This window comes from Accipiter gentilis, chromosome Z (assembly GCF_929443795.1).
Source record: "Accipiter gentilis chromosome Z, bAccGen1.1, whole genome shotgun sequence".
Lineage (NCBI taxonomy): Eukaryota > Metazoa > Chordata > Aves > Accipitriformes > Accipitridae > Astur > Astur gentilis.
In genome coordinates, this window is record NC_064919.1 from 31076387 (window position 1) to 31220565 (window position 144179).

General features: G+C 40.9%; 1 protein-coding gene across 6 annotated transcripts; it reads right to left on the bottom strand.

Annotated features, from left to right (window-relative positions):
* Positions 1-8196: 8196 nt before the first annotated feature.
* Positions 8197-107392, bottom strand: LNPEP (leucyl and cystinyl aminopeptidase). 6 transcript variants are annotated; one of them, XR_007505156.1, is made up of 20 exons: positions 106411-107391; positions 71269-72109; positions 67299-67437; positions 61756-61887; positions 59114-59234; positions 58288-58442; positions 57854-57967; positions 55607-55738; positions 52715-52846; positions 40340-40500; positions 37602-37690; positions 35629-35809; positions 34738-34894; positions 32569-32753; positions 31724-31885; positions 30734-30874; positions 29684-29765; positions 20295-28760; positions 11179-11298; positions 8197-10687 (listed from the first exon to the last, which is right to left on the bottom strand). XR_007505156.1 is itself a non-coding variant. In XM_049796303.1 (19 exons), exons 3-19 carry the CDS (start codon positions 72084-72086, stop codon positions 28629-28631), a joined length of 3033 nt encoding a protein of 1010 aa, XP_049652260.1. In that variant the 5' UTR covers positions 72087-72109; positions 74969-75075; positions 106411-107391; the 3' UTR covers positions 17206-28628. The 6 variants fall into 6 exon arrangements, 3 of the variants coding, with proteins under 3 accessions (XP_049652260.1, XP_049652259.1, XP_049652258.1); XM_049796303.1 differs by lacking the exons at positions 8197-10687; positions 11179-11298 and adding an exon at positions 74969-75075 and having other exon boundaries at positions 17206-28760; XM_049796302.1 differs by lacking the exons at positions 8197-10687; positions 11179-11298 and adding an exon at positions 105425-105872 and having other exon boundaries at positions 17206-28760.
* Positions 107393-144179: the final 36787 nt, after the last annotated feature.

Below are 144179 nucleotides of genomic sequence, written 5' to 3' on the forward strand. Positions count from 1 at the left end.
GAATTTTATTGGAGCTTGTGTGTGTGTGGATAGTTATGTTTTCCAGTACAAAACCTCATGAAATATAAAAAAATGGGCCATTTTTTAATATGATTCCAGCTTCATTTTGTGTATTGACCAGAGCACAATTTTGTTGCTGCACATTCATTCTTGGTGAAATGCAAAATTCAATGTGAAAAGAAGTATTGTTTCTTTCAGAGGAATTAAAAATCTACAAGAAACATGCCTGATAAGACTATACATTTAACAAGATGTTTTCCATCCAGCTTTTATGATTTATAGATAGGACACCATTGAACTTCTGAACTTCCAACTCACTTTGAGAAAAACAACTGTAGTAACCAGAAGTGAAATAGCAACAACAAAAACAGTTAGTGAGGTCCTCTGTACTGAAACTGGATACAGTCTAGCTTGCAAAGGCACAGGTCACTAAGAACAGGCAGCTTTATGGTTCTCCAGGAATTTTTCTGAATACTTTACACAAAGAGTATGAAAACAAACAAACAAGTGAAGGAATTGACTGAGTAGTCTGTCATATATCAGCCCTGCAGACAGCATCAGAAATTCAGGTTTTCAGTTAAAGTGTTGGCTTAGCATAATTTCCTTAGCAGGAAATCAATGAGAGAAAGAGAGGCAGTAGAGATAAAAATTCTCTCTTTCATGCTGAACAGGAGTGGAAATTACTTTGTTTAAAAGAACTAGCCAGCTCATTTTTAAAAATACACTCAGTTACGCTTGAAAATTCTTGCTATTCTGTTATTGTTAAAGATGAACTGGAAATCAAACAAGAGAAAGTGAAACATCAATAGAAGTTCAGTCTTTTCTTTCTATTTAAGAAGAAGAAATTAAAAAAAAGAGTTTGCAACTTGCATAATTATCCAGTCAGATTTCATCTATGTAGTAGATATGCTTAGCCCTTTTCTAGCTAGATTTTCAAAATCTCCTCATCCAGTCTTTATCTGCAACAGACTTAGAACTATTATTCCTGTTGTGAATTTAATAGAGAACGTTTTGCTCTGAACAGTAAATTGTGACAGACTAGTAGCATTGCAGTAACTTCTTTTCTTTCAACTACCCCTATTTTAATTATTTTGCTTACTGCATTAGCCAGGTCTACATCAATTTGCCAGTGGAGAAAAAGCTGCACCTTCTTGTTTCATAACCTCCTGTGTTACTCATACCATAAATGAGCAGGAACACCTGGCTGCCATTCTATTCATCTGTGTTCTGTGGACACTTTGGAAATAGTTATTGTGCTTACTAGAAATTGTAATCTCGAAATAGGCAAGAAAGAGAGGAGGATACTTATTATTCAAAGGGGGAGAAAAAGGTCAACGAGATGTGGGTATGCAGAGTAGCAGAGAGAAAATTTTCCATGAAATCTACAGTATCAACAGAAGTTCAAAACAAAAATTAAATTTAATTAAATTGGAAAAATAGATTTACATCTGAGCTAGAATATTCTCTGCTTCTTGGACAAATAAAACAGCCAGTCTGAAATGTCATTTATTGTCACATCAAAATATAGTGTAGCAGTCTTGGAGAGTGCAAGAAAGAAAAAAATATTTGCAACTTCTAAACGCAGTCAATGGGACTGTAGGTTATCATTTCACCATAGTAAATTAACCTGCTTTCTATTTTAAAGAGCTTTAAAAAACAGATTATATAGATATTATGATATGATTTGATTATATATTCAGATTTGTGAGACTTCATATAGATCTATTGTCATGTAATGAAATATATATAAATAATATATGAGCCAAATATAGCTGAAATTACATGTCTGCCAGAAAATAATACAATTAGGAACTACCATGAAACTCAAATACATATTTTGGCTCACTGGACAAGTAAGAAATACAAAATTTTCAAACACAGCATCATGAATAGTGAGATCAAAATTCAGGGGGAAAATCTCCCATGGGGAGCTGGTTACAAAATTTAGCTTCTAAAAATATGACGTTCCTAAGTGCCTTTATATGTTTAAAGAACCACTTACATCACATCTAATACTTCAAGTGGATCTAATCTTATACACATTTTCATTTAGCTCTAATGCTGTGGAAATGATGCGCAACATTTCTTCAAAATGTAACTCTCAGAAGGTAGATAGGCATCCATGCTAAGAACAAATCATGATTAATGTGAACAGAAAAGCTACTTCTGTCATCAAACACTTCTAAAATGAAAATGTTCAATTAATGTGTTTTGATCAAGTACTACCTCTGGGGAAGGTGTTGCTATGTTACCTCAAAACTGATTTTTAATGAGGAAAAGAAGCTGTTGGGCCATAAATTAAGGGAAATGTTCAAAACCAGAAACAGCAGATTCAGGAATCATGTCATCATCATGTGGGAGTACATCAAGAAGATGTTAGTTAAATGCTTACCCACCTGAACTTTCCTTAAGAAAAACAAAGGATTTTTTTTTTTTTTCTTTTTTCCCCCCCAAGCTAACCATGTAATATTTGCATTTCTCTGGGCTGGCTGAAGCACAGAAGAAGTCTCTGTCACAATATATACATCTCTCTAGTTGTTGATTGTTTAGAAGTCCTACAATAAAAGATGTCTATAACGTCTTTTTATATGCATTATGCTTTACAGTACAGTTACTTGTAAGAGTCATATGAAGCACCTTCACACACTGACATGTGAGAATCAATACGAAAAGAATTTTTTTTCTGGGTTGCATTCTTTGTTTGCTTCTGAAGCCTCTCAGCATCATTGTTTTGTCTCTTTTGCTGTTAGAATTTAGATTTCAACTACCACAAGCAGAGGGAGACATCACACATGATAAAAACCACGTATTTATATTGGAATCCACATAAGATAAATAAAATCAATCTAGAAAACAAAATAACCACTTCCTAAAAATCAGAACACCATTTGCTATAATGAACTGGGCATTAGGTATAAATGTAAGCCTCTATCGAATAATAAAAATTCCCCAGAAAAAATCTCAGTATGAATGTTTCAGAGAACCTGACCAATGTCAAGAACTTCAAAACTCCCAAGGCTTCTGCCTGGAAATTATCTCATGAAGAAATGAAGCTAGCCTCACACTACTCACTGGGAAAAATAAGTGGGTGATGATCAATTTTTCCTATTCCTTTTACATTGGAAAGAAAGGACAAATTGAATTTTATTTTAAAACCATCAGCAAAAATATATTTTAAAATACCATTTCTGTTCAGTATTACAAGGCAAACAGAAAGTTCTGCATTCTAGTTTACTTCAAAACATTTTCCTCTGTCTTAATGTTATGGCTTCGTACTTTTCAGCCCTTTTAAATATCACTAGATATGCAACTCGGTCTGAGATTGCCCTTATTACTAATTTGTCTGCACCATGACTAGTCATAACCCCAGCTTTTCACAGGGATTCCTGAATGCTACTTTCATTCCAGTTAAAAAAAAATACATATGTATCTAATCTCAATAGTTTGGGGCAGAGAGGCAACAAGGAATAAAAGGAAAAGACTGTAAGAAACTTACTGTGAGAAATTGAGTAGAGCAAGAACTTCAGAACATGAAAATCAACCATGGTAATACTGGTGAGACTAAAGAACTAGGAAGGTGAAATTTGGACTAGCAGTGAACTAGGGCAAGTGTAAAAAAAAATAATCTTGCCTTCATACAACAGACAAGCAGCTATATTGTTCAGAGTGGTCACAGAAGGCTTGGAAATGGACCATGGATTTCCACCTGCTTAGCTCAAATTATTTTCAGGGATATAAATATTTCTTTTTTAAAGGACAGCAAAGATATACTTATCATGCTGGTAAGCATCAGAGGAGAAAATTTCTTATTTATGGAAGAACAAATTGAAGATAAATGTCTCAGCCAGGTTCCCTTACCAGACGTCCTCTTGCTCCTAATCTTAAAGACATTTCTCAGCATAAAAATAGGTCACTGCCAAGGAGTAAACAACAGTGGAAATCTACAGCACGTTGCACTAATCTAAAAGAAAAGGTGAGAGTACTGCCCTCTTTCCAAGCCTCAGCCGTATGTTCCCTCCTCATCCCTGTGGCAGTTTTCAAAATCTACCAGAGTTTGACTACACTCTCAGTAAAGAAATATTTACTAATATCTAGTCTGAACCTTCTCTGATGCAGCTTTGAACCATTCCCATGTGTCCTGTCACTGGATATCAGGGAGAAGAGATCAACACCTCCTTCTCCACTTCTCCTCCTCAGGAAACTGTAGAGAGCAATGGGGTTGCCACTCAGCCTCCTTTTGTCTAAACTAAACAAACCCAAAGTTCTCAGCTGCTCATCACAAGACAAGCTTTCACAAGCTCCATTGCCCTCCTTTGGAGGCATTCAAGTGCTTTAACATCGTTTTTAAATTGTGGGGCCCAGAATTGCATGCAACACTCAAGGTGAGGCCACAGTAGCACTAAATACAGCAGGATAATCACCTCATTTGACTGGCTGGTTATGCTGTGTTTAATGCACCCCAGAGTGCGGTTTGCCCTTTTGGCTGCCAGGGCATTCTGCTGACTCATACTAAGCCTACCATCAATCAGCACCCCCACATCCCTTTCTGTGAGGCTGCTTTCCAGCCAATCCTCTTCCCATTTATACTTGTGTCTCGCGTTACTCCACCCCAGGTGCAGAATCTGGTATTTGTACATGTTAAATATCATGCCATTGGTGATTGCCCAATGCTCCAAATTATCTAGATCCCTCTGCAAAGCCTCTTGTCCCTTGAGAGCATCAGCAGCACCTCCCAGTTTTTTATCACCAGCAAACTTACTAAAGGTGCATTCAACTCTTGCATCCAGCTCACTGATAAAAATATGGAACAGAACTGGCCACAGAACTGAGCCCTGAAGAACACCGCTTGTGACTGGCCATCAGTCAGATGTAGCCCCATTCATTACAACACTCTTAGACTTGCCATTCAGCCACCCAGCGCACCATGTACCTGGTCATGTCACAGTTGGACAACTTGTCCAGAAGGATGGTGCAAGGGACAGTATCAAAAGCCTTACTAAACCCCAGAAAAACTACATGCAAAGCCTTCCCTTCACCCACCAGGTGGGTGACCTTATCATAGAAAGATATCAGTTAGACAGGCCTTTCTCTTTGTGAACCCATGTTGACTGTGCCTGAGGATTGCATTGGCCTTTAAATGCCTTTCAATAGCACCCAGTATGATCTTCTCCATCATTTTTCCAGGTACTGAGGTTAGACTAAGAGGTCTGTAGTTCCCTTGGTCTTCCCTCATGCCTTTCTTGTAAATTGGAATAATATTGGCTAGCTTCCAGTCAGCAGGGACCTCCCCAGACTCCCAAGACCTTTGGTACATGGTTGACAGGGGTCCTGCTGCGACGTCTTCTAGCTCCTTCAAGTGCTCTGGGATGAATCGCATCCCACTTCATGGACTTAACAAATGTTCAACTGCTACAACTGATTCCTTATGATTTCAGTGTTCATAAATGGAAAATCACTGTTTCTGCAGTCATGGTCCTCTGACTCAGGACAGGCAGCCCATGTAGCCCAGATAGTGTGGTAACAAGACATTTGGGGGAAATTTTAAGTAAGATCCTGCTTTCTGTACAGCATATCATACTAATTAACTTAATAAGAATCTCAACATTTGGCTACATCAAGAATAAATGCAAACCTTAAATAATGACATGATTTTCCAGAGAGTCATTTACAGTCGTTAAACCAGAAATGGAGATTAATTTCCTTGCACACACAAAGCACATCACACATACAAAGAAGTGTTCCTGATGTATCCATGGTATTTAGTTAAGGCACCCACTTTTAGAAATGTTTTTAAACCATCACCACAGGTATGAAGAGACACTTCACTACAAACATCAGGAAGAACTTATATACACATATAGAAAATACAGTAAAAATTTTCTAAATAATGCATACAAGACAAAATTTTTGTATTAATGAAAGACTAGATAAGCATGGGACAACTCATTGGAATCTAACATTCATCTTGATAATTGTGAGAGGATGCTGGGGGTAACTGTGGACATTACGTTCAGCGCATTTATGTAACTTCTTTAATTTTATGTTATTGAAATAAATCACAAAATAAGGAACATGCAGATCTTAACCTTTTCTTAAACATCTGTCCAGAACAGCATTCGTCAATGTTCCACTGCATGCTAAACTGCTTTTGAAAATACTCCAACAAAACATGGCGATTTTTTAAGCTCTAAGTCTAGGACATAATCTAAAGTAGTGTATTTCCTGTATCCAAACATTATCTATGCTGTAGGACGCTCATAAACATTTCAATTTCACAGCCTCTCAAGTTGTAAGGGTATTATATAAATCTGATAAAAAGCCTTTGCTTTGCTTTTAGCATGAAATATTAAAAAAAAAATCGCCAGTGTACATAAATTTTTGAGATGTTATGCTTACATTTTCTTATTTTTTCTCTGCATTTCTAAAATCCAATTCTGAGTTCTTTGTCCCTATACATTCATAGGGAAATTCATAAACCTTAACCTAAATAACAAGTTATGATTTTTGCCCACAGATTTTTCTGTTCATGTATCTTTACATGTGACTTCACATATAATCTTTTATTGGCTGCTGTTACATCAGTTCAGTCTTATATGCAGTTAATGGATTGTTCAGATTTTTTTCTCATCTGGTTTGGTTTTTTTTGTTGTTGTTTTTTTTTAATAAGCCAGTGGTGCTTAATATAAAGTGAGCCTTATTCCAGAAGAAAATAATTTTCATCAGAACATGAAAATGTCAGAACTATCCTAAGTTCTCTTCTCTTGGATTCTTCAGTCTTCTAAGTGTGTTAGATAGGATCTTTCCTCCACACCAGAGCTGCAAGTATCACCTAAGTGGTTAATCAAGCAAACACTTTTTGCCCTCACAAAGCAGGGCAGTGAGAAACTACAAGATTGGGTTGAAAAGTGTTGATGAAGTTTCTTTTTATATCTGTTGTCATCTTGAATTTTCTTTATTGGTGCATAATAAGAAAATGGATCTCATGAGTGAATTCTCACACCTGTTACCCTACATTTCTTCAGTCTAACTGACTGTAAGTAATGGAACAGTTTTTTAGAGGGCCCGCTATCCCAAACACCCTTATAATCTTTCTCTAGAGATGGCTTGTAACTGACAAATACGACAGGCAGACCTAGTGAACCCTTAGGCCAGAAATACTCTTCATCTCCAATTCATCACAGACATCAAAAAATAATGAGGTGTCCTGAAACTGTGCCAGAGATGAGCGCATGTGACACTGAAATCATGAATTAACCACTTATAAAGCAAGAGGCAGCATACTAAAATATGCAGGTAATTTCACCATTTGTCATGGCATTGCACAGAAAATATTGAAATTCAAGCACCTTATCTGTATTAACATGGGTAACTAAATCCATTTCCAATTTAAATACCAGGTAAAATCATGCTGTATTTTCTTTCTACATGTGCACCGTAGATGCATAGATGCATATATATGTGGCTTCACCACACACTGTGAAAACAGCTAAGATGTACAACAGATAAGGGTGCATTAGAGCAATGCTGTGCTCATAGTAGGATGGAAAATTATTAAAAAACAGGACACATGATATGTCTTAGAATAGAGAAGGATTTGAGTGAATTTTTTTAAATTTTGTTTTTAGGTACTGCCTCAATTGCATCATAGTATCAAAATGTATCATTGCATCAAAAGGGTCCTAAACCTAAAGAGGAAAATGAAGTAGGTATGCACAGGTGCAGGAACAGAACAGATAAAATGTATTTCCAAAAAGCATCCCTCTTTTCAAGTACTAGCTTTTAATGCTTGCCAAACACTCCTGAGAAATTTCTGTTTATCATAATGTTACATATAATACAAACAGAACACCATGCAGGGAAATCATGTCACCTAATCATAACTATCATAATTTAGATTTTCGTTTGATCAATAATATAGTGAGGCAGGCAAAAGCTTATTTTTCCAACCCAGGTCTGTTTTCTATTACTTATCATGTGATTAAGTTTTTTTCTTCTGTCAAAATAAATTCAGGCAGGATACCAGACTAAAGAGAGAATTTCTAAAACAGGAAAAGAAGGGGTAGAAATCCTAGTTCTTTAAACATCTGGCTTATTGCTTCATCTTGTATATCTTGTGACTTCACAGACAGAGTATGCAGAATGGATCATGGTACAAGCAGGCCATTTCTATGACAGCTATTTTCCATAGCTTTCAGAATATCTTTTCCTACATTTTATATCATTGACACAATATCAGATGATCCAGCATGACTAGGCATTTACCCATGAAGAATCTCAAAATCTAAAAGAGTTTCTCACATTCTAGCCTTTTATTCGAATGATCAGTGATCTTAGGATGAATACACTGTTTTGCAATACAATGTGACTTAGAAGAAGTCTGTCTTTAAGTGAAGTTTTATTTACTCAAGGAAAGCTTAAGGAAATACAGTTTAGAAGGTGTCATGGTTTAAGCGCAGCCAGTAACAAAGCGACCACAAAGCCGCTCGCTCACTCCTCTACCCCAGCTCCAGTGGGATGAAAATATAAAGAAATACTCGTGGGTAGAGACAAGGACAGGGAGGGATCACTCACCGATTATGGTCATCGGCAAAAAACCAGACTCAACTTGGGGAAAAAACAAAACCAATTTAACTTACTACAAATCAAGTCAAAACAGGGATAATAAGAAGTAAAACCAAATCTTAAAACACCTTCTCCCCAAACCTCCCTCTTTCCCAGCTCAACTCCACTCCCAGTTTTCTCTACCTCCTTGCCCCAGTGGTGCAGAGAGACAGGGAATGGAGGTTGCAGTCAGTTTGTCACACATTGTCTCTGCCACTCCTTCCTCCTCAGGCGGAGGACTCCTCACTCTTCCTCTGCTCCAGCGTGGGGTCCCTCCCATGGGCTGCTGTCCTTTATGAACTTCTCCAGCATGGGTCCTTCCCATGGGCTGATCTTCAGGCACTGGCTGCTCCAGCATGGGCTTTGCCATGGAGTCATGGCCATCTTTGGGGGCATCCAACTGCTCCATCGTGGGGTCCTCCATGGGCTGCAGGTGGGCATCTGCTCCACCGTTCACTTCCATGGGCTGCAGGGGGAGAGCCTGCCGTCTCACCATGGGCTGCAGGGGCATCACCTCCTCCAGTGCACCTCCTCCCCCTCCTTCTTCACTGACCTTGGTGTCTGCAGAGGTGTTTCTCTCTCATTCCACTTTCCCCCATTGCAGGTTTCCCTTCTTAAATATGTTATCCCAGATGTGCTACCACTGTCACGGATGAGCTCAGCCTTGGCCAGAGGCAGGTCTGACTTGGAGCCGGGGAAGCTTCTAGCAGCTTCTCACTGGAGCCACCCCTGCAGCCCCCTCCCCCACTACTAAAACCCTGCCACACAAAGCTAAAACAGAAGTAAATTCTTAAATGACTGCTGTTGCCTCCTTTGTACCCTGTTCCCAAGTGATTAGCCAGGAGCCATTAGTTGTCATTCTCCAAAAGGCCTCAGAAATCTTCATCTTCGATCACTAAAATCTTCCAGGTATCTAGAAAATCCCCTGGTAGGCCCTGCACACAAGTCAACATGTCCAATGCACCATATGCTGTTTAAGCTAGTTCTGAGCACAGAAAACTATCAAACACCAATAGGACAATCAAGCAGGGTTGAATATCTCTGCATGCCACCTCTGTTTCCCACAGCAACCTTCTCCTAATGTTGTTAGGTTGGTGGGGATAGCTTCCTTCAACACAGAATTAACTGGTTTTGAACCATCTTCAAAGTTGAACTGCTTCAGATAAGCAGGGTACCTAATATTCCAGGGTTCAATAACTCAATAGTTGTCTCTTCACGTTCTTCAGACATGTCTGCCCTCAACAAGATATCATCTATGTATTGTAGCAAGGTAGTTGTAGACTTCTTACCTTGCCATTGTTCCAGTTCTTTCGCCAATACGTTATCAAAAATTGACTATTAATCATGTCAGGTTCTGGCTGTGTTGCCATAAACTCCAATTAAAAAAATATCAAGACCTCCTGAGGGGAGGAGGAAAAGTTTAACAGTACATGAAACTCCAACAAGAGTGAAAGTTACAGCAAAATAGGATTTGTTCCAAAAACATTGTCTGTAGGAGTTTAAATGAGCATTTTGCTGTACAAAGTTTGGAGACTTGCAAACAACCTAGGCAATATTTGAAAATATCAGCCATGAAGTCCAGAACAGCTTTTCCAGGCAGTATTTCTGTTTATGCTTTTTACATACACATACAGATATATACATTTAAGATGCACAGTCCAATGTCAATTTAAGTGTTTTGAAGGAAATTTTGGGGGAAGTAGTCATAAAAATGTAAGGAAGATCACAGACAGGAGCCTATATTTATTCCAAATCTGCTAATCATAAAAAATTTCAGGACTTTGATGTCCATAAGAATACAAAATGTTTTGTTGACACAAGCAGCTGTCTCGTAACCAGGTAAGTACTTTCTATTAAAGAAAGCACTACATATGGAGTCTGACTGTCTCATACAATACTGTACACTTTAATAAAGAAGTACACAACGTCCTTTTCCTCTAAACATGGCAGGAATCATATAGCAGAAAGCAGTGTCATTCCTACCCTCTCTAACTGGAGTACTTCACCCAAAGTGTCTCTTCAGCTTTTTCCCTCCAGATGCTTCTATGCTGCTCTTGAACCCTCCTTTTCCCTTGTCATCCAGATCCTAAGACAAGAGAAAATTCTCAGTATTAACTCCAACTTCATGGTTTCTCTCATTATTTCTACTTCTATTCAGCAGTAACTAACTTATCTCAAATGAAGGGCATCAACAGTTTCAGTAGTTCAGCAGTTTCAGTCATACTTATTCCTGTCTCTAAAACAGCCTCACGTGCTTGCCCGGTAACATACTGCATACTATTTCTGTACAAACCGAGCATATGCCACTGAGTACTGAACATGTGATCCCCAGACGAACCTTGTACAGGCAAACCTTGACACCAGCCAGAACTAAAGTTCAAATCTTCCCGAGAGCACCTTATAAATTCACAGCACCAGGATCTAGAAGCTCCTAAACCAGTGTCTCAAAATGAGTCCAGCACTAACGTCTTCCACCTTTGTGGTGCCATGCCCAATTGTGTAGAACACAAACTCTTGCTTCTCCACTGAGCACTTCACATTTGTTGCCAAGTACAGTGTGGAGAGCATAGAGCTCACCTTGCAGTTGCTGAGCTTCAGAAAGGCATTGCCACTCCTTAGGTTGCTCTTCTTAAATATCTAATGTGGACACATATTTAGCTAACAGTCACAAGAGCATTCCAGACGCCTTTAGAAGACCTTGAACAGAATAAACAAGAAGACAAAAAAAAGAAAGATACCAATTAGAAGAACACAGGTGCGCATTCCACGATAAAGGGTACTTGGCACAAAGAACCTCAATTTGGCAGTTTATCTTGACCAATTAGACTGAGACAAGTTTCGCATGTTTTAGTTAGTATAACCAATTATGTCTTATGTTTATGTGCAATGCACAGTGTTGATATAGCCAATCATTAAGTGTAACTAGGCACATGGACAGAGGGTGAATAATGCATGTAACCAATAGTAAAATAGCTAAGATGTAACCAATGTATAAAATGATGTCTGATGCTCTAGTTAAAGGGTCTTCAACTATGATCATATTGATCTGTCGTTGAGTCTATTATTACGCTCCCGCAATCTAACATCCAGGTTTTTGCACCCAGGGTTTCTGCCTGCTGTGTCAGTTTTCTTCCTGAGATGCCTTTGTCCAGGTGTAAGTCATTTAGGCAGCTTTCTGTCATTAAGTAATTTTAAGGAAAAGCAAATGTCTTCACAAAACAAGTAGGAGATTGTAGATTTTCTTACACGAAGTATGACATACTACATGAATGAGCTCGAACAGGGGCTGTTTCACAGGAGAGAGACAAATTCCATTATTGCATGGCATGATATTCCCCTGTATAGCTGTGCAGCTGTGGGCTGCACAGAAGTAGACAAGATCATATCAAGATAATGTCACCTTAAGGCATGGGTTCATGAGACCCAGACTTCAGACTACCAGTTTGAGGTACATCATTTGCTGTGTTTATACAACACTATTTTAAACAAGGAGTACACTGAGACCTTTCACACTTTGTAGAGCATAAATTCTTTCTGTGTTTGTACAGCACCTGTAAGGTCTTGACTACTCTTCCAGATGGCCTTGCCACTATTCATTAAACAAAATCATATGATCAAATTCTTACACACAGAGCAATAGAAAATGGTAATAAATAAGAGTTTACAAGAGCTACAGTGCCATGTTAATAATGAAAAGCAAGGACAATTAAACTGAGAAGAGAGACCAGCCTGGAAAAGCCTTGGACCCTTGGAAAAGTCTAATAATGCCATTTAATATTGAAGATTTTACCATACTGCCAGTAAAATTGAAGTCTTTTTTTACTATCTTACAGCATATGACAGAGCACAAGCTACAAGATGCTGCTCTTCAACTTCTGTCAGCATTGTATTCACAGGTACAACAGCACTGGGCATTTATGCTTTCCCAGAGACACAACATCTCATTGCTCTGGTTTTCGGCAGAGCTTGTTTCCAAAATTGCAAATGTCTGGGTATTTCTCCCACCAGGAAGGTGCCACCCAGACAGCTGTTGTTGCTCTTCACCTTCCCTCTGCAGCCTATGCACAGGCACAACAGTACTAGGGATCCGTGCTTTTCCAGAGACACAACATCTCTTTGCTCTGATTTGCTCTCTTTGCTGAGCCTCCTTCCAGAAATGCAGACATCTGGGTATTTTTACCAGAAGGAAGGAACCAACCCTGAAAGCTGTTGCTGCTTTTCACCTTCTCTTGGCAGTATATTCACAGGCAAAACCACACTGTGGATCCATGCTTACCCAGACACGTAACAACACATCACTCTTGTTCTCAGCAGAGCCTGTTTCCAAAATTGCAAACGTTCAGCTATTTCTCCCACCAGGAAGGTGCCAACCCTGAAAGCTGTTTCTGCTCTTCACCTTCCCTCAGCAGCATATTCACAGGCACAACAGCACTGTGGATCCAGGCATTCCCAGAGACATAACTTCTCATCTCTCTCGTTCTCAGAACAGTCTGTTTCCAAAATTGCAGACATCATAATATATCACCAACAAGGAAGGTGCCAGCCATGAATGCTGTTGCTGCTCTTCACCTTCCTTCGACAGCCTATTCACAGGCACAACAGCACTGTGGATCCATGTTTTCCCAGAGATACAACATCTCATCGCTCTGGTTCTTGCCTCTTTCCAGAAATGCAAACGTCTGGGTTTTTTTACCAGAAGGAAGGAACAAACCCTGAAAGCTGTTGCTGCTCTTCACCACACTGTGGATCCGTGCTTTCCCAGAGACACAACATCTCATCGCTCTCATTCTCAGCAGAGCCTGTTTCCAAAATTGCAAATGTTCAGCTATTTCTCCCACCAGGAAGGTGCCAGCCCTGAAAGCTGTTGCTGCTCTTCACCTTCCCTCTGCAGCTTATTCACAGGCATAAAAGCACTGTGGATCCAGGAATTCCCAGAGATGTAACTTCTCATCGCTCTTGTTCTAGGCTGAGCCTGTTTCTGAAATTGCAGACATCATAATATATCACCAACAAGAAACATGCCAGTCATGAATGCTATTGCTGCTCTTCACCTTCCTTTGGCAGCCTATGCACAGGCACAACAGCTCTGTGGATCCGTGCTTTCCCAGACACGCAACATCTCATCACTCTGGTTCTCAGCAGAGCCTCTTTCTGAAAGGGGAAACATCCTGCTATTTATCCCCGAAGGAAGGTGCCAGCCCTGTAGGCTGTTGCTGCTCGTCACCTTCCATCTGCATCCTATTCACAGGCACAAAGCACTGGGGATCTGTGCTTTCCCAGAGACAAAACAACTCATCGCTCTGGTTCTCAGCACAGCCTGTTTCGAAAATTACAAACATCTGGCTGTTTCTCTCAGAGCGAAGGTGCCAGCCCAGACAGTTGTTGCTGATCTTCACCTTCCCTCCACAGCCTATTCACAGGCACAACAGCTCTGTGGATCCGTGCTTTCCCAGACACGCAACATCTCATCACTCTGGTTCTCAGCAGAACCTCTTTCTTATATGGCAAACATCAGGCTATTTCTCCCAGAAGGAAGGTGCCAGCCCTGTAGGCTGTTGCTGCTCTTCACCTTCCACGGCAGCCTATTGAAAGGCAAAACAGCACTGGGGATCCTTGCATTCCCAGAGACCTTATAGCTCATCATTCTCACAAAGCCTCTTTCCAAAGTGGCAGATGTCCAGCTTTTTCTGCCATCTGGAGGATGCCAGTCCTGAAAGCTGTTGCTGGTCTTCACCTTCCCTGGGCAGCCTATTTACAGGCACATTCAAACTGGGGATCTGTGCTTTCCCACACACGTAACATATCATCGCTGTCTTTCTGGGCAGAGCCTCTTTCCAAAATGCAAATGTCCAGCTATTTCTCCCACCAGGAAGGTGCCAGCCTTGAAAGCTCTTGGTGCTCTTCTCCTTCCCTTGGCAGCCTATTTCCAGGAACAACGGCACTGCAGATCTCTGCTTTCTCTTAGACGTAACAGCTCATCGTTCCAGGTGGAGCCTCTTTCCGAAATTGCAAACCTTCAGCTATTTCTCCCACCAGGAAGGTGCCAGACCTGAAAGCTGTTGCTGCTCTTTACCTTCCCTCCACAACCTATTCACAGGCACAACAGCTCTGGTGACCTGTGCTTTGCCAGAGATGTAATATCTCATCGGTCTCTTTCTGGTTATAGCCTCTTTCTGAAAAGGCAAACTTTGACCTGTTTCTCCCACTAGGAAGGTGCCAGCCCTGAAAGCTGTTGCTGTTCTTCACCTTCCCTTGGCAGCCTTGTACTTGCTGCAAATCCTTTCTTGACTCTGGCATATTAATATGATCTAATGAGGAAAGGGTGTCTAGTGGAATACATTCATTCTGGTTTCAGCTGGGATAGAGTTAATTGTGTTCGTATTAGGTCATACAGTGCTATATTTTGAGTTCAGTATGAGAAGAATGTTAATAACACTGATATTTTCAGTTGTTGCTAAGTAGTGTTTAGTCTAAGGTCAAGGGTTTTTTTCAGCTTCTCATGCCCAGCCAGCAAGAAGGCTGGAGGGGCACAAGAAGTTGGCACAGGACACAGCCAGGGCAGCTGACCCAAACTGGCCAACGGTGTATTCCATACCATGGGACGTCACATCTGGTATAGGGACTGGGGGTAGTGGGGCTGGGGAATCACCACTCAGGGACTAGCTGGGTGTCGATCGGCGGGTGGTAAGCAGTTGCACTGCGCATCATTTGTATATTCCAATCCTTTTATTATTGCTGTTGTAATTTTATTAGTTTTATCATTATCATTATTAGTTTCTTCTTCTCTGTTCTGTTAAACTGTTCTTATGTCAACCCATGAGTTTTACTTCTTTTCCCAATTTTCTCCCCTTTCCTACTGGGTGGGGGGGGAAATGAGTGAGCGGCTGCATGATACTTAGTTGCTGGCTGGGTTTAAACCATGACATGTCATTCTTCCCTTCCACCAAAACCCTAGGAACTTTACTTCACTCGAAGGTTTTTGTATTTTCTTAGGCGGAATTTTCAGCCCAAAACTTTCTAGATGGGAAATTATATTATTCTTGAGTATTTGAACTTTTTCTGCCTCATTCCCTCCCACAAGGATGTTGTTGAAATATTGGTAAATACTGACTTCCTTCTCTGTCTGAACTATTTCTAGCTCCTGTGCTAGAGTGGGGGTCTATTGGGTTTGTGTGGCAAGGTTTTAGTGTTGGAGGGGGCAGGTTACAGGGGTGGCTTCTGTGAGAAGCTGCCAGAAGCATCCCCTATGTCTGACAGAGCCAATGGCAGCCGGCTCTGCCACCGGCCAAGGCCAAGCCAATCAGTGATAGTGGTAGTGCCTCTGTGACAACATATTTAAGAAGGAAAAGAAGTTGCAGGGCACACAGAAACAGCCGCCAGAGAGAGGAGTGGGAACATGTAAGAGAAACAACCCTGCAGACACCAAGGTCAGTGAAGAAGGAGGGGGAGGAGGTGCTCCAGGTGCCACTAGAGCAGAGATTCCCCTGCAGCCTGTGGTGAAGACCATGGTGAGGCAGGCTGTCCCCCTGCAGCCCATGGAGGTCCATGGTGGAGCAGATATCCACCTGCAGCCTGGGAAGACCTCACACTGCATAGGTGGGTGCCCAAAGGAGGCTGTGACCCTGAGGAAACCCCACACTGGAGCAGGCACCTGGCAGGACCTGCAGATCCGTGGAGAGAGGATCCCACAGAGCAAGTTTCCTACAGGACTTGTAACCCCGCAGGGGACCCACACTGGAGTGGTGTGCTCCTGAAGGACTGCACACTGTGGAAGGGACCCGTGCTGGAGGAGTTTGTGAGGAACTGCAGCGCATGGGAACGACCCACATTGGAGAAGTTTTTGGAGGACTGTTATTGTGTGGGAGGGACCCCACACTGGAGCAGGGGAAGAGTGCGATGAGTTCTGCCCCTGAAGAGGATGAAGTAGCACAGACAATGTGTGATGAACTGACCTATTCCTATTCCCTGTCTCTGTATGCCACTGTGGGGAGGTAGGTAAACACAGGAGTGAAGCTGTGCCCAGGAAGAAGGGAGGGGTGGAGGGAAGGTGTTTTGAGATTTGGTTTTATTTCTCACCACCCTACTCTTGCTGACTGGCAATAAACTGAGTTAATTTTCCCAAGTTGAGACTGTTTTGCCCGTCACAGTAATTGGTTAAGTCATCTCTCCCTGTCCTTATTTGGACCCACGAGCCCTCTGATACATTTTCTTGCCCCTGTCCATCTGGGGGTGGTGGTTGGGGTGATAGAACAGTGTCCTGGTTTCAGCTGGGATAGAGTTAACTGTCTTCCTAGTAGCTGGTACAGTGCTATGTTTTGAGTTCAGCATGTGAAGAATGTTCATAACACTGAAGTTTTCAGTTGTTGCTCAGTAGTGTTTAGTCTAAAGTCAAGGATTTTTCAGCTTCTCATGCCCAGCCAGGGCACAAGAAGTTGGCACAGGACACAGCCAGGGCACCTGACCCAAAGTGGCCAATGGTGAATTCCATACCATGTGATGTCCCATCTAGTTTAGGAACTGGGAAGTGGGGGCAGGGTATCGCCGCTTGGGGACTGGCTTGGTGTCAATTGGTGGGTGGTGAGCAATTGCCATGCACATCATTTGTACATTCCAATCCTTTTATTAGTACTGTTGTCATTTTATTAGTGTTATCATTATTAGTTTCTTCTTTTCTGTTCTATTAAACTGTTCTTATCTCAACCCACGAGTTTTACTTCTTTTCCTGATTTTTTCCCCTTCCCATTGGGGGTGGGGAGGAGTGAGTGAGCAGCTGTGTGGTCCTCAGTTGCTGGCTGGGGTTAAACCATGAAAAACAGCTTTGATGGTCACCTGGAGTCCAGCCAGGGTCAACGCACCACAGGGAGAATGCTTATATCCTTGTGGGTATCAGGTGAAAGTAAATTGCCAACCTTCCCAAGTGAATGCAAAGCAATCTTGGTTCTCTGTTTGCAGGGGAATCATAAAAAACTTATCATCTTTAACATCCACTGTTGCCATAATTGGGTGGGCTTTTTTCTGGATTGCGGTTATAAGCTCAGCAATATGAGGTACCACAGATGTTAACGGACTGGTATTTGCATTAAGTCAGTGATAATCTATAGTCAATGTCCACTTGCCATTAGGTTTTCGTACTGGCTACACTGTGGAGTTAAAAGGAGAGTGGGTTGGAATCACAATATTTTGTCCCTTTAAGTCCTCTAACACAGGCGCTATTCCCTCTCTGGCCCCCAAGGGTATCGGGTAAGGCTGAACATTTGTAAATTTCAAAGGGGGAAGTAGCGGCGCAGCTTGTAGCAGCCGAACATCTATGGTGGGAGAGCCAAATGGCCGCTGCCTTTATTATCAGTCCACGTCTTCCCCTTTAAAACATCAAGTCCCAAGAGGTTAAGTGCAAATTCCCCCACAACTATCCTACTGTAGTGGCACTGTCTTATGCTGGCAACTGCAGGCTGACCATTGCTAATGCCTGAGATTGAACATTGCCGAATGCATCTGCCACAAACAGCTGCTGTTTGGAGGGTGTAACTCCACAGTTAGCAGTGTCTTTGGTTTTGACAGCTGAAATTTGAGCTCCGGTATCTACCAAAAATGTGACTGGGACTTGTTTTGGTCCCACAATGCCGGTAATTAGTAAATCACCCCAGACGTTTTCAGTGAGCTGTCTGATATATATCCAGCCTTCCCCAAACTGCTCACCAGGGTGAAGGTTCTAGTTTCCCACCAGTTTTGGGGGGCATTTGGCCCTGATAAATCAATCAAGGATGGTGTGCTGGGAATAGTATTCACAAAATCCACCTCTCCGTTTGCTGGTTTATTGGACCACCCTGCTACCAACTTTTCTAATTTGTCTGTTGGCAGCCTGTCCATTAAGTCACGCAGGATCCCCTTCTGCTGCCCCTTTGCCCACAGTCTGTTATGTTTGTTTGGGATGTCTCTCCCTCAGAGCAGTTTGGCAAGGGGTGTTCTCTTATCACTCCCAGGGTGCAGAACTATTTTTACCTCTGCTCGCCTCAAGCCCCTGGAGTCTGTTTTGTTGGCTGGAAGGTTAATGGGACCGTACTTGCACCCATAATTAATCAATTCCTGGGCCACTTCTCCCCAAGTCTACACTTTCCTATCATCTGAGGGTCAGTGGTGCTGATCAGGTGTAAGTCCTTCTAAAGCAGCTGTGACTCTTTCGCCATGGGGCATCACCTCTATCCTTCCTTGTAACTGTATAGTAATCGGCTTCAAAGAATCAGGGAGTCCTCTTATAAGGGGAGTCATTTGCTCAGGATCCATGGACATAATCATCGAGGACTCCTGTCTGGGCTCCAATTTTTGATCATATATCATCTGCAGACAAGCTGCCTTCTGCACACTCTCTACTGCTTGATCAACAGTCCCCATAATCGTGAGGAGGTCCCCACTATCCAAGGGGTTCAAACTCCCCGCCCAATAGGCTGCCCATTGGGTTAAAGACCAGGGGGCATGGTGATTCCCAGTAGTTAAAAACACTCCTGATCCCCAATACCTTCCCATCTTCTTTTCACTTAACAAAATCTGGTCCCCCCCCAGACAATGATACTCTCCACGCATGCTCCATTTCTGATTCCTTAGGCATTTGGCCAAATTCCCTTTTTAGTGTTGCCAGCTGAGTGGCGGTATAGGGGACTTCTTTAGTTGTAATCTAGGGGAAGTTGTCCTGCTCATCATTATAAATATATTCAGTTTTGAGCAAGTGTCACAGTGAAGGCAGTTCCAACTTTTCTACTCTCTGTTTTGCTGCCTTCAGGTCATTAAAGGGGTAGCTAATTTCTAATCTGGGGGGAGTTTCCACAAGGACAGTATCCATAAGGACCTGCTCCTTAAAAGCAGTCTGCAAATGTTTCACTTGGCTCTTTTCTGTTTCAGGTTGTTTTTTTAATTCCACCACTTGTCCCTGAAGGGTCTAGGTGAGGTTTTGGAGGGATTCAATAGTTTGAGATTCTACCATGAGGTGGCAATTCCCAGCCTCTACTGCTGTGGTCAAACTAGCACGGAGAAAGGCACAAATGCTAGCTCTTCCTTTTCCTGACCGCATTCTAGCAATCTTTCTGTAAAGCAACCATCCGATCAACAATGCTCTGCAGATTATGCCAATTTCCCTGAGCCCAGTCTACACCTGGAACAGAGGGTTGCACTTTATGTTCTCCTAAGAAATCAAACAAAACTTCTTTCCCCAAAGGGGTAATATCATTATCATTCATCTTGTACAAAGCGGGGAAGTGGTCATCTCAGGGAAGCAGCATGTAAACTTTTAAATACCACACAAACCCGCCTCCTTACGTTCCTAAGAGGTCTCAGATATTTAAGAAACAGTATGAAGTGGGAAAGCAGTCATCTCAGGAAGGCAGCATGTAAATCTTTAAACACAACATAAGCTCGTTCCCCTTACATCCCTGAGAGATCTCACATAATTGGAAAATAGTGTGGTGCTCTTGTCTCAAGGGATCCCATCCATGATGCCAATTTAATGTCCCAATCCAATATTGGGGAGGTTTTGATTTGATCCCAAGGGCTAGATTGACCTTGACACAAACAAGGTCAAATGCCATACACCCAAAATAGCCTTTATTATGAAAAGTAGAAAATAGAAGCAATAAGATAGATTAGAATAAAAAGGCAGAAATCAAGCAAGCATTTGGGATAGAGTTACAAGAATAGTCACCAACATGGATCCATGGCATCTTGTTGGTCCTCAGTCTTCAATTCTTTGGTGGCAGGTGCATGTTCCTTGAGTCTTTGGTAGTAGAGTGCACAGAGCTTTTGATGGTACCATTTTTATACAGTCCAAGTTCCAAAGTCTCCACCCATCTCCAAGAAACTTCATACATATGCATGGTGGATGTGATGCAAGGCGAGGGTAGGTGAGGTCTCGTTCAGTGCAGTCTCAGTGTGTCCTACATGGTCACAGGGGGGGACAATTGCGGGGTGCATCAGGCAATTTCAGGGTTGCATCAGATGATACACTCCCTGAGGTCATTGCCCTAGTATCCTTGCACATGCAAAGATAGTGGTTTGCAGGCACCAAAAACACAGGATGCATGGGCATTCATTCCTACCTCTGCAGGCAGGCCGCAGGGAGTAAAACTGTTGCTGTGGGTTTTAGTCTAGCCTCTGCAGGGCCAGAAACCTTGCAGCAGAGCTTGCACCTGTTTTACCAAGAAAAGTTTAAGGCAAAAATGTCTGTCTATTTAAGACAAAATGCCTAGCCATCACAGGATCCCAAGAGCTAACTATATTGGAAGCTGAAGTGAGTCTAACTGAGAATGAGTGGCATAAATACCCCACTGTGACTGACCCAAAGGACCTGTGCATGCTTGGCATAGACTATCTCAGGATAGGGTATCTTAAGGACCCAAAGGGTTACTGGTGGGCCTTTGGTATAGCTGCATTGGAGATGGAGGAAACTGAACAGCTGTCCACCTTGCCTGGCCTCTCTGAGGACCCTTCAGTTGTAGGGTTGCTGAGGGTTGAAGAACAGGTGCCAATTGCTACCATAACAGTGCACCAGTGGCAATATTGCACCAACTGAGACTCCCTGATTCCCATTCATAAGCTGATTTGTCAATTGGAGAGCCAAGGATTGATCAGCAAGACTTGCCAAACCTTTAATAGTCCCATATGGGCAGTGTGGAAATCTAATGGGGACTGGACACTAACAGTAGACTGTTGTGGCCTGAATGAAGTCACGCCACTGCTGAGTGCTGCTGTGCCAGATATGTTAGAGCCTCAATGCAAGATGGAATCAAAGGCAGCCAAGTGGTATGCCACAACTGACATTGCTAATGCATTTTTCTCAATCCCTTTGGTAGTGGAGTGCAGGCCACAGTTTGCTTTCACTTGGAGGGGCATCCAGTACACCTGGAATCAGCTGCCCCAGGGGTGGAAATACAGCCCTGCCATTTACCATGTACTGATCCAGGCTGCAGTAGAAAAGGCTGAAGCTCTAGAACACCTGTAAAACATTGATGACATCATCCTATGGAGCAACACAGCAGACGTTTTTGAGAAAGGGAAGAAAATAATACAAATCCTTTTGAAGGATGGTTTTGCTATAAAACAAAGTAAGGTCAAGGGACCTGTGCAGGCGATTCAGTTTTTAGGAATAAAATGGCAAGATGGATGTCATCAGATCCCCATGGATGTGATCAACAAAATAGCAGCTATGTCTCCACTGACTAATAAAAAGGAAACACAGGCCTTCTTCAGCATTTTGGGGTTTTGGAGAATGCATATTCCAAATTACAGTCTAATTGTAAGCCCTCTCTATCAAGTTACCCGGAAGAAGAACAATTTTAAATGGGGGTCTGAACAACAACAAGCCTTTGAACAAATTAAGTGGGAGATTGTTCACTCAGTAGTCCTTGGGCCAGTCTGGGCAGAACAAGATGTTAAAAATGTGCTCTATACTGCAGCTGGGGAGAATGGCCCTACCTGGAGCCTTTGGCAGAAAGCACCTGGGGAGACCCGAGGCCGAGCCCTGGGGTTTTGGAGTCGAGGATATCGAGGATCCGAGGCTCGCTATACTCCAACTGAAAAAAGAGATATTGGCAGCATATGAAGGAGTTGGAGCCGCCTCAGAAGTGGTTGGTACTGAAACACAGCTCTTCTTAGCACCCCAACTGCCAGTGCTGGGCTGGATGTTCAAAGGGTCTCCTCTACACATCACGCGACTGACAGCATGTGGAGTAAGTGGATTGCACTGACCACACAGCGGGCTCGCATAGGAAACCCCAGTCACCCAGGAATGTTAGAAGTGATCACGGACTGGCCAGAAGGCAAAGATTTTGGAATGTCACCAGAGGAGGAGGTGATGCATGCTGAAGAGGCCCCACTGTATAATAAACTGCCAGAAAATGAGAGGCAATATGTCCTGTTCACTGATGGGTCCTAACACATTGTGGGAAAGCATCAGATGTGGACAGCTGCTGTATGGACTCCTATATGACAAGTTGCAGAAACCGCTGAAGGAGAAGGTGAATCAAGTCAATTTGCAGAGTGAAAGCCATCCAGCTAGCATTAGACATTGCTAAGAGAGAAGTGTCCAGTGTTCTACCTCTATACTTACTCATGGATGGTGGCAAATGCCCCACGCGGGTGGTTTCAGCAGTGGAAGAAGAGCAACTGGCAGCACAGAGGTAAACCTATTTGGGCTGCCACACTGTGGCAAGATGTTGCTGTTTGGCTGGAGAAGCTAGTAGTAAAAGTACATCACGTAGATGCTCATGTACCCAAGAGTCAGGCCACTGAAAAAGATCAAAACGATCAGCAGGTAGGTCAGGCCACCAAGACTGAAGTGTCTCAGGTGGATATGGACTGGCAACATAAGGGTGAGCTATTTATAGCTTGGTAGGTCCACGATACCTCAGGTCATCAGGGAAGAGATGCAATATATAGATGGGCTAGCAATCAAGGGGTGGACTTGACCATGGACATAATCGCGCAGGTTATCCGTGAATGTGAAATGTGCTGCAATTAAGCAAGCCAAGCAGCTAAAACCCCTGTGGGTATGGAGGGTGATGGCTGAAATATACATATAAATGGGGAGGCCTGGCAGATTGACTATATCACACTCCCACGAACACGCCAAGGCAAGTGCCATGTGCTTACAATGGTGGAAACAACCACCGGATGGCTGGAAATATACCCTATGTCCCATGCCACTGCCCAGCATGGACTTGAAGAACAGTTTTATGGCAACACGGCAGCCCAGAAAGAATTGAGTCGGACAATGGGACTCACTTCCAAAACAACCTCATAGATACCTGGGCCAAAGAGCATGGCACTGAGTGGGTATATCACATCCTCTATCATGCACCGGCCTCTGGAAAAATCAAACAATACAATGGACTGCTAAAAACTACACTAAGAGCAACAAGGGGTGGGACTTTCAAACATTGGGATACATATTTAGCAAAAGCCACCTGGTTAGTTAATACTAGAGGATCTGCCAATCAGGCTGGCCCTGCCCAACCAAGACTTCCACATACTGTAGAAGGAGATGAAGTTCCTGTAGTGCACATGAAGAGTATTTTAGGGAAGACAGTCTGGGTTAGTCCAGCCTCAGGCAGAGACAAACCCATCCAAGGGATTGCTTTTTCTCAAGGACCTAGGTGCACTTGGTGGGTGATGCAGAAGGATGGGGAAGTTCGATGTGTACCTCAAGAAGATTTGATTTTGGGAGACAATAGCCAGTGAATTCGGCTGTATGATGTCAACTGCTAAATAACCTGCCACTGTATGTCATTACATCTGTAGTGCCATATGCCATATCAAGGGTAAAAAGTACCTGAATGACTGAAGGATGGACTTTGACACTGAGCAAGTGCAACAGTGATGGAACTTGAACTGGTACCCAGCAATTTCCTCGAGATCGATATCTTCAACCCACAGACCATGGATGTGGGTTGCACCAAATAAACCAGCTGCAAGCTCCAGAGGTAGCATGCAACGATCCAATAACACACACCGTTTATCCTACCCTGAAGGACTGTTACAACAGATGGAGCCCCAAAGTCATGGATTAAATAAAATTGATGGACACATTAGAGGGATGGCCCATAGACTAAGGTAATGCTGTTTGTGTAGGGGGGTGTACATATACGTGTGTGTGTGTGTGTGTGTGTGTATATAAATATATATATCAAAGACAAGGAAAGTGGAGGTGACTAATTGTAAAATGTAGGATCTGGGCATGATACAGATGGTATAGAATAAGGGGTGGATAATGTCTTTGGTTCAGCTGGGATAGAGTTAATTTTCACAGGAACCTGGGAGGTGCACAGGCAGGACAGCTGACTTGAACTAGCCAAGGGGCTATTCCATACCATGTGACATCATGCTCAGCATATAAATGGGGAGCAGGCTGGGGAGAGCTTTCTGCTCTCAGTTGAGGAAGTGGCGGAATGCTGTGTTCCGGGTGGTGAGCAGTTGCACAGTACATCACTTGTTCTGTGTATTCTTTTATTAGCACCATTGTTGTTGTTATAACTTCTCTTTTTGTGTTGTCCCAGTAAACTGTCCTTCTCTCACCCCACGAGGTTCTGTTTTTTTCTTTTCTCCTTTCTGATTCTCCTCCCCATCCTGCCGCAGGGGGGCAGGGAGGAGTGAGTGAGCAACTGCGTAGTGCTTTGTTATTGGCTGGGCTGAAACCATGACAGCAGCCCATTCACAGCCCCACCAACACTGGGGCTCTGTGCTTTCTCTAGCACTTAATCCTATCCCACACCATGACCATAAACCTAGCCAGAGCTCAGCTTCAAAATGGACACCTGCCAGCTAGGACTCTCACACAGAACGGGCCAGGATTGAAAGCTTTTGGCAGCCCTTACATTCCCTTGGCAGCCTCTTTGCTGCCCCATTAACACTGGGGCTCGGTGGTTGCTCTACCATCTGACCCTCACCTGGTGGTTGCTCTACCATCTGACCCTCACCTACACCTCAGCCTCACCCAGAGCCCAGCTCCAAACCAGACACCCACCACCTAGGGGTCCGAAAAGAAGTAGCCAGGACTGAAAGGTGTTGGTGGCCCTTACCTTCCCTTGGCAGCCCCTTCACAGTCAAACAAACACCAGAGCTCTGTGTTTGCTCTTGCATGTAACCATCACCTACACCATGATTACAAACCTATGCAGAGAACAGATCCATCACAAACTCTGCCAGCAATGGCTCCCTGGAAAAAGTGGCCAAGTCTGAAAGCTTTGGCAGCCCTCACCTTCCTTTGGCAGCTGCTTCACAGCCCCACAAATACTGGAGCTGTGCGCTGTGTCTTGCACCTATGGCTAATTCTTACTCTTGCCCTAACCCATAACAGATCCCAGTTCCAACAAAGATTTTGACTGCTCTCACACTCCTTTATCTGTTCCTTCACAGCCCCACAAACACTGGGATTCTGCTCTTTGTCCTGAATCTATGGCTAAGCTTTACCCTTGCATTAACCCTAATGAGAACCCAGGTATAATGGGATACCCCATGCTCTATGGCTTTTAGGCAAAAGTGCCCAGGACTGAAAGCTTTTGGCAGCCCTCACCTTACCTTGGCAGCTTTTTCACAGCCCCCCCTAACACTGGGGCTCTGCTCTTTGTCTTCCACCTAAACCCTAACCCTTTTCCTGACCCTCACCTTATCCTAAGGCCATGTCCATAACAAAGACTTGCCAGCAATTGCTCCCAGGAAAAAATGGCCAGGACTGAAAGCTTTGGCAGCCCACCCATTCCTTTGGCAGCCCCTTTGCAGCCCCAAAAACAATGGGGCTCTGCTTATTGTCCTGCACCTATGTCTAAGCCTCAACCTCACCCTAACCCTAGCCAGACCCTAGGTCCAACAGGGATGCTGCCAGCTATGGCTCCCAAGAAAAAGTGCCCAGGACTGAAAGCTTTTGTGAGCTCTCACCTTCCCTTGGCAGCCTTTTCATGGCACCCCTAGCACTGGGCTATAGAGTTTGTCTGGCACTGAACCCTAAGCCTTTTCCTGACCCTCACCCTACCCTAAGCCCATGTCCAAAACGGAGCCTTGTCAGCAATGGCTTTCTGCCCTGCACCATTTGAATCTTCATCAATTTCCAATATACTCAAAAAGGGAGGAGTACATTTAAACATTTTTCATGGAAGGACTCCAGCACAATTTTTAATATGGTTGGTGACTCCATGGCAGAAAAATTATTTTAAAACCTCTACAACTGACATACCAAAAGTATGCATATCCAACAAATAGGAAAATGAAAAAATCATTCAATAATCCCTCCACAACATCCCCAACTTCCCAGATTTTCTTGGTATAGTTTGCTGTCTAAAACTCAGCTCCATGCTACCTCCTCATATCCATCATTAAAGCATTTGAATAAACAGTAATTTTTTAAAATTCCACAGCAGGAATCAGGAGGAAGATGGGATCTTCTTCCACATTTTCCATTTTAAATTTTATATGCCTTAATACTGCAGTCAGTGATAAGGTAAAACACATGTGAGAGGATAGAAGGGACAGAAGAGTGAAAGTTTGCTACTGACTTCTCATTGACTAGAAAGAAGAAGAGATGACATACATATGTCCACACACACAAATATGCAAAGATGGAACTACTATTTCTGTAGAGATTCCAAAGATTTAAAATAAAGGAGGAAATGAAGCTGTAACACATGGCAGTACAAAAATTCCAAGAACATACTTAATTACAATTCTAATTCCATAACTTATAAGGAAGTATGATTTATTTTCAATGCTCATACTGCCAGTTCCTTCTTCAGTGCATGTAAAAATTATTCATTTCTGGGCCTTTTGGGCAAACAAGTGTTTGCACACTCTTAAGGTCTAACATTCTTTCTGATAATTTCAAGATTAAAAATAACATCTGCAATTCTAATGTGAGCTGGAAAATGAGGAATTTCTTTTCCAGGAGTTTTGACATATATCCTGAAAAGATGGGAAAGTATGTCATGGTTTAAACAATCATAGCTTACAATTTTTGCTAACCAAATAAACAGCCAATGCTGCAGTTTCATATATTAAAGCATTCAGTTTGAATTACTCTGTGACACATTTTTAAATCCATTAATTTAACTCTAATTCAAACTATCACCTTCTTCAGAATTTACTGTAGCTGTAATTAAATTAGTATAATTTTTAATTGTTAGTGCTTTCATCATAGTTTATAACTGATCACATAATTGGATGATGATAAGACAACAACAGGCCTGAATCTGCTTGCAAGAATTACACAAAAGGTGCATCAGTAGTGAAATAAATAAAACAGATCTCCAGTTAAAAAAGTTTGCTTGCTCTTGCATGTGTTGTATATATATGCTATACTTCAACAATGGCTTTTTTCACTGCTTTTGAAAGAGTTGCAATAGGTATTTTGCCTTTCTAATGTAGCACATTAGGGTTTTAGATCCTTTTCTTTAAATACTTTGAAGACTTGCCTCACAAGGTTTTTCACAACTGTAGAAGAATAAATGATTAAAATCTAAATGAGAAGCTTTCCTAAAGCTAATGTCGTAAAAAGCGAGCAATGTTCAGAAATTATACAGTGATGTGCAAGTTATCAGGCAAGGAAAAAACAGAACTTTACCCAAATGAAGTGGCTGACACATCTATTAATTGCAGACCCTCTGCAACAAGTGGTGAAATTAAAAATCAGTAGTTAAAAGGGCATAAATCAGTAGTCAGTCAACAGATGAACCAACCTGGAAAAATGCAATTTTGTGCAGCTGCTCAGAGATCAATACAGCAAAATCAGTTAAAGTTCAATGATAATGATGAGATTCTCAAAAATGTCTAATAGAGTAAAAGTTCCAAGGTGTTTCTGGAAATCCCATCTCTAAAACTATTGGGTTTACTATCTGCTTTTTCTTTACCATACTACTACCCAGCCACTTTATATGTTAAAGTGTATACTATTAGCATGAGATATTATTCTTAATTGTTTGTGTGTAAAACCTAAATACTGTGAAAATAAAAAAATCCAAACTTAAATCAAATTGGAACTGTATCTATTTTGCCTCAAACTGGTGTACTTCGTAAGATCCGCTACTACTCATGTATCTGAAGTATGATATTGTTTCACAACAGCTTCCATATCTATAAATGTGGAAACCACCTACAGTTTTGCATGAAAAAGTCTACTGCTTGATGAGCAGTCTGCAGAAAAGTAACAGTCCGGGGTAACTCTTTCTGACCCTAACTGTCAATATTAACCCACTGCTAAGAAACTACAACGCAACTCCAAATGAAAGGGCATATGTTTCAAATATAAAATTATATTTAATAATTTGTGCAGATGTTTGATCTATAGATGAAAACAGTTTCAGAATAAATACTTACATCTTGCTCATAAATGCTCCAAGGAAAATAAAAATTTATCTGATACATGCCCTGAGCTATCTAGACTCCTTTATAGTGCAAACAATGTTGCAGTGATGCCTGGTTTTACCCTGGCTTTTGCAAAAGAAACAAAGCAACTGCCCACAGAGCTCCTAAATGGCTGACACACCATGGCATTATGCACACTACAGCAGTTCTTGCAGCTTTGCTAAGTTCCTCTCCATCCACTGGATATTGAGCTGAATTGTGTCAATTGCCTCTTTTACACAACGCAGTTGAGAACTCTCTTCTGATTTTGACTCAAAAAATGACTTCACCTGCATAGCAAGAGAAGAGAAAGAAAAATAAAATTTTAATTATAATCAACACTGGCCACACAAATAGGTTCAGAAGCAAAGGCTACACATATATTGCAGGAAATCCATTTGTGGGAATCATTTGTGTCTATGCAGTAAGCTAACCTCTCAAAAGAGTTCCCAAAATGCAAGGAAAGCATTTTTCATGGGGACTGCAGCAATAACTCATTTGGTTTCAGTAAATTATTTCACCAATAAACAGATACTCACTTATCATATTCTTCAGAGAGCACTCAAAGTTCTGGAAAAGAAGTCTCATTCTGTGACAACGAATGGATTGTTGCAAGCAACCCTCTTCAGCACACCCACTCATCATTATAATTGTCAATATTAACACTTACAATACTATAGAGCAAACCATAAAGAACCCTCTCTACCAAATTATCCCAATGAAAACATTACACCAAACCATAAACCATTCTTGACACATTAACTTCAAGGTCTTGTTAGGGAAGACAACAGATTTCTAACGGGTATTAACCGGTTCTTAACTGATACTCAACCTCCACAATAGCTCCTTGGGATTGTTGACAGGAAAAATAACATAAAGCAATTTTTATGGCACTCAAAATCTAGACCAAAATTCTACCTAGACCAAATCATTATTTTGGGGAGACAGTGTGTCCAAGTGAACAGGAAAACGAAACAGTATAAGCAGATACCTGGGTTCAACTCCATATGAAACTCTGCCACAGACTCAGTATGTAATCTTCAACTTGTTTATGTATATATTTGCTGTGTATGAAATAAGGAAAGTAATACATGTACATCCTTGAAAAAGGGCCTCAAGGACAGAAATAACACATGTTTTGCTTATCCCTTAGTTAAATGAAAACAGCATTGGCACTAGAAAATATCCCTTTCTGGTAGATTAAGCCACCAACCTCAAGTAGATGTGCTTTTGTTGCAAACTGAGAAGTTGACGAACTAACGATATTCTGGATAGTATATGAGCCTAGGTGAAACCTGAAATACAAACAAAGAAGTTATTTTTAACTAGAAGCCACTTTAAGATGCAGGTTCAGTATATGTACATATTTCAACTTTTTTGTTTCAGTAGTTGGAAATCATTAAAAGCACTTGAATTTGAATTTGCAAACCTCATTTTTCAGAAGAGATACAAGGTCTTAGAAGTCCAAGCGTCTAGTTCCCTAATCCCTCTAAGAATTGAACTTCAGTGCAAAAGACATGGAAAATTTTCACACTTCTATCACAGCTCAACTAGTAAAGAATTGAGGACACCACACACTGAATACCAAGACCTGTATTTGTGGTATGTATTCCAAAACTCTACAGTAATTGAATTTGCAACCAGATTTCATTTCAAGCAAAGTAATTTTTTAATATTGGTTATTAAGAGCCTGCCAGAGCAGAAATTTTCATCCAGAAGAAGCTTTTTTAGTGATGTGAAACTTCCAAATCAAAACGAGGATTTAGAAATACAGTTTTCCACATACTGTTAGCTTTTTGAAGACTTGCAGGCCAGCTTTTCTGCTGGGTAGCCTTCAAAGACAGTTAAGGAGAATACATATTTCTAAAGCAAGTGGGATTTTTTTGGTTGTTTGGTTTGGGGATTGCTGTAAAAAAGGCAAAAAACCCAAATGCTAAATGAATTCCCTGAGTATGCTTTTGAATGCATGTGATCCTGCATCTGCACCAATCATCTTAGAGACAACATCCTTTTAACAGAAATTCAAATCATGATTTTTTTAGAATGAGGCTATAGGAGGCTCCGAAGTTCCATCAACTATTGGCAAGACTTCAAAGTTTATGTTCCAAGTTATTTTTGTAAAATCAGATTTAAAACCGGCTTTACAATTTTAATACAAATCTTCTTATATGAATCCAACTATTTCTTATCTTGTGCTTGAAAGAAACAAACATGTGCTTTTGCCACTGTGAGTGTGATGTTTCAGCTACATCAAAAGACATACTTCCGTGTAAGCTTTTCCCAGTTCTCTTTGACAAAGTCCCAGGCCAGCAGATATCCAGGCAAACTCTGACTAACGGTTGCTATGACATGAGAAAGCTCCTGTGCCCTGATGACTTCTCCTTCAAGGCAGTTCTGCATTAACCTAAAAGACAAAGCATATGAAAAAGGACATGAAAAAACATCTATTCATATCTTCACATGAGTCTCCTGACACTCCTGGATTAGACGGAAAAGAGTATATAATAGATCAAACAACAAGCAACTTCTGGCATCTGGAACACACTGATGGTCCATTTTGTAACCACTCTATTTATTTAGCTTTAGTTTCCAAGTATAAGAGTGACTTTAGCTCTAAATCAAGTACCTGAATTTTCATTGTTGTTGGAAAAGATGAAGTAAATTCTAACAACTTGTAAAAGAAAACATAATACATTGAAAAGTTAAGAGAGGAAAGCTGTAACAAGAAACACCTAGCAGGACAATCTTGGTGTCCTCCATGCAGTGCTGAGATTTGGTCGATAGAGGTGTTGGAGCATAATTTCCCCCAGAGAAAAAAAGAAAGAAAGAAAGAAAAAAAAAAAAACCAAAAATCCCCACAAAACAAAACCCCCAAACCCAACTAGTTATTATCACGTTTTAAAGATACACCAATCTTCTAAGACTCCATAGAACAATCTGCAATTTTGTTACCTTTACCACAAAAAAATCTGCAATTTTGTGTTACCAGTAGTGCAAAGCCTTTACATTAAATTGTTTTCTCATAACGAGTGTTCAGAATCTGGCCTTTTGAGCTACTCTGTTACATAAATTATTTTTAAGTGAAAAATATCAGGTTCTTTATGTTTATGGATGCTTGTACAAAACATACAGACAGATTTTCTGCAGCAATTGGAAGTTTTTCCAACAATACAAAAGAAGCAATGCATTTTTTTCAAATAAGATTTTAAAGCTTTTAATTTACACAGCATACAACTTTTTGACTCCTTCATACCAGATCAGCTTTCTGACATCTTCTGTGCTGGCCAAGGCTTCAATCATTTTGCTTTTCTCTGCTTCAGAAACTGAAGAGGAGTACATCTTTAGGAGGAATTCCCAGCCATTACTAGATCTGGCTCCAGCTGTAAATATGGCTTTCATAACATCACTAGGCAGACTACAGGGAAAACAAAACCAACAACAAAACAAAACAACAACAAAAAACCAACCAAACAAAGGGGGACATAAAAATGCTCATCTGAGAAAAGAAGGAAGAAAAGTCACAAAATGAAAATATTAGCTTGAAAAAGATGCCTCTCTTTTGAGCAATTTAATTCTGTAGCAATTGTAAATTTGCTGGACTGAATTCATGCCAGTCTAATACTTTTAAGTCACCAGGAAAAAGCAAATCATATTAGTCACATGAAAGCACAGTAAACTGTACAAAAAATCTGAGAAATTTTCTGTGGCTCAAAATGCATATGAATCCAGAGCAGCATAAATTCTGCAAGATAAAAAAGTATGCTTTGACATTGCTATTAAGTAATCCTCCTTGAGCATGCAGCTTAGGAAATGCAGATGGAAGTGATTTGTGGCTGGTTTTGCAGTGACGTTTAATGAGACTGCAAAGTCTTAAATTCTAGCACAGTTCTCTCTCTCATCTTAAAACACCAATTACTTCTACATGAGGAACGGTGAAAGACAGAATGAAGAACTTTATCAATATTCAGTTGATGGTGGTGGTGTGGAGTTTTTTTGGTTTGATTGTTTTGTTTGTTGTTTTTTTTCCCCAAAACAATGGAGGCAAGGTAACTGGAAAACAGGTAGATAAAGGAAGTGGAAGCCCAGTTTTTGTGGTACCTCATTGTTCCATTAGACTTCACCCACTTCTCAAACATCTCAGTGGCAGTTGTTCTACAGTTTCTCATATTATGGGTGCAGGCAAAAGCTAGCAGAGTTGACCGGAGGTCTCGTTCAGACAGGGTCCCATCATCTGTCCAACGTTGTTGATCAATTTTATCTCCAAGCAGGTGGTCTATTCTATGCTAAAAGAGGAAAAATTATTAGCAAAAGCTAATTCTTCCCAAAAGGATTTTCTATATACGAAATCAGTTTAAAAAAAGAAAAAAAAAAGTTAAGGTTTAGAATTGTGGCAGTTAAACATAGTAGTTTTTCATCTACCTATTCCAATTTACAAATATCATTTCTTACCTGTATGAATAAATATCAGACACCACATAGATCTGAAATATGGGCGCATATTTCACATGGAAATATTGCACATGGAAACTGAAGACTACTTTTCTAGCTACAGTTCAGACTTGTATGTAGTCAGCTTACTATCTCAACTAACTACAACTCCTGTATGCTTAACTGCTTTCAATTCCATCAAGTGACAGTTAATAGACCTTAGTTTAGCACAATCAAACCAACCAACCTTCATCTATAGGCTGAACATCCTTCATGTTTGTAGTTTTGTGGTTTGCTAAAACCACAGCTAGTTGCCTGACCAGCTACCCCATCTCAGCTGAAATACTTGAACTTAAATATAACCTCATAGACACTGCATTGCAAACAATAGCTTGGGCTGTTTATCACAGCAGATCTGTAAAAACCTTTGAATAAATATTGGATAAGGAAAATTATTATAGTAGCATTTTTTTATTTCTTTTAAGTTTCCGTAAGCACTCACTAATTACCCTTACCTAGTTTAAAGAAAAACATCTGCTATTTTATCTAATCATTTAATAATTTTCCTTCTAGACTAAATCCCTTTGCTGATGTTCTACAATATAAAGCAGCAACAATAATTTTAAACCTGTAAATGAATATAGAGAGGAGGTTTCATAATAAGAAGGTAAACAGAAATGAAAGACATTTCCTCAGCAAGCACTGAGGCTACGATGTTGATTCCATGCTAAGTCTGTAGTACTGTATTGTGCTGTCCTGGTTTCAGCTGGGATAGAGTTAATTGTCTTCCTAGTAGCTGGTACAGTGCTATGTTTTGAGTTCAGTATGCGAAGATTGTTGATAACACTGATGTTTTCAATTGTTGCTAAGTAGTGTTTAGAGTAAGTCAACAATTTTTCAGCTTCTCATCCCCAGCCAGCGAGAAAGCTGGAGGGGCACAAGAAGTTGGGAGGGGACACAGCCAGGGCACCTGACCCAAAGTGGCCAACAGGGTATTCCATACCATGGGACATCACATCTAGTATAGGAACTGGGGGGAATGGGTGGGGGGGGATCGCCGCTGAGGGACTAACTGGCTGTCGATCGGCAAGTGGTGCGCAATTGCACTGTGCATCATTTCTACATTCCAATACTTTTACTATTGCTGTTGTCATTTTATTAGTGTTATCATTATCATTATTAGTTTCTTCTTTTCTGTTCTATTAAACTGTTCTTATCTCAGCCCCTGAGTTTTACTTCTTTTCCCGATTTTCTCCCCCATCCCACTGGGTGGGGGGGGAGTGAGTGAGCTGCTGCGTGGTGCTTAGTTGCTGGCTGGGGTTAAACCAACATGTTAATCTATCACACAGCTGGAGTGGGACAATGACAAGCATTCATGTGTTCCTATTTTTACAGAAAATAGGGTTTTTTTTCCACTGCCTTTATACAAAGCAATTAGATCTACAATCTCCAGCCATTCTAAGAATTTTGGAAATAACTCTTCTGTATTAGAAAAATGTCATGGACTCTAATTTAATTACATATCTGTATTACATTGACCTTTATAGCCACTGTAGCAAATCCCCAGACACTGCTGTGCTCCACTGCATTACACTCCCTACAAAGCGTTGTGGGGGCGAGTGTGTGTGGGGAAATAGATAAAAAAAAAATTAGCAGTTCAGTAAGACACCATTACTACTTAACAAAAGCAGGGAAGACTGGTGACTATCTAGAATCCCCATCCAATTTAGTGAGATTAGTGAATATGTTCAACAGTCAACACTTTAAAAGATAATGTAACTATAAGTAACACTAGAGCTAATTATTTCAAATTATAATTTACAGAAAATTAAGACATACCATGACTCGCGCTGCCAGTTGTTGTTCACCCTTTTTCTCTAAAAGGCTGTATATAAGACTCAGTTGAAACAAAGCTTGAGTGAGTGGTGCAGTGCTGTTCTCTTTGTTAAGGTAATCAATCAGCTCAAAGGCCTTTTCCAGAGACTCTTTTCCTAGACTATCGGTCAATGAATACAAACATTAAAATGGCTTCCAAAACAAAAGCATTCTCTGAAACAAGAAGTGATACTCTCCATTACATTAACAGGGATAGGTGAATAGAGGGAGTAACATAAGAAGCACTTTAGATGTAGACATTTTTATATTATAACATTAGTAAGATAGCAACAATGGCCACTAACATGCCTTCAATTAACAAAAATGAAAACAGGTAAGGAAGTGCGACAGTGATGTCTGAAAATATTTATCGTATATGAGGTTACTCAGATACAGGAAGAAGCTGTCAAAGAGGCCATCCAGAATGCTCAGCCTCACCTGCTCTGAAAGCAGTGGTGAAAGACAAGGGAGGAAACCAGTAAAAATTTGAGAGGCAAATAGCTTTCTTCTATAAAGTGGAGCACTCATTGACAGAGTGCAGGAAAACAGTCCACTAGGCAGATTATCAGACACTGAAGAAAACAATGTCTTTCAGAAATGGAAGCTATCATGTGGATCTTTGTGATGCAAATAAATGAAAGCTGCTATAAGGAAAAGGGAGATAACAGCTACATAGAAGCATCGGTGAAATAACTTTAAAAAAAATAGTGAATGATGAAAGGTTTCAATAGGCTAATAAAGGCTGAATTAAAACTTCTCTGAAGCAGTCTTCTCTAGAATCTAAGTCTGATCTTCTTTGACTTGGAAAAAAATTTAAACACATATTAACTGTGTTTACCAATATAAAAGTCTTACCCTGCAAGGTTGAAGATATTGTTGATCAAATTGGCTCTGTCTTTAGGACTCAGAGCAGTGTGGTTTTTTTTCAACAGATCAATCAGCGTTTTCCAGTCCTCAGCATAGTGTACTATGTAATAGCCGTTCATGTCCACGTTGAATTTTATCCATTCCACTTCTTCTGGAAGTTCAATGACAGCTAATGGACAATCAGCAGCAGAAACAAACATTTAGCAACTGTTTGTTCAGATCCAAATCTATGAAATAGACTGGTTCCAGAGAGTCAATAAATCCTTTTCCACCCACTAGCTCACCCTACTATGAAGAAGGAATAGCCAGTATAAAGGTTCCACAGGAAGGCTCCAGAATTCCAGGTTGTACTTCTTCCCCCTTCTTCCTACATCTGATTGAATGAATCTGCCCCAAGTTGTATCTATGCAGTTAATTACTTGGCCCAGTAATTCTTCTCCTATCCAGTCCTCCTTTCAAACAACCCCGTCTCCTCTCTGCCCACTTTCATATATATATATATATATATATACACATATATAAAGAGCAGTTACACACATCATATAAAGAATTAGAGAAATGGAGATGGTACTAAGTAGATAGAAGGCCACACTCTAGTTGCAGTCAACTGGATACAAGAAGAGAGGCTTTAGGAAAAAGTTCTTCATTTCAGTTGATTCTATAACTACTGCCAAAACCATCATTTTGCATAGCACCTACAATGCCTTTGAAATTTAGCAAATATTCTACCCCAAACTGTTTTGTACATCTCTCCTACTCTTATATCCTCCCCAACCAAGTTTTTACACCGAGTGAGGAATTAGTATGATGAAAACAAGACCACCAACAGAGCCATTTAAGATGAAACAAAAATGATGAAATCGGGCTACTTACCTATTAGTTCTAATAAGATCAAGAACACATTAAATTAAACAGCTTTGGTTTTCTATTCTGATAATTCATAATATTATTTTCTAAAACTCCATCTCAAATGAAAAAGGCTAGGAATAACTTGAAGGCTTTGTAAAACCAATGTCAGGATGACATAAAACAAAATTATTTACTTTAATTATAGTACTTCTAAAGTCATTTTAGAGGGGTGGCAGTTTGTAAAAATCAGTAAACAGTAAAAATGTCAAGATGAGCTCTAGGAATTTGATTTTAAATTTCTATAGTTTCATTTCAAAAAGCAGAGGTGCAAGATAGGTTTATGAATTAAAAATAATTGCCAGTAACTGAATGCACTGAATAGTAACTTTAACAGGGGAGAAGAAAATACATCAGCAGACATAAGACTATGAGTCAGACCAGCTTCAATAAAATGCAAAAAACTATTCCTGTCAGTGGAAAGTGACCAGCCAAACTGATTTTAGCACAATAGTAATACTACATAAGAGTGTATAGCAACTATTCACTTGGTAAAGAAAAAAACCAGGGCTAAATAAAAACACCAAACCACCATAGACTAGCAATTTAGGGTCAAAACTAGCCACTGCAGCAAAAGCAGAGAGTTTATGTGAAAAAAATAATCTACATGTTTAAAGTTCTACAACAGCATTCTCAAAAATTTAATCTGTTCCAGATGCAATATTTTCTTATACCATTCAAGAAAACAATATTTCAGTGGAAAGTGACTTCCTCACATTTCAATACATTGGCAAAGCAACTCTCCCATTACTCACTCTGTAAAGGACATGTAGTTTGAGAGATTTTTTGCATACACTGGGATGAAAAGAGTACAGGATTTTACAAATTCCAAACCTGTGCTTCTGCCCCGGTTGCTGCCATTTACTTGTACATATAATGCTACAGGGAACCAACTCTGTAATGATGACACCACCAGTAGTTCTTGCTTCCAGATCTCTGCAATTATTTTGTACTACGTATGCTTTCACCTTCACATCTTACACAAGTGTGTGCTTAGAAAGATCGTTGATCTATAACACTTAAGTAACTTGCTACTGAAGTTTTGTACCACATACCTGACTTTTGGTCCAGTAAATATGCATTAGTACAATGGGTAAAGTTGCAGCTACTAGTTATGTAGGTGAGAGGAATATGCCACAGGTAACTGCAAAGGAAAGCAAATGTTTACTGACATGTTATATACATATTTGGTCTTGAAGAGTTTGATTTTTAAAAAAAAAATTAAGCATTTTAATAGATTAGTAGTATTGGAACCACTGCATAATAAAGTAAAAATCTCACTCATATAATCAGAATATGATAAAAGAATACATGTAGAGCAATTATTTTTTTAATCCCACCATGTTGAGAAGGGGGAAAATTTCATAGTATCATAGAATGGTTTGGGTTGGAAGGGACCTTTAATGTTCAGCTAGTACAGCCCCCCCCCAGCAATGAGCAGGAACATCTTCAGCTAGGTCAGGTTGCTCAGAGCCCCATCCAACCTGACTTTGAATGTTTCCAGTGATAGGGCATCTACCATCTCTCTGGGCAACCTGTTCCAGTGTTTCACCACCCTAAACAGTTCTGCCAAAAAAAATGAAATTGTAAACAATTTCTTCCGTATGTCTAGTCTGAATCTACCCTCCTTTAATTTAAAACCATTACCCCTTGTCCTATCAATACAGGCCCTAGTCTGTCCCCATCTTTCCTGTAAGTATTGAAAGGTCCCCCGGAGCCTTCTCTTCTCCAGGCTGAACACCACCAACTCTCTCAGCCTGTTCTCACAGGACAGATGTTCCATCCTTCTGATCACTTTTGTGGCCGTCCTCTGGACCGAGTAGTTCCCTGTCTTTCATGTGCTGAGGACCCCAGAGCTGGATGCACCTCCAGGTAGGGTCTCACCAGAGCAGAACAGAGGGGCAGAATCACCTCCCCCAACTGCTGGCCACCCTTCTTTTTATGCAGCCCAGGATATGGTTGACTTCCTGGGCTGCCAGTGCACACTGCTGGCTCATGTCCAGTTTTTCATCCACCAGTAGCCCCAAGTCCTCTGCAGGGCTGCTCTCAATCCCTTCATCCCTCAGCCTGTGTTGATACCAGGGGTTGCCCCAACCCTGGGACAGGACTTTGCATTTGGCCTTGTTGAGCTTCATGAGGTTCACATGGATCCACTTCTCAAGCTCTGAAAGGCATCCCATCCCTCAGACATGGCAACTGCACCACTCAGCTTGGTATCACCTGCAAATTTTCTGAGGGTGCACTTGATCTCCCTGTCTATGTCATTGATGAAGACATTAAACAGTACTGTTACCAGTACAGATCCCTGATGGACACCACCTTTCCTAGTATTTCTTCCTCAGTTCCAGCATGATAAGTGGCTTGTCCAAAGTCATAAGGACAGGACAGTCAAAGCCAGGAAATCTCTGGCTGTATCAGAAATTCAGCCAGTATTACTTTCACCTCGGTCCAATGTTCTGTCTTCCTGAAATTTTACAAGGGTTTTTTTGTTGGTTTTGTTGTTGTTGTTTTTTTTTTTAAATCTATGTGATACAAGTACAAGACTCAAATTCCAATCCTGGTAACAGAAACCATAATTGATTGAATACCACTAAGACTGTCTCAAGTGAACTGCAACCTGGAAGAATAAATGCTATGGTAGCTCATAATGATGATAAAGACTTGCCTATTTAGACAAAACACAACTTTGAGTGAGATGAAACAAGTTGCACACATATGTTCCAATTTTGACAGGGACCCCTTCTGTGTACAACTTACACAGAAAGCTCTTCTTCACAAGTTTTTCATGCACTCCCCAAACTGACATCAACTAGAAACAGAACAATAATTAAGCCTAACAATCCTTCCCTTCTTCCCTTACCTTTCAATCACACATCACTTCCCTTCTTCCACATAACAAAAATAAAACAAAGCCCCTTAACTTCCGACATTTCATGAGACAAATTCCTTTCACAGGCCTGATTCTGCAAGATGATGCAAAGGACTCAGTTCCTGTTAAGACTTCAAACAACCAAATAAACCCACCAAAATCTCAAAAGGATTCAAACTTACATATTTTGGTTTGTTACAAAATACAGTAAGGTTCATAATATAAGACACATTTGCAGTAAATTAATTTTTACTATTAGCAACTGCCACATCTTTGCTTCTTCAGCATTTGTGTATGTACTTCCTAAAAGGAAGTTTTGGTACAATGGATATTGCCTCTCATGTATTCAGCCATTTACTGTCATGCATTAGTGCCATCTTAAAATTTTTAAACCAAGAATGCTTTGATTCTAGCTTCTCTGCTTTCCTCTAAGAAACCCCAAGATGTACACTAAATTTTGGGAGGAAGGAGCAGAGGCTCTAAAGTCAGACATATACATCTGTAACTTCTGCAAACTTCTGCAACCTACCTTTCTTCAGCTTCTCCTTAACTACACTAAACTTTCTGAACTTAGGAAAAAACTTTATCTGTGAGATCTGCCTTTTGGCATTAAAATAACTGAAGAATTCATTCTACTATTTACCACAATTCATCATCTCAAGCTTAAAAGCTTCAGGAAAGGATGCAAGTAAGAAACTCAGCTTACAAAGGATACCACAGACTTTTAGCAGTTGCCTGGGTGGAAATAGATGGATCTTCAGGCAGATATTAGATATGTGAATTTCTGTGCCAAATTCTTTGTTATTATCGGCCTTCAAAGAAACTACTAGGACCCCTGAATACAAGTGAGAAAGAGGCACAAAATACAAGAAAAATATCTACAGGTAGTTTTTAATAGATAAAAAGTATTAAGAAGGTAATAACCTTGCATCTGCTGTCCAATTTTCTGGTTCCACGCGATACAAAAATTTCTCTTGTTGTACAGAAATATTCTTTCCCTTTCGGACAACAGTGACTAAAGGAAATCCTTTATGCAGAATCCAAGTTTTCATCAACTTTTTTACATCTAGTGTTCCATTGGTAATCTGTGAAAATCATAACATAACAAGAAAATAGCAATAGAAAATGAAGAACATTTTTAAACCTTCCTCCTTAAACTTACCAGGTAAGTTGTAGCATGATTCTGCATCTGTAAACAATAACTGACACTGACCATATAAATTTTGTAAGCAACAGTTTAGGGGCACAAGTGGGGTTTATTTTCTTAAGTTGAGGGAAGCCTAGCCAAGCCATGGAAAGACAAATTGGAAATACCAGGTAGGTTGAACTGGTATGTCATGAAAGTAGAGAAAAGAACATTACAGAAAAGAAAGTTATGGTAAGCTCCCAAGCTTGCCCCTACCCTTTCTCTTTCCTTATTGGTGTTCTGGTATTATGCAGGTGTTTCAGGTTAAATGTAATCTTTTAATTCTGAAATGAATGTTAGAAATGGAATGAAAGTGACAGTGTTTGTATAACAAAACCAACATGTCCTTTATCCCATGTTTTGGGGTTTTTTCCCCCTCCCTCCCACTTACCAGCCTTTGCATAGCTTAACCTCTAACCTCTTCTAATCTTTCAGGAACTGTTTGTACTACAACATCCCCACTGAGGGACATGTGAGGGACAAGTACTTTATAATGTCTACATATCACTGCCTCTTTATTAGCAGAGATGATAATCCAACCTGAAGAAGGCAATATGTCCTCTAACTTATGAAAATATGTTTTAGGCTGAGCTATCAGGAACATAAGGAAATTAATATATCATTACTCAAGTTACATTTAACTTTTACCAACCTATACTGTGTCTTTCTCTGGTTTACCTCATCAGCATCTTAATGCCAGCTGTTCTCTGTTCAAGCCAACAATAACATGCACAGTTTACACTCATGGGAAAATACTACATCATTTATGTAGAGAATGACCATGAACTTTAAATAGGGGTTTCAATTCCAGGGAAGCAATCCTCTATCAAAAGTTTAAAATTCAAAGACTTTGAAGTCTACATCTTTTTTTTTTTTTTTTTTTTTTTAAATTTTTGCATACTCCCAAAACCCACTCTTGGCTAAATCCTCTTCCTCTGTCTTGTTATCACAAGCTAGCTTTCTCACTACAATATTACATTATGTCATACTTTCATAAATTGCCCAAGACTTGTTGAATGCACTCTCTCACTTTCTTTCCACATTCCTTCCTGTTACACTTTGAAACTACCAAGAAATCTGTACCAATGCCAGCCAGCAAAAAAAACCCCAACCAAACAAAAACAAGTCAAACCCAAACCAAAAGACCCCAAACCTATGATGACAGCAGTATTAAGAGATCAGGAAACTAATTAAGTCTAATACTTGCATCTTGTCAACTTGCCTGTTTTGCATTTCAGTCTTTGTGTGCTAACATTGTGAGACACCTAAAGACTGGCAGAAAGATCTGTGTCTAATCTGCACAGAGCCATAAGCAAATTTGAAAATTGCACCACTGAATTCTATTCCAAAATAGAACCCTCCCAATCACCCAAAATTAAACCAATTTATTAGAAATTATAGGTTCATAGTTTCATCATAGGAAAATTTTATTGACATAAATCGATTTTATTGGCATATCGTCTTTGAACAGCAGCTCCTAAATCCAATGAAAGCAGTGTATGAAAATTACTTCACCCTTCTTCCTTCTAGGCAAGGTATACAAAAAGTTTGTTTGCTGTGTTACAGATTTTTCTTTTAAATTTCTTTTAATTCACATGCAGTTTTCTCATCTTCACTCCAACTATGATTGCTGCGTTCCTCAGAGAAGGACGTAAGAAATGATTATGCATTTTGCTGTGTGGACAGCAAAAATTTATAAGCAAAGAAAAGGCTACTTTTACAGTTAGAATTTTTGAACACATCCAGCCTAAGCATAATTAATCGGAGCAAAAGGAAAAAAAGCCAGTCAATTTGCTGGATATGATAGATTTGTTTTTACTATTACCATAAATATGGGAAACATCTGAAAAGCATGCTAAAGTTCTCAATATTTGGTAATACTACTGGTTTAATTGTCATAAGGGAGACTCAGTGAAATAGTTCACATCTAAACCAGAGAAAAATCAACAAGTCCAGACAGACATATGGCCTCTTGTATTACAACGATAAAACTTCGAAAGAAACTTTTAGCAGGTCTGGGCACTGGCGGAGTCCAAGGGCACTAATAATGGTATCAGTCAACTCAAAGTTCAGATAGGTACACCCTTATTTTGTGTGAACTACTCAGATTCATCTAGTTCATGTAGTTTTAATTACTCAGACATCTACTGGGGGAAAATATTATTGAGCTAAGATTTTCCATCAAGTTCCTAGAATGGATGAACTTTTGATACCAAGGGCAGAGAAAGTAATCAGAGATGCAGCCTGTTTAGATTTGACTGTTAACCAACAAAGTCTGGCTGAGAATCTGAAGGTGAAGGATGATCAGAAAGTTTCTTATAACTAAGAATTTGAGATACAAAAAGAAAAATATTAAAACAGAAAGAATACCAAACCAAAGGAAAATAGACAGAGGGAAAGTACATTTCAGTAAATTCAGAGAGGCAATAGGTAAAAATCAGTGGAAAAAAAGTTGTGCAGAAAATCTGGTACCTTCTCAGGGAAGCAAAATAAAAACCGAAATGTAAACTAACTCGTTGCAATAACAGATGTTGTGGTTTAGGTCCAGCTGGCAACTAAGGACTATGTGGCCACTCACCCACTCGCTCCTCCCTGCCCATGATATGGGGAGGAGAAAATATAATGAAAAGCTCATGGATTGAGACAAGGACAAGGAGGGATCACTCACCAGTTATGGTCATGGGTGAAACAGACTCGACTTGGGGAAAAAAACCAATTTAAAACATCTCCCCCCCCACCCCCCTGGCTCCCTCCTTCCTGGGCTCAGCCTCACTCCCAATTTGCTCTACCTCTTTCCCCCCAGCAGCACAGAGAGATAGGCAATGGAGCTTGTGGTCAGTTTGTCACACATTTTCTCTGCTGCTCCTTCCTCCTCAGGAGGAGGACTCCTCACTCTTCCCCTGCTCCAGCATGGGGTCCCTCCCACAGGAGACAGTCCTCTATGAACTTCTCCAGCATGAGTCCTTCACATGGGCTGTAGTTTTTCATGAACTTCCCTGGCACAGGTCCTTTCTGTGGGATAATCTTCAGTTGCAGACTGCTCCAGCACCCACTTTCCCATGGAGTCATGGCCATCTTCAAGGGCATCCACCTGCTCCGGCATGGGGTCCTCCATGGGCTGCGGGTCGGCAGCTGCTCCACTGTAACCTCCATGGGCTGCAGGGGGACAGCCTACCACCCCACCACAGGCTACAGGGTAATCTCTACTCCAGTGCACCTCCTCCCCCTCCTTCTTCACTGACCTTGGGGTTTGCATAGGTGGTTCTCTCACCTACAGGTTTTCCAGCAGGTTTCTGTGGTTTTTATCTTTTCCCCTCGTAAATATGTTATCCCAGAGGCACTACCACTGTCGCTGATGGCCTCAGCCTTGGCCAGAGGCAGGTCCAACTTGGAGCCAGGGAAGCTTCTAGCAACTTCTCAGAGGAGCCACCCCTGTAACCCCTCCCCCACTACCAAAAACCCCACCACACAAACCCAATACAGCAGACTAGTCCAGCTAAACTATGAATCTTTGGAAAAAGGGAATATGGAAGTGTACAAAAGTGGAGGCTATGTGAAAACACAAAATTAACAGCAGCATTAACACTTATATGCAAAAAGCCCCACAAAACAAACCAAAGACTGAGGCATGTAATGAGATGCAGTCAGGAATGGACACAGAGGAAAAGGCAAACATTGTAATCAGTATCAGAAAACTTCTAAAGAACCAGTTGGTGGGCTCCTCCACACAGAATGGTAACTTTTGGCAGATAATGCTGTTAAATACCTGGTCTTAGCAGGAATTTGGTAACTATTAAACTAGCACCAAATACAAAGGGTTGTTTCTCATTAAAATAGGAAATACACACTGAGTTCTGATATCGGATGTTACAAAGTTGGTTAGATGTGCTTCGCTTAACAATACTAATACAGGTGGGTGAAGCAATCCTAGAGTTGACTCTTAAAAGACGATGACTAAGGTTCCAAAAGACTGGAGAAAGAGGCCTGCTGAGTTTGCAGAAAAGCTGAACTTGCCCCATGAACAAACAGTATGTTTATAATAATAATTAAAAAAAGTTCTTTTCTGAGCCAGGGAGACAGACTAAGCAAGTAATCTGAAGTTTTGAGAACAAGTCTTTTCCCATGCTCTAGTAACAGTTAAACCTGCACTTAGTAACAGTTAAGCCCTCACGTTAATTGAATGTGAGACATCTGTGTGGTGTCTCTAGCCAATCTATGTGGATACTACCACCTCCTTGTGGTATGTTCTCAACCTGTGCATGACTGAAGATGGTTGGTCAGGAGGCTTCATTTTGCAGAGCTTAAGGAGGGGAAAGTCTGTTACGCACTGTATGAATTGCTGTACAAACCAGAAGAGTTCTCTGTCATAACAGCATCACAGTCTGATATCAATAATAATCCATCACTAGCTGGCAAACTAGTGACTGTGTAGGACTAAATACACAAATTTACAGCCATCTGTGAAAGCTGACAACAACTAACAGCGGCTCCAGTTCTGCAGAAGTTCAAATATCATAAAGTAGATGCCAAGAACCAAAACTAAACATTAAGTTAGTATCCTGCCTAGCACTCAGCTTCTGTGAGGGAACCTCACATGTATTTCAGAGACTTTAATACATACAGTACACACACTCACACGGAAATCTCTTCCTTTCCCTTATACAACTACTTTGACACTGCCTGGGGATACTCAGCAGCTCTTTCTTGCTGGAAGCACTCTGTCTTTCACTCTCACTCTCCCACACACCCTCCCCCTCTCACATGCTCCCCACCCCTTGCTTTCTTCCTCCTTGTCCTGGGTTCAGCTGGGATAGAGTTAATTTTTACAGGAACCTGGGAGGTGGGGGCATAGCCGGGGCAGCTGACCTGCACTAGACAAGGAGCTATTCCATACCATGGGACATCATGCTCAGTATATAGATGGGGAGCGGGCCGGGGGGTGGTCTCTGTTTTCGGTGGGGGAAGTGGCAGAGCGTCGGGTCCCGGGTGGTGAGCAGTTGCACTGTGCATCACTCTTTTTGTATACTTTTTCATTAGTGCCGTTGTTGTTGTTGTAATTTCTTTGTGTTTGTCCCAGTAAACTGCCTTTATCTCAACCCTCGAGGTTCCAGTTTCTTTTTCTTTTTCTCTCCTCCGTCTCCTCCCCATCCCACCGAAGGGGGGCGGAGGAGTGAGCGAGCGGCTGCGTGGTCCTTTGTTACCGGCCGGGCTGAAACCACGACAGTCCTTTTTGGCGCCCAACGAGGGCACGAAGGGTTGAGATAACGACAGATCTGGCCAGAGTGTGTTGAAACAAATTTGTCAAACGCATTTCTTAGATAAATAGAGGTTAGTCACAATGTTGTTTCATTTGTTTACATGGTGGCGTTTTGTAAGCTCTTATATGCTTTATGTATTGCCTGTAGTTGTGTATCTCACCTCTGGGAGAGTGATTGGGATTATCATTTTGCTGTACTGGGCAATGTCGACTTATGAAATGATTACATCACTGGTCATGAGGTTAAGCTGGTATCTGTGTGAGGCAGTGATATCATTTCCATACTGTGGGCACCTTCTGTTGGATTTTATTGGTAATTACACCCCATCCATGGGGAAGTTAGGGAGGGATACGTCCCCCCGTCTGTTCGCCTCCCTTTTCTCCTTCCAAATAATTACAACAGCTTTTGAGAATTTTGAATATCCTTGGGATGCACAAGCCAGTGTGCTGTTAGTGCTATTCCTCCTGAATATTTTTCAGGTCTTGTTTAGGGCTACAAAAAGGGTCTTTCAGAGGACCACCCAGAGATCTGCCCCAAAGCTGGATATTCATGGGTGGCACAGCATGTGGGAGGATATGGGCAGGTATCTAGAGAATTTCTCACCTCCAGTGGCTTGGAAGCTCACTCCCGAACAACTACAGAACCCTCATGAAGTGGTAGAATATTTGAAAGACAAATGCTGTGGCTATTCCAAAGACGTACAACTCGCTGCACTGTGCTGGGCCTAGCCAGTATCTACCAAACACTGCTTGATATTATGCAGCACCCTCAGGGGTAAAAGGGGGAAAAGATGGAAAACAGGACAACATGCACCGTGGCTACCCAAACCCTGACAACAGAAACCGTGACTGCCCCTACCCCAGTGACAGACACTGCAGCTAAACCAGAGAACCAACCTATGCCAGTATCAGTTGCCCCTCTACAGAAAAAGAAACACACAAAGAAATCAGTTCGCTTAGTGAGAGATGAAGATGAACCAGGGTCATCGCGAGAACAGAAGGAAGAGGCAGAACCTGAAATAATTACCTGATCTCTATCCATGAGTGAGTTGCGTGACATGCGAAAAGATTTTAGCTGTCACCCAGGTGAGCACATTGTTACATGGCGGCTCCGATGCTGGGATAGTGGGGCTAGTAGTGTGGAATTAGAGGGTAAGGAAGCCAAGCAGTTGGGATCTCTGTCTAGGGAAGGGGGCATCGACAAGGCGATTGGGAGAAAAACACAAGTCCTCAGCCTCTGGAGGCGACTTCTGTTAGGTGTAAAGAAAAGATACCCCTTCAGGGATGAAGTTACATGTCACCAAGGCAAGTGGACCACCATGGAGAGAGGTATCCAGCACCTGAGAGAATTAGCCGTGCTGGAGGTGATTTACAATGATCCAGAAAATGCGCAGTCACCCACAGATCCAGATGAAGTCCAATGCACACAACCCATGTGGCGGAAGTTTCTACGAAGTGCACCACCAACCTATGCCAACTCATTGGCAGTAATGTCCTGGAAAGAAGACTATGGACAAACGGTGGATGAATTGGCTGTCCAACTCTGGCAATATGAAGGAAGTCTCTCTTCCTCCCTACGGGCCTGTGTCTCAGCTGTAGAGAAGTTGTCCCGAGAGTTCCAGCAATTCAAAGTGGATCTGTCCTCCTCCTCACCTGTACAGGTCCACATCGCAGTTATTGGGAGTAAGCGTTCCTCTGCCCAAGAGAGAGGAGAAAGAAAGTACACATGATGGGCTAACCTCTGGTTTTACCTGTGTGACCATGGAGAGGACATGAGGAAGTGGGATGGAAAACCTGCCTCAGTCTTGGATGCACGGGTACAGCAGTTGCAAGAAAAAGCAACCAGAAAAGAGAATTCTTCTTGGAAAACTGCTGCTCCAGTTTCCCGTGAGCAGTGCCCCAGACGCAGTAGATGGGCTGATCTCATTTCTGATCCCCTTGAAGGGACTTCTGATTCACATGTGCAGAAAGTGAGTAACAGATACTCTAACCAGGATTAGAGGGGCCCTGCCTCCAGCCAGATGGAGAAGAGGGACAACCGAGTCTACTGGACAGTGTGGATTCGATGGCCTGGCACATCAGACCCACAGGAATATAAGGCTCTAGTGGACACTGGTGCACAATGTACCCTAATGCCATCTAGTTATAAAGGGGCAGAACCCATCTGTATCTCTGGTGTGACAGGGGGATCCCAAGAGCTAACCGTATTGGAAGCTGAAATGAGTCTAACTGGGAATGAGTGGCATATACACCCCATTGCGACTGGCCCAGAGGCCCCGTGCATCCTTGGTATAGATTATCTCAGGAGGGGGTATTTCAAGGACCCAAAAGGGTACCGTTGGGCCTTTGATATAGCTGCATTGGAGATGGAGGAGATTGAACAGCTGTCTACCCTGCCGGGTCTCTCCCAAGACCCTTCGGTTGTGGGGTTGCTGAAGGTTGAAGAACAACAGGTGCCAGTTGCTACGACAGTGCACCGGCGGCAATATCGCACAAACCGAGACTCCGTGATCCCCATCCATAAGCTGATTTGCCAATTGGAGAGCCAAGGAGTGATCAGCAAGACTCACTCACCCTTTAATAGTCCCACATGGCCCGTGCAGAAATCCAGTGGGGAATGGAGACTTAACAGTAGATTATCATGGGCTGAATGAAGTCACGCCACCGCTGAGCGTTGCTGTACCAGATATGTTAGAGCTTCAATATGAACTGGAATCAAAGGCAGCTAAGTGGTATGCCACAATTGACATTGCTAATGCATTTTTCTCCATTCCTTTGGCAGCAGAGTGCAGGCCTCAGTTTGCTTTCACTTGGAGGGGCATCCAGTACACCTGGAATTGACTGCCCCAGGGGTGGAAACAGCCCCACCGTTTGCCATGGACTGATCCAGGCTGCACTAGAAAAAGGTGAAGCTCCAGAGCACCTGCAATATATTGATGACATCATCATATGGGGCAACACGGCAGAAGAAGTTTTTGAGAAAGGGAAGAAAATAATCCAGATCCTTTTGAAGGCTGGTTTTGCCATAAAAGACAGTAAGGTCAAAGGACCTGCACAGGAGATCCAGTTCTTAGGAGTAAAATAGCAAGATGGGCGTCGTCAGATCCCTGCAGACGTGATCAACAAAATAGCAGCTATGTCTCCACCGACTAATAAAAAGGAAACACAGGCTTTCTTAGTTGTTGTGGGATTTAGGAGAATGCATATTCCAAATTACAGTCTAATTGTGAGTCCTCTCTACCAAGTTACTCAGAAGAAGAACGATTTTAAATGGGGGCCTGAGCAACGACAAGCCTTTGAACAGATTAAGCAGGAGTTTGTTCACGCAGTAGCTCTTGGGCCAGTCCGGACAGGACAAGATATTAAAAATATGCTCTACACTGCAGCTGGGGAGAATGGCCCTACCTGGAGCCTTTGGCAGAAAGCACCTGGGGAGACCCGAGGCCGAGCCCTGGGGTTTTGGAGTCGGGGATATCGAGGATCCGAGGCTCGCTATACTCCAACTGAAAAAGAGATCTTGGCAGCATATGAAGGAGTTGGAGCCGCCTCAGAAGTGGTTGGTACTGAAACACAGCTCTTCTTAGCACCCCAACTGCCAGTGCTGGGCTGGATGTTCAAAGGGAAAGTTTCCTCTACACATCACGCGACTGACAGCATGTGGAGTAAGTGGATTCCACTGACCACACAGCTGGCTCGCATAGGAAACCCCCGTCACCCAGGAATGTTAGAAGTGATCACGGACTGGCCAGAAGGCAAAGATTTTGGAATGTCGCCAGAGGAGGAGGTGACACGGGCTGAAGAGGCCCTGCTGTATAATAAACTGCCAGAAAATGAGAGGCAATATGCCCTGTTCACTGATGGGTCCTGTCGCATTGTGGGAAAACATTGGAGGTGGAAGGCTGCTGTATGGAGTCCTACACGACTAGTTGCAGAAACTGCTGAAGGAGAAGGCGAATCGAGTCAGTTCGCAGAGGTGAAAGCCATCCAGCTAGCGTTAGACATTGCTGAAAGAGAAAAGTGGCCAGTGCTTTATCTCTATACTGATTCATGGGTGGTGGCAAATGCCCTATGGGGGTGGCTACAGCAATGGAAGAAGGGCAACTGGCAGCACAGAGGTAAACCCATCTGGGCTGCCGCACTGTGGCAAGATATCGCTGTTCGGATAGAGAAGCTAGTGGTAAAAGTACGTCACGTAGATGCTCATGTACCCAAGAGTCGAGCCACTGAAGAACATCAAAACAACCAGCAGGCAGATCAGGCTGCCAAGATTGAAGTGTCTCAGGTGGACCTGGACTGGCAATGTAGGGGTGAGCTATTTATGGCTCAGTGGGCCCCTGATACCTCAGGCCATCAGGGAAGAGATGCAACATATAGATGGGCTTGAGATCGAGGGGTGGACTTGACCATGGACACTATCGCACAGGTCAGCCATGAATGTGAAACATGTGCTGCAATTAAGTAAGCCAAGTGGCAAAAACCCCTGTTGCATGGAGGGCAATGGCTGAAATATGAACAGTGGGAGGCCTGGCAGATTGACTATATCATACTCCCACGAACACGCCAAGGCAAGTGCCATGTGCTTACAATGGTGGAAGCAACCACTGGATGGCTGGAAACATACCTTGTGTCCCATGCCACTGCCCAGAACACTATCCTGGGCCTTGAAGAGAAAATTTTATGGCAACACAGCACCCCAGAAAGAATCGAGTCAGACAATGGGACTCACTTCTGAAACAACCTCGTAGACACCTGGGCCAAAGAACATGGCATTGAGTGGGTATATCACATCCCTTATCACGCACCGGCCTCCGGAAAAATTGAACGATACAATGGACTGCTGAAAACTACATTGAGAGCAATAGGGGCTGGAACTTTCAAGCATTGGGATACACATTTAACAAAAGCCACCTGGTTAGTTAATACTAGAGGATCCGCCAATAGGGCTGGCCCCGCCCAACCAAGACTTCCACATACTGTAGAAGGGGATAAAGTCCCTGTAGTGCGCATGAGGAGTATGTTAGGAAAGACAGTCTGGGTTAGTCCTCCCTCAAGCAGAGGGAAACCCATTCAAGGGGTTGTTTTTGCTCAAGGACCTGGGTACACCTGGTGGGTGATGCAGAAGGATGGGGAAGTTCGATGTGTACCTCAGGGAGATTTCATTTTGGGAGAGAATAGCCAGTGAATTAGGCTGTATGATATTTAACTGCTAAATAACCTGCCAATGCATGTCATTGTATCTATAGTGTCTATATGCCATATCAAGGGTATTATTGTGAGTATTATCCAAATGACTACAGGATGGACTTTTGAAACTGAGCCATGTACAACAGCGATAGAACTTGAACTGGCACCCAGCAATTTCCTCAAGATCAACATCTTCGACCTACAGACCAAGGGCATGAGTTGCACGAAATGTACTAGCCACAAGTTCCAGAGGCAGCGTACAACAACCCAACATCTCACACCATCTCTCTCTTATCCTGAAGAACTGTTACAACAGATAGAGCCCCAAAATCGATGGACACATTAGAGGGACAGCCCATAGGCTAAAGGAACACCGTGTGTGTGTGTGCAAGATTGGGGGTGGAGTCCATATACTTATATATAAGACAAGGAAAGTAGTAGTGGTTGATTGGAAAAATGTAAGATCTGGGCATGATGTAGATGGTATAGAATAAGGGGTGGATAATGTCCTGGGTTCAGCTGGGATAGAGTTAATTTTTACAGGAACCTGGGAGTTGGAGGCACAGCTGGGGCAGCTGACCTGGACTAGCCAAGGAGCTATTCCATACCATGGGACATCATGCTCAGTATATAGATGGGAAGCGGGCTGGGGGGTGGTCTCTGTTTTCGGTGGGGGAAGTGGTGGAGCGTCGGGTCCCAGGTGGTGAGCAGTTGCACTGTGCATCACTTTTTGTATACTTTTTTTTCATTAGTGTCGTTGTTGTTGTAATTTCTTTGTGTTTGTCCCAGTAAACTGCCTTTATCTCAGCCCTCGAGGTTCCAGTTTCTTTTTCTTTTCTCTCCTCCGTCTCCTCCCCATCCCACCGGAGGGGGGCGGAGGAGTGAGCGAGCGGCTGCGTGGTCCTTTGTTACCAGCTGGGCTGAAACCACGACACTCCTACTCTCTCCCCCACACTCTTCCACCCCAATCATTCCTTGCGCTCTCTCCCTCCTTCACCCACTTCTCCTCCCTCTCTCCCTCCTGCCATCTCTCCCCTCTCCTTCACATGTGCCCTCCCCGGCTCCCACAGGTGTGCCGACTCTTGCCCTTGCTCTCTCCTGCCTGTGCCCTTGCTTTCTTGTGCCCTCGCTCCTTGCCCATACACAGCCTTACGCCTGCCTTACCATTTGGAGAGCTGCTGAATGAAACTGTTCCCTACAATCTGTTTTCCTACAATTCCAGCACTGTCTGTTGAAACTGAACCTATCACTGAAACAAATTTACAGAAGTAGAGAGTACCCCAAGACCTCTACAGAGAGAGGTTGGATTCAGCTATTCCTTGAAAGTAAAGTTTTGTCCTGCATTTAAGATGACTATTATTATTCTAGTCTTAACACAATAACAATGCAACTCTAGAGAAAGTATGTACATACTGATATGTCAACACATGTGGATATGCATGGTAGTGTGTACCTGCTTCCAGCACTTTTCTGGGATGATAATGAAGTCCTAGAAGCTACAAGAACCTCTATATCTGTATGACAGAACTTTTGACTATGATGAACAAGAACTTCAGGGTATTTACCTGCAGTCTATTATCAAACACAATATCATAAACAAGGAAATAAATCAAAACTTACAACATACTTAGAGAAGTGAAGAAACAAGAACGGCATATTAAAAGATGGGTACCTCATTCATGCTGTCCCACAAGTCATCACTCTGGGCAGATCCATAGTTGTGATTATGCAAGTACACCTCAATGCCAGCTTGGAAAACATCCTTAGTGAGATAATGCTTCAGCATCAAAAGAAGTGAAGCCCCCTTTAGGGAGGAAAATAAAGAAAAAGAATTGGTAAATTAGAGTTATAGAACATGTTGAAGCATATGCATATTATAGCTCTTCCACAGTACAAGAATAACTCAGAAGCTGGTAGATTTTGTCCCAAATTATATCATTTGAATAATTAGCTTAACACTCAGTTGCCTTGGAAAAATATTTTTTAATATTTCATAAACTTCAAATACAGTTGCAAAACATGCTAATAGACCTTTTTTTTTCCAATTAACATAATCTCAAAAATATTGCCTTCTTACTGATAAGTCTCTGCTGGCTGCTGTATTTCACTAGCTACACTCTTCTATATTGTACAGAACTGCACTTGTGAGACAGTGGTCATATGATTTGCAGTTATAATAAAAAAAACCCTAAAAATATAGGAAAAAGATGAGACGCACTTAGTAGGCTGGAATTGACTGTAGAAGGACAAGTACATTTTGACAATGTTTAAATACAGCCACATTTTATTAAAAGAAGTAGTAACTAAGCATTTCTAGTATCAAAGTGGCCATAAATGTGTAGACTGAAAGGTGTTGGTTTTTGCTTTTTTTAAACATAATTGAAAGCCATTTCCTTTCCATAGAAATGCTTCTATATAACAGCCACTAATAAATAAACTGCCTGAGGACTTGCATACAGTACAACTGAATGCAGATGAGCAGCCATAGATCATGAGAAGTTTAAAGGTGCACTTTATATTTTTGGTACTATTTCTGAGAAAGGATCAGGAAAAAATTAAAAGGAAGATTTTAATAAGAGCATGTATGGTTCTTACACATTCCAAATTCAAGTTTTGGAATCTAAGTTAACATCTTGCCTGAAACTGAAGGCTACCTGGTTAATCTAATTATTCATGAAACTGCAGGAATACCCCTTAATACAATTTTTAATAATATGGTCATCATTTCCTCTCTTGCATGCATCTGTACTTAAGCTATAGCTCTACTACTCCATTTTTCTTACTGTCATATCATATCCTCCCAAACACTTTGTTGTTGCAGGTGGATTGTTGTCCCATCCTTGAGTCTTAGGTTTACTGATAGTCTGCAAAACAACCGGGCTAAAAATAGTTTTGTACAATACTTCCTATTGCAGACAGTAAAATATAAACACCACCTACCAATCTGCATCAGTTGGTAGTATAGTAAAACAAAGCAAGCTGTATAATTTAATAACAGACTACCCTTAGCTGATTAGGGAGCATGTTGAAAGTGTCTTCCCATTCAAATTGGCAAGAGCCTTAGCTAAGATACAGGGCCAAGAGTAGTGGAATACAAACACTGCATGCATGAATGAAAAGCTATGCAATGAAAGCCTCTGAAATATAGAAAGCAGCCATAGAAAATCTGTTTCTGACAATGCAAGGGCAAAAATTCTTTTGGTTAGCTCCTAAACTCAAAGATGTAGGTTGCTACATTTCTGTTCAGAAGATGCAGATACTTACCAGCAGCAATGAAGTAATAAAGTAATTCTCCAAATATAACACTTTACTAATTGACTGAAATTCCAGCCCAATCACTTATGCAAAATCTCCATGAAAATTATATAGAGGAGTTTTGATCAGGCAAAGAGTGATGGAATTATCTCTGCAGTTAGTTGTCTACAGACACGATCGTGCATGAAGCATAGCTTCCAGAAGCTCACCAAAAAGGGAATTACTTGAGACAGCAACTGAGAAGCATGAAACAACAGCCATGCCTTCTGATATACCAAATCCATTTCACAACCAAAAGAAGCTGAAATTCACACATATCTGTTCTTGTAATCCACAAAACACAGATCAAAATAAATGGAAGCACATCACTATTGTAGGTCCATTTGGCATCTCAGACTACTCAAGGATGTCAGACAATGTGGGTTGAGCAGTTGAGATGTGCAAAGAGAAATCAAAGGAGACAAACCAAGACAGATGTGGGAACTGCATTCCACTGAGCAGAGGAAGGCATAGTATTTGACAATTTTCTAGTAAGCACTAGCTGTTCCCATGGTTTCTTATTAGATGAAAGTGCAAGCATACACAGATAGTGGGGGGAGAAAATGACAGTTAATCCAAAAGTTAGAAAAGGCTTTCCTCCAATAATACCAACATCATGGGACACAGTATCTAAAACCTGAGATAACGTGAGTAAAAATTTGGCAAATACGATATTTGCGCTCTCATGCATTTTCAATGAGGCTCTGTGAAGCTTTAAAAACATAAACCTCACACACAACCCTCACTAGACATTAGAAATAATCAAGTTGTAGACAACCAGGATATGCAATGAAGTAATTTTATATTCCAGGTGCAAGCCTCCAGCTCAGGACATGTCCAAAATATTGGTTTTTAAAAGCAGAGAGAGTATAAAAAGGAGCAATTGCTTCAGTAAGTGCATCGTTGTTACTCTTTTCCTAAGCACATGTTACAATCTGCTTTCAGAAAAAGAATATATGTCTAATTTGATATTTTGTTTCACCTACTGGGTCCCCTCTTGGAGCTGCATGAGTATTTTACTTTGTGCTGAAGCATGCATCAAGCAGAAGGATGTTAAGTAAGGGCACAAATCCACATACATAATCTTTTCCTAATTAAAAGCTATGTAGACACTCAGAAACAGTACTGAGAGATCCTGCATTGTTTGTGCTAGGTGTAAATTACACCCAAATAATCATCAGTACATGCTTCCTTACTCATGATTCCACATGCATATTTTCAATAGCTAATATATTACTTTCTGAATATTTCCAAATATTTTTAAATTTACCTTGATATAAGAAAGTGCATCAAACATTTCTTCGATTTGCTCTGAAGACTGAACAGCAGAAGAGACTGGATGTGAAGAATTCAAGGAATCCTTCATCATAGCCTTGAAAATTAAATTAAGGAGATCTTCATCCTAGAAGAGAAACATTTATAAGTGTCTGAGAAGCTAGAACATACCTGGTAAGCAGAACAGTAAAAGTTGTCTCTGCTTTGCTCTTCCATTGCTCTAACATGCCATTGCTCTCCTTCCTGCCAATGGAACCAGCAAAAGAATTGTCAGGGTAGCATTTGTAAAATCTATTGTTTCCCTGCCACATTTTAGCAGTGGAATCTCACTCTTAGGTTTGTGTCATTATCTAGACCCTTAAGCTCCTGTCTCAGGTAAATGCATCATTGGCACTATAGAAAATAAATATACCTACTAAGTATGTGTCTGAACTTCAGATTTGGCTCACCAATGTTTTCAGTTCATTTACAGGAAGCAGGGAATACAAAAGCATGACTTCTATAGTATGCTTTAATATTAAAGCATGAAGTCTAAGGAAATTACTCACTACAGTGTTGTTTGTGTGAATGTAAACACCACCTTATCTAGTGATCCTAGTACCAAAGTCTCTTCCTTCTTTTCTTCTAGAATGAAGATATTTTAATTTAATACATTGTTACCCAAACAAGACAACCTGAAACACTGAAAAGAAGCTGACTGTACTGCTATTTGTCCATCTCATTTCATCAAGGCTTGAGTAAACAATTCTCTAAACAGTTTCCTCTATAAAGTAGAGAGCTACAAAAAAATTAAAAAGGTAAGACCTGTATATAATACAATAAAGATACCCTTTAAAGTTTAAAATTTTAAAGTTATTCTTCTTGAATGCAGAAGTTCTGAGTGACTTTTTTTTATTTATCAAAACACATTTTGGCATTACCAAGTGGTGAAACGAGATGTTGGTGAAGGCACCTTGTCAGGCACCTTTCAGAATGAAGTATACAAGTGTTAGATGTGTCCTTGTTAAAACATTAGACTAGTTTTGTGCCCTCCCCTCACCACATATGCACCCAAAAAGCAGAACAGCTATACAAACATACTTTCAATCGCAATCAAACTCAACCACCAACCTAGGCCAAATGAAAAAATTTTTAAACACCCAGCTCCAAGAAAGAGTTCTACTGAACTAAGTTAGCAACCCAAGTTATTTAATGCAGCAAGGGTGAATTAAGAACTCAAAATTCACACTCTGTCAGTATGCTGAGAAGAACACAATACAGCAAGCAGGAAACAGTCAGTACATGGTCAGGTTTTTAATCCTGTGACTAATGCAAATCACATAAACCCTCCTGGAAGCTGGCTCCAGAGCCCAGGTATCTCCTCTCCTAGGTGATACCTTTACCCAGGATGCAAAATTAGTCTCTTCACTGCCCCATCCATTTAGTTGCACTAATCTTTGTTTCTCTGCCTGCATTCAGTGACAGGGATGCTTTACAGCAGTAGCTGGTATTCCTTCCTCAGAAGGGAAAGACCAAGTTTGAATCCTTCATGTTTTCCAGAGTCTGAAAAGCTAGGTCACTTAGTACCTGAGTGAGTTTTTAAGTGATCACTAGGTAATCATATAAAAAAAGATTTTATCCTTCAGTGCATAAACAGAATTGCCTTTGGGAGCAGTGCTTTGTACTATTAGTGTAACTCAATGTTATCAGAATCCATTGGCTGGGACCATATGATACTTTTATACCAGCTCCCTCGATTTGCAAATCCCAAACTGATTCACGCACAAGCACGTATCACAATGATGGCAAGACAGGTATATTTAGTAACCTAAAGCTCTGGTGCTTCCTAAGCCTACTAGGAAAAGTAGAGGCAGACAAACTTGGTCAACAACATGCCTGGACTTTCTGTATAAAGACTTTAAGTTATAATTTGATATATAGACATCTACACCTTTTAAACCTGCTATTTTATGTTTTGTGTAGGTTAAAGCATTCTGTGCAAAGACTGCATGTAGACTACTACCAACATAGGAAAAAATCCCAAACAAACAAAACCACAGAAGAACAATGTAACCTCCCCAAAGCTTGCCCCTAAACCACTTCCAGTATAATGAAGGTGCCAAAGCAGAGGAGATATAGTTTAATCTCAGTGGTGCCCAAAGTGAATTTCAATACAAGTTTGTAAGTATCAGTCCTTTATGGGCAGCATTAAAAAATAGATCCTAGCCAAGGTACAGTAAGTGTAGTTACAGAAAGTACTTACTGAGTGTAATTCTGGAAAAATCTCCTCCATGGCAAAGTACTCCATAAAAGTTGCAAATCCCTCATTCAGCCAGAGATCATTCCACCATTCCATAGTTACTAGATTGCCAAACCACTATGAAAGACCAAAATGTCATTCTTTTTCAGAAATAAAATCAAACAAGTACAGTAACACTCCATCCATCCTCAAAATCAAGTTCAGTCAAAACCACGGCAATGCTTTTGCATGAACAACTCTCTAAGTATGTCATGACAGAGTTGCATTCTGCCTGTTGTACTGGAGAAAATATACCTGCAGTTATTCTGAACTGATACAATGCACAACCCAGTTACAGTGAGGGCAGGGGTGAATTTAAGGACAGAATTGCATTTAAAAACAAACAAACAAACAAACAACCTCACTGCATTTAAACATTAATCTCCCCAGTCCAGTACCTGATGGGCAAGCTCATGTGCTATCACTGCAGTTATTAACTTTTTATCCCTTGCTGAAGAAGTATTACTGTCAAACAAAAGTGTTGTTTCTCGGAAGGTGATCAAGCCCCAGTTTTCCATTGCACCAGACTGAAAATCAGGAATTGCTACCAGATCTGGAAAAGATTTGAAAGAAGCTTTTGAAAACTGCTAGTTAAAGCAATTCTGTATTTCAAGTCTATCTATTCTATTACCTAATCCCTAAAAACCTCATTATTTAAATCCTGTGGTGTCAACACGTGCTCATATCTCAAGCATAAAAGCCCCATAGATTTATAGCCATGTTTCTCTAGCAATACTCTTACACAAACAACTTAAAGCACTACGCAGACACTACCTATAGATCTTGCACACACACAACTAACAAGGAAATGGGGCTGCCCTTACTTAAAGTAGTGACTTAGAAGACTGCATTTCATTATCTTTCCAGTCAAACTAATAGATGCAGAGAAGTCAGGCTGCAGATTTTGCACTGGTGAACATGGTTCAGAAAGACTTCTGTATCTCCCTACCAAGGCACATCATGTTAAATTTACACCGAATTATAAGCAAACTGGTGTCAAAAGCTCACAAAAACTTTCCAGCTTGGGAATCACTTAATACTCATAGTCAATTAAACATTTAATGAATTTTTAAAATAATTTTGAGGGAACCTATTTCACAGATATTTTATGCTATACTTTTTTTTTTTTTAAGCACAGATTTTCAGAACAAAAGTTCCCCTGCATTTCTCAGAATTGATTAGGGCTGCTTCTTCTGTTTAAAAAAAAAGTTCAAAAGAACTTACCTAATTTTTCAAGAGGGTAGTTTATGAAAAAGTATTTTTGATAAAATTCCAGAAGTTTCACTGCTGTGTTTAGTGCATACCCAACTTGGTTTAGATGCTGTGGTATGGCATAGACAGATACCTAGTCCAAACAGAAGAGAAAAGATTTTGAAACATGTAGCTACAAAAACTTTGGATGTAAAACAGGAGTTGGCAGAAGATCCTGAAACAGATAGGACATGGTTTTGGGAGTACCCACATAAGTTACAAACTCTGTCAATAAAGAGTTAATTTTTTTGCTAGAGCTTATTCATTAGTCAAAATACAGACAGACTATCCAATTGACCGATGTGTATGGAAGAATAATTCAAGGCTGACACCTTTAAGGAAGGTGTTCAGGAAGTGTCTACATGAACAGAAATTGATCCAATTCCTTTTTTACTCCCTCATGAGTTAAGTGACTCTCCCTGCACACCTCAATTAATCTCTAAGTTTAGGCTATCAGTATGATAACACTAGTATCATCTGCAAGAAATTCTCTCAAGAAATAATAATTGGCACAAAGTTCATCCATGCCCCTGTGTAACATAGGGCCACATTAGACATGATATAAGAAGCATTCATAAAAATGGAGAGGTTACAGTCTCTCGCTATTCGTGTTGAAGTGGCTACATCAAGAAAATAACGTTGATTAGGTTACAGGTTGATCAAGGTTTAGGATGCCTTTCATACACGAACACAAAATATGCTGAGACTAATTCTCCTGTTCTATTAAAATAAAGCCCCTCTTACTGTGTTACAAACCAGTAAACAAATGACATTTCAAATAGATGGATAGGGTGACCTTTTGAGTTTGAACCAAGCACATACCAGTAAGGATCTAATCTAGTGTTCCTGGAAGTAAAAAAGTATTATTGGGTGCAAATTTTAAGCTCAAAAACAAAACATAAAAGCTCCCCAGGATTTTCTGGAGTTGAGAAAAATCTCATTGCATTAATAACACAGAGTAACTTTACTTCAACTCTAAGCTATCTTGTAACATTCATGACAATAAGTTTATTCTGTGTGAACTGATTAGCTCAAATTCTTTGAATCTCCCAGCCACAAATTGCTGGAAGCATTTTGAGAATGTATTTTGTGGAAAACATCATTATATGCTTCCTTCTTAAAGTCTCCCTTGGCCCGCTAGACACTGTTGGCAATAGAACAACACACTAGCTAGACTCTGGCCTTACTTGATATGAGCATGCTTATGCTTTCTCCCTTTAAGATGGCAAGTACTCTTATACATTGCTAGATCCCTTGCGTTTGGTGCCTTCTGAAGGTCTGCTGGACTTCTCTAGCTTGGCCAAATCTCGCTTCATGGTCAGAATGAAGAGGCACAGTTAAGAACCACTTTCCTTAGTCAGAATGTATCACTTAGTCGTCTTCTCCTCTCCTACATGCCTCTGCCATAAAATACTTCTGGATTATTGAAAATCCATGCAAGCTAGCCTCACTATTGTGAACTAAGGAAAGCATAGCACATAGATATGTGTTTCAGGCTCTCTGCAAACATGAAACATTTAGTATACTGATCAGTTTTCTGCGTGGTAAAGAACTGGCTATATAATTTTACCAGAATACAGTTCAAATACAGACCTGAATAGTAGCCACAAGGAGAAAGAATAAAAAAAAAGAAAGTAGTGGTCTAACTTTACAGGTTACACCAAACAGTCTGTCTTATTCAGCTATTATTAGATATACTTGTCCAGGTTAGAATCAAAGCCTATTGACCAGTATCTTTACTTGTGTATATTGGATTAAAGAAAAGGCTGCTTCTTCTGCAGTGCTACTAGCACTATTCCCTTTGGCTGCTTCTAGGTTAAGTACTGGCAGTTCTGACATTTCACCACAAAGGGGCAGTTCCAGCTAGAGAGTCATGAAAATCATTGCTCACATGAAACTCCTGCACCTCCTACAATAAGGAGCATCTCCTAATATTACCACACTTTTAATTTAGTTACTTTAATTTCACACATTGTAGGAACTGCTTACTGACCCTGCTGGCTATAATCCTGCGAAGGACAAAGTTCTAACAGGACCAACTGTTTGATTTTTAGAACCTTTGGAAAAACAAAAACCCCACAATGAAATCATTGTATTCAAGTGACTACAGACTTAAAGTTAGTCTAAATTTGCTTTACTGCAGGCCATGGGTTTTTTTAGGTAGGTTATCTTTGCAGGAATAGAACATGAGCACTGCTTGAAACAGTATGTAGGCTTCCCTGGGAACTGTAATGTTTCTGTACATCATCTGAACAACTCCTGGTTTGTGTGACACTACTCTCTCACAGATGAAGCATTAAAACTAAAAGTTTAAAGCTTCCACCTCTCAAAGCTCTTAGGAATTTTAGGTTTTGTAAACTTCCACTGTTAACAAGACCTGATGTTGAGTCTCTTGCTGTAAAAATCTTCTCAATCTGGTATAAGCTCTGAAGTCAGTCCAATCTATAGCATTTGGCTTTTGTCCCCTATCTATGATGAGAATAATAAAACCAAGAAAATAAATAAATTTAAATAAGACAGAGTTTGCTTGCTGGTTTGGGGATTTTTTTGTTTTGTTTTGATTGGCTTGTTGCCTTGGGATTAGTGAGGGAGAACTTAAAGTGGAACGCACATACCAGACTCCCATTAGATTCCCTACTGATGTTTTTCAAGTCTGCAACAACAAAGGCTACTAGATAGGTGCTCATCTTCAAACTCACAAAAAACTCATCTTGAACAATTCCATTTGTCACAGGAGTAGTGGATTTCTGCAGATGAAAGGAAAACATTGTTATTAACGTAGACAAAAGAACAATAAGACATGCAAGGAATCAATGTTAAATCAAAGAATAATTTCACGCTAGGAATAGTTTATCAGAGCAAACTTGCAAAGTATCTTTATATTTTAGTTGTGTTTCAGCAGGAGAGATGATACTCACAACCTACTCATGGTGTAACAAAACCTAAGAAGACATGGAACATTTAAGCCTACATACCCCAAAATTATTTGTCAAGCTTTTATTATGTGGTATTACCAGACAACTGCATTGCTGGATGTAATCGACAGGGAACCAAATTGTTCCCTGACATTGTGTAATACGTGTTGAATTAAAAGAAGACAATAAGGCTTACATACCAATCGGGAAGGGGGAAGGGAAACATTGTGATTGAACAAATGCTTTATGTAAATAGCAAGGCTTGCCTAAATGTTGCGTAAAGGTCACGAGAAAAGACAACAACTATAACTTACTAGATAAGGAGGGAAAAGACAACGGCTATAATTTACCAAATAAGGGGATTAACTCTGCCACAACTGCACTTCTCCACATCAAAAGACATTCTACATCAAAAGACACTCTCCCTTGACAAGATTGACCGAATCTATCCAGTAACAAACCTGCACGACTGCAGAAAGAAGAAGCAAGACAAGGCGGAGATTTACAAGAAAGGGGTGCATGAACTGTATAAAAGGAATGTAACTATAACAGAAAGTCGCAAGCCGTTGGTGGAGTGCGGACTCCCCGGCCGCCCAGCGCTACTTGCTTGCTATTCTCAATAAATATATGAATGTTATATAAAAAATTGGCTCTGTCGGCTTATAACACTGGAGAAACCATCAATCTAATTTAGTTTAATCCAAAGTAAACATAAAGATCAGCATTAATTCAAGAGAGCTTAAGGCTAGATCAGAGACACAGTTGAACATAGCCTACTAAAAATACTGGTATTGCTTGAGTTAAACATTTGTCTCTTCTTAGAAGCCTCTTCAAAACTAGGTAACCATACTCACTCATTAGTTTAAAACAACAGAACAAAAAAAACCCTCACACACCCCCTTACAAATCAAAAGAGACTGCATTTTAAAAAAATGAAGAAAACACAAGGTTTCCGTTAATTCAAAGCAAAAACATGCCCAGCTTAAACATACACTGCCAAAAGTAACTGTCTGGTCAGTCTTCTGAAGCAAAATACCATGGTGTATCTTAAATTACTTGTAGTGCAGAAGTTTTTCTGTAATATTAGTCCTGGAAAGGCATGGTATATGCCTAAAAGTATTTTTCTGTACAGTTCTTCACAAACATAAATTACGTAAAGAATAAAGCAAAATGTTTAAAAGCACTGTAGCACAGAATAGTAAAGGTCTGGAAACAGGGATGGCAGTTCATGTGCCTTCTGAAACCTCATAAATAAGTTTGTTTCCAGAAACCAGAAACATTTAAAAAATGACAATAACCTCAGTTTTAGACAAGATCTTTTCAAACCAAACAATGATTTAACATTTAACTGCCACTGAAAAATTGTCAGCCTTAAAGAGGAATAGATTTTTAAGTCTGAAGATATAATCAATATAATCACTTAGTCTGACCACTACATAAGAACAGAATGCCATCACTGAATTCCTTCAGTGAATTCATAAATTTCTGCCTTGACCACAGCTCCATCTTCATTAAGAGGTGACACCCTATTTAAGAAAAACTACTGTGGCTACACATAAACTGGTTCAAAAATCAGTTCCCCTCATTTAAAAACAAAACAAAACAACAAACAAAACCACAAAAAAAACCCACCACAAGCCCAAAACACACACTGTTATTTCTAGCCTTAATGTGTGTCAGCCTCTATATATTGCCATATTAGCAACATACATGCTAGTTGAGAAGGCCTGCTTCTGAGATGTCTTGTAGGTATTTACAGAACATTATGAAGTTCACATTTAAGCTTCCCATGGATATAAACTCAAAAGTCTCTCCATTCAGCACAGCTTGCTATCAAGACCTGCAGTTACTACAGAAAAATCTATACCTGTTTTTTTCTTAACAGGAGTTTAAGTGTTTATTTTCAGAAGCGAGCTTATCCTAGTAATGATCTCACCAATGCAATACACTTCTATATAACATGATCATCTTATTTAATTTTCACATTTCTTGTACAAGAATCAACTCACTAGCCTGTACTTACTGCATGGACTCTACACTACGTAACACAATACCTAATCCAGGCGAAGTCTAAAATGTAAGAATTCAGCATGTGCTAGAGCACTTGTGAGATCAGGGACAAAACCCATGAAATAAATCATAAAAACATGCCAATTAAAAGAAGCTTTGCATATAAAAATGCATTTTTATTACAAGAGAACTCAGTGATACAAGAAATGTTGGTGAGGTAGCATACCATTACACAGAAACTCTTCTGTCTAATTTCTTTATTTGTACAGTCACAAAATTAAGGATTTTATTGTAATTCACACATGTAAGTTACCTTGACAAATTACAAAACCCAAAGGAACCACTTCTGAACCCATTAACAGACTGCATATTTGGATCTTATATAACAACAGAGGAATTGCACAGTATCAAGTTATCAGGGCATCAAGTTGGGGGACAAAAAAAAAAAAAAGAATATTGTTTGCAGTATAAGCAAGTGAGTAATTATCTTCGAGATATTGTCCATTAGCAAAACTATCAATTAACTTCCTCTGTATGTTCTTATACCTTCTTGATAAATTCTAATTAAACCTGACCTGTTCTTCTGACACAAGAACTCACATTTGATCCCCAGCACTAAACATACAACTTCATTGCTTTTAACGTCTTTTTTTTTTTAATAATATTATTGTTCCACATCTGGAAGCTTTCTCAAATCTTTATCAATGATACAGATGATTTAACAGCCAAGTTCTAAAACAGAGGTGAAAACAACACAAGAAAATGCACATGAAACTTTCAATATGGTCTTAAACATATTCTCACTGTAACAAGCTCAGTAAATGTTATAGAAAGAGAGGACAAACAGGAATTTCAGTGGAAAGAGTCTGATACCAAGAACAAATGAAGCAAGACAGAGAAGGTGGGTTAAAAAGCAGAGAACCAGATGAGGGAGAAGCCTGACAAGATGGGAAGGAAGGAGAACTCTCAGCTTGAAGGAAGCACAGGACATTCTGTCTATGGCATTCATAGGTAGCTGAGCAAAAGGCATGTAGTATGCAATGCAGAAGAGGAAGAAGCAGATCTGAAGGTAATTCAAGTTGTATGATGAACAGTAGCAGGAATCAAAACACCAAAAAGACATGCAAGAGAGGCATCATACAATTTAAAAGGGAATTCATGATGCAGGAATGGCACAAGTCATTGGAAGAACAATTCTATGTAGAGAAAGATGGGTAGGAAAAAGATGTTTCTTCCATGCAGTACAGGAACAGTCAAACAGAATGTATCTAATGTGACCAATTGGAAAAATTCATAACACCAATATTTAAGATGATACAAATGTGCAATAACAACCCATTTTTCACTGCAAGTGAATGGGTACAAGGTCACCAATCCCAAATGTTCATTTTTCAAATGGCTTTCTATCTCCTTGAAAAACAAGTAATGCAATGAATGCTACTCTGCAGCAAGAAAGGCTAGATACTTAAATGTAAATGGGTCCAGAAGTAAGAAGGAAGAAACAGCTGCATTAATGACCTTGCAGTAAATGCAGTTCATCAGTATGTTCTCTCCGTGTGGATGATTCCTCATCGTGCACACACGTCAAGTACACAACGTTAGTATCCACAGACAGCACCAAAAGAGCTACCGGATGCTTTGTAACAGCACTCAGAGTTGAGCAGGGGACAGATGGGATAGGGAGCAGCTCCTTCCTAAGCACAGAACCCCAAAGACACATGCTTTGCAGGACTGCCAATGCAATGCAGAAGTTACAGGAAGATGCAAGACTAGGACAAGTAACAATCTGTCTTTTCCAGATTTAGTTCACATGTCCTGAGGTGTGACAGTCAGCTCTTTCCAAAGGAAGATTCTCTGACAGCAAATAATAACTCCCTGAACAAGAAATACAGAGTTGCTCTTTCAGGCATGTTGGTTGGACCACTTGACTCAAATCACGATTCTTGGCCACACAGAGCTTGAGTAGCTTCTCTGCAGATTCTCTCAGGAAGACTGAAAGGCCTGCTCATATCTTCTGACGCTCACTGTTCACTGCTTCAGGTGACCCACTTGCATAGTTTACCAGAAGACGCAATCTGAAATGTTACAATCTTCCCCAATGCCACAAACACATGCAGCAGTTTCTCCTCCTAGCAGAGGAAAGTGAATAAGCATCCTTTCTTGTTTACATAAAACAGGAGAGTTGCCAAGCAGAGCCTGTTTCTTCTTTCAGTGAAGAAAAGAGCAGCAAATAAAGTGCTTTTAGACCTGGACATAAACTAAGGGCTGCAAACCTGTTAAAGTAATGGTTGAGATTCACCACAAATCCAGGAACATGAACATTCATGCACTGTGAAAAAGGTATTATTTCACAAGGATGTAGTTATCTGCTTGGTTTTCAAAAACAGGGTAGCTACATTAGCACCTGAACTTACAACAACCTTCTGGAACCACCAACACCAAGGGTGTAATTTTTTTTTTCACTGCTGCTTAGATCAATGTCAATTTTAATGAGTTTCTATTGGGTGACAAATGGTGGTAATGTTTGATGACAGAGGACCTAGTTCAGACACAGAGTAGGTAATAAGTCAACCTTGCTGGTCTGTCTAAATGAATTAGGCTTCTGTAAATGTTTCTCCAAATCTCCAAAGGCTTAATGGCATAAAGCATCACTATAAAATTCAGATATGTTCCTACAAGATTTTTGCCTGAAAAGATCTAGCTGAAGGAATTTCAGATGCCTCGTTCATATTCTGGGGTTAACTCAGTAGTCACACCCTATTTCCCTTTGTTTAGACTCAAAAGCACTTCCTTCAAGATCAGGCGTATCTTTCACAGAGACTGTTGCTAGTTACACCAACTATTGATAAAGATATTTCAGTATTCCGCATGTGTGTAGTACCAGCAAACACAGAAAACTCAAAAGCGAATCTGTTGAGACTGATGGAGAAAACAACAAAGTTCCTGCAAAATAATGATTCATTTAAATTCAACAGGAATCCCTCCCATAGCCATACAACTGCCCCTGCAATAACATCCTACACTGTGCAGTGCATTGAACAGTTGTTTTCTCTTCAAAGTTACTTAGTTCAAGTCTTCAGGGAAGAGACAGTTCTTTTGTAATAAAGCCATACAGTTTACAACTTATCTGCTAAAGTCAATCTCCTGGATGTTAATGCAACAAAAATACAATGCGAAGCACTTAGATTACCTAGGCAGCAGGTCTACTAAAATTCCTCTACAAAAGCAGGTACCTTTGGCATATTTGACAGAGTAGAAAGTTTTTCATCCCTTTTGATCTTGATTAAAAAAGTAGCTTTAAATGCTGGTTCATCAAAGCACGGAAAAGCAGACCTTGCTGCCAGAGGTTCAAACTGAGTTGCTGCAAACCACCTAATGGGAAGAGTACAGAATAGCAAATTAAGAATTATGAAAAAGGTACATGTGAGTTTAATTATGACAGAACAGTCATTTTTCTCCCCAAAACTTATAACAGCTTGTTATTGGAGTAGTTTTCTGAATAGTAGATGACAGGGTTGGTCCAGTCAGAATAAATGTTTCATTAAAAAAATGGGTTTTTAAAACTCCCAAAATTTATTTATTTAAGGACTAATGTGCTTGGCTTTTTTATTTCCTTAACAAAGAAGAATACACATGAAATAACACAATTACAGAACAATCACCAAAATATATGCCAGCCAGTTTCCAGTAAGAGAGCACAAAAAGGAGATTCAAAAATTAAATTAGTGAGCATGCCCACTAAATGAAAGTTTTGAAAACCCAGCAGCAGATGGAGCTACAAGGAAACTTTTTCATCTAATTGTCATGCCTCCTCCTGCAGATGCTCCCACAGTTCATCTAACTGTATGCCTGCTGCCTTTGCCAGCTAGTAGATGGATTCTGTGTAACTTTATGCACTGCCTTGTGTCTGATCCAACAGCTAGTCATGTCACAAGACAACTTCTCAGAAGTTTATGTTCCTTCTCCAGTATTTTGATGCTAGCTAGCTGCAGAAATTATGTGTTTTCCTAGAAGGCATCTATGATTTATATTCTGCTCCTGCAAGACAAACCTGGGAGCTCAGTAAGAAGTTTGTGATCTAAGTCTTGTATTTACTGGAGCTAAACAGTGGTTCACATTACTTACAAAAAAAAAAAAAAAAAAAAACAACAAACAAACAAACAAAAAAACCCTACTGTCAAACTACCCAGAAGTTTGGGGGGGGTTCTTTTCTTCTACCCCATGCGTCCAACATTTTTGGACATACAACTTCTCTGAGGAGGCATACGGCTGACAAATTATAAGATTAATCTCCATGCCTGCTTTCAACTTCTTACTCTGCTCTTGTCCCTCACTGACAATCTTGGTAAGTTTCTTTTTCTTTTTTTCCTTCACCCCAAGATTTTACAGAAGAAAAACAAGCAATAAAGAACCATTCTGTATAAAAATATACATAAGGCCCAACTTTTTCTTTTTTTTTTTTAATTTGCATCTGGCAACAGTAAGTTGTTTTGCCATTTGATAAGTTTAATACTTTTGTGGCAACATAAAAAAATCTTCAAAAGATAATAAAACTAAACTAGAAGACTCTTTCTTGCAAAAGCAGCTTGATAGCTTGAGTTTTACACTAAAAATGCAGTAACAACAGAGGTTGTCAAGGTAGCCTGTATTTGTAAAACCACTGACTTAAAGCATACAGAGACAAGGCCCCTAGAAATAGAAGAGGCAGCCAAGGCAATGGAAATGATATCAGCAAAGAGTGATCTGAAAAGGGTTTACTGAAAAGCATACAAGTTAAAGCATGTGCTACATCCTGTTCCTGAATAGAAGCAGCTAGCACTGGACTGAAGGGGGACAAAAACTTAGCAAATTACTGACAGATCATCTTTTTCCTCTGCGAACACTTGCATATTCTCTTTCTAATACAGTAAATATATGGAGAAAACAAAGCTTCAGCTATATCAGAATAGGAAAAAATATGGAAATTCAAAACGAGGCTAATCATTCAAGTGATTTTTGCCTTCTACACTTACTGTATTCTTACTCTGACCTCATGGTACTGCATATCTTTAGTGTTTGCGATACACTACATAGCTATTTCATTTCATCTTGTGGTTATGTTCTTCTGATTCAATTTACACCCTTTGTGATTGTTTATTATCCAATGCATTCTACAACACGGACAACTTGCGGCATTTTTGTTGTAATGATGGAACTCTGAAACCTATCAGCAGTTTCCCAAGTGGCAACAGATTCTCTCTAATGATCATGCATACACTGTAACATTTTAGCATAAGCTCAGGAACAGCCCTTTCATAAGAGGCTTATCAGCAGCACTTTACCTGGAGGATCTGAACAGTCATCTACATTTGCACCTCATTAAACACACCCACCTTCATTGGAGATGCAGGTAAACTAAAAAAAGATCAGTAAACCTTTAACCCAAATTTATTTCTTAAAAATTCTTGACCTCCTAAAGAAAGCCCCTTACACTGCCTCACATGAGGACCAACAGAAACACATCAGAGTAAAGAAGAGAGAGTTCCTGCTTTATCTCAGTTGCTGACCAACTCAAGAACCAACTTAAAGTTCCGCGATTCATCTGAATGTGGCAGATTTTGCATATATTTGAAAATAACAGCTGCAGCCAACTTATTTCCTTGTACACTTTAGTACTACATCATAGACCCACTAGGATCTAGATAAAGGGAGTTTTAAAGGCGAACTGTGAGTAAACTTTAGAAAAATAAACAACTTTGTGTTTAAATGTCTGTTGTTAATGCTTAGAGAGAGGCTTGCTGAATCAGAAACAAAATATCCTAGTTGTTTTGTTTAGAGAACAGATTAGAAATACATCTTTCTTGTTATGCAGCTTCCTAACAGCCTATGAAACCATGTTTACACTGAGTATCTTGTTTTGTTCATTTTTTTTAAATATGAGCTGTCATTGAGGGACTTTAATTTAAACTTCAGCAGCATATAGTTATCATATCTCACTGCAGAAAGAAAAATTATGACCAAGTTTGGCACACTTCTTTTATTCTTAAAGGACCCTCACTGCAAAAGTTTGCAACAGTTCAATATTTGTTTTAAGCAACTGAAAATAAATACACTCACAGCATGACCACCTTCCCATGGAATAATTTCAAGTTTATATTGTCAATTTGTAAAAGATTGGGCTGGTGGTGCTAACTGCAAGATCTTACTTCTCCTTTAAGAAAACAAAACCTACTTATCAATATTTTAGGAATTTCCAATTTCCATACAAACTCTCTGTTGTTGCCAAGATTTGTAACAGTGATAATATTGACTTTTCTTGTTTTTTTCTTTACATCCCATTTAACTTTTTTTTTTTTTTTTTTTTTTTTTTTTTTTAAGCTTTAGATCTTAGCACAAGCTGGTAAGTGTTTTGTGTCTTTGGTCTACTTAGCAGTTGTTTGTGGGCCCTTCAAAACTACTTTCCTGTTAGCTGGTCCTGGACTGGCCCATACTGTTTTATCCATCTTTCGTTTATTGCACTGCTCTGTTTCTAGAAAACCTGCATGGGCAATTACATGCCAACAAAGACATGAATGCTTTTAAGTACATGATCAGTGTAAGGCCTGTTTGAAGTGGGTAGTGGTGGCTGGTGATTTCATTTATCTTCTTCATAAAAAGCACTGATTTATGCTTTTTGAAAATGAGTGTGATGTTTCCCTTTTCTCCAGTCACTGGGGAGTTCACCTGAATGCCATGAATTTTCAAATACTATTGAGAGTGGCTTGACAACTACATCTGACAGTTCCATTAGGACTGTTGCATGTATCTCATTGATTCTCATGGACTTGTGTATGTTCAGCTGCCTCAGATGGTCTCAAACCTGATCTTCTCCTACAATGGTGGGACTTTGTTCCCTCAGTCCCTGCCTTGAGACTCAGGGACTTGACAGATGTGGGAAGAATTTCCAGAGAGAAACTAAAAATTAAACAAACAGAAAGCCATGCCATAGCTACCTACAACCACTATACTACACTACATTTAAGTGACAGAGATGCTGCCCTGACTTAATGAACTCATCCATGAAAGACATTTTTCAGGTAGATTAATCAGGAGATTAAAGATCAATTTTGCTCAACAGGAATCAGTTGTAAGCAACATCAAGTAGAAAAAGCAACCCTTGTTATTTTTATTATCAAAGCACAATCTAGAAGTGACAGAAAAGAGAAGCTGTATTTGTGGGCATACCTTTGCTTAGAATTCTCATCCTTGTAAGAAATTTTGTAAAAGCCATAATAGGTGTCTGATAAATTAGATGAATATTCTATGTTGACAGTGTAATTCTGTCCTACAAGAAGAGCCTCAGGAGCCATAACTGCAATCTGGTCATGCAATGGATATTCCAGGAATTCAACTGGCTTTGCTTCATGCCCTCCTGCTGAAGTAATGGTTGCCTTGGTGATATTAAGCCCTGAGCTGTGAAGTACAATCTTCCAAGTTACGTGGATGATGTTAACAACTATCTTTACAGAGCCTGTAAATTTCAGAGTAGTTAGGTTTGGCTGCAAGAGAAGATCATAATGCAGTGGTACAACATCAGGAGGAAGTCTGATTTTTGCCCATGGAAATAGTTTTCCATTGGTTGCCAAAGGGTATATTAGTTCCATTGTATGATTTTTTTTATGACAGCCTTCTTTGGAAAAGGTACATTTGGGAAGAAGATAAATCGCCATTATTAATGAAACTGCAATCACGAGAACAACTGTGCAAACCACCATGGTCCTCGTAGAGGGCACTGAACATGACCCATTTGGATTTTGTCTATAGACAGACATGTTATTCCGGAGACCTGAGCTTCTGTTCATGAAGGACATCCCCAGCAATTTTGCTGATGACTCATAATCCTCTTCATCATCGTCTATTTCATGCTCTCCAAGGCCACGCACCAATAGTCGGGAGCTCCTTGGTTCATATTCCACTTCATCTGGCTCCAGGGGATGTAAACAAGGCTCTTTGGCCAAGTCAACCACATCGGGCTCTTCTTCAAACATACTGTTTTCAATCATATTCCTGGGTAACTGAATTCGATCTGAAAAAGAAAAGACTATATGTTACATGATAAACAAAAGGCATGATTATAACTGTATATATATAACTATATATATATATATAAGACAGTTTACTGAATTGCAGAATGGGAAACACTTTTACAGCACATACAATCAAGAGCTCTTCAATTTTCTCTCTCAGGTTTGTTTCCAGAAAACATTTCTGTGCTTTTCTGCCTACTGTAATTTTTCATTCAGTATCTTCAGAAGGATGCTTCCGTTGCGCATACTCAATCACATATATTGCACCGTAACTGGGGATCAGCTATATCATTGCATAGCACTCACAGTTCATTGATGTCAGTGTCTTGACTACCTTTCCTCTACCTCAGTAAACTATTAGTATTCAACTAAATTAGTTAAAATGGAATATTCTTTATATTGCAGGGTAAAGCACAGGCAGCCAATACAGTTCTAGAGGTGTTTCTGAATATGCTAGTTACTGAGTTCTTTAGTAGGGTAGAAAATCTGCCAATATGCTGGCAGCTACACAAATAAAATATACATTTGACATTTTTAAACTTAATTTTTCACACACACTTCAAAAAAGATGAAAAGGATTTCTCACATAAAAGTGACAGTATAAAAATTATAGTTCCAATTGACAACATCTTTTAAGATCTAGCTCATAGAACCCTTGAAACAATCCATGCAGGTAAATAGTTAAAACAGTGCCAATCAGACTGTTTGTCTCCACAGAATTGGTCCTTAATAAATAACAGATCACTGAACATAAAAGAAGAATTCAAATTCATACCAAATTTTAAAAGCATCAGACACTCTCATATTCTACATGCAGCTAAATCTTAATCAAACTTCTGGGCATGTCTATAACTGTTTATGTAAAAGGCTACCTTTCAGCTAAATTGCTCAGTGGAAAGTGGAAAAAATTAAAAACAGTGTTGGAAAAAAGAATATACAGGGAATGGGATATGGACACCCAAAAGTAGCTAACTTAGGAGCAAGGCACTTTTTTTCCATACTGTATTTAATCCAAATCACTATGAGTATCATAGAAAGGATGTGGATTGGCTTTTGTTAGCACACCACAGAATTGTCTAGAGAACAAAACAGCTCAAATGGAGAAGCCATTTATATGGAGATTTCTCTCTCCAAAAGCCCAAGAAATCCCATTATCAACTTTTTAGGGCCTTGAAATTACAGTTAATTCGAATTAGTCCCCTGTCACAGGTTCTAAGGGACTAGAGAAAACTTCTGTCCAACTGCAAGGCTTCAGAAATAAAACTATTCTCTTTCAGACATGAAGGTCTACTGCTAACTAAACAATAACCAAATCACATCTCTATCTTCCACATTCTATGTTTTCAGAATAAGATAAATTTTCCTTTGGATTTAAACATAATGAAAAGTAAGTTGACTTTTATTAATTTCTGACAAGAATGTGCATTTTGCCAATCTATATCCAGCCTAGAATATCAGTGTTCCTATAATACATTACTGATTTTATCTATATTGCTAAGCTGCCATCATGATAATATTATATAGAAATGATTTACATGAACAATTTCAGGAATATAACTATATATAGCTGCTTCATAGGAGTTAAAATGTTGAAACAGACTAATGGAAGATACTGGGGGGGTAAAGATTCATGGTTTGGTAGTAGCCTTTCTTTTCCTTTTTTTTTTTTTTTTTAAAGTCAAGTTTCTATATAGCTGAAATTCTCAAAGGTGAAAATAAAACATCTTAAAGAAAAGATGGCAAGAATCTTTTCAAACCAGATATACCAAACCCCTCAACATTTACTCTAAAAATGCATCAAGACTTCCTGTTTCAAGGCCACAAACTCAGAAAACTATAGTGTCAGTAGCCATAATACTGAAAAGGTTGGAGCAAGAAATGTTATTCTAGCCCACATTCTACCATGCTTTTCGCTTTGTGTGGTATCTGTGTATTAAACCTCTAATGGTACTTGCCTGCTGCTTATTTCAGAGTTAGACTGACAGAGTATTCAGATACCTTCAAAACAAATAATAGTTTCATCAATCAGCACCTTGCATCTCTTAACAAAAAACTACTGCATTAACTTTAAAAAGATCAACCTTGAACATTTCTCAGCAAAGGCCTTAAAATAAGAAAAAAGAAATTAAAAAATTCTATCTCACATAAGTCAGTATGAAGAAGGTGCACTGGTTAATCTGGACAAGTAATATAGAGATGGATGAAAGCAGGTAGTTTGCTGAAATTTGGATCTACCTGCTCACCCTTTGTCCTATTGTAAACATGCTGCTCTGACTAGGAATAGGATCATAGGGTCACAGGATACCTGAGGTTGGAAGTGACTTCAGGAGGTCATCTACTCCAACCTCCAGGCAAAAGCAGTTTCTAAAAGTTATGTCTTTATGGCATTTCCCAGTACAGTGCTCATGCTCCAGCCTTCAGGCTGTGGCTGCAGTTCAGTGGTCCAGCACTATGGTCTCTACATTAGAGCATGGGCACTCACGTATCAGATTGGAGACCTCACAGAGTAAAGAAAGTAGGTAGAAATCTAATGAAACAAATGAAAACACATAGACAAACTAGCGGAGGGGAAAAAAAGAGAAAAGACAGTATTGTGCAACGGAAGCTCTTTTACAATTCCTCTACCCAAGAATAGTTTATCAAGAATTCACTAAACTACTTCTAGCAGAGATTCTTGTTGATTACTCCCTCAGCTTGTTGCTCTTCAAATCTGCTGGCTAGCTTCAATCAAAATTGAAAAGACTCAAGACCAAATTTCTTCAAGTCCCAGTGCAATCCCACCCCAAAACAACCAGCTGCTCATGGAAGACACCCAAATCAGCATCTGCTATGTAGAAAAGGCAGGTATTAAGACTCACATCTTAACCACTCCAAAAGGTAGCAGTCATTCAGTAGATAGCTCCAACCTCAGCCATGGCATGTGCTGCTGCATGGCCAGCAAAAGAGGTAGAAGACAGGGGAGGCACTGCAGAGGGAAGGAGGAGAAAGATAAAGAGCATAAATCTGGCAGAAAGTAGGCTTCATCAGCTCTGCTGCTCATAGAACAGTTTGCTTTTTGAAGAACTTATTCTCTAACAAGTTTCTTCTAAAGCCAACTACCTTAATACTTTCAAAGTTGCATGCAGGAACTAATTACTCTTTTAGTAAAAAAGAATTATACAAAAATTCTCAAAGTGAAACTAAGATAGAAAACCTAAAACAAAAGTTAGTTTCAAGGCAATTCACAGTCTTAATACCTAAGCAACATTCACTTCCAGGAAAACAACAGTTAAAAACAATTTCTATGCAAGTATTTGCAAAAATTGGAAGCAATCAATTTTTCAAGCAACCAACAAGTCTTGGTTGTTCTGTAATGCTGAAAATCTGTAAGATCAGAACTTTACTGAAGATCTAGGGCATCACCAGACTACTATTCTCCACTGGAAAGCACATAGAAAAAGAATCAAAAGGTTACTGGAGTTATTTATGCCAACATATGCATTCACAGAAGCATAGAAGTCAGGCTACTTTTTTGGAGAGGAACAGTGGCAAGTATATTTAAAGCTTTTACACTTAGATAAACCCTGGATTGTTTGCTTCCTGCTGGTTCACTGGAATTTGTGAGTCATCAATCATGTGAATTGAACTCTAATGACCTTCCACTTTTAACTCATGAGCCTCTACAATATGAGCTAAAAAGTCCATAGGAAGGACAAACCCGGTATTTTTAAACTGAACCAAGCCATGAGGAATAAGCAGCAGCCTGAGGAACATGATTTCAACCATCACAGTTCACTGTCATCTTTCAAACCAAATATGGCCAAGTGGCAAATATTCCCATTGTAAAATATACTATAAGCATATTAATTCAGATATTAAAACAGATTAATTCAAATTCCAAATATGACACCGGGAAAATTAACATAACTGCAAGACTGGGGAACTTTAACCTGTAAAGAAGCTGCACGGTTCCAGTGAACTACCACTGCCATGCCAAAGACTGCAGGTGCACCAGAAGCCTTTGTGGTCACACTAGTCCACAATTAAGGAAGTACTGACCTGAGCTGCTAAAATGCACTACAAAAATTATCTGTCATCAGGCATGTCAATTTAAATCTAAATCTTTCTAAACATAAGTTTATTGTGAGAGTGAACAAGGACATAAAACAAGAGTCATGGGTCTGTCTTGTTGCTCGCTAATTAGCACTAATGAAATGACATGAAAGGCTTAAAGCTTAAGCTAAAAGCTTAAGCACACCCAAGTAAAAGAGATTTTACACAATTTTTCCACAAATCTGTAAACTCAAATTTAGAGATTTTCAACATGTTCCTCAATATGTGATCTACTAACACACCTAGCAGAGAACAATGGGAATACTCACAGTTTAGAAACAATCCTGAGAAGAGATTTGAGGTTAAAAACTAAATGTGATAGACTAATCCAGAAAGCCAATCCTCCCAATACTGCAAAGCTGAAGAAAGGCAGACATTTTTTCAAAATCAATGGTTTTGAAAAAGTTTCCTTAGAGCTGCCTCCTGCAATGCAGATGCCCAAAAACCTATTGAAATATATCTCCTCATTACAATAATCAGGGGACCATAACAAGCCCAGTCAGTTGTTTGCTGTAAAGAGGACAGAATATTTAGACATTAAATTCAAATTCAGTTTACAATAGGGCAAGCCAACATTACAATAAGCTTGCTGTGTGTACTGCATCCTTTGCTAATGAGAACAGCATAGTCAAATCTAGGTGGTAAAAAGTGGCATGACTTAAGAACACAAAGGTAATTAATCAGACCAAGCTGAACAGAAGGAGGTCCCTTATCTTTTTCCTACAAGACATACATATTTTGCTCCTATACCCTTTCATAAATTAGTCTTTTAACTTACAAAGCAACTTTACTAAAATAATTAAGTTCAGTATAAAACATGATCATGCAGGGACAATCAGGGGCTGCAGTAAAACTGTGTAGCATTTGCTCCAAGTATTTATGTTGCCTGAAGAGCTCCATTCCCATTAACAAGGAGAATGTAAGATTTCTGCTGAAGTGTAAAAGCCTCAGGCAACACTATGTAATGAATGTCAGTATGTACGACAATGAAGAATCTCACAATGTTTTGGGGTTGGAATCCATTACAGATATTCTGTAGAATACAGAAAAAATACTTTATTTTTCAGAGTCAGTATCTTCCTATAATGCTATTGATACCTCTTTATAATGCTAGAAGTCTGTACTTTTCCCTTGCAAAACAAAATCATTAATCTCTTGGCTATCCGGATTCATATCTGGGTATTCTATCTCGGAACTGAAATCTCAACACTCAAAATTCTTATATGAATCTAAGTGACCCATTCCTCAAGTTCATCCCTTTTTAAAATGTACTCAGAAAAAGCTCGAAGGCAATTGTTCTTTTTTCAACTTTCCATATTCTAATTAAGAGGTTAAAATTAAAAACCTGCACAATTTAAACCCAGCAAATTCTACTGGTAGAGTCAGATAGACTGTTGCCACTTTCTGAGACTAAAGTTCAACACATTATTGTCTTTAAATAATGAGCAGGTATCGTGCAGTATTTTAACTGAAAGAAATGTTAAATGACAGTAACACCTGGCATTTTGTTGCAACCAAACCCCTACTGCAGAGATAAGCATAGGAAACTTTTTGTTTCCCTGGAATAACCTAGAAGCCAAATAACTATTTTAATATAGTGGCTGGTTTTGGCTGGGATAGAATTAATTTTCTTCATGGTAGCTAGTACCAGGTTATGTTTTGCATTTGTGCTGGAAAGTGTTGATAATACAGAGATGTTTTGTTATTGCTGAGCAGTGCTTACAGAGTCAAGGCCTTTTCCGCTTCTCACACCACCCTGCCAATGAGTAGGCTGGGGGTGCACAAGAAGTTGGGAGGCAACACAGCTGGGGCAGCTGACCCCAGTTGACGAGAGGGATATTCCATACCATACGACATCACACTCAGCATATAAAGCTGGGTGGAAGAAGAAGGAAGGGGGGGGATGTTCGTAATAATGGCATTTGTCCTCCTAAGTAACCATTATGCGTGATGGAGCCCTGCTTTCCTGGAGATGCCTGAACAGCCATCTGCTGACAGGAAGTAGTGAATGAATTCCTTGTTCTGCTTTGCTTGTGTGCACAGCTTTTTCCTTCCCTATTAAACAGCCTTTATCTCAAGCCACAGGTTTTCTCATTTTTACTCTTCTGATTCTCCCCCCCATCCCAGAGGGGCAGAGCAAGTGAGCAGTTGCCTACTGGGGTTAAACCACGACAGGTAGCATGTTGTACCAGCAGATGCAGCAAAACCCAAGGCCAGACCAAATGGCCTTGTATAAAGTGTGTCTACTAGCTAGAGTAAAAACTTATTCCCACACAATGTAAACTACTTCAGTTGCATTTAAGTAACAGGATAGAGGGTGCAGAGTTACTGCTGCCCAAAAATAGGCATCTACTAATTTGTTGATGCATTCTGTGCCTGATCTATGAGGAATGAACACAGAAAAACTATGAACAAAGTACTTGTTTTGCTACCTGACTTGCTACAAGCAACTCACTGATACTATGTCAAAGAATAATTCAGTCCAACACAGGAATAGCTAGAGTTCTTTAATAATGGGGTTAATTATTCAGGGCCCTAATACTGTTTTACATACCAAACTTTTATGACCAAATCTGAAAGCATTGGCCTTTTCTTAGCAGAAGCAGCTGCTGACTGAACAGCAAATTCCATAGACAAACCAGAGGAATTTTGTCCCTACTAAAGACTGGTTGTGTCTGCTAAGACCATCCAACAGGGCGAAAAGGAACTTTGAGCTGGTTTTTTTTCCTTTTAAATATCTATTTTATGTTCATGTACCTGTCTAAATGCCATCTTTTCTAGAAATAGTGGTGAAACACTTGCAAGATTTTGGCACATATAATAAACTCAGAATATGTGATTCCTAAATACATGAATGAACCTGCTACCATGATGGTAAAGTGAGTTTGAGTAAAAGATGCCAGCAGGAAGAAATACTGTGCCACACAGTCTAATATCAAAAGAGCAAAGGCTCCACTATTCCTTAAGCATTGGAAAATTAGTTTTACACTGTTAAGTTTTAGCAAACAGCATAAAGCTATATGTTTACAGGACTCCAAGAAAAGATTTGAAGCACTTACAAGCACTTGCAAATACACTGTGTCTGCCAGGTAAGGACACTTCAAGAGGACAGACGTACTGGCATAAAAATAGTAGGGCTGGTTATAGTACATGAAACGTGATCTTCTCTCCTTTATTTGGACTTTGGGACTGGTAACAAAGGAAAGGGATGTGATAGTAAAGGCTAAAGCACTGATACATAGCCATAGATACAAAGACTGTACAAATGCTACAGCTCTAAGTTATTTAATCCTTGTCAGTAACTAACATCATGTAACTAACTCTCTGTCCCCAAATCTGCATTTTCAGCCTCAAATAAAAGGAGGGTAGGGAGAGATAAATATTCTCTTAATACTCCAAATCTCTCTGAACTGTCCTGACTAAAATTTCAGAATTGTTACTATGGAAAAAACATATGATATATGGTTTTCAATTCTAAGGAGTTTTTTTAATTCAATTTGGCATTTTGTTCAAATTTATTCATATTATTTGACATTTAATTCAAATGTGGCATTCCACATTTACCTAATCAAAGCCATAAATCTATTAGTTTATCCTGAGTTACTTAGTAAAAATATAATTTTAACAGAATTGTAAAAATTGAAACTATATACCCAGGCTCTGCTCCTACTAATGTTAGTTTACCAATTCGGCTTAACAGGAAACGAATCAATCTCCACAATTTCAAACTGCAAAACATTAACGTTTTCATAGAAGAAAGAGGGAACATCCATTCTTACTTGTGGACCCCACGTTGGGCATACTGCTTGAGTTTTGCTCCAGATCTTGATCTTATTCTCAGCCAAAACTATTGTTGCCATTATTGTTTCTGCCTTGGCTAAGGGGAAGGAAGGGAAACAGGCAACCCAAGGGGTAGTTCCAAAACACAGATTCATTTTTCACAGGTGCTGAAACTGGCATACAGAGGTAATTTGAAGAAAGCAGATTCTAAATACTACACTGGAAATCCAAAAGGTGAGAAGTATTTCAGAAAGTGCCATCCTTTCCTTGGTGCAGAGTGCCAACTAAAAATCACTAGCTCCAAACACCACTAGTTAGAATTTTTATCACTGCAAATAAGCTTTAGAGTTTAAGTCAACAGAAATAAGAATACCTGGTATAGATAAGTACAACTTGTTATCCAATATTTTTTTCAACAGATGAGGCATAAAATGGCCTTGGCTTGCGAAGAAGTAAAGCTTTAACTGACAACTAAACATCTGAATTGGTAGCCTTTTAAAATGCACACTTAAAACTTTCATTGTTAACATTTTCTTAGGAAGAAACCTGATATGTTCCTAAATTTAAAGATAAAATAAGGCTTGAAAACTTAGTTGATGCTATTTATGAACTGCATAATCTAACAAGTCAGAAAGGGGGTTCAAAAATCCAGAAGAGAAGTGACTCAAATGTTGTTACACTCCACCACACTTAACCACTTCAGCAAATGAAATAAATTAAAAAAAAAAAAAAATAATAAATCAAGAAACAAAAGTGACAACTTGGAAAACCTACAATATTTTATATCAATAGTTTAATGTAGGATAAATAAATAAATAAAGATTTTGAGAATAAAATCCTCAAAAGATATGAATACTGAGGCAATGGGGATTTTTTCCATATTCACCCTTGCCTTTTTATTTAGGCATCATTAAAAGCCATTTCTATCTATTATGTCCTATTTATATGCTATATCTTAAGATCTTTGGTGCAAGACTTGAACACATAGATAACATTATATCACCACATGACACCCAATTTTTTTCCCCACCAAATTCTCAAAGAATACAAATAATTATTGTATTTATACATATACAAATACAAAGAATACAATAATTGCTCAGTCTACAAGTGCTTAAGAGTAACAAAGCTCCTCCTATCTAAAGCCTTCTTTAGTCTTTTTCAGAATGTTTGGATGCAGCTTCAGAGTTCCTTTCTGTGTTACTGCAATTTCAAAACCTTCTGGTCAAATCAGAAATAATCTCAGTTTTGTAAGAAACCCAGAACATGATCCATTAGATAAAATTATTAATCTCAGCAAATATGTACATGAAAAGTGCCCTCAAATGCTCAACTGTGTACACCACATGAGATAAACCAGCAGTAGTTCTTTAAGTCTCCACACATCTGCAGCCTTATGACTGATTGCTTGGCTAGGCAAATAATTTTCACTTAATTACCTAAACAAAGGATTATACGACAGACACTTAAATCAACTGGCTAAAAGCAACTGTACTAGTAGTTAACCTTTACTTTGATTTAAACTGTAATTCCCTTTTGATGCAGCATTAGCAGCTATGAAAGGAAAGCCATGCTTTCTAAGCATGGAGCATACATACAGAGTCTAGCGTGTAAACAGTTAGCTAGACCAAACAGATAAATGGACCCACTCATCTGCAGAACTGCTTGTCATCCTAATGTTTATGGCCAGTCCAGGAGAATGGGATGGAACCTCTCAATGAGTACATAGTAGCTTCATCACCTTTTGACACACTTATGATATAGAGAACGAACTGCTAATTGCTTAATGATTGTCTCTCTGTAACTCATGTACAGACACCTTCAATGCGCCTGTGTAAAGGACATTTGCATATGCTAATAGTTTCCCGGAAAACTAATGAATATGTATAACATTTCTTGGAAATCTAGTGAATACGTATGTAGAACATGTACTTAACCTGCACAATTAAGACCCGATGGTGTGCACGATAGGTGGAGCGATCCCCCGTGCATCCAGCACTGCCAATAAAGAATGCCTACTCATTAAATTCAGTTAATTTCTTTGAATCACTTGAAAGGAGACCACCTTCAAAGTTACTTGTGAAGCAGAATTTGCTTCCATTTCTGCTGAATCAGAGAACTAAACAGTAGGAATGCACTACTGACCAGAGCCAGTAGAAGTATGCAGTCCAGTTCTTCAGTTCTTGCTGTCACAGACAATCAAAACAACTGATAGTCAATCCAGACAGCCTTTACATGCAACGCTACTCTAAAAAAAAAATCAGCAGAAATATGAACCTGAAGCCAATTCCTACAAACTCCTTTACCTTACCTTAGCACTACCTTCTGCCTATTTCACTGATTACTCACTACATCAAGGAAAAAGTCTTCAGTATTTTAAAAAAAACAACAAAAAAAAACAAACAAACAAAAAACCTAGTGCAGTGGAAATTACATACTTATTCAGTAATGCAAAATATATTATTGGGAAGTTTCTGTAGTTGATTTGCTAGCAATATTCCATGCTCAGCATGAAATTATTCCCAGAAATGCTGGTTTCCTGCTACTTCCTAGTAACCATCCTTCAAGGATTAGATTTGTCATTTGTATCAAACTCTTGATTGCTGTAGTTTAGTGTCTTATCTTTAATTAATTGTATATATTAGGATAGTCAAAATTACTACACAGTGGTTGCTGTAGATTGCTTTATAAATAACAAAAAACAAAAAGTAGGAATTGGGGGAAAAAAGTATGGCAATTTTATATATTTAATAAAAAATGGTAATAAAAGCAGCTGATCAGACCTGTGCTAACAAGCAGTTACAAGAAGTGCTGTATGATTCCACCCGAGACGTACCTATATTTGAAAGAACATTATTTTAAATTCTTCATTCACAGTTTGCTGATAGGCTTTTCTGGGCAGTGCTGGGTGAGCAGCATTCTATACATCTGTGTCCCAGTGTCCAAGAGTATAATATTTTGGAAAAAAATTCTGAGCTGTTAAAAAAAAAGTTATTTCACATGGTTTACAGACTCTCTAATCTATTTAGGAATGTGATAATTCCTTTAAAGACATTTGCTCTTATTTTAACTACATTTAGAAAAATTAATTTCTTCAAGGGAACCCTTGGCCTCAAAGTTTAGTATGTCCTGTAGTTTAGGCTGCAGAGGGAGTAGATCCCTTCAGTGACAGCTGTAGAGTCAGAAGTGGCATTTTAAGGTTTGAGCAAAAGTTAACCAAACACAAAAGGCTTAGCTAAACAGCTCTTGAAGTTATAGAATAAGTATTATAAAATTGTCTCTACTCAAGTGTCCACAGTCTGATTTCTGAAATTGCTGGTACAGACAACAGAAAAATAAAAATCAAAGGCTGTGATTAGCAACAGCTGTCTTATGTCACCAGCCCTGTTAAAGACACAGACCTCTCTCCTGTAAAATAGAGGTTTAAAAAAAAAAGAAATATGGTTGTTACTGGATAGTTCAGCAATTATCTTTGCCAAGATTAATTACTTTAAATCTCAGCATTCCAAGTGAGAATAGCATTGCATTTACACATAGTCATCTATACAGCAGATATTTTTAATGCCCTCAGAATTCTTCTGAAACAATAATGCAGTGTCTTGTGTTCATTGATCCTTTTTCCCTGTCCCATAGTGCCATTTTTTTTATTTTCATGGTATGTGAATTCCAAATAAGGCAGACCAACAAAAATACTCAGAAGACTATTTGTTACTGACTTTTCCATTTTTCAGCTTTTGTAGCTGTCCAATTTAAAACTTGCATGACAATACCCAGGGCTTGTTCATAAGGATTTCTGCATTTATCAGTTCAAACACATCAAATACAGGAAAAGAGTAGGTTATTGAAAAAAAAAAAAAAAAAAAAAAAAAAAGGAAAGAAAGGAGCAAACTGAAGTGTGAAATAACCATGTTGCTGAAAAAAAAAGCCACAATTTGGAGGCTTGACAAGCAACTTTGACATTTGCATGCCAATATCTAGCTCTCAGAGCACCTGAGTTACTGTATGGGCTTAGGGTGAAAACATACAAACAAGTGTAACTTAAAGTTCAGTTATTGTCACAAAATTTTTTCTGGAAAAACTATGACTATCGGTAAGCATTTTCTCTTCATAGGAATTACAACAAAGAGCTACTTTGGTTCGAGTTACTACCTCATCAACTCTCAAAACCACTATGATATATTCAAGATGAAGGAACTCAAGTCAGTATATAGTTTTAATACTTGCTTTCCAGTTGTTCTTTCCAGGAATTAAATCCTTATTTGGTTAAATCTGATTTGGGGTATTCCTTTTCCTTCTAACCTACCAACAGGTAAATTAGTTTAAATCTAAGGGAATTGAAATAATGGGGACAAATCTAGAGCCAAAATGCTAAGTTAAGTTATTTCATTGTATGAAAGTTTACATACAAGATAAAGAATTTCTAGTTTTATATCAAATTTCAATTGCACATCCTGGGGGGGGGGGGGTGGGGGGGGGGGGGGAACACAACAGAAAACCAAACCAACAGTTAAGTAAGAAAGAAATTTTCCAAGTTACTTAGTTACTGAAGACTGAGAGGTGTAGTGAAGTTGGAGGTGAAGACACCTGGAAATAATGAATTCTCCATTTTTCAGTGAGGGACAGAAATCAATAAAATATCTTCTGAACAGAAGACTGTGTTTAATAATATTCTAATGATATGATTATTAAATACAGAGAGATTTTTCTGTAAATAAAACATATTTTGATATTAAGTAAATATAATACTAAATGAAATCAATTACAATAAGCTCTCATGCTAGAATAAGTCACAAAAGGTAGAAAGTTTTAAAACAAAATCTCAGTTTAAACACAGATTTATACTTCAATTTTCCCTCTACCGGTTTGTTAGATAATGAAAACTATCAAAATACAAGATACTGGAAGCATGTCCTCCTAACTACCAGGATATGGCAGGGGTGACAAAGATGACAAGCAGGTTGATTCTTCTGAATCACTTCCATGATGTAGCGCTGCAAACTGCACAGCACTCTGTCTTCAGAGGATACAGTGTAATAAACCCTCCTCTCTGCACAAAGGCAGTGTCTGGGCACAGCTCGTGGGCAACAATGGTCTTGCAGAGAAGTATACTCTGGCTTCAGCTGAGCTTCATAAATCCTACTAGCTTCATAATCCAATGGGAAAGTGTTAGCAATCTGCTACACCACTTAGACACATCCAGGTCTATGGGGCCAGAAGGGATAGACCCAAGGATACAGAGGGAGCTCACAGAAGTGCTCACTAAGACACTTTCCATCATTTATCAAGCAGTCCTGGCTAAGCAGGGAGGTCCCAGTTGACTGGAGGTTAGCAAATGTGACACTTATTTACAAGAAGGACCAGAGGGAGGATCTGGGGAACTACAGGCCTGTCAGTCTGATGTCAGTGCTGGGGAAGGTTATGGAGCAGATTGTCTTGAGTGCCATCATGGGGCATGTACAGGACAATCAGGTTATCAGGTCCAGTCAGCATGGGTTTATGAAAGGCAGGTCCTGCTTGACTAACCTGATCTCCTTCTATGACAAGATGACCTGCTTAGCGGATGAGGTAAAGGCTGTGGATTTTGTTTACCTGGACTTTAGTAAAGCCTTTGACACCATTTCCCACAGCATTCTCCAGGAGAAACTGGCTGCTCATGGCTTGGACAGGTGTACTGTTCACTGGGTAAAGAACTGGCTGGATGGCTGGGCCCAAAGAGTTGTGGTGAATAGAGTTAAATCCAGTTGGTGGCCAGTCAGAAGAGATGTTCCCTAGGACTCAGTACTGGGGCCAGTTCTATCTGATATCTTTACCAATGATCTGGATGAGGGGATCAAGCGCACCCTCTGTAAGTTTGTACACGACACCAAGTTGGGTGGGAGTGTTGCTCTGCTGGATCAATGGACCAAGGCCAATTGTATGAGATTCAACAAAGCTAAGTGCCAGGTCCTGCACATGGGTTGTAACAACCCCATGCAATGCTACAGACCCGGAGAAGAATGGCTGGAAAGATGCCTGCTGGAAAAGGACCTGAGGTGTTGGACAACAGCTGCCTGAATATGAGCCAGCAGTGTGCCCAGATTGCCAGGAGGGCCAATAGCATCCTGGCTGGTATCAGAAATAGTTTGGCCAGCAGGACTAGGGAAGTGTTTGTTCCCCTGCACTCGGTACTGGTGAGACTGCACCTCAAATACTGTGTTCAGTTTTGGGCCCCTCATTAGAAGAAAGACATTGAGGTGTTAGAGCACATCCAAAGAAGGGCAACGAAACTGGTGAAGAGTCCAGAGAACAAGTACTATGAAGAGCAGCTGAGGGAACTGGGCTTGTTTAGTCTGGAGGGAAGGAGGGTGAGGGGAGACCATATTGCACTCCACAACTACCTGAAAGGAGGTTGTAGTGAGCTGGGTATCTACCTCTTTTCCCAAGTTAGAAGTGAGAGGATGACAGTAAACAGCCTCAAGTTGCACCAGGGGAGGTTTAGACTGGATATTAGGAAAAATTTCTTCACCAAAAAGGGTTGTCAAGTATTGGAACAGGCTGCCCAGGGAAGCAGTTGAGTCACCATCCCGGGAGGTATTTAAAAGACATGTAGACGTGGCACTTAGGGGTATGGCTTAGTGGTGGACTTAGCAGTGTTAGGTTAATGATTGGACTTGGGGATCTTAAGTGTCTTTTCCAACCTCAAAGATTCTATCATTCTATGATTCTATAAATTAATTGCTTACCATGGGGATTTTTAACATTAGGTATAAGTCTTATAAATCTGAACTAATGAAGTAAATTGCTCAATTTGCACAGACTTTCTCAATTTATTTGCTGATGGCATACTATATTCTCACCTATTAAAACTGGTAGAATAGCACATGGTGAACATACTTGTGTCTATTTCCTCTCTTAACTCACCACTTTCACCTCTAACAGAAAGATACATCTCTCCACATCATGCCATCCTTTCCCAGACAGCTCTGTCCAAAATAATACAGAGACTGTTGTGTTTTCCATCCTCCTCTTTGTTCCTCTGCTCCTTTCAGAGTAGCAGCTCTTGGGGTCCCTACTGCTGCTACCCAGCAGAAGACGAACATGAGCAGGCTCTTCCTACTTACCTTCTGAGCACTACGTCCACAGATGCACCACAAGTAGTGCACACCTACTTCCAGGAGCAGTTAACACAGAAATTAGCTTGTGGTTTCTTATTTTGGAGCCTGGGATGGTCACAAACTCTTATGTAGCTCTTGCCTTACTTTAGTTTCCAAGCAAAAACAGAGGATTCACTTAACTTCTAATTCCTCCCCTCTCTAACTGCCTGCTCTCCCTTTTTGTCACAGTATGTCTTGTTATAGCTTGGAAATAAATTCCTCAAAGCTTAAAATAAAGCACTAAAAAACTTTAAAGTGGAATAAAAAGTACTTAAATAACAAACACTAATTTTAAAAATTGCTTTGTTGTTCTTCTAAAATACTACCTAACAGAAGTTATATAGGGTTTCTTAAATTTTGCCTATGGATAATTGATTTACAGCATAGTCAGTAAATGATTCTTGTTGCTATTTTCATGCGCAGTACATAGACACAGTTCTCTGGGACACAGAAAGTCACTTTCAAAAAGAGTAGAAGGACATTGGCAGAGATTCATGGTGATCACATGCAAAACCTCTGAATATATTGGGAAACCTACGCAAAATCCTAAACAAAGCCTCATGCTTCAGTGGGTCAGGCAAGCAGTAATGTTTCTGGTCTTTCCCCCACTGAGGAAAGGGAGTGTGAGGGCAAACCTCAAACAAAAAGTTCTATTTATTCAGAGTCTGCATGAAAGCAAATTACTCATCTTAAGGGATTTCTGGCCTGGAACCTTACAGAAAAACTCTATGCAGTGATACACTGCATGGATCCTATAGAAGGTAAGCATAACTTCTTAAATTCAAGACATGCTCAAATCTCTGAGCTCGCACATTTACGGGGGAAAAAAAAGAAACTGAAAACTTACTTACAATATCTGAGTTTTGACAGATACTACACCTAGTTAATGGAACACTGTGTAAGTAAAAATAAATCTCCCTATTTTCAAAACTCTTGCTGCAAAATCACATGTTGCTGGAGCAGTAATTAAGGTCACCATATTATCACTTCAATATTGCATTACACTATTTCTTCTTGTGGACAAGTATTAACAGGTACATCATACATTAAAAATTACAGAATTCAACAAAGGAGTGATTTTTAAAAAGGCAGGTTTTTCATTTTGAAATCTTTTAAGCTTGCTCTAAATCAGGTACTTCTTGGTTTATGATCATTATTTCTCGTCATACCAATTTAGTTCCTTCTACAATGCAAAATACTTCCTGCACCATTATGCTTTGGGCTGTCTCGAACTTGTCCATAAAAAAAAAAAAGTATTACTTGTTTGGAGGGGTGGTGGAGGAATAAAAAAGTTCATCTTGTCTTTTGTAACAAGCTTGTTCAGTGAATGAAGCCTGTATCAGCAAACATGTTAGTTATGCTAATATTCTGACAAAAGGTTTCCTTCTTTTCTCCTAATAGTTCCATGCATTTCAAATTTCTTCCGAGCAACAAAATAATTGAATTCTATACAGAAAAATTATTTGCTGTTACTATAGGAGAGTACACAATGTCATTCATGCAATTTAAAATCAGCATCTATCCACAGTAAGAAAACATATATTTACAACCTTCAGACAGCTTAGAAACAAGGAGACAACTAGCCAGTGGAATTTCAGGCAAATAAGAAGTCCTACTTGAAAATGTTTTGCTTCATTTCACCATGATATCACCTACGACCTTGGAGCTGGGGCACAGGGATGGCAGATGGAATTACAGTCTCCATAACAAAAATTAAGAGAAGCACATCACACCTGAAAAAAACAACTTAGAATCCACCACTCCAAAAGTTACACACCATCTTAGAAAATCCAACCTGCCAACAAATTATAGTTCCCAGCACTATTAGTTGTACATGCAGAAAGATGCAGTCAGAGGTTCCATATACACTCACATGCAACAACATGGTTGAAGTCCCTCGTTTCTAGGACATTTCCACAGGTATTAATAAAGGTTCAGTGGCTATAGCTGAAGCACCCCTCTCCAGACAAGCAGGATCCAACAAACAAATGCACATTTCCTTTATAAAGGGCTAGCAAAAGCCTGACAGATTTCCCAGCTCTGGGGCTCTTCTATTACTGCTTCATTTGAATGCAGGATCATGCCCACAACTTCCACCCATGTAAGGAAAACCACAAGACAACAGAATCTTCTAAGAACTATGGTTTTTACCCAGACAGAAATATGATCAAAATTAGAGCTGTAAATGAGATTGCATGGGCTCATTAAAAGTGCATGCTGACTTAAAGCTGTAAATATTTGCTCTGGATGGAGAAACATCTATGCGAACATTACATGTACTCCTCTGAATTTTCAAGCCGTATGTGGTTTTCACTCACTACGCAGAGAAGCTGGAGACACAGGAATCATTCAGAACTGGACATTAGAGAGTGAGCTTGAAGAATTTCAAAAAAGTTTAAGAATTTTACTCACTCACAATAGTGGCTTACATGTATTTCCTACTCTCTTACAAGTATTTTAGTTGGCTTCACAGGAATTAATACCTACAGTCTAGGGCTGTTGATAATGCAGCTCATAAAACAACAAAAAATTACTAGTTCAGTCATGGTGCAAAGTTAACATTCAAATAACAGAGCTGATATGCAAGTACCTCCTGAAAACTGTAATACAGGACAGACCCAAAGGAATCCAGTATCAGAAGAGCAGACTCAGTTTGCAAATGTCCCCCTTGGTTTATAAGTATCTAATGAAGTCCCCTGAAAGCCAAATTAGTAGCAATTTCTTTTGTGTTGTGAACAATGACCAGGAGCACCCAGCAGTTATTCCAAGACAATTTCCTAAAGAGCCCTGAAAGTTTAAAAAAAAAAAAATCAAATTAAATACAATATATTTCAGTTTCCATCTTGCAAAATTGCAACTGATGTTTTTCAGCTTTCACTGTTTGGGATTTGAAGTGTTTTATTTTGAAAGGAAAGAGCTGCACAGTTTAAGACCCTGCCGAAGCAGTGCACAGAATTTGGTTCACTTCTCCTGATGATCTACGAAAGCTGTACAGCTAAATTCCCACCTGTCTGAGGATTATATATATTCCCCACTACATTGCCTAGTGGCCTAACAGTGACACTCTTGCAACAGTATGTGGGAAACTCAAATTTACTTCATAATCCTTTCAGCGCTGAAGAACAAAGAAAAAATTGAGACAGGGAACCAAAGGAACCTTAGCAGATATAGTAGATCTATAGATGTAGATAGGAACTGTTTAATAATTATCTAGCTTATAATGAAGTTAAAGAAATTTCAGTAGAGGTAGACATGGCCCAAAGGGATGAGAGGTGATGTTTAACGTTTGCATGTTGAGGCTGGCTAGGGCAAGAGATAGTCCCTGATAAGAAGCAGAAGTCGACCCCAAGAACCAGCCAAGACCGGCCTTGTGATTTGGATAAATGCCAAGGAGCGACTGAGTCTGAGCAGGGACAGAAGGTTAAGAGTTCACTGCAAAGAAAACATACAGCCTTCATCTTCACGACCTCTGAAGACCACCACAAGGAGGCACTGCGAAGGCGCAGTTGGGAAGAACTTAGGGAAATGACTTCTTGGAACTAATTTTAATATGAAGCGGGGATAGGTCATGCCTGCGTATAGGCGTATTGCGAAACTCTATGTATATGTAACACTTGACTGTATAAATCTGAAGTGAACTGCCGAGTCAGGCGTGCATGATTTTGGTGGGACTACCCCCTGTGCTGCCCAGCGCTAAATGAACATACCTACTTTACAATCTCACTGATTGTGGCATCTGTTTCCGCATGTCAAAGTCATGTACACTATAGCTAGAAGTTGGGAATAGGGGAAAAAAAAAAAAAAAAATCCTGCAAGGAAGTAACCAGGACTAACAAGAAAGCTGAAAAGCACATGCTTCCTCCCTTCCCCTGCCCCTCCTTACTGGCATTACATAGTTTCAGACCTAATGCAAACCTCTCCATCATTATGACCCTATGCTCCCTTTGCCATTTTAAGAATTTTGCAAAAGGGCAGGCTAGTACAGTCCTAAGGACATTTCAATTGCATTAAACCAAACTGAGACAGCTCTTAGAGAAAAGCTATACATGCTTGTAACTGGGTTTTCATCATAATACAGTATGGTACAATACAAAACCAAATACACAAATGAAGGTATGAGGGAAGCATATGCAGCAGCAATATACATAAAAAGCACTTCAACATTAACTCTAAGCATCATATAAATACCACAAATATCTTAATTCTTTCTTCAAAAAGAAGACAAAAAAAAAGGGAACACCAACAGACAGACTTAAAAGCAATGACCTTACTATTCCAGTCAGATCAAATCTGTATTTGAGGTCCATAGAGGGAGGTTTTAATCAATATCCAGAACATATTTTACCCCCTTAAGAAGCTTAGTATGCGCTAAGTTAGTATGCGCCTACATAGAGTCTGTGAATTCAGAGCCCCACGTCAGTAGGGAGTACATTGATGGTTTGGGTTTGTGTGGCACGGTTTTAGTAGTGGTGAGGGGCTGCAGGGGTGGCTCCCATGAGACATTGCCAGAAGCTTCCCCAGCTCCAAGATGGACCCACCTATGGCCAAGGCTGAGCCCTTCAGCAACAGTAGTAGCTCCTCTGGGATAAGATATTTAAGAAGGGAAACCTGCAGCAGAGAGAGGAGTGGGATGTGAGAGAAACCCCTCTGTAGACATCAAGGTCAGTGAAGAAGGAGAGGGAGGAGGTGTGCCAGAGGAGGGGATGCCCCTGCAGCCCGTGGTGAGATGGCAGGCTGTCCCCCTGCCGCCCATGGAGGTGAGTGGGGGAGCAGCTGCCCACTTGCAGCCCAGGGAGGACCCCATCCCAGAGCAGGTGGCTGTGCCTGAAGAAGGCCATGACTCCTTGGGAAGCCTGTGCTGGAGCAGCCTGTGCCTAAAGCACTGCAGCCTGCGGAAAGGACCCACTTTGGAGCAGATTGTGAAGAACTGCAGCCTGTGGAAAGGACACATGCCGGAGAAGTTGATGAAGGACTGTCTCCCATGGGAGGGACCCAACGCTGGAGCAGGGGAAGAGTGAGGAGTCCTCTCCCTGAGGAGAAAGGAGCAGCAGAGACAATGTGTGACAAACTGACCCCAACCCCCACTCCCCAGAGGCAGAGAAAACCAGGAGTGCAGATGAGCCGGGAAGGAGGGAGGGGTGGGGGAGGGTGTTTTAAGATTTGGGTTTACTCCTCATTATTATTTTTTTTTTATTTGATTTGTAGTAAACTAAATTTATTTTGGGTTTTTTCCCCAAGTTGAGTCTGGTTTTTGTCTGTGACCACAAGTGGTGAGTGATCCCTCCCTGTCCTTGTCCCAACTCATGAGTTTGTCTTTATATTTTCTCCTCCTCATTCCGGTGGGGGCAGGGAAGAGTGAGTCAGAAGTGGCTTCATAGTGCTATGTTGCCAGCTGGGTTTAAACCATCATAACTGATCACTGCTAAGGTGTTTCAAGTGTATATATCTCTATATAATAATTAGTCCTTGTTTACACCAAAAAGGCAATTGCTGTTCACTGCAAAATTGTAACTGTCTCTTTTTACATTTCACTCTTTCCTATTGCTTTGTTTTGAAGTTAAGTTTCACCTTTCAGCAGTGTACTGGTTTTGGCCGAGATGGAGTTCATTTTCTCCATAGTAGCTCCTATAGTGCTATGGTTTGGATCTGTAAACAAAACAGTGTTGATAACACATCCATTTTTTAGCTATTGCTGAGCAGTGCTTAAACAGTGTAGAGGACCTCTTTGCTTCTAATGCTGTCCTGTCAGTGAGCAGGCTGTGGGTACACAAGAGGTCAGGAGGGGACACAACTGGGATGGCTGAAACCAACTAACCAAAGGGATATCCCACAGCATATGGTGTCATGCTCAGCAATAAAAGCTGGAAGAAGAAGATGAAGGAGGAGTGGTCAGAGCTATAGCATTTGCTTTCCCAAGTAACCATAATGCATGATGAAGCCCTGCATTCCTGGAAATGGCTGAATGCCTGCCTGCTAAAGGGAAGTAGTGAATGAATTCCGTGGTTTACTTTGCTTGTGTGCACAGCTTTTGCTTTCCCTATTAAACTGCCTTTATCTAAACCCACAAGTTTTCTCACTTTTACCCTTCTAGTTCTCTCCCCCATCCCATCCAGTGAGACTGATCAAGTGGCTGCGTGGAGCTCAGCTGCCTTCAGCCACAAGAAGAAAGTTTAAGCAGAATTTTTACTTACTGGTATAGCCAGTGTATGGGGAAATATATAGCCACTTATAGGAAACACAAATCTTTGAATTTAGAAATAAAAGCTTTCATGCTTGCAGTTATTTTAAATGTGTTAAATCTTATTTTTAGAACCTTTACATGAGAAAAATATTTCTAAAAAAAAAACCCAACAACTTTGGCTGCTGTAAGACAGATGTCACCATTTTCTCTCTTAAATTATTGAATTCAGAAGACAGAAGGGAATAATCCGATAATAAAAAAAGCACAGCCAGGAAATACTAGGAAATATGAAGTATTGCTGTGAAAATCTGTGTATCATCCATGTGCCTTGTCTGCTTTTTACAGACAGAATGGAAGCAATAGATAGGCTAACAGCATGTCCTTAATTCCCATGATGCTGCAGGTTTACATATGCATGCTTTTAATTGATCAAAGACACAGACATATATGCATACATACTTTTATATGCTGAATGCAATCATTTAAAAAAGAAACCAAAACATTAAAGCAACTTGTGCTTCTTATTGCTAAAGAGCCTAAACCAGCATTTTCTAGTCATCTTAATCTTCCTTAAGTACAAAAAGCCAGAGAATGGCACACATTGACTCAGACAGAACAACCCCTAAAAAGCCTTAAATAAAACAACAACCTCACTGAACTAAAGCGTGAGTTTTTTTGTTTTGGCTAAGTTGTCACTGTCCTTCACTGTAACAGATAATGGCACTACCATTTGGTGTGGTAGTAAAAACCAAGTCAGGCTCTGTTGCTTTTTGCAGTGTCGTTACTTACATACAAACATAAATTATGACCCTCTGTACAATTTTACTGTAAGCTCTTATGAAAAGGCAAGCAATACATGAAGTCTGTCCATGATTTGAAGTGTATTCTGTTGATAAATGCCACTTTGCAAGGGTTTGATTTCAGGAGACTGACAAGGCTATAAGGCTAAGTGTAATCTAACTGATAGAGGTTTACAAGAATCTGTCTAGTTAAGCACATATCATGGCTTCCACAATGAAGTCACAATGGATGGATGAAAAGTACACAAAACAGGTGCTGGTTTGGAAACATCCCCCTCCCCCCCCCCCCCTTTTTTTTTTTTTTTTTTACAATTTTTGTACCATTCTAACTTGAAAATGAATATTTTTTTTTCTGTATTGCAAAGGAGGACAAATGCTGCTTTCCAATCCAAAATTCACAATGGAACATAAGTTCCAAGCCATGCAAGGTCACTTTCTACTCCCTCTCCTTCAGCCTGTACTGGAAGGTCTACTTTTGTTGTTTAGCTTTTTTTGGGGGGGTGGGGGGTGGTGGGGTGTGTGTTGTTAATGAATGTGAGATCAAATACTGCAATAGTGAGCTTCTGAACACATACTGGAGCAAAATTCTGCCAACTGGGCCGTTTCATGGAAATTAAAACAATGCATAATTACGTATTTTAAGACCCTCTCTTAAGTAGCCATAAGAAACAGGAGCTAAGAGTGTAATCTCATGTAAGTCACTCCTTATTAGTCTTGGGTGCTTCTAAGAGGTTTTTTCTGAAAGTCTCTCCCTGATTTTTAAGGAAAGCACAACTGCATTTTCTTCAGCAGGACCTCAGGCTGAAAACCACATGGATCAATTACATTTTAACATTTACCAATTAAATTTATAAGTAGTTAGCCAGAATATTACTGATACCTCTTTTCAAACCTTCACGTTCCGGTAATCAACAAAAACCAAAACATTATGGAAGGGGAAAAAAAGAGTGTGGTTCATTTACTGAACACTCTACCTATTCAACTGGCAAAAAATATGTTACTCTTTTCGTAACTATTTCTCTGGAGGTCAATGGAGATAACTGGAGAATTTAGGCTAGCCAATACAAGCTTAGTCTTAATTTTTATATCCAACACAGGTACATCATGTCCATTCACATCTTACCAAATATTTTCAAATTTCAGTCTGGTACAAATTAGGTTTCCACAATGAAAAGTGGGGGGGAAGGGAAGAGGAGGTTGTTTTTAAATGACACTTTGCTCTTTGGGCATTACTGAGAGAAAAAACCTTCTATAAGTCCCAACAACATTAAGCCAGTGTTCCATCCTCAGCCACTGGTTGAACAAAATACAGGATGGGGAAAAAGGGCTTTGAACTTTGATTTTAGAACATGAGGTTTTAGTTTCCTGTTTCCAATCTGATCAAGGGTATGTTTTGCAATTAAAATGATAGAAGATGTTTAACCACAGGAGTCTAATGAAAAGGCCCTGAGTATTGGAGACATGCAGGAAGTTGTCTCAAATTTCTCAAGCTACTAAACTCCCATGTTCAAGACTGCTGACTATCTTCTTTTCTCTATCTGTCCATCAATTTCATGGCTGATAAATACCATGCTCATGACAGCTGAAATTACAAAAGATTTCTCTGCCAGTATCAGTTTCTGAGGAAAAATTTTTAGAGAACTTTGCAGAACATCCAACAGACTGTCAAGGCATACAATCTGACAGACTGTATACAACCTGACACTTGCTTGGTCTTTTTTTATTTTTTTAAAAACAATAATTTGAACTATCATACCCTCTCATCTTGAACAGTTTCAAAAAAAACCAACCCAGTGTGCCTCCAGATTACTATTGTTACTTAACACACACTTGGCAACTCCAGTGATAATACTATACAAAACCATTTGTAGGTCACAAGCAAGTATTTCATGTTCACTGCTTTATAACTGTTATTTCAGCTCACATAAGCAATAATGTCTAAACATTATTGCCTATGACTCACGGTGCAGTAAGTTTTATATGGTCTTAACAGAGCAACAATACAACTCCCTAAATTTTTGTAAGTCTCATTACATAACAAGACAAAGGACTTTGACAAGGAAAGAAGAGGCAGTGTGCCTCCACGGTAGCTCAAGACATACTGAGATCTAAATTGCTCCAAAACCATACCCAAGTATCATATATCAGCTGTGAAACCAGCTTCATTATAACCACTACCATGGGGGCGGGGGCAGCTCAGATACCAGAAGGTACCCCGGGGATCATCTCTTTCACTCATTCTCGCTATGGAAAAAGCAGGTGGGAGAGCTGCAGACTGCACAGAGTGCCAGACCAATCTATACAGGAGATGAACATGCCCTGCAGGGTTTGTGAAAGGTTTCTGCAGAAATACCAGCAGGGTCATTCTATAGCCAACCCTGAGGGAGGTCCAATCAACAAGCTGTACATACAGGCAGCTATTTTCATCCTGAGAGTACTCTGGGTTTCTTTGCCCAGCAATGTACATATCCTTGGCCACACCACTGTTATTAGAATATATACAGTTTGGAACACGTATGCTGCTACCAGAAAAAAGAAATAAAATAGTAAAATGAGAGGAAAAGATACAACAGAAATAAAAAAAGACAACCCTTGGTTTCTCTCTAGACGAAGCATATTTTTATCACCAATTTTTACATAGGAGAGAAGAATTTCTGTAGATCATAGCCCTGCCAATGATACAACCCCTCATAATAACAGTTTTATTCTGCTCCACACAAGGTTTTTTTGCCTTCATTGATCTTAATCTCAGAATCATAATTTTTACAGATGAAAACTTACCACAATGTGGCCTACTCTTTCTGTGAAAAGCACCCCAGTTTGGCAAAGACAAGGTTTAGAATCTACATATTGTTCTTTTAGATACTGCACATGAATAGCTTGCAATGCTTTATGTATATGCATGGGGGGGGGGGGTGGGGGTGGGGGGGTGGAACCAATCACAAGGAACTTTCAAGTGTAATGGATATCAACCCTCCCGCACTTTAACATTTAGAGCAGCCTCTTCTATTCCAGGCACCATCTCTCAGCAGAGCACTAGCCTGAACTTTTGCCAAATCAATCAACAGAGTTGCCAACAAGTCAGTTGCTCTGATGGAGCTTGCTAGCCTAATCAGTGTACATAATGCAGGACAAACACAGCATTCCTACCACTGCAATGCAGACCACTGTCATAGTAGCATCACAGTATTATAATCACAGAAGATAGATATGAAGGAAGATTTAATCTGTTTGCTTGGATTTTGCTTTTCACTTGTGCAAAGTTTAACAGGTTGCATGCTTTTAAACATAATTATTTCTTATCTTCATTTGTGTTTTTAATTACTAGAGCACATATTTTGTAATGGTTCCTTTAATTATTTTCCAGTTGTTTGTAGAATAGTACTTTACATAAAAAGTATTCACACTTATGAATACCCAGTTGTGCCAAAAGAGACACCAAGGCCTCATCAGTATCTCCATCAATGATAAAAAGCACAGATTTGGATAATAAAACTGATGGCTTATTATACTGGCTTCGTGTGGCAAGGTTTTTAGGGGGGGAGGGGGGGGAGGTTGCAGTGGTAGCCTCTGTAAGAAGCTGCTGGAAGCTTCCCCTGTGTCCGACAGAGCCAATGCCAGCCAGCTCTAAGACAGACCTGCCGCCAGCCAAGGCCAAGCCAATCAGTGATAGTGGTAATGCCTCTGTGATAATATTTTTAAGAAGGAAAAAAAAGTTGCGGGACAGAGAGAAATGGCAGCTGGAGAGAGAGTGAGAACATGCAAGAGAAACAACCGTGCAGACACCAAGGTCAGTGAAGATAGGGGGGGAGGAGGTGCTCCAGACACCGGAGCAGAGATTCCCCTGCAGCCCATGGAGGTCCATGGTGAAGCAGATATCCACCTGCAGCCCATTGGAGGACCCCCACACTGGAGCAGGTAGATGCCCGAAAGAGGCTGTGACCCTGTGGGAAGCCCATGCTGGAGCAGGGTCCTGGCAGGACCTGCGGATCTGTGGAGAGAGGAGCCCACGGAGCAGGTTTTCTGGCAGGACTTGTGACCCCGTGGGGGACCCACGCTGGAGCACTGTGCTCCTGAAGGACTGCACGCCGTGGAAGGATCCATGCTGGAGCAGTTTGTGAACAACTGCAGCCCATGGGAAGGACCCACGTTGGAGAAGTTCACGGAGGACTGTCTCCTGTGGGAGGGACCCAATGCTGGAGCAGGGGAAGAGTGTGATGTGTCCTGCCGCTGAGGAGGATGAAGCAGCAGAAATAACATGTGATGAACTGACCATAAACCCCATTCCCCATCCCCCTGCGCTGCTGGAGGGGTTAGGTAGAGAATTCAGGAGTGAAGTTGTGCCTGGGAAGAAGAGAGGGGTGGAGGGAAGGTGTTCCGAGATTTGGGTTTATTTCTCATTACCCTACTCTGGCTGACTGGCAATAAACTAAGTTAATTTTCCCCAAGCTGAGTCTGTTTCGCCTGTGATGGCAATTGGTGAGTGATCTCTCTTGTCCTTATCTTGACCCACAAGCCCTTTGTTATATTTTCTCTCCCCTGTCCAGCTGATGAGGGGGGAGTGATAGAATGGCTTTGGTGGGCACCTGGCATCCAGCCAGCATCAACCCACCACACTTACACATGCTATATTCACAGTTCCATTTCCTGAAAACCTGCTCTTTGTCTTTCTCTTATAATGGTTTACAGGTCAGAAGTAATGAGGATTCTAAAGTATTCTGAAGCTTTCTGGACTCCCACAAATACAAGCCTGGCTGTTTCCAGAAAGATTGGTTTACATGCATGAAAAACAGTTACAAGTGATGCTACTTTTGTGTTAACAATTCATTATTACTGCAGAAGAAATTGTCAGATTTTATACCAAAGAAAGGCTTAAATAAAAAGCAGTGTTAGGCCCTGAAGCAGTAGGTAAATTAGGCACATACTTAAGTTTTAAACACAACTGATTCTCCATAAAAGTCAATGGTGCTGTGATGGAAATATTGTTACACAAGAACGCCAGTATTTGCAGAATCTGTTCCTTCAGTGTCAAAGACTGATTACAACCCAAGAAAAGCTCTCTGCATTCAGCTACGCTTACTAAAGCACAGTGAAACAGATTCCTGCAACCAGCTTGGTGGGAGATTTGGTGGGAAGAAACCATTCCAAAAATCAAAACCCACCTTATCTCCACATGAACAAATAAAATGCCAAGAGTGCCTCATATTTCAGTGGAATCAGGATTCCTCTCTCTCACTCTTCACTAGCTGCAGTAAAGACGACAACTGCTGCAGTACATTACCACATACCCTGAATAATCCAATAGAAGAACTAGGCACTGAGATCTTCTTTGAGCATCTTTTGCAAGAGAACACTCATGATGGAATAAAACATCAGCTGTGCCCCAGGGAGGCAAACCAGGCAGAACCCAACACACCGTATTACCCCAGAATTCCTGTCTCTTTGATCAACTGAATGAGTTTCCCAGAGCTGTTGTCTCCCCTCCATCCTCCCCATTTCCTTCGAATGTCCATTGGTTCTCTCCCTTTTTTTTCCTGGCTACAAGGTACACAATCTTTTTATGATTCTTACAATGTAAGGTTAATATAATTCCACTATTTAAAGCAGTATCAAAAATAGTCAAAGCACAGCTATTAAAAGCTACATATGTACTCTCTAAAACAGAGGCAATTAAAACCCAGCTCACAAAAAAATGCTGGTGTATTTTAAGTTAATTTAATGTTATTTTAAGGTAGTGTTGGACAGAAGTCTAAGCAGTAGCTGCCATGCATACAAATTTCTCTGGTAGACAAAGGAATAATATGGCTCTCACAAAGAAATTTTAATGGTTTTGCTCTTATACACAATCTTTGCTTTTGTACTTAATGAAAAACAAGTACTGTCCAGCAGAGCTGGAAATTCACTGCACTTCCTTCACTCAAATCACCAAGTGAAGGAGGAAAAGGAAAACTTGAATTCTCTGAATGCAGCTGAATTAATCACTACTGAAATCAGAGACATGCATTAAATAAAGGTAAATTCAGCTCCTTTGTGGGTAATTATTATACAAATGCCCATCAAATACGAAAAAATATTCTGATTAGTTAAACAAACAAAAAATGGTTTTAACCTAGCTTTTATTAGTTTTCAGCATTTTCTGTGGCAGTCATTATGGGGCTTTATCTAGCACATGTACACACAGCCTCACAAATGTCAAACACGGTTGTTGGACTTCGCATCATCATCTTCCCAAAAAAACATGACAAGACAGTCCTGGAATACTTTTACAGGTGGATACTGAGGTCAACATAAGCTTTCAACATTTTTGACTCATGAGATATCATGCAGGTACTCAGTGGCTTCATTTATTCTACAAGTGGAATACCATCTCCTTAGTGGAAAAATACTAACAGTCCATGGTGAACATCTATACACTGATCTTCAGACATTGTTTTAACAGGGAAATAGGTTTTCCATCTCCTTCCAACTCCTAGTGTTTCATCTTGTCAAAAGAAAACATTTCAACCAGGTTAAATGCGTTCTTTCTTCTCTCTTCATATGTGAATTTATTTCCCTCATTATTCTGATGATTAAATTGCTTTTCACTTTGTAACAGGTGCTGGAGTACTCTGTGCCAGATTTGTCACTAATTGTCATGGTTTAACCCTAGTCAGCAACTAAGCACCATGTAGCAGCTCACTCACTTCCCCCCCACCCAGCGGGATGGGGGAGAAAAGGGAAAAGAAGTAAAACTTGGGGTTGAGATAAGAACAGTTTAATAGAACAGAAAAGAGGAAACTAATAATGATAATACTAATAAAATGACAATAGTAATACTAAAAGGATTAGAATATACAAATGATGCACAATGCAATTGCTCACCACCTGCCAATCGACACCCAGTTAGACCCCAAGCAGCAATCACCCCACCCCACTCTCCCCAGTTTATATACTAGATGTGACATCACATGGTATGGAATACCCCTTTGGCCAGTTTGGGTCAGCTGTGATGCAAGATGTTTTTCTGAATACAGTGTCCTTGCTATTCCTTTGCCCAATTATTTGTTAATCAGTAGTAGAAGAAAGTTCTGTATGTTGCAAAACATATGAGAAACTGCTTCTGGATGGCCTTGCAGTTTCTGCAGAAGATAAGGACTTTAGCCCTCTTAGGTAACTTAGCTTAGAATTATCCATATGGATTACGTCAACATGTAAGCATAGATAATAGAAGCACTAACGAGCATTCTTTAGGATAAGATGCATCAAACATGCAGAAGATCACACTGCGCAGAATCATCTGAGAAGGGTCAAGTAGCAGACAAGTGAGGAAGACTATGGAAGACCACCAGAGGACTCCTGAAGACCAGCAGAGACCTTCAATGTGCCTGCTTAAAGGACATTTGCATATGCTAATAGTTTCCTGGAAAACTAATGAATATGTATAACATTTCTCGGAAATCTAGTGAATATGTATGTAGAACATGTACTTAACCTGCACAATTAGGCCTGACAGTGTGCATGATAGGTGGAGCAATCCCCCATGCACCCAGCACTGCAATAAATAATGCCTGCTTTCTAAAACTCTGAAATCAAGTCTTAGAGAGTTTCTTCGACCAGCTGTTTCAGTATCAGCTGCCCTGGCTGTGTCTCTCCAGCCTTCTTGCTGGCTGGGCATCAGAAGCTGAAAAATTCTTGACTTCAGATTAAACATTACTTAGCAACAACTGAAAACATCAGTGTTATCATTCTTCTCATACCAAATTCAAAAACATAGCACTATACCAGCTACTAGGAAGACAACTAGCTCTATCCCAGCTGAAACCAGGACACTAATACATCCAGATCCCAGCTTGTACTGTAAAGTGCCAGCAAAAGAAAGCATGTAAGTCTTAATCTATGTATAGACATGAATGGACCCCAGAGAGGGATGATTGCTCTCTCAGCCATACAGACTGTATCCAAATTACTGAATTAATTTCTGAGCATCTACTGCTAGACAGGAAGTTCACAGAAATGCAATAAAAGCAAATACGTATCCAACTCACTGAGAAAACAGATTCCTGTTTAGCTTAGATGACACAGGAACACAAGATACAGATGCTACAACACAGATTTGTGGAAAAATACTATCTAGCAACACACACTTGAACAACACAAAACTCACATTTAGAAACAGATGCAATCAGCATTTTTTTCTGTCAGTAATATTTGACTAAATTAAAATGCTGGCATATGCAAAACGTGGAGGGGAAAGGGGGGAAGACATGGAGAACAGTCCTCCTAGATTTATTATTTTTATGCACTATCTTACCACAACAGATTACTCAGTCTATTGTTTAGGACTGAATAATACAGTTTCAAATAAACAGGAACCCTTCTGCTCTATGACACAACAGTATAAAATTCTGACAGTTAAGGGTATGTTTTTTGCCCCCAACAGACTTAGGCTATGCACACAGAACACACTCCTGCAATCTCTAATACATTTATATACTGAACAAAGCTAACACAAAGAACAAAACATTTCGAAATTGACAGGAACTAGATGAAGTAACTAGATTTTGCAAATGACATTTTTCATTTTGTAAATGACATTACCTAACTGGGTTTATTTCTAGATTCTACAAAAAAAGCCACTTCTTCCCACAACAGCCTTTTTACTTTGTTCATCAGTTTAGTTATGTAATTAATTTCAAAGTTTCCACTTGCTGTGTAAAAAAAAAAAAAAAAAAAAAAATAATTCAAGAACGTCAGTGAATGTTATTTGCATTTCAGCAGATCATCACAAGATATCCCTTCTGCAGTTACTTGTTCATGAACATCATCTGTCTTAAGTGAGAAACATTGTAATAGTTCACTTCTGCCTTTTCCTTGCATCTCAAATGGCAAGTTCCATGTTTAATGAACTAAACAGGAAATGATCTTTCAGAAACATATACCATCTGAAAATAAAAGCAAAAGGCTTGCAAATATTTTGTAATATTCTCCAAAAGAGTTGTCCCAAACTACATGACATATCCCTTTTAGTCAGTATTTCACTTTTTTTTTTTTTTTAGTGAAACTGTTAAGGTAACAAATTACTAGTCAGAATTAATAAATTCTGCTCATTAATTTGTAGTTCCCAATTCAGAGGAATTTGAGATCATACAACAAATGTGCAAGAAAAGGGAAGTCTTCCAGGCACATTTAATTATACTTTGATTATTCATATTTCTGGAAAGGTCTCAAATTAAGAACAGTCATGTAAAATAGAGAATTTTGTCTCCAAAAACAAAATCTTAGCAGTAACCACTTCTAAAACATTTAATAATTTATAACATTTCAGGGGAATTTCAGACTGGATATTAGGAAAAGGTCCTTCACTGAGAGGGTGGTTGGTCACTGGAACAGGCTCCCCAGAGAGGTGGTCATGGCACCAAGCCTGTGAGAGTTCAGGAGTGTCTAGATGACGCTTTTAGTCATATGATTCAGTTTTAGGCAGTCCTATGAGGAGCACGGAGTTTGACTCTGTGATCCTTATAGATCCCTTCCAACTCAAGATATTCCATGATTAACTTAGCTATTCCAGGCCCTAACAATAGATCTGCAATTAACTGTTCTTCCAGAGCTACAGACCTCACACATTATCTCCAACCAAACACTGGAGCAGGAGGGAAAGCATAGCAGAGATCTCTCCAAAGAGGACTGGGCCTAAGTTTCCAGTACAGGGGTGGGGTGTGAAGTCAAAAGAAATCTTAAATATTTTTATTTAGGTTATCAAAGTGTTTCCACTGGAGAAACTATTCAAAAAAATAAAGAGCACACTCAGTAGCATTTAAAGGAAAGGATAAGGCTTTCTTTGACTTCTGAAATTAACGATGGCTGTGTTTCTGCTTTGATTTAAAGAAAAGAAAAAACCCCACCAAATATTGAATTGGAAAAAGTGATCTTCCACATCCACTTCAGTGCATTTGCTGCCTTAAAAACTGTTTTAAGATACACATCCATTCTGACACAGCTTTAGATAGGTAAAGTAAAACAAGAAATTGTTTTCTTACTGGTTTGACAAATTGGCATTAGAGTTCTGCATCCAACTGAAATGCTTCTGTTTTACAAGGGTAAAAGCCCCAAAGAACTCGAGAGCTACAAATACAATATTGTAAGCTTCCTCTGAGAGCCGTCATTTCCTCTGAATTTACACAGCACTTTACACAGGAAATCAACATACAGACTCACAAACAGAACTCATTACTACCGTATAAGACAAAACAAAAAACCTTTCAGTTACCATGAAGTTTATTTGAAAGATTTGATGCCCACAAAAGCTTCCAGACCACTAGCCATGGAAACAAGAACTCTATTCAAAAAGCCAATAGAGTAAGCACCCTCTTCAATTCAGATTTTAGCAGCTGCTATTGAGTACCAAACATCCCTCAAGATCATCAAAATAACAAGCAATATCTCTGCTCTAATATTTGCACATTGTCTTTAGTGTCCCTTCCAGTGGAACCAGCTTTTTGGAGGAAATTTACTGACCAGCTTCACTTCCAAATTTTCTTCCAAACAGTCTCACCATCATCTCCAGGCTTTTTCACTTCAGTGAACAAAATTAGGAAGCTCTGTGCATGAACATCACTTCTCAGCAGTAGCACAGAGTACCTTTGAGCTGTATGCTCAGGCCCACTGCCATTTCTTCCAGTTGCATGGATAAAGAGCAAAATTTTTTTAAGGTTTTATTGCACAATGCAGTGACAGTATTATGTCAGACTTCTAAAGTGATAGCAACATGACTGCTGTCTCAAAGGGAATGGACTCAGCAAGATGACTTTAAAAAAAAAATTCTCCCCTAAACTGCATTACCATTAAAGACAAAGTCTTTTTAACCAGGCATACAGGAATGCAGATTATAACCCTGTGACTGTAATAAGCTATAGGTGAAAGATCTTCTACCAAGGCCAGGATTAAGTACAAAACCAAAGCATCAACTGCTAGTACAAACTGTAATTTAACATGACAAAAAATACCCTCCATAGAAGTGTAACTAAAAAAAAAAAAAAAGTCTTTCTTGCTAGTTAAACCAACAAGATATGCCCAGAGCTCACAACCTTCAGATTTTAAACGGCAGCATATAAAGGATAGGGAATTTTTAGTGTATTTGAGAAAAGGGAAACACAAGGCAATGACAATATATTTCTCAAGTGAAACAGAAAGTTTAGTTTTTACTGCATGGATTTTTCTGAATTTGTCAGAAGTTTTGTACTCTGATTTGGCAGGTCACTGAGGAGTTTTAATATAATGCAGCAAACCCTACCTTGTGTTTTAGCTATGGCTAACAACAGCATGCTTGTCATTTAACAGACTAAATCCCACCTGTAATAAAAGTGCTGCATTTTCAACAGGAAGGCTGTTGCTTTACTCCGTGTCTTGTCCTAAGCCCATATTTGGCTACTTTCTTGAGTCTAACCAAATGTACTTCGGTTTCAGTTTGATCTGAGAACTTAATTTCCTCCTCTGCCCCGGACGGATAGAATTTGTTACTACAGAGGCAGTAGTAACATGGACTTCACATAGCTTTGTTTCAGTCAGAAGCGCAGGATGCACACATGCTGCCGTATCACAACGTCAACAAATGCTCCTGTATGCTTTTCTCAAAGCTGCAACCACGGTCTTTATTTCAAGCACTTCTGCCAATGCACTGACAGTTCTGAAAGCTTTCCGGGCTTCCGGGAACACCCTGAAACATTGTTTCAAACACCCTAGAGCCTCCTGTGTTTCATTTCTCCTTTACCTCGCTGGGAGGTCATGCTGTCCAGAGCGCCTGGATGGGAAAACGGCATAAAGAGAGGGTCTGGTTCGTCCTTCCCATCAGAGAGTCACGATGGCTTAGACACTCCGGACGCATTTAAGGCTCTTTCCTCGGAGCAACACATAGTGAGAGCACACCTTGGTGTAGAAGTTGCCCCGGCTTTGTAGTATCTGTTATCTGCCACCGTGAAACTATGACAGGGCAATAAAAAGTACAACTGTACCGAAAAAGAGAGGGAGCCTCCCCTCACCTTCCTAGTTAAAGATACGTGCGCCTAATCAACCCGAATAAAACAAGAACTGAGGTAATTTCCAAGCCGCGGACCATGGGGACGCCAAGACTAAGAAGCGCCCCCCCGTTCCCCTGGGCAAGCAGCTCCCGCTGAGAGGCCCAGCTGCGCCCGGACCCTGCGGCGCGGGGGCCCGCCCGGGCGCCCCCCTGCCAGGAGGCTGGGCAGGCCTGCCGCGCAGACGCCGCGCGTCCCTGTCCCGGGCTCCGCTGCCGGCTCGGGGTGCGCCCGCCGGCAGCGCGGCGCTGCCGCAGTACTCACCGCTGGGGAACGGCTCCATTTCCCTCACGGAGTCCGCCTTCAGCCCGCGAGAGCGAAGCCCTGCCGAGGGATGAGAAGACGAAGCGGAGACGCAGCCTCGAGTCTTCACTCCTCCTCCTCCTGCCGCCGCATGCTCCCAGGACGGGCGCTGCCGCGGGCTCCGCCGGGCCGCGGCGGCCCCTCACACGGCAGTCACTGCCCACAGACCCTACACCACCGCTCCAGCGGCTGGGGGCACAGCAGGCTCGGTCCGCAGCTCCCTGCTCAGCAGCTTTCTCACGGGACAGAGCCCGCACCAACCATCCTCTGCCCGGGCCTCGGCGCCTGCGTCCCCCTCACCCCCTGGCGGGGCTACGCTGCACGGCCTACTCCTCACGCAGACCCGCCTCCCCGCCTTCCGCACGCCCGGGGAGGGTGGGGCAGCGTGCTGTGCGGCTCTCCGAGTCCTGGGGGGTGGGGGACGGTTGTCGGGATGTCGGTTCTCCGCTCGTCTGGGCTATTTCGGGCGTGTCAGCCGAATGCCGGCCGCCGCCCTGCCGCCGCAGAGGCGGAATGACCCGGCAGCAGCGGGATCCTGGCGCTGCCCCGCAGGCCTCCTTGTGGCTCTGGGTTGCCCCGGCCTGCTGCACAGAGGCCCCGCAGGCGCCTGACGGCCGTTTCAGTGCCGCCGGGCCAGGCCAGCTCTGCCTGCATCTCACTGCTGCGCTCCGTTCGTTGCGATTTAAGCTTCGTATTTATTTTTAGCCCTATTTCTGCCTTACCTGCTCCCTTCTCCCTGACCACTACACTTCTGCTATCACATGACTAACTAAATACCATTTTTTTCCTGTAATATGGGAAAATTTTAACTGCTGATTGCTGGAAAAGAAGAAAATGGGATTTGATTAATACCGAAGAACTCAAAATCTAAAGGCCCAATATTTATTTTGCCAAAAAAGGGAAGTAATCTTAAGTTTAACTGTTCTTTGGGGGAGGGAGGGGAGAGACAAGGGCCAGAGGTCCACAAGAGCTCAGGCCCTATTCCCAGGCCTGTACCTGTTCTGCTTCATAAACCTAGAAGTTCACTTTCTTACACTTTAGTATGTTTCACACACTTGGTTACATTGACAACCCCGTAGCATAAACCAGACTGCAGTTCTATTTCGCACTAAGTACTCGGACTTTAATACTAGTCCTAATGTTGAGCACAGACCTATACGAGTCTTAATGACCATTTACTCACCAACGTGTTCTTACACACTCCTTAACATATGACAACAGCTCATCCTCAAAAGGAAAACTTACATTATTAAATCATTAAATCACCAAAGCATTTGTTTTAATAGCATAACATGTCCTGAGAGCTTTCTTTTCTAAGCACTGACCTTGCCTGGCCTATATTTAAATATATTAAACAAAAATTAATAATGATGTAGCTGACTCTGCAGGGCTGGGATCCTACACAGTATTGCACAGAGGCTGCAGAGAGGTCTGAATAGCTTTTTTAGAGCTCCTCATCACTTGCTTTCACCTTTCTTCATTTTCATCAATCCAAAATCCTTAATTAGCATGACACATCTCTGTGAAGCAGAAGAGCTAAAATAAGATCATGCTCCATTACATGTGCAGAAATCTCCATAGCTGGATTTTCCTATTAAAATCAAAATTTTAAGAGAATACAATGGGAACTATTCATACAGATGAAGTTAGGTATCGAGGTCATTTCACAGTAGCACCTATTTGCATCTGTCCAATATTAGAAAACTAAGGGTTTCAGTGTAATTTTGTATAACATCATTTAGAACACAATTGTTGTGGTTTAGCCCCAGCTGACAACTAAACACCACACCACTGCTCACTCACTCCTCCTGCTGTGGGATGAGGGAGAGAATCAGAAGTGTAAAAGTGAGAAAACTCATGGGTTGAGATAAAGGCAGTTTAATAGGGAAAGCAAAAGCAGCACACACAAGCAAAGCAGAACAAGGAATTCATTCACTACTTCCTGTCAGCAGATGGCTGTTCAGGCATCTCCAGGAAAGCAGGGCTCCATCACGCATAATGGTTACTCAGGAGGACAAATGCCATTATTACGAACATCCCCCCCCTTCCTTCTTCTTCCACCCAGCTTTATATGCTGAGTGTGATGTCGTATGGTATGGAATATCCCTCTCGTCAACTGGGGTCAGCTGCCCCAGCTGTGTTGCCTCCCAACTTCTTGTGCACCCCCAGCCTACTCATTGGCAGGGTGGTGTGAGAAGCAGAAAAGGCCTTGACTCTGTAAGCACTGCTCAGTAATAAGGAAAACATCCCTGTACTATCAACACTCTTTTCAGCCCAAATCGAAAACATAGACTGGTACTAGCCACCATGAAGAAAATTAACTCTATCCCAGCCAAAACCAGCACAACAATTGAACAGAATTGAAGCTCCAGCTTTGCTGGAGTTATTAAAAATCTAGAATTTCTCTAATATGATAAAAAAAAAAATCTGTGTCCAAAAGTTACAGACCCTTTTCACTATAAAATAGTTTTTAGTTACAGTTTAGTGGTATGAGCTATTAGTAAAAGTGAAGAATGTTAAATTGGTTCTTTTTTCAGGCCTTAAGTCATCTATTACCACAATATTTTTTTTTTCTTTTAAGATGCAGAATAAAACATTTCTTTAGTTGCTCAAATTTTTAAACATATCCTTAAAGCATCTTCAGTGACATATATTTCACCTTTGTTTGACAGCCTCCATTCAGCAATAACTTAACTGAGTCTTTTCAATGGGGTAAAATATGGTTGCTAGCAACCCTGCCTCTTTCTTATCTTTGAAGACTTGCTTTCCCCAAAGAATGCTTGAGATATTCCTGCTTTTAAACAGCAGGAAACATGACTCAGACCTTCTTTGTCCTGGTTTATTTTTCTGGTGAGAGGAACAGAGATTTGGCCACATGAACATTAACTGTCAGGTAGGCACTTAGGTGCCTTTGACACAGTAGAAATTCTCCAGTTGTTTTCAGCCAGAACTGCACAAAAGAAGAATCTACACTGTAATAGGATGTAGAGCTGAGAAGTTGCCAGTACTCCAGAAGTTTGAAGACAAAGGAGTTACTTCATCAGTCTTGCTAAAACATGTCAGAGGTAGCTCTGTGTGAATGTAGTGAATTTTCTGGTGTTTTACTTATTTCCCTGAAAGTCCATCTATCACATGTTGGCAGTGTTCCTTCAAAAACAGATCTTTGAGAAAGGCAGGTAACAAATAACCTGATAACACTATGTTGAAGAGACATATCATTGTTTCTAATCAATAGTATAATTACTCTGCTATGTTTTTAAATAAAAAGTGAAAACCATTTCAGAGATTAATATAACTCCTTTTATTTTCTCTATTTTAAGGAATACTTAATGCTTTTAGCCCTTTTTTATTCCCATTATTCATTCTAAGGAGTAGATTGGACTTACTGGGGCTTGTGTGTGGCTGCTTGATGCTAGTTATGCTTGTATTGTCAGAAATTAGTTACAGCATTGTTACTGGTATTAAAATTATAGTCTATATCCTGTTCATTGGAAAGTCTCTGTCCGTTTGTTCCACAACCACATTTAAGAAACACTGATTTTATGTGATTCTTGTTATTAGAGTAGCAGGATAATTACAAGATTTTTGCAGAGAAAGTCAATGAATTCTGAGTCACAAAATAATGCTGTAAACATTCATGGATAAGATACATGTTCATACAGAGGGATGTGAACTTCACAGCTGGTGGCAATTGGAAAAGATAGTTCTGCATGGTGTACAAAAACGTTGATTTAAAAATCAGCATGCCACTTGGTCAGGATAAATTTGGACCAGTAGATGGTATAGATGTGAACAGACAGACAAGCCAGATAGATGAAAAGCAACATGGCTTACCAGAGGGATACCACTGTCAGATAGCGAAAGTTCGTACGGATTAGAAATTCATCATCCCTCAACTCTGGTTCCAAAAGCAGAGAATAATTACCAGTTAATAAAGCACCAGTAATGCACAAAAAATGGTCTGTGGACATAAGACATAGTACTGAATAATGAAATTTAATCTGGAACAACTTTCAAGTATTGACAAGTCCTTGCACTAAAAAAACAAGTCATCTTGTGGTTCAGCTTTCCTGAGGGGATTTATCTGAAGATCTCATGCTCCTTTCACTTTAGTAGTTCTTCCCAGACTGAGTCATACAGTGAAATAATATATTGTCACAGGACTCAAAGGGAAATAACTTATAAGTTATAACTTATTTGAGAATCAAATAACATACAATGGCAGTCCCAAAGGCTCAATTAACTGGTTCTATTTTTTTTTTTTTTCCTTTATGCTATGTTTTAAATGCACCAATTTTTGAAAACTTTTTAGATAGCCCCCAATTTTCAAGACTGTCTGTATACTGTATATTGTGTTAATGGGCCACACTGCTGATATGAATGGGTAGACTGACATATCTGTATTGGACTTTAGTAGTTTTACAATGAGTTACAAAAGGTAAGGAATTAACTCCATAGTTTCTAGACTGAAAACTAGTTTTCCCATAGACTGGTATGAAGCAACCAAAAAATTGCTAACTTCCCTAGAAGTGAAACCATGGGAATGATACACTCATACTTGCACACTAATTGCAAGAGTATGTTTTGTTCTCACACTGGTGGTTCCTACCCAAGTGTAGAATCATCATCATAATGACGCAATAAAATCTCTCCAGCACATATGACAGTTGCCAGCTAGGTAGAAGAGAAACAGAGCTCTGCAATTCACAGTAATCTGAATTGACATGATTTGGTGAACTAGGATACCCCATTGCAAAAGTACGTTTCCAAAAAGGAAAAAAAAAAAAAAAAATAAAAGGATAAAAATATCATCCTCTGGAATAACCAACTGCAAGTATGCATATGCAATTGCTAGGATGTTGCAACATCCTAGCTAGCTTACCACAATACCCACAGTATGTCTGGCGCTTATCAGTCTCCATCATAATTAAAATGCCATTTTTTCTTGTCCTACTGTCTCCACCCACATTACCCTCATTAGTGTAAGAAACCTAGGCAGAGAACCTCAGGGATAGTTCAGAAACCTTGGACCAAACCCCTGAGAATGGAAAATAGAAAACAGCTCACCTGGAGCATACAGCTTTGGACTTTCCACACTAACCTCTAGTCTTCAGTGACACAGCAGCAACAACAATGACCAAATAGTGTGATGCCAGGAACGTTACAGTTATTTCAACAGTCTTAGGAAGTGCATATCTATTGAAAATAAAATATAAGGTTCTGAATAACATCTAAGAGTCTTATTCTCCTATTTCTGAGGAATTCACACAACTTTGGTCGTGTGTGCAGCAGCCTGTTTGTACTCACTGTTATGAGAAATTTAGCACTCACCAGTACTACTTTGGCTGGGCATTGAAAAATGGCACTGTCTTGAAGGAAAAGAACAGAGTATAGACTATAAGAAGACTGATAAGACTATGCTGTAGCTGACAATTTCAAAGAACTTTTCATGTCTGGAGGGAATCTTGCAAATCAATGAATACCACTAGATGCACACAGTATTGGAACAGAGCAATGCTTCATGGGGTATCTGCCTGAAAAGCAAGAGTGTTTGAAACATCAGTGTGCTGTGAGGTGGTATAATACTAGGAATATGTAATATAATCACCACATAACAATGTCAGGGGTAGTCAACAGCTGCCTCGGATCACTTAGTACTGACACATAGCAGTATGTTTCAAGCATAGACAATGCTTTAAGACTGCCAAATGAGAAGACAAACTACAAACAACACCTTCTGGCTGCTAAATGAAAAACATCTCCATAGGTAGCAGACAAGGTGTTGCTGCCACATTTTAACAAAAAATTTTGTGACATGAGTGAGTGCCCAAAGGATGCTGGTTTCTATTAACAGCATTGCCTTACATGGCTATTTCCATGGGAAAAGCTTCTGGGCACACCCACATAGAGCAAAGCATTTACACGCAGAGAATTCGGAGCTGGTTATGAACAAGTCAGGCTGGGGCTGGGAAGCAGTGGGAGCATACTGCCTCCTTAAGACAGTCACCGCTCTGGCACTAATGTGGCATCTTAGCTGCATTAAGCACTTGGGTTAAATTACTCAGAAGACACTGGAGTCTTCTGCAAAGGTAGTTCCTTGCATTCAGATTCCCCTTCAAAAGAGGCTTGTCAACTCTGTTGCTTACTTTTTTACAAATCCAAGTGAAAAATAAATCAGGTAGAAAGAAAGGTCTAAACTCTCTATGTATGTTTTGGTGGTTTTACAAAATGTAGATTGGTTTGAGATGTGAATGCACTTAGCTTTATTTATCTTTGCTTCAGCTGATGTTCCTATAACCATCATATTACCAAAAAATAGTTGTCAAGCTAAGGAAAAAACTTTTTTGCTCATTCAGTTGTGTTGAGGATTTCTTGGCTGGGCGAGGGCATGTGAGCAATCCAGCCATTAGGTGGGAACGAAGCATAAGTTTACAAAGTGGTGGAGCAGACAAGGACGCTGTGTCCTTGTACACTGGGAAAAAGGAAGATAAGAAGAGCCTGACAAGCAGCTCCTGGATGCCGAAGAATGAGATAAGTAACTGCTGGACACCTCGTGAAGAAGCTTGCACAGCCAATAGAAGATAAGATAGTGTCGCGTGAACCGGGGTATTGTACCAATTAGAGTATTGTATAAGGCGCGTGCGCAAGCACGTAAGGTATATAACTGTGCTAAAAGTTGTAGTAAATGGACTTCATTTGATCACATTGTTCTGTGCATGATTTCCCCTGTGGATCCTCCGCAACATTTGGTGCCCGAACAGGGACCCTCCGATCAGCGCTTTATCGTCTCTATGGGAATTTCTGGCGCAGCTGAACCGACGAGGAAGCGGAGGAGCCGGCCGAAAGTGTTCCAGCTGCCCCGGCAGGATGGCATGAGCTTCAGCTAAGCTGGGAAGCACGACATGAGCTTCAGCTGACCTGGGACGCGCGTAAGTTTGAATCTCGCCCTGAGCTGGGAAAACGAGGAGACGCGCGGAAGCTTGAATCTCGCCCTGATTAGGTGAGCGGTCGGAGAAGGAGATGGGGATGGACAAAAGGCAGGAAGCAGTCCTAAAGCTTCTTCGTAATCTTCTCTCTGAGAGAGGACCGAAATTCAATAATTCTGTGTTAAAGGGGTTACTTTTATGGGCCTGGGAGAAAGAACTTATCCCGAATGTAAATGTCGCATTTGAAGAAGCGACCTGGGATAATATAGGCAAGGCGCTGTGGGATGCTGCTAACTGCAAGGGGGGTAAGGTGAAGGAGATGAAAAAATACGCAGCGCTCGGGAAAGTAATTCCAGACATGCTGGAGGCACTGAGGGCGGACCGGGATGTAGCCACTGCTGCCCACGCGGCCGTGACCCCCTCTGCTGCCTCCACGGCTGCCGCGTCAGCCTACCCCGATGGAGTTGGGGGGACACTCTCTACACAACTATCTCCACCCCCCCGACATCCATTTCTGTTAACGCTGAGACGCCTGCACAGACGCAGCCTTTGCCTATACCCAGCCAGGCCGTTGGTGCCGAAAAAATCCCCCCGTCTGTTACTCCGCAAGAAACAGGGGAACTAGGGGGGGCCGATTGTCGCCCGACAGATCCGAAGCCGACAGACTCGGGGGTGACTAACGCGGATAAACAGATTGCGGGGGTGAGGGAACCATCTCCATCGGCTAGTGCGATGGAAGAGCTGAGGGAGGTGGTGCACCAATTACAAAAACTGACAGTACGGTCGGGAGAGCCAGAAGGGAGGGAGAAACGTTCACCCTCCCGAAAGGATGAACCGGGAAGGCAAGAGAATGAAGATTCCGGCCGTATGCCAGTCCCGCTCCCTGCCCCCGCTTCTCACCACCCCCTCCGGCCCCTCCCTCGGCCCCTCCCCTCCCGCCCCCTTCTCCCCGCCCCCTCCCTCGGCCCCTCCCCTCCCCCCCCCCCTCCCCTCCCCCTCCGCCCCCTTGCAGCGGCGCGTGTCAGCCGGCCATGGAGAGGCCGCCGCCAGCCGCAGCCGCGGCCGCGGCCGGCCCCCGGGCAGAACCGTCGCGCCCCCGCCCCCGCCCGTTCATCCATCCCGCCTCTCGGGACCGGAGACGGTGAAACCAAGCGCGCCCGCGATAGACGCGGAGCCGCTTGTAATAGCCGCTGCAGAAGAAAGGCAGAGACATTGGAGGGGTGTAATAAAAGATGCCATTGTGGAAGGGACTATGCTCCAAGCATTCCCAGTTATTGCACCCAATGGACAGAAAAAATGGGAGGCGTTTGACTGGAAGGTCATTGGGAAATTAAGGAATGCTCTGAGTCAGTACGGAATCAAATCTGCGTTAACTCACCAAATACTGCAATTCATTTTTTCTGCTGATACGCTGATACCTCAAGATATTAAACAGCTAGCACAGTTGGTTTTGACACCCGCCCAAATGTTAGTGTTTTTCCGGCAGTGGGAGACGTTCTGCGATAGGGAACGAGCAACATCACGACAACAAACAGATCCCCTATGGGGAGTAACCACGCAGATGCCGATGGGTACTGGACCCTTCGCATCAGGGGACGCTCAGTTACAATGTGTCACTGCGGTTCATCATCTATCACAGATCTTGGCGTATCAAGCTTTTCTTACCATACCAGACAATATGCGCAGCCATGCTTTTACCCAGGTGAAACAGGAGTACAACGAACCTTTTGCGCAGTTTATTCATAGACTGCATAGGGCAATCTCTGACCACCCTGACATGAACGAGAGCATAAAAGAAAACATGTTCAAAATACTCGCTTTTGAAAATGCTACTGAAAAGACACGCAAAGCATTGTGTAATTTGCCAAAAAATGCAGACGTCACTGATATGATAGAATACATGGATTGATCAGTGGAATCACAGAAAGTAGCCTATGCTGCCACAGCCCTACAAGGAGCTACAAAGAAGCACAAGGCCGGTAAGACACCCTTGGTCAAGTGTTTTAACTGTGGCAAACGTGGTCACATTAGGAGCAAATGTACAGTTACTGCTAACAGTAAGTGCTGCAACAAGTGTAAGAAAGATAACCATACCACCAAGAATACAGGAAGCAGGGAAAATTCACGCTGACCGCGAAGGCCCCTCATGCAACGACACAAATGCAAGGGGCTTGGGCTGCCAGCCCTCAGGCAGCCTCGCAACCACCAGATCCGCCACTGCAGGAAGCTCTGGAGTGGATGTGGAAACCGCAGTACACATCCAACATAAAGGGACCATTGGGGTTTGGACTTAGTGGATTTTTAATGGGGCGATCTTCAACAGCTCTAGAAGGAATTCTGGTAGTCCCAGGGCTTATTGATGCAGATTTTTGTGGGACTGTGAAAGTTATGATTCATGTTTTAATCCCTCCTGTTTCTATTCCTAAAGGTACCAGAATAGCACAATTAGTTCCATTCAGGTCGTGTGTTCTGAACCCAGGCGAAGTACAATGTGGATATGGTGGATTCGGCTCCACAGGGAAACCGCAGGTATACTTTGCCATGGACACAACAAGAGGTAAACCAGAAAAGGTAGTGCAATTGGAAGGGCCTGATGGAGTTATCGTCAAGAAACCACTGACAATCAATACAGGAGCTGATGTTATGATTATTTCACGATGCATTTGGCCTCCATCATGGCCATCGATCAATCCAAATTTTGGTATTGCAGGGATAGGGGGCACACAAGCCACCTTAGTAAGTCAGCTACTGATTACCCGTTTGTGTTTCCCAATGGTGAACATGTTACAATGCGTCCGTATATCATGACTACCCCAACTGAATTGTTTGGCCTCATAGGCCGTGATTTATTGAGCCAAATGAAGGCAATGTTAGTGACCCACCCTTTTTAGGACTGGTCACTGAGGGGCAGCCAATCCTGAAAATTAGCTGGAAAACAGATGAGCCTGTTTGGATTGATCAGTAGCTGCTAAATTCTGAAAGGTTGCTAAAAATACAAGAGTTAGTTGAGGACCGATTGAGAGCGGGACATGTTGTTCCTTCTACTAGTCCATGGAATACAGCAATATTTACCATTCCCAAGAAAAGTGGGAAATGGAGACTGTTACATGATCTCAGAGCTGTGAATGCGGTGATGCACAGCATGGGAGCCCTGCAGCCAGGTTTGCTGTGTCCAGTTATGCTTCCAGAAGAATGGGATTTATTAATTATAGATCTAAAAGATTGTTTTTTCAGCATTCCCTTGCACCCAGATGACGCTGAACGGTTCGCCTTTTCGGTACCATCGATTAACAAGGCAGAGCACTATAAGAGATACCATTGGGTCATGTTACCACAATGAATGTGCAATTCCCCCACGATGTGTCAGGTGTATGTGGCCTGGGCATTAGAGCCTGTAAGAAAGCACTTTCCTCAGTCAATTATTTATCATTATATGGATGACATTGTGATAGCGGGAACGAACTTGGCACAGGATGAAATTTTAACTCAATTGGAAGACATCTTAAGCCATCCCGGAGTAATAATCACTCCTGAAAAGGCAGCACCTTGGAAGTATTTGGGGTGGCACATAGATGCTAGCAATGTTAAACCTCAGAAGGTTCAAATAACATGAGAAATTTCAACACTACATGATGTCCATAAGCTTGTGGGAGATATCCAGTGGGTGTGGAATCTTTGCGGTATCACTAATGACGATATGACCCCTCTGGTAGAACTCTTGGGTACGAGCGCACATGCAGATGAGAAAGGGGAAATGACAGAGCTGACCAATGGGTTGCAGCGGCATGGGAGCCTCCTCCAGGGAACCGTTTTCAACAAAGCAGGGCAATCACATGCGTTCTTGCACCAACCTGCTAGGATGTTAGCAAAGCAATTTGACTTACTACTTACTGATGCCCAAGGTATCGTTAAAGCATGCCCCGATCGTCAAAAGGAAGGGCTGGGCTTGGGCTGTGGGGTTAACCCACGAGGTCTTTTGCCATTGCAGTTGTGGCAAATGGATGTCACCCATGTCACGTGGTTTGGTGCAAAGCGTTATGTGCATGTGTGTATTGATACCTATTCTGCTGCCACGTGGGCCACGGCACAAACTGGAGAAAAGGCCTTACATGTTGAATGACATCTTCACGCTTCTTTTGCAGTGCTGGGTGTGCCTAAAGAAATTAAGACGGACAACAGCCCGGCCTATGGTTCTACACGATTTGCTCGATTTTGTAATTTGTGGGGAATTCACCATGGTATGCGTATTCCACATCTTCCTACAGGACAGACTATTGTCGAATGGGCCAACCAAACCCTAAAGAACATGCTGGAAAAACAAAAGGGGGGAACCCAGGGCTTACTCCCAGATGAACGATTGGCCAAAGCCTTATTTGTGCTAAATTATCTTAGATTGACAGGTGATCACAAAGACCCACCAATGGTAGTGCATCATGTTCTTTTACAGGCGGAAAGGATGCAACAAAGCACAGGAATCATGGTAATGTATAAGGACCCAGAATCCGGGAAATGGTGTGGATCAGCAGAATTAAAACTTACTTGGAGGTCCCGGCTAAGTGGGTCAAGACATGGCTTCACACTGATGCTGGACCCGGAATTGTCCCAATGGCAAGTGGCATGGCACCGGCGGATGCTGGAGCCACTGATCCGACAGATTCTGACTAATAGAGTATCGCTTGTAGAGGATTTAGAACAGCGTGCCTTATTGTATACAGAACTTGCTTTAGGTAAAAAGTGTGTTAAGCATAATTTGATTAAACATAGCGTGATAACGAGAAGATAGGGTGGGGTAAAATGTAAAAGTTAGTTAAAGCCAAAATTAGGGGTAAGGTCTATTTCCATTAATAACCTGGGAACGAGGTTGATTGTGTTTCCACAGATAACAGGCCCATGACAGACTCCTGTTCGATTTGCACGACCATCATCATCTGGAGCATCATAGATGATGTGGCAATATGAATACTACCTCAGCCGAAAACTAATGTATAGGTCACCTTGGCTAACATAACAGGTCAAGATTCTCTGTGCATCGCAACTGTATCGTAAAGCCCATGAACCAATAGGCAAGATGGCTATGACTCGTGCAGCACGCCTGGCCAGTGAGCACATACATGCGTCATAGATTGCAACCGAGGCGGACTTTTGGCACCCGCTGGCCACGTGTGCTAAAACCCGTTCCTCTGCAAATGTATAAATACCGGGATTTTCCGAAGAGCATCAGGCTGGTGTATGGTGAGGCCATCGTTGCCTCTGTGGGGACGCCCACGGAAAGCTGGCACCTACCGATTGCTGGGCTGAGTTCGTGGAGCAAGATGGCAGAAGAATGTATGGATGGCTCATCTTCCTCATAGTCCTCATGGTCTAGGTCATTAGGGGTAATGGGTTGGCTCAAAGAATTATGGGCATTGTTGTAGTTATTGTGATTTTAGCTATTGTAATAATTTTACCTTGTTCAGCTTGTTGAGAAAAAATGGCATCCCAAGTTATTAAGCAAGCCTAGATTGCTCAAAAACAAAAGGCGGGAATTGTTGAGGATTTCTTGGCTGGGCGAGGGCATGTGAGCAATCCAGCCGCTAGGTGGGAACGAAGCATAAGTTTACAAAGTGGTGGAGCAGACAAGGACGCTGTGTCCTTGTACGCTGGGAAAAAGGAAGATAAGAGGAGCCTGACAAACAACTCCTGGATGCCGAAGAATGAGATAAGTAACTGCTGGACACATCGTGAAGAAGCTTGCATAGCCAATAGAGGATAAGATAATGTCACGTGAACGGGGGTATTGTATGAATTAGAGTATTGTATAAGGCGCGTGCGCAAGCACATAAGGTATGTAACTGTGCTAAAAGTTGTAGTAAATGGACTTCACTTGATCACATTGTTCTGTGCGTGATTTCCCCTGTGGATCCTCCGCAATACAGTTGTGATAAGATACTAGCAAAAAATGAGATTTTAAAAAAACATTAATACCTCTGTTTACACCAGCAAGATGAGATGATGCAAAATCAGGTTTATTTTAAATTTCCCCTTAAAATGTCAACCAATGAATCACAGGCCAGAAACACAATATTCTAAGAACAATCTTAACCTGTCATGTACCTGATACTATTGAAATACTGTTACTTGCCTAACTACCTTGGAGAAGCAGTTATTGTTTGGTATATTTCATCATCTTATGGACAACGTATTTAAGATACAGAACAAATACAGGCTTCAGCTATTAGAAAATTGGAGGTACCTTGACATATGTCTTGTATATTTATGCTTGGAAAGGCTGGTAGCCATGAATAATGAAAACTTACAGGAAAACTCAGGCAATGCCTAGAACCAGTTGAGAGTTTTTACAGTAAACTATACATTTTTTGAAAAATATTACTTGTCAAATTGCATTTTTCCCCCAGAAATGTACTATGGCTAATAAAATGTTAGTTGGAAGAGATTCTTCTCATCAGACATGGAATTCCAAGTTGAGTCTTGTTATGAGTTTGTATGGTGTGGATTTTTGGTAGCAGGGGAGAGGCCCGCAGGGGTGGCTCCTGTGAGAAGCTGCTAGAAGCTCCGCTGGCTCCTAGTCACACCTGCCTCTGGCCAAGGCTGACCCAATCAGCAATGGTGGTAGTGACTCTGCAATAACGTATTTAAGAAGGGAAACCTGCAGTGAGTGAGACGATTGGAATGTGAGAGAAACACCTATGCAGACAACAAGGTCAAATGAAGAAGGAGAGGGAGGAGGTGCACCAGAGGAGGGGATGCTCCTGCAGCCCATGGTGAGATGGCAGGCTGTTCCCCTGCAGCTCATGGAAGTGAACAGTGGAGCAGATGCCCACCTGCAGGCTGTGGAGAAGCCCATGCTGAAGCAGTCAAATGCCCCTGAAGATGGTCATGGCTCCATGGGAAAGCCCGCACTGAAGCAGTTTGTGACTGAAGATCAGCCCATGGAAAGGACCCATGTCAGGGAAGTTCATGAAGAACTGAAGCCCACGGAAAGGACCCACACCAGGGAGGTTCATGAAGAACTGCAGCCCATGGGAAGTACTCACATTGGAGAAGTTCACGAAGGACTCTCTCCCATGGGAGGGACCACACACTGGAGCAGGGGAAGAGTGAGGAGTCCTCCCCCTGCGGAGGAAGGAGCAGCAGAGACAATGTGTGGCAAGCTGACGCCAAGCCCCATTACCAGTCCCCCTGTGCTGCTGGGGGGAGGAGGTAGAGAAAACTGGGAGTGGAGTTGAGCCAGGAAAGAGGGAGGGGTGGGGGAAAGGTGTTATAAGGTTGGGGTTTACTTCCTAATATCCTTGTTTTGATTTAATTTGTAGTAAATTAAATTGATTTTGCTTCTCCCCTAAGTTGAGCCTGTCCTTTGCCCGAGGCCATAACTGATGAGTGATCCTTCCCAGTCCTTGTTTCAACCCATGAGCCTTTCTTCATATTTTCTCTTCATCCCACCATGGCTGGGAGTGGGGGGGAGGAGTGAGTGAGTAGCTGCGTTGTGCTTTGTTACCAGTTGGCTTTAAACCACGACAAGTCTAAAGAGATATTAATCTAACCAATTACTTGGCAGGTACAGTAGCCATCTAAAATGCAGGTGTCTTAGAACAAGGCAATCCTCACCTGTCCTGACTAACAAGAACTAATGATTTCTTGTGCTGTCCACTTTAGGGCGTCTACTCTGTCCTTCTTTCTGGTTTAATAACTATAGACAGAAACTTGAAAGCAGGATGACTGGAGGCAGAGAATTGTAGAACTTGCTTGGGCTGTGTCCTCTGGCTTGGTGTGTGCCTGTAAATCCACAGAAAAGAGAGCTGATCCTAGATCATCTGATGATCCTTGATCATCTGATCTGCCAGGATGTTACTGAGCAATAGTAAAGGTGAACTATAGGATTGTCCTCAAATTTTGGTGTGAACTTGAAGATAGCAAAGATATGATTTTAGGTCTTTGTGTCCTGGTTAACACACTAATTCTCACATAGTACATATTATGGTTGAAACTGTTTTAAGGTCAAAATACCTCCCTAACAAATGAGTTACTAAGGTCACTAGTGAGACAGATGGTGTGATTCTGCAGTCCTGAGACTATGTCATCTAGTTGTATTTGTCACCTCTGAGTCAGGTAAAACAAGGACTGTAATATGAGTTAGCAAGCTCTAGGTAAGTGTCCTGATTACTAGTAACTGAACAATATAAAACTTTTTCTTTTTCTTTTTCTGCAGGGGGAAAGTGGCTTCTAACATTCCTAAATTCATCCTTATATAAACCCCACTATTGCTTCTACGTTTCAGATAAGTTGTCATTCAAAGTCCTCTCCTTGCAGTCCTGACATTACACATTAAGCAAAAATTCCTGATTAATTTATTAGGCAGAAGGTGGATGGGAAAATGTCACTAGCCAGGTAATCAGATATGTTACCACAGTGTAACAACCTCCATTCAAGATATATTCACTTAATATATTTTATTTATCAGTGTCCTGGTTTCAGCTGGGATAGAGTTAATTGTCTTCCTAGTAGCTGGCACAGTGCTATGTTTTGAGTTCAGTATGAGAAGAATGTTGATAACACACTGATATTTTCAGTTGTTGCTAAGTAATATTTAGTCTGAAGTCAAGGATTTTTTTCAGCTTCTGATGCCCAGCCAACAAGAAGGCTGGAGGGGCACAAGAAGTTGGGAGGGGACACAGCCAGGACAGTTGACCCAAACTGGCCAACAGGGTATTCCATACCATGTGATGTCACATCTAGTATATAAACTGGGGGGAGTGGGGGTGGAGGAATCACCACTTGGGGACTAACCAGGCATTGATCGGCAGGTGGTGAGCAATTGCACCGTGCATCATTCGTATATTCCAATCCTTTTATTGTTACTGCTGTCACTTTATTGGTGTTATCTTTATCATTATTACTTTCTTCTTTTTATATTCTATTAAACCATTCATATTTCAACTCATGAGTTTTACTTCTTTTCCTGATTTTCTCCCCCATCCCACTGAGGCGGGGGGGGAGTGAGTGAGCGGCTGCGTGGTGCTTGTTTGCTTGCCGGGGTTAAACCACGACACCTACCTCTACTTGCTGGTGGCAAAGCACTTCTCCAGCAGAGGAGAGTGACTGTGATTGTATACAGCCACTGAACAATAACTGATTCTCACCTCTTTCCAGCTGATGCTGGAAATGATAGATAAGCTAAAAGCAGATGAATTTGCAAAATTTCTAAAGAAGTCTGTTTCTGTGTTGAATGTGGCAAAACCAAGATCTTAAAGAAGGGAAGCATTTAGCTAAATCTTATTTGGAAGATGAACTGTACATAATGTAAAAAAAAGCTATAGGTAACGGTGTGATTAGGTCGCAGATACAGCATCTCACAGCTCCCAGAAACCCCGGGGTAAGCTGTAGTGCTCATGGCTTGGACAAAATGATGTTTCAAGCTGGGCAACGAGACTGAAGCATGTAAAATCCTTCAACATTTTGAAAACCTAGCTTCACAGTCTTAGTATTCCATTTTGTGATGCAGCTCTATGCTTCATGAGAGTGTGCTTTCACAGGAATAAATCCATTTCTTTCTTTTAAAAGCCTCAATATATTATTTTCTAGCAATCTTAAAAGTAAAAGTCAAAACATTATAACTGCTGACAAACTTGAATGGCTTATATAGGGTATTTTGTTTGCTAAATGTCTTTAAGGCAGCATGCCAATGAAAGCCCTGTAGAATGCTGTGCTATGGGTTCTTCAATAAGCCAGTTCTCTTTCTGTGCTTCTACATATTGCTCACTGATCTGGGAGACATGGGAGTGGGGGGAAACAAAGTGTGATATTGTACTGTGCTTGCCTCATCTATTAGTGCTTGAACTCTTTTGAAAATTCTAAATTATCAAAGTGAGGAAACACATTGTAATTTCACCTAGCGGAGGAAGCTGAATAAGAACCTGCCATGTAGGAAAGAGTTAAAAACTGTATACTCTTCTCCCAGGTTTCTCACATTATTAATTCTAGCAAATTTTTCAGTCTACTGCTGAAAGTGTTCATTTTAGCCCACTGTTGCAAAGAAAGTTTTCAAGAGAAAGTTTAAATAGATTGTGAAATCTTCTCAGCAGAAGGAGCTGGGAGGGCTTGGAGAGAGACAAATGAAAAAATTATTTGACCTAAAGTCATATAGCAGGTCAATGACAGAGTCAAAAGTAGAATTAAAACCTTTTGACCCATGCTGATGTGTTTTCTACTGGACTACTTCTCTGTAGCAAGTCACTTCACTATGGAAACACCTCTTTTTAATCTATTTTCTGTGTTCTTTGTCTTTCCAATTGAGACAATTCAACCTGTACCCCAAAACTTTTAACAATATCACATTCATTTTCTTCTGTTACCAAAACCATAAAAGACAAAAATAATAGTTAATTTGAACAACAAAACAAAAGGAAATAGGAAAAAATGTGTATTGAATTTCCTACTGCTTAGCTGTGAACAAAATATATCCTCAGGCTGATATTTACAGCATTGTAGCGTGCCAAGACTTTGACCTGTTCACAGTCCTTTTTTTGCAGCAGATCCTCTTTCCAAACATACTTGCTGGTTTGGAACCAGGGAGAACTTCTCAAGTTTCCTTCAGGTTTGTGCATGTACATTTGCTCTTGCAAGCTTCACCAGATTTGACTATTTATTTTAAGATTTTCTTACTGAATGAACACTATACCCAAATCACTACCACCAGTGGAGAAGAGAAACACTTAATCGTATCCTTTCACATTTAGATCATATCTATCAGCCATGATACCACTCTCTTTGCAGCCTGGATTCAGCAGCCAGTTTCTGAGGCTGTTGAGATTCTTCTCCAGCCATCTGACGCTCCTAATGATGATATCCAACACAAAACTATTGGTTCCCAACCATGATTCTTAGTTCTCCAGAGGCTTACAGGCAACCTTCATCTAAAAAAGGAAACATTAATCAATACCTGGTCTGGGTCAGCTTTAGTCAAGCACCACTACTAGAAAAGCAGTTTCTATTAAATATAGTAGACAAGGGAAACAATGTGTTTAAAATACGTAACCATATTAGTGGGTTGTGAGCCTTCCTTATCCTGAGCTCTAAGGTACTGTACATGAGAAGAGGCTTGCATCTTCATAAAGCACCACTGACTTGTGAAAATTCACATGATCACAGGAGGTCGGTTTGTTTTTCTGTAAAGTAGTGCTCCAGCCCATTGTGGCTCTAGTTTGTGATAAGTTCTGCTCACATCTTCTGACTACATTTTTCTTGAGATAGTCTTTGTACCAAAGAACAGAGGAAGTCATCCTATCATACAATAGAGCACCCACAGAACTTTGTACACCACTTTAATAATTATTAAAATAAACTCATCTGGGGCAGTTTTCTCAATTAAAAAAATTGGCTTTGATTTTAATAAGAATTTAATAGTGTAAGAATTACATTTGGTATAAAATCCTCTGGCCCAGTCTGTGGTCTCTAATGGTAGCTAATTGCCAATGGTTAACGAGTAAGTATAAGAAACAACAAAGCAATAGATATAGACATGTACACAGAGACATATAGAAACATACCTTTTCAGCTTCCAGAAAACTTGTGTGACACACTGATTTTTTGATCAGATGCATGTCTGTTTTGTGAACTGCATATGCTTTCCAAAGCAAAGTCAGAACAGAAACACAGTTATCAGAATATTAAATCTCCTTCTGTATAAATTGAAAAGGATTACACATACTAAGGTAAGAAACATTGTCTTCAGCAATACATTTGGAGGACTCTAGCTTATATCATACTATATAGATAAAGACCTGACTAACATAGAAATTGGACTAAACTGTTACCAAATGATTAGATAAATATCAAAAATCTGCCTCACCTTCTTTCCTTTTATCATCCAGTCATGCCCCAAAACTGAAAGACAAAAATTTAATGAGAGTAATTGTGGTATTCTATCCTTTTGGTTTGTTTGTTGGTATATCTAAACATCTCCTAGCTCATACCCAGAGAAAAAGTAAGATATATTCCCAGAAAAATTACTTTTAACAGAGAAAAAAGCTAGTTTAAATCTGTGAAGACAAATATGAACATTTTTTCAGCAATAATGTAGAATATTGGAACTGTATCCTCACGGTGTTTGTCATAATTGAGTATATTCCTATTTTCCTTTTACTTAAGGCAACATCATTACAGTTAAAAACATATGTCTTCACCCTGACAGCCACTAAGAGTGACTTGTTAAACAGAATTATTGTAAAATTCATTTATTTCTTAATTACAAGAATCACTCTATGTTACTTTAATCTCCTGACATTATGTAAATTAAGTTGAAACTGTTGCCTTTTATTTAGGTCATAGTTCACTTCCTGAAAGGATGTATGGACTGAATGCTGAAAGCAATTGGTAAATACTTCCTTTGCAGTTGCAGCAGATAATCACCCATATTTTCTTCTTTATATCTACCTGTCTCTGTGACAAAGACAGTTCCTTGCTCCTGAGAGCTACCTACATTATGGATAATTGATATAAAATAAGTGCAAAAGATAAAAAAAAAAGAAAATATAATTTATAAAAACCTGTCTGAGGACAAAGCAAAAAAGCTAAAATCACATTGAGAAGCACTTCTTAGTAGTAAGTCTACATTTCTAGCTATTTGGCTATCCCAGAAGGTTTGTGCACCTTGCATAACACTATGTTGCTTGTCAGAGGTCATCTAAGAAGAAGACAAGCACCTACAGCTTCCTCAGAGTTTAGTGGGAGAGATGAATACCATCTGTGATAATCAGGCCATTTTCATGTCAGTAGGGTATTACAGATTTGACATCACTTTACAAACCTATATTTGCAAGTGTTTATATTTTTTCTTTGAAGGTTCATGGCATGCTGTAAGAGCTGCAAATCACTTAGATCAGGTGAGAACACATGCCACTGAAGACAATTTACTGAGCAGTTCAAGGTACAGGCTGCTTGTTGATACTTTTAACTCTCATGGATTAAAGGAACAAGAAGCATACAGTACTACAGGAGAACATCTGTCAGGAATTAGAAAAAATGTTTTTACTAAATTAAAAGCAAATTGAGTTAGAATCAAGTCAGAATGATTCACACAGAGACTGGAGACACGAAGAGTAAGGAAGACCCTCCCATAGAGTCATGAGGTTCAGAGTGGAGCCCCTTGCTTTCTAAACTTATTATGGAGCCTAGGTGTGGTTAGGTCCAACCTTAGCCTCAGACTTGGACAATGGTTTATGCATAATGGAATTATCCATACAATGTTTATAATAATATTGAGTAGCTACATGGATTAGTAATGTTTCATTAGTTTTAATTAATTCAGCATGCTACCAGTCACTTACGGAGGATCTATCATGGGTAAAAGATGTCTCCACCTTGGGTAAGGAAGGCTCTCTTAGTTTCAGGTAAGGAATCTCAAACCTTGAGAGGCGTCCCTACTCAAGGGGAGAGTTGCCTGGCGTGCAGTCCAGCTGCAATTCAGGAAGAGCTCAAACTGGGCCCATCCTGACGATAATACTTATAGAGTGAGGCAGTTGGCTGCTAGTCAATAGTATAGAAAAGATAGTTGTCTTTGGTTTAGCTCTAGTATCTTGTTCTGTACTTTAGTTATCTTGCATTTTCAGTTTTTGAAACCACCTTTTGAAATATTTTTTCTAAGGCACCTTCACTCCCCTGTACATGAGCCAGGAGTTTTCCAGCTCACAAGTTCACCACAGGGCGTGAGGCCTGTTGCTCCTTAGTCAGTCTGAACCAAAGTATGGCTAAGTGTATCTGTCACAATCACAAGATCAAATTAACTTACGTAATATTTCCTGTGATTTTGCTTAATGTATTTTAAGGTACTTGGTATTTCTCTCTATCATATTAGATTAGAGGTAAAGTATTATAAAACTTCACATTTGTATTCTGAAAATAGCTTGGAATAAGATGACTTTCTATGATTTTGTGGAATTTTTCAATGAAAAATATATGGGTTTTACAAAAAGTTAGGCAAATATTCAGAATTTTAAATCTACAATGTAAATATTTGACATATATCAAGCCAGATGGTATTTTCACACAGTTTTAATCCTCCTATGAATTTACATTCAACCAATACAAAATACAGGTTAGTTTTCATTTTAGAAGCTAAAGATTTCAGTTCAAGTTATCAGCTGAATCCACATGCATACTGCATTCTTTCAAGCAGCTGGAAATCTATCCAATGTTCTAGTTAGAGATGATCTCAGCAGGTACTTATCACTCTGCTTTTTTGACAATCTCTCCTTCCTGGGTAAGCTAATTTTTAGACAACTATGGCACTCACTGCTGAGCTGGGGTAGCCTATTAAAACTCAGGCTAAAGCTTCTTAGTACATTAGATCACAGAGGCAAGGAACAGTATTTAGATCCATAAACAGAGTGGAGAACAGAATAAAACATCTGAGGAGTTTTTGTCACTCAACAAGGAACAGAACTGCTATACTGTACTGTTTAAATGTACCAACTGGCAGAATCAGCAAGTAAGAAAGGTCAATGAATTTGTATACCTATACTACATGGCAAGCACATGAACTGCAAATCAGAGAGCAGTGTTACATCAAACTTGGCCTTGTGTGACGTTATTACAGCTGACAAACAGCAGCTGGGACAAAATAAGATTATCCCTAAGGACATGCTGATATTATATATTAGGAAAAATGTCAGTTCATCATACTATAAACACTCTGGCAAAGTTCTGTTTACCCTCTAACAGAAGGGCAGTTATTTCCTTGCCTAGCTGAGCAGAAGGTGTTAATTGTTCTCTTTTTCATTTCTTAATGACATAGGATAGAGAGAGGCAGGAAAGTAATTTTCTGTTTGCTTGGCCTTAGAATTTTTGTTGTCATTCTGCCAGACATTTATTACACCAATAGTAATGTATTTATCAGAAGAGTAATAGTATGATTAAAATCTATGTAGTTTACCTTAAAGGGAAAACCCAGAAGTCATAGAAAGAATACTTAAGAGGAAAAATACAAGGATACATGACTCCTGAGATGCAGCTGCAATTTATAGATGTAGGGCTGAGGCAGCAGATAATGATTCAGTCCTAAAGAGTCATGTCTAATGTCTATATATAAAGTTTCTTTCAAGTCAGGTCCTCCAAATAATTTAGAATTTTTTTTCCAGTGCATTTGAAAAGCAGGAGAAAAAGCATTATAAATGGAAAGGAGGAAAGTGCTAAAAAAACATTTAAAAATAACAGCTGATGTTTTGATCTAATTCTAATTCACACACAAATATTTTTCATTAGTTTCTTTCTAACATGCCTTTAAGACTGCTTGAAAAGTAAACCATCTAGTTGAAGGACCTCATGTCCCACCATTTCCAATCCACTTGCTGAAAAGCTGATTTTCGTCCTGGACAGAGGAAGGTATTGCAAGTCACAAATGAGCATTAAGCGTTCAGAAGGAAGCATTCTGCTGGAAATGGACCTTTCTTACTCCTGGTCTGCCTGTCAATCGCTGGCTTAATCTACTGCAGAAAGCACCACTGCACAGAGAATGTGGAGTAGTTAGTTAACCCTGTCTTCTAAGCTCACTCTTGTCCTCTCTGACCATAGTGAGTGACTTAATCAAGTATAAATACCGTTATTGTAACTCTTTTATCATGTTAATAGTCTTGAACTCATCCTGGCTAGGACTCCCAGTTGTAAACACTTTCACAATATATCTACTATTCCTACCACTCCTCCCAAGACATGGAACCCCAGGATCCATGGATTTCCCCACTACTAGACAGGGACAGCCCAAAATGAGAGACAAAGGCATAAGTTTTGTAGCTGTTAGCAGACAGTGCTCAGAGGTAGTCTGCATGCTAGCCAGTTTTATTAGCTCTCCTGATAACACAAGGGCAGCCCGATGCATAATAATTACAAAATATTGTCTCTTGTTTGAACAGATAGCAATGTAACCCTGACACCAGCCCACCCAGGGTTTGCCCCCCCTTCACTGTCCATTGCACCCAGCTTACTGGGATAACAGACATGAAGCCCAAACCTTAGCCAGAGCATCCACTTCTGACACTGGCTCCCAAAACAGTCCTCCAGGTTTTACCCTGCCCAAGCAGTCGAATGCTGGAGGGTACCCTGGGACATTCAGCAATTCAAGATAGCTGGACACAGTCTACCTCTGGCCCTGGACTCTCTGTAAAGGATCTGGGTGAACAAGTTTTAGTAGGCAGAGCTAAAGAACAGGGTGAATCTTGAGAGCATGTGGAAGCTGCAGACAAAATGCGACCTGACTGGGGCCACATTTTTGTGTGGGCCCAGGTAATGGTGGTCCAACTTAGAAGATGGACACACTGAATGAACATGTTCAGTCGACATAGTCCCCACTTGCAAGGTTTGGTGCCAGTTGCCAACATCTGTCAGCATCATCTTGGTAAGCAACCTTTGCTTTTCCCATCTGCTCTTGAAGAAACAAATGTACATGCAGCCACTGCTCAAGGCATTCCACAGATGAGAGCCCCTGGACAAATGCTGGAGTATCTGGGTGGTCACAGGGTTGAAAACCACACTGTGCATTCAAAAAGGTCTGCTGCATGAAAGAGTGGACACTAGTGTCGCAGACATATTCTGACAACAGGAACAGAGACCCAGTCACCCTGATGGTAACTAATACAATGGAGATAGTGCTCCAGGATTTGGTTCACCTGCTCCCCCTGACCATCATAATGTGGGTGTTAGGGGGTGGAAACAAAGAGTTGCACCTCCTGATCCAGGCAGAAAACTGGGCCCTATGATTCATGACCATGCTGTCCTGCAGACCATGGCAATAAGACACATGCTGCAGCAACAAACTGCAGGGGTTGTGGGCAGCTGCTTCAGTGGAATAAAAATAGCTACCTTGGTAACAAGTCCACCACCATGAGCACTACTGTAGACCCCTGAGATGCAGGGAAGTCCACAGTAAAATACGCTGCAATAATTCTGCATGGCCACTCAGGAGTTGGTAAGTGTCCTATGGCCTCAGCATCTTTCTCTTGACCTGGGCACAGACATTGCAAGACCAAACAGAGCTCGTGACACCAGCATGCATCACAAGCTAGCAGTAGCTCTGTGTGACTTGATGCAAAGTCTCCCAACAATCACCATGTACCACTGTCAGTGTGTCATGACAGTGTTGAAGGACCTGTGTGCACAGCAAGCTAGCGTGATCCCACAGCATGCTGTGCAGATCCTATCCATGGAGGTAAAATCCATCCAGGGTCCATGCAAAGCTGCATGAACTCTGTTTCCAGGATCTGAAGGGATGTAAAATTTACTCATTATCTATATTACTCTTCTTATTCTGTCTTATTAAACAAAATATTTTATGAAGCCATTTGTTGTCAGGCCTTACTCAATGAGATCCAGAAAGAGCTGTCGGTGTCTTACTGTTTCTCTCTCTCACCTCACTCTTACCCCACCCCCCTGCCAGTGCAGAAGACCAGCTGCAGTTGCAGCATCTTCCTCTGAGCTAGCTGTGGAAAACCGAAGCAGCAGAAATCAGTTATGAATGATTAAAGCATGAGTTAATACTATGCTGAACATCATAAACCAGAACATGGAAAGAACAGATTTGGTTCCCGATCAGTCAGCTGATCAATACAAGACTTCTGATTTTGAGGGCTTGCTTCTTGTTTATTTTTTTTGGAAGAAGATACTCTCTAAACATGTTAGGGGACTGTTCTGTGTGCCCTAATCTTCCATAGGCAAGATGGGGTTTATTTGTACATTTGTTTTCTCCAAGTAAAGAAGAGGCCTTATATTTTTTTTCCCCCTCCATAATGCAGTAAATCATTTACAGGTATACAGGGTCTTGCTCCAGAAATATGTTGCTGCTGTTCTGTTCAATACACAAGGTCAGGTCCAGGGCTTGGCCTAGTTAGAGCCATCCTGCACTGAAAAGAGGAAACATACACAGTTTCAAAAGATTAGCACATGTTCCTGTTTTGTTGTTCTTCACAAGATGCCTCTCTCTTACACTGTATTGTAAAAAGACCTCAGGGCTATAGCTCCTGAGGCCTGGATTTCTATGTTCTAAAATCAGTCCTTCATTTACCTTATTTCAGTATCTTTTTTTTTGCTTAAAAATAAAATTTGGACACAGTGTTCTCATTGACTTTGAAAAATATGAAATTCTAGATAAAAACCCAACCAAGCTATCTAAATTATGTGTTGGAATTAGTAAATTATTTTTAAAATTTTTATTTAAGTCAAACAGTGGATCACTCTTCCATGGAATCCTTGTCCCGTCTAGATATTGAAAATTAAGGACTCACCTAAGGAAGAAAAGTTTTATTATCCTTTAAAAAGATTCAACATGCCATAATTTTTCATATCCTGCTCAGTAATCAGGCTGTATTCACAAAAAAAAAGTGTGTCAGATAATTATAAAGATAAAATTAAATAACAATTATTATGGAATATTTCCTACCTTGTTAATTCATTATAATCTCTGCTGCTTGATAGAGCTGGGTAGATCTTTCTCTGTTCAGCAACAGATACAGACACTTCATACCTATTCAAAGAAAACTCCAGCCAGCATCTGTCAGCCAGCATCTGTTCTGCCTCCAACAGGGTACACAGTTCCAAAGACATCAGAGAGAATGTTACTAAAGAGAAAAGAAAGTAAGTTTCATTTGGAGTTGCAATCTAATGTTTTTGATTGCTGGACAGCAGTGGAATAACATTAAATATAAGAATCTGAATCTTTCTGCAGTGATTATTGTGTTGTAACATACAGGAATTTCCTGCATTCTAAAGTTGAATACTATTGATGTTCTAGTTTTAAAATAGTCTTGTTATTTACAGGCATCTATTATGATAAAAAGGTACTTTAGTATTTCACAGATTAATTTGTGTCCATAAATTATACAGTGGGTGGCCATCAGCATGCACCAATTCATGATTCTGCCCAATCTGGCAAACTATTGAACTCAGTTATATTTCCCATTGCATGGAATACAATTAAAGAAGTAATAAGATATCCACAGATGTGATGTGGGAAGGACCACATAGTACATCCATTGATGTGTATCAACCATACTACCTCACAGAACAAGGTAGAGATTTAACTGCTTTGGTCTTCCAATTGATAGATGACAGACACTGATCAGTGCTAAAAGATCAAAATAATCTGTCACATAAATTAAAAAATAATTGGGAAAAGGAAAAAAATGCAGAGAAGCAACAAGTCCTGATCTTGGAGTCCAGTTAGAGCTCTGCTTACAAAAAAGTCCCTTCAAGAGAATCAGAAGTGAGATCTGCCCTTCTGCTCTGTCTGGAAACTGGAGTGGCATTTTTCCTGGAAGAATCCCCTTTTGTGGTTGTTTTTCCCCGCAACTCACGTACCCGTGCATCTAGGGTCGAGGTAGTTTTTCCACCCAGCTTCCTCATGTCCTCTCTGTGGTCATGCAGGTAAAACCACAGGGTACCCCGTGGTGTGTACCTTCTGTATTCTCTCTCTTGGGCAGAGGAACTGTCACTCCTAATAGCTGAGACACTGGTCTGTACAGGTGGGGAGTAGGACATATCCTCTTTGAATTGCTGGAAATCCCATGACAGCTTCTCCACAGCTGAATTGCAGGCTTGTAGGGAGGAACATAGATTTTCTTCGTATTGCTGGAGTTGATGAGCCATTTCATCCACCATTGGTGCCACTTCACCTTTCCAGGTCATTATTGCCAGTGGGTTGGCATAGGATGATGGTGCGCTCCATACAAACTTCCACCACATGGGTCATGTGTATTGGATTTCACCTGGATCTCTGGGTAATTGTGCATTGTCCAGGTTTATTAAAATCATCTTTAGCACAGCTCATTTCCTTAGGTAAGGGATACCTCTCTCCATGGTGGTACACTTGCCTGGCTGACATATAACATCTTCCTTGAAGGGGTACCTTTCCTTCAAGCTTGACAGGAGTTGCCTCCAGAGGCTGAGGGCTTTGTCCCTTTTCCAGTTGCCTTGTTAATGCCACCTTCCATAGGAAGTGATCCCAGCTGCTTGGCTTCCCTAGCCTCTAATTCCAGGCTACTAGCCCCATGGTCCCAGCATCCGAACAGACAGGTGATAATGTGCTCATCTGGATGACGGCTAAAATCTTTTCGCATATCCTGCAGCTTACTCAGGGATAGGGAGTGGGTGATTACCTCTGGTTCTGCCTCTTCTTCCACTTCTCCTGATGACCCTGGTTCATCTTCATCCCTTACTGAGCGAACCGATGGTTTTTTGTGTATTTCTTCTTCTGTATGGGAGCAACTGATACTGGCACAGGTTGGTTCTCTGGTTCAGCTGCAGTGCCTGTCACCAGGGTTGCAGTAGCCACAGTGCCTTGTTGCCAGGATTGCAGCAGCTACAGTGCCTGTCAGTCTGTTTTCTCTCCCTTCCCCCTGAGGGTGCTGCATAATGTTCAGCAGCATTTGGTAGATACTGGTCAAGGCTCAGCACAGTGCAGTAAGTTGTGCTTGTCTGGAATAGCCACAGCATTTTCCTTTCAAATATTCTATCACTTTACCAGGGTCCTGTAGCTGTTTGGGAGTGAAATTCCAAACCATTAGAGGTGAGAATTTCTCTAGATACCTGCCCATATTCTCCCACATGCCATGCCACCCATGATTATGCAGCCTCAGAGCAGATCTCTGGATAATATTCTCAAACAGCTGTTTAACTTTAAACAAGACCTGGAACATATTCAGGAGACATAGCAATAGGAACACACTGGTTTGAACATCCCAAGGATATTCAAAATTCTCAAGAGCTGTTGTAATTTGCCTGGAAGAGAAAGGGAAGATCAAGGGAGGTGTCTCCACAGTGGATTGGTTCTCCAAGGAGAAAAGGTAAAAGATGTAATTATTAATAGTTTCTGACAGATGGATCCTGAAGTACAGGGGTGACAGCAATGCTGAGTACAAATACCAGATTAGTTTTACGACCAGCAAATCTACTGTATCATAAGCCAGTGTCACAAATTACAACATGATAAACAGCACAACAGGGAGCATATAATGCAAGTAAGGTATTAAAAAATGCAACTTTAAGAACAAGCACACCAACTTTGAGAGCAAATAAATCAACATTGTGACCATCTACTGTTGAACCAATATAGTGAATGCTTATAGCAAATCTGTTCTAATGCATTCCAGTTAGATTTGTCATTATCTCAACTCGTTGAGCCCCACGTTGGGCGCCAAAATAGACTGCCGTGGTTTAATTCCAGCCAGCAACTAAGCACCATGCTGCTCCTCATTCACTCTGCCACACCCATGCAGTGGGATGGGGGAGAGAATTGGAAAAAAAAGTAAAACTTGTAGGTTGAGATAAAGACAGTTTAATAGGACAGAAAGGAAGAAAATAATAATGATAATGATAAAGATAACAATAATGATAACAACAATTATAATGGTAATTATAGCAATACAATAATAATAATAATAGAATTGAAATTTTCAAAACAAGCAATGCACAATGCAATTGCTCACCACTCGCCCACCAATGCCCCACCTCAGTCAACTCCCACCAGTTTATATACTGGGCATGATGTCACGTGCTATGGAATATCTCTTCAGCAAGTTTGGGTCAGCTGCCCTGGCTGTGTCCCCTCCCAACTTCTCGTGCCCCTCCAGCCTTCTTGCTGGCTGGGTGTAAGAAGCTGAAAAATCCTTGACTTAGTATAAACACTACTTAGCAACAGCTGAAAACTTCAGGGGGTTATCAACGTTACTCTCATACTAAATCCGAAACATAACACTATACCAGCTACTAGAAAGAAAATTAACCAGGACAGTAACATGTTTTCAAGATAAAGTAGCACTACCATGTTCTGGTACACCTAGCAAGATCTCAGAATTCAGGGCATGACGCCGTCAGTACAGCCCTCCACATCCATATCACCCTCTATATTTCCACTGAGATACCTCTACACACGCTTGGCTACAGAGCTGTAGGTAAGCCTATGACACCACCTGTAATAAGGCAAAGCTGAAAGATATGTTCTGCAGGAACTACAGATTCATGCCTTATCAAGGTGAACATATTCTCCTCCTAATTACACCCAAACTTCATGTTTAACTGAGGAGCAGCTGTTAGAAGAGATTCTTATGCATGCTTTTGCTACTTTGCAAAACACTAAGGCAAGCAGAGCAAAATAGCTCTAGCTTAATAGACCAAAGCAGCAAAGCACAGGAGCCAAAGCAGAATCTGTCAAAACAAGGCTTAAAAATCTGAAAGTCCTTGTCTTTGCTACAGGAAGGCTTGTAGCCCTACAGCCAGTCACTTGTTGCTAGTTTGTAGCCCATGTGAATGCCTTTGTAATTAAACTGAACTTAAGCGGTTTTCCAAACACATTTCTGGTAAAGATCTGATTTACAAACCTTCTAACAATAACAATGCTACCAGAAGATCTAAGATTATAGGTTTCGCTACCTGTAAGGTTTTGTGTGTAAGATTTTGCCATCTGTCTGTTGTGTCCACACATGGAGAATACTCTTGTTTTGCTGCTATTAATTTGCTGCTTGTCACAGCAGTGTGACATGCGACACACATCACATGTTGCTGTAGCAGAGGTGGGAGCAAGAGTGATGTGAAAGAGCAAGAGAAATGACAGGCCTGTGCATGTTCCCTGTCTTGGTCACTGCAATCCTTTGCCATGGTGGGGTAGCAAGGCTGCCCTCAGCCGTGAAAACAGGAAATCTTGTTTAAAAGGGCAACTGTGGGAGCAGGAAAATATGTCACAAGTTTCAACACACTATCGGAAACCTGAATTGCAGTAAGCACACTCTGCTGAGCAGGAAAGAGGTATTCAGACAGTCCTCATTACCACTTACCTAGTTCAGCGGTTGTCTATTTTTTTTTTTTCCTTTTTCTCCTGCCAGCTATTTTTCTTCTCTGTTTTCAATGGTTTGAGCCCATCAACACTCACAGAATCTACAGTGCTGGAACTTGTAGTTCCAGAGCTGGATCCAGTTCAACTTCACCAACTCAGAAACTCACTGTTCATTTACAGGACTGTAACTGTGGCCTGAACAAGGTCACTTGTAGAGGTGCTTTTCCCATATTTCATTAAAGCATTTCAGGAAGTAATAATACACTTCTTTGAAATAGCCTTTTAACATGCAGCTGCATGTTAAAGGTAGAAGCATCCTTCAACTTTGCCTTGTTCTTCCTTCCAGTTTGCAGGTAAGTCTTGATGAAAGCTACTGTAACATTTCGGGTGACACCAGAAGCAATATTTTTGTGCATCCTCAATTAATCTAGAATAATTCTAGTAAACTGGTGTCTTTGATCTGTTTGACCTGTTTGTTTGTTTGGAGGTTTTTTACATCGCTGAGTCTGGGGAGGTGGAAAACGAGGCAGGGAGAAATTCTGCTCAAGAGGGACTACGTACAGTGTTATTCTTCCTGGTACAGTATTTCCTAACTTTAATTTTACGAGATTGAGAAAAATAATTACAATGATAAAAGTTGTTTTGGGTGGTTAGTTGGGTTTTGTATGCTTGCTTGTTTGTTTGCTTGTTAAAAGAGAGCTTCCTTGTGCAGTTATATCAAATGGCTATCTATATTCTGTCAGTGTCTGTCTGTACATGGAGGTTGTTTCAGGTCAAATTCCAAATGCAGAAGAAAGTATTCAGCAGATGAGAGGCTCAACAGAAAACTGTTGACCTTCAAACTTGAACTTTGGCTCCTTCCCTGTCTGCTGAGTCCCTGTTGAGTTGTGCTTGTTCTTTTTCATTTTACTGCATTAGCTTCAATTTCCCCTGATTCAACTCTGTGCAAATGAGAGTGGAATCATAACTTTGGTTATTTTAAAAATGTGAGACTGAACTGAAATCATGCAAATTAGGGTCACCTGCTTTTTGCCTTGTTTCTTCGGAGGTTTCTTTGTTTGATTGTTGCTCTTTCCAGAACTGTGTAGCACTGAAGGTGTTATCAGAGAGCTGGAACACATAGAACAACCAACACAGCATCAGTCACCATCTCGGCTGCAGGACAGATGCTTTCCCTGCACCACCAGATGTGCTGCAAACTGATTCGCGGAGTTCTTAGACGCAGTTCTAGTTACTTTCATTTTCTCAACGTTCTGCAAAGCCCAAAGCCTTCCGGAAAACGCACGCTGTGCCATTATTCTGGGATCATCAAGGCTGCAGAGCTGCCGAGTTTTTTCAACGTGGAGCCGCTAGCTGCTCATGCGTGCACCCTTCCTTCACAGTTTGCATTTCTGCAATTTACAGCCGTGTGCCACCCAGCGGCTGAAGAGGGAGGCTGGTCTGTGTGCAAAACGAAGTTTTCCTGCTTTTAAAGAAACGACGCACTAACCAAGCCCAGAGCAATCATAACGGGCACAGCTGCGATTTGTGGTTTTTTTTCTTTAAGCTTAATGTTAACTTAGTGTTCATCATATTCGAGTTTTTTCTTCATATTGGGTTGTCTTGTTACTAGATCCTAACATTTTGGTTATTTCAACGACAGCAAGATGGCAAACAGAAACTGTCTTTAGCCTGCTTGTGGTCATTTCAGTTTTTAAGTTTGTCTCTCCAGCTGCATTTCTCCTTTCCTTCATCTTAATTTCTCATTCCTCCTCCTTTTGCCACCAACTGGAAAAGCTCAAATATAAAAGCCAAATAATTGGCACCACTCCTAGACCATGCTGCCCATCTAGCACTGGAAGGAACCCAAGTGTCTGGGATGTCCTGCTCCCAAACTCTTATTCCTCAATATTCCTGTTGGAAAAGAAACCACAGTGTCCAGCAACTTGACCCTCTCTGGAAACTACTCAAACCTTGTGTCCTCTGCTTTTCAGAGAAACCAGGTGGCCAAAATCTCCCATTCCACACCCCAGCCCCTCCCCCAGGCTTGTTACATTCCCACTACTGCAAAGAGTCCAGATGTTTTGGATCACCTGTCCTATGGACATCTATCTCCACCTGGCACATGACTCCTCAGCACTGTCTGTAAAGGAGGTTGTAAAGTTCTCCTTGAGAAGGGTCTGAAGATGTGCACCAGAAGAAAGTTCCTGTAGCTCAGGACAGCTATCCTGGATCCACTGCTCCAGTATCCTGGCTTCAATAGCACCCTATATACAGGTTTTAGGGAACCTTTAAAAGAAGCTGAGAACCTACAGAGTCTTTTTGTTCTTCACCAACTTTCTTGCGTTATGAGGTTATAGGTCTCCTGATTCCAAAGGTGTTTGTGTCCTAGCCAGCTCAGTAGTCTGGGAAACTAACTTCAAGCACATGTCAAATTTATAATACATTTTCTCTTTCTGTAAGACCTATTTTTTTTTGTCTGTCCAGAGTTTCATTTGTTACAGGCACTGCTGTGTACTTCTGAAGCTGAAAAATGTAGTGAAACTCTCTAGTAAAGCCTGGGAAAGAGTGGAAGATAATGAGGACATGAATAATGGCATGTTCTTTGGTCAACATAAGGTAAACATTTCCTTATAGTGAAGAAGTAGTATTAGAAATGCAGTAATACTATCAACCTTAACATTTTCCTGTGTTAACTCTGATGACAGTGAGTTCTGAGATGGTTTTGATTTGTGCTGGATTTTTCCATAGACTCTTTGTAGTTTTGAAAGGTTTCCACCCCCTGCCATCGATGCAGAGCCAAAGGAATGCAGGCTTCTGTATTCCTATTTCTTTTTCTCACTGACACTACAGACAGTTTCAAGAAATACCAAGGCCATAGTACCTGACAATTTTTGTGTAAGCTTAGAAGACAGTCTGCAATTTTGTACTTCTCTGGTACTATTGGACATACGAATTTGTTCCATGCTAGACCATCATGCGAAAGCAAGCAGTGACATGTGTTTGTGTATCTTCTTGCCTGAGCAATCATTCAGGTCTGTAATTAAGAGAGGAAACAGTCTTGACACTATTGTCTAAAGCTTTCTGTTCTTTAGTTGATTCTTGCTGCACTCGGTCTGCCCAGTAGCTGGCCTTCAGATCCCAGTCTTCCCAGTTGCTGGTACCTGGGTGTATGAGCCCCCCCAGCCCCAATGTGCTACGCTACTCCAGTTACTGGTACAGACCCCCGCACTTGCATGTACACACATATGCACTTACAGCCCTGACTGGGATTCCCCTTGTCCCTCAGATAGCCTCCCTGCTATGGTTTCACCCTTAGGGACACACAGACACACACAAAGCTTACCAGCAGGCTCTCTGGCCTCACCAAAATGATGTCTGAGGTCCCTGGGCACCACAGAAATACTTGGAGCCCCCTTGGACTCATCTGGAGGCACTTGGTAGTGTCTGGTGCCTGCAGAAAAGCACAAGGATGACCCTGGAGCACAGAAAGGCACTCCATAGGAGTCTGGGTTGCAGTGGAGAACCCTCAGAGCCCTTCTAAGGCAAACAGAAAGTCCTTTGGAGGGCACTGGCTGCAAAGAAAGGCTGTTAGAGGCTCCTGGGTCAAGTAGAAAGGCACTCAGATGCTCCTTGGCCACAAATAAAGGCATTCAGAGAGCTCTGGGGTACTAAGAAAATTTAATGAGTGCCTCTGGGGTGCACAGAAAGGCACTTGGAGGCCACCCATGATGGATTGCATGGACTTTGCCAAGAAAAGGGAAAAAAAAGCCAGGAAGAAGAAAATTCCACTGATTCTACAATTCTTCTCTACAGTGCTAAAGGACTGAGGCAGCTGAAAGATCCTGAGAAACTTGCTGGTGCACAAAACTACTACAATATACAACACAGGGCTCCTGTCTTTTAGAAGGTACCTCTCCTATCCACTGTTTGGACTGCTCTACACCTTTACCCAGAGTCCCAAGTCCTGACAGAGGAAAAAAGAATGGAAAACAGAGCTGTCCTCTTCCCATTTTTTAATACTTTAAGGAAGTGTTAAAAGCCTGAGCTTCTTTCTGCAAAATACCTATCTCCAACAAAGGCTATCCAGCAATACATTGAATATCCCGCATGGACAGCAAGACTTGTTAAAAAATACCTTTTCCTGCACCCTACCTTGCTGTTTACCCACATTCCTAAAATGTGAAAGTCTGCTCCAGGATTTTGCTAGAAGAACAGCCTCTGAAGTGCACATCAATTCTTAGACCCTTATGGCCAGCAGTGGGATATAACAGAGAGAGAACAACACATACATAAAATATAAAGTATAAATGGCAAGAAAGAGCAATTGGGCATCAGGGAGTAGCAAGAACAGGGCTGCTTTACAACTGGCAATAAACTGGGAGCCAAGGGTGGCCACCGTGTAGGCAGCACCCTCCCCTGCAAAAGGCAGCTCCATAGCACCTGAGCAGGGCAGCATTGGTGGGTCCATTGACAGCCCCTGACGAAGCAAGTCAGGTGCAAGGTCCACCCAGTGCACCCAGTCAGGAAGAGTAGGCAACAGGACTGGAGACAGGCATACCTTCTCCATAACTCAGGGCAGGCCTTGGTGCTCAGGGCTGAGCTTAAATTGGGCCCCTGGGCAGAAGGTGCATGAGTGAGGTTGCCATAACAGGCTACTTGGGCTTACCAGTGCCCTCAGGGCCCTGATCTTGAGGTAGCTGATAAGCAACAGGAAAATAGCAGATCTAAGGAAAGAAACATTAAACTGTATTATACTTGCTTCACTCTGTGACAATGGTGCAGCTCCATGGTCAGGCCATTCCTCTGAACTGATAACCTACACCTTGACTGTCTTGCTGATTTAGATGACAAAACCAAACTCTCCAGTATTATTTTAAACCAGTCAGGTGTGAGGCTGGAGGTGGGGGATTCTTCCATAAAGGCCTAGGCAGCTTCAAACAAGAGCTTATCTGCTTTTAAAGATGAAGTTGGCTGTGCCTCTACCCCACCTCTGCTCTTTTTGTCTTTCTCCTTGTTGCATCAAAGGGTAAAGAAGTTTGGCAGAAAATAAAACCCCTTGCACTCCAGTTTGTCCTCAGATATCAGAGGATGTGGGGGTGGCTGGGCTTAGATTCTGAGTGATGCCCAGTTCAATGGTATTAGTCTGGTCACTTTCAATATATATTGAACTATCATGATTACAGATGCACTAATAGCATAATATACTTTCAATCTAGTTCTGTTCAACATCACGGCCAGACTTAAGAAGTATGGTTGCATTCAACAAATTATCATGGCTAGATTTTAATGAAAAATACAGTTTATTAAAGCAACAGAAGTGCAAATTCTTTTGGATTGCCAGTGATAAATACACTGTCTGCAAAACATGTGCAAGTACCAAGAATACAGTTGACTACAAATGTGTTAAATTATGGAAAAACTCTAAAGAGATTTCTAAGTTTCCTGGGGAAGCACCTGGTATAACTGAGGGTTTGAATCTTACCCAATAGGCGTACCTATGGGGTGAAAAGAGGTTCAGCCCATCGACTGATCCCAGCAGTCAGTGATGTCCTTCCCAACCTGTCTGTGATGGTATCTTCCCTAGCATTCCTGCTCTCTTAAAACCTTTTATACTATTTTTTTATTTTTAGGTGGTGCTTGAGTGACTCTAGTCATACATACCTTTATTATGATTGGTATAAAATCTCCTTGCTGAGAAAATTCAGAGTGCATGCTCAGTGAGGGGTGGTCGCACCTTGGAGGTGGGTAGCTTTTGGGATGGAGGCATGTTTTGGTATTATAATGAGCAAAGTTCACCCAGAGAACATGATTTAGTGTGTCACTACTCCAGAACTGGGCACTTACGATATAAATCAGAAGTAAGGCAACAGCATTGACAGAACCCCATTGTTTCACCTCCTTGCTTCAGTGTACTCAATGCAGGGACCTTCCATTCTTGTTCCAGTTCCCCATCCCTGTGGTGGTATCACAAAGCCTGGCTCATGGTGCTTCCACTCTGCTCCACCTCCATGTTGCTTCTCAGAGTCAGCATACCAAGATCCCCTGGTGTTGCTAACATCTAAGGTTGCAGGTTATGTTGCTTAGGGAATTATTATGGAACAGATTTCACATATATCCACCCTGGAGGTTTACATTCCTTGTCGTGGTTTAAACCCAGCTGCTAACAAAGCACCACAAAGCTGCTTGCTCACTCCTCCCCACCCAGCCCTGGTGGGATGAGGAGAAAATATAAAGAAAAGCTCGTGGGTTGAGACAAGGCCATGGAAGGATCACTCACCGGTTATGGTCACAGGCAAAAGACAGGCTCAGCTTGGGGAAGAAACAAAATCAATTTAATTTACTATAAATCAAATCGAAACAAAGATACTGAGAAGTAAACTCAAACCTTAGAACATCTTCCTGCCACCCCTCCTTCCTTCCCAGCTCAGCTCCACTCCTGCTTCTCTCTACCTCCTCCCACTGGCAGTGCAGGGGGATGGGGAATGGGAATTGGGGTCAGTTTGCCACCTGTTGTCTCTGCCACTCCTTCCTTCTCAGGGGGAGGACTCCTCACTCTTCCCCTGCTCCAGCACGGGGTCCCTCCCATGGGAGGCAGTCCTCCATGAACTTCTCCAGCATGAGTCCTTCTCACGGGCTGCAGTTCTTCATGAACTTCCCTGGCATGGGTCCTTTTCATGGGCTAATCTGCAGGCACAGGCTGCTCCAGTGTGGGCTTTCCCATGGAGCCATGGCCATCTTCAGGGGCATCCAACTGCTCCAGCCTGGCATCCTCCACGGGCTGCAGGTGGACCTGCTCCATCATTCACCTCCATGGGCAGCAGGGGGACAGCCTGCCATCTCACCATGGGCTGCAGGGTCATCACCTCCTCTGGTACACATCTTCCTCCTCCTCCTTCTTCAATGACCCTGCTGTCTGCAGAGGTGTTTCTCTCACATTCCAATCTTCTCCCCTGCTTCAGGTTCCATTTCTTAAATATGTTATCCCAGAGGTGCTACCACCATCACTGATTGGATCAGCTCTGGTCAGAGGTGGGTCCGACTAGGAGCCAAGGAAGCTAGAAGCTTCTCACAGGAGCCACCCATGCAGCCCCTCCCCCACTACCAAAAACCCCACCACATATCAATAATCACCTCCACCAATTATTCCACACTCCTCCTTGAGTCATAAAGAGGCCCAGAAGCTGTTCTTTTGCTTCCATCTGTCTGCAAAACTACTAGCACTGATGTCTTGATATAGGAGCAGCTTTTAACCTGCAGATAGGAACTGGCAGAGCTGGTTGAGGAAAGAGAACACTCAACGAGACCTGAAGGAGAAGGAAAAACTAGTGAGGCACACTATGATGCACATGAATCATGTGACCAAGCATAGGGAGGTGTGGGGCACTTGCTCATGGGCACAGGACCTTCCCTCTGCAAGGCTCCAGGAGCCACTGAGAGTTGTGAGCTGGGACCTGGGCAGAAAGGGAGCCAGGCTGGGAGCCAGTGCTGGAATTGGGGCACCTGGAGCTAAAGCTTCCCTACTACACAGCCCTGAAAGCTCCTATTTGAGAGGCATCTCTCACCCTGGGGGAGTCTGCCAATACTGTCTGCTGGGATTCTGCACTCCCCTGCCCTGGGACTTAAAATGATGGAGGCAGGAGGACAGAAAGGGCCCCAGGGCTTCCTGATATCTCTGCACTTTTCCCCCAAAGGGTGAGGCAGGAGATGGTGAGGTCATTGGACCAGGACTCCCTCAGTCCATCCAGTGGCCAGCTTCCCCATAGTTTTGTCCTCAGACACACACACATACATCTTGCACTTAGAGACAACCCCAGTCCCACCACCTCTGCAGCAGCTTGCTGGGACTCCCCTGGTTCTCCCAGTAGCCAACTCCTGCTTTTGTCTCACTCATATACACACACAGCCCTAGCTCCTGGGCCACTTCACCTAATTGCTGGCTGTCTTGATGTACACTAGCAATCACACATTGCCAGTGTCACTTGCTCCAGTTGTTGGCACAGTGGACACACAAGCCC

Excerpts from the sequence above, each read along its gene's own strand:
- LNPEP (XM_049796301.1), bottom strand. Across the intron at positions 58,443-59,113 it reads CTACCCTCTTGAAAAATTAG|ATCTGGTAGCAATTCCTGAT; the intron begins GTAAGTTCTTTT and ends AATCTTTTCCAG. Across the intron at positions 30,875-31,723 it reads GATGTCAGAAAGCTGATCTG|GTTAATGCAGAACTGCCTTG; the intron begins GTATGAAGGAGT and ends TTTGTCTTTTAG.